Raw genomic sequence first — 124,618 nt, forward strand, 5'->3', positions numbered from 1 at the left:
TGCAAAAGGGGTTTATATCCTATGCTTTACATAGTTCAGTAAAAACATTTTAAAATTTATTGATACTTTTTGAGATACAGAGGTTGACAAAGTCTGCTAACTTGATTTTTTTGCATGTGGGTCACGCCTAACTCATCTAACTAAAAGTTACAATAGATAGGCGTGACTACGACGAAGGCAATCCTAGCGATTCGCGACATTATTTGTACTTGCAAACCCGGCGCCCAGGGAGGAAACACTTCCTGAATCTGAGAGAGAAGTCGAGGACCCAAAATGCTTTAAACTAGGCATAAAGGGGAAATATTTTTTGGTTTGAATAAGAATGGGAAACTTCTTTAGAACAGTGATACTACCTGGAACCGTTGGTCAAAGGATCGAGTCTTGCAAGAACTATAAATGGGAGGATACAATACCAGGTTGGAAAACTGTTTGTTGTGAGAAAGCATACTCAAATGTGATGAGGATGATAAGGTCTTGTGACTTTTCTTGTTGAATAAAGAATTGCAATAGATGTAACCCTGGGCTTTCAGAACTGAGCAAGCGATAACATCATCGCTATTAATATTATTTTTAGTTTTGATCATCAATTGCAGCATCAAAATCGTAAATAGTTCATGAGCGCATGGTTATTTTGTTTATTGCTTTTGTTTCTAGATGATTCTCGTTCGCCGAATGCGATTTTTTGTAAAACATTTGTTGAACCTTTGCTGGGTTCGGCTTCTTCAAGGGTTCTATGTATATTATACCCCCTTGGAAGCGGTTTTTGTGGTTTGTCGCGAAACGGATTCCGGTCTTGCGGAGTGATGGTCTGTGTTGTCGATTTTTGTGATAATCTATCAGATCGTCAATCTCTTTTACTCTCGAGAATTCAAGAGTTCACTGTGCAACCTCGAACTGTATCAGTTCCCATGAGGTACCCTGGTTCCAAAGCTTTGTGTATTCTGCAGTCACAAGTGAGGACGAGTTGATTGATCTCATCATAGCCAAGAAGAGATTTCTATTTTTCTTTTGTGAGGTATAATTGTTACAATTCAAAGCCAAGTTCTTGTGGTTGCAAGGGTTGTTCAATACAGAGACAGAATACTGATGCTGTATTATGGACTTTTCAGCCTGAAGTGGAACTGCCTTTCTCGAAAAATAATCCTTTACGGTTGGTTTCCACATCCATAGTATGTAAATATGATCCTAAGCTAAAAGCTTTTTGGCAGTACTTTAAATTTTAACACCATCTTCTGAATATCTACGGGTTTCATATGTGGAATAAGTCCCATAGATGTTTAGAGGGCGATCTAAATAATGAAGATACCTACTGTTGACGAGATTTTTGCTGTGGATGTGCAGGAGGCTATTTGCATGCCCAGGCTAGCTGTGGGGATTGCTGTTTTCAAGAACGTTGGTTCTGTTCATTGAGACGTTTGTCGCAAGGGTGAAATATGATACTGAGGCGAAGCAGGCGGAGGAGGCCAGTTTTTATAGTTTTATTTTCTACTTTCTTCGAGGGTTGTCCCTCGCAATAGAATACCAAATTTCTACTCTGAAGTACAAACTTCACAGGATCCATTCTTGTACATTCTTGTTGAGAGTGGAGATCCATTTTCAGCAATGATCGTCTTGATTGACTCTTCTACGCTTGTGGCTGCAAAAAGCGTAGGGAGTATGTTTCGAGCCGGTGCAAACTTCCATCGTATCTGGTACAGTTCGTGCTTGCATAGCAGACAAGTTTTCGGGAGAGGGGAGTTATGCAGTCTAGCAGATTGTGTGGAGAAAGAGTAAATAAGTCGTCGGAAGGTACGACAATGCAGACTCTTGGCCACGAAAACATTATTTTATTCTGCGACGAACTACTGGAAGGTGTTTCCAAGGGGGTGTGGTGTGCTGGCCTTGAGGATGGTTGAATTTAGTAAGGGTTCAACAGATGTTTTTAGTAAGGGGTGGTGCATGTGTGCCTATGATTTCGGAGTGATGAAAATTGTGAGGAGGAATTAATCGATTTCTAAAGGTTATGCCTAAAATATTTTAGCTATGGCATTGTGATTGATGATTGCAAACATGCTGTTGGAATTCCATTTTTTTCATTGTATTGAGAAGAAGTTTGAACATAATTATATATATCACAAATATTGTTTCTAAACGTTCATTATATTTTAGATTATTTTATTTAAAATTGTAAAATTACATAATTCTGAGCTCCTGATTGCTGATTGATGAAGCAAAAAAAGTATATCAGGGTAGAAAAAAAGGAATTCCCAACTTGTACATTAATATTTCCAATTTTGTAGATATCAAAATTAAACTAAGTGCTTAATATAAATATTTTCCTTGTATCCATTTCACTTTGTCTACTCAACCCGGGCTACCCTTAAAAGCAGTCCTTATAGAAAGCTTGTAACGATCATCTCTTACAACTAATAATTAGCATGGATAGATTAAAGTTATAATAACAAACCGGCTGCATGTGCCAAACTCTGCTAACTTAATATAGCACAGACCGCGTGACCACATTTCTATGGAAGAGTGGTCATGCACAACTCTTAAACTCGATTTAAATAAAAACTATTATAATAAAGAAAAAAATCAAAAGTGCCTGTTATTCAGAGTACATTTTAGAATATTTTCTGATATTTTGATGACAGATATTTCACTTAATACGAACTATACAGACGATTAACTGAAAAAAACTTTAAAGGCGATTTACTCAAAACAGCATTTTTTGAGATAGCAGAGATTCGTATGACACGGCAGAGTTGGGCCGACATTACCGTACGGCTTCTTTTGCCAACTTCTAACGGTGAGTGTTTGAGCGTGTATCGGAATATTCTTAATGTCAAATTGACAACTCTGTCAAGAAGAAAAAACGAAGCTACCGAATATTATATTTAAACCTATGCAGATCACCTAGCCCGCAACATGACAGGGTTTTGCCAATCTTGTAACACGTTGACCCAACATCAGGAGAACATACAATTTGCTCAAACCCAGAACATTAATGGTAATAACATTCAAAACCTTGTCGTATGCCTGATTCTACTCCTCACGGTAAATATCCGAGTGTGTCCTCTAGGCTAGCATTTCTACTCAAGGGTCGGTGATCGAACATCCTAGCCAGCGGTGGTATGGAGCGGGGCGGCGACGGCGGCAGGGGCGGAGGCCTAGCCCTGCGTAGGCCTCCGGCAAGGGATCGGACGTCAGTCCGTTGAGAAAGCCTCACGTCTGCAAACAAAGCTGCCATTTCTGCTGATTTCTTTACGCTGAGTGCATCGTGGGAGCCTGCGCCGGTGCTCCGGACTGGAATAGGTAAAACCAAGATTTGAGTCAGTGTTGACAAAACTCCTGACGGATATTGATTAGTCAATATCCTCAAGTGAATGGACCTAAATCCATTCACAGTAACTTTAATCCATGCAATTGTGATTGCCTTACACAGATGGAATTTCACGACATGCTAGGATGATAAGCAGCTGAACGTATTACCTAAGAGTGGAGGATAAGTTAGTCCAGGGATTAACTCCGTCCAGCAGGGAAGTACTGGTCCTTAATTGTTACCGCGCTTAGTTGGTGGTACGACTGTGGTAATGTGGTTGCACCACAATAGTGTCCTAGTGAGATACGGCTCTAATAGCTATCGGGGTGGGCACAGCAACCGCCTGGTGACAAGTTTTTAACTCATAGCACATCGCAGCTGTCATTTTGGATAGGACATTTGCGGTTGCTTGTGAGCAACCGCCAATGTTAGGTGTGCCTGGGTTGCAATTCTATGAGTGAAAGTGTCAAGTAATACCTGTGAGTCTCTGCAAATTGCGGCTACTGGTGTCCCGCGCCTTGTTTTGCAGCAGTAGCTCGTAGTCCAGCGCCAGGCTGTCGGAGCTGCGCGCGCGCTGCCTCCGCTCGTCGCGCCGCCGGTGGGACGTACCGCTGGATCTGTCGACAGGGGAACATCAGGTCAGGTCATTCGCGTCCAAAAGATTCTTTTGTTCATAATTTTTATATAACAAATAGAAATATGATGAAAAACGATTTTTCGTAAGCTTAGTTCTCCTATACTGGAGTCATGCCAAGGACTATTCTTCTATCATGTGGGTTGTGAGGTGGATGAACAACCTCAGCAACCCTGGCGTCTTTATTGTAATAAACTAGAAATTGGTGTCGTAGCAACCCGGATGCAGTCAGTGATGAACCATAAAACCCACAGACGAAGAGAAAGGGCTTTATTTCTTCTTTCTCGTTGACTAACTGGTGAGGATCGTGACTATACGCAATCTTCCTGCATTGGATCTGGTCCTGTGCCATAAACATTGTACATAAACTAGTATTCCCCCAAGACCATAGGCTTAGGGAGGTTTATTTACAGATGGTAAAAGTAGTCACAAGTGCCACAATTGCCTTAAAATCCGCTTGACCAGACCAAAATCGAACCCTGGACCTCTGCCGGTGAAGTTTAGCCATTACAATACAAAGGTCATCTAAATCATACTAACATCAGCATTCAGGTCTTTACTTATCAGCAGTGAGCGTACGTGTGCTTTAGATTTTAATGAATAAGTTAATCTTACCTTGGCCTACTTCCCTTCTTCCCCTCTTGGTCATCAAAGGCCCGTTTCAACCGATCAGTGTAGGTCTTCTGGGAGGGACTCCTCAAATACTCCAGACTTTGAGAACTCTGCATCCCTCTCCGGGGTCCGGTGCAATAGCACTTATTGCTATCGGCACAACTCTCAGAATCGCACGAGCAGTAGCTGAAGTCGCCATCGTAGAAGTCCCTGGAAATGTCAAATTTTTCGATTTTCGTCATTTGTTTTAATTTGTACCTTTTGCCTGTACCTAGTTTGGCGTAAGATCAACTTGCACAAGGCAATATAAAAAAAGCAATTCCAGGAATCGTTCCGGGGTCCTTTAGTTTGGTGGTCAATCTGTCACATCTCAAATCACTGTGCAGTCAAATATACTTAATTATGAAATGAATGCAAAAGAATTGTCGCTTTTTAGTTCTTAACGACTTCCGATCTGTTTTCCCGTGGATTCTATTAAGTATCCGTACGTACCTAGAAAGATCATAGACCATCTTGTCACTACAGTGTCCAAACGCATAATTGTATCAGGTTACTGAACTGTAACAGCTATCACAGCATAGTCAAACAGTAATAAAATTCTGTGCTTTTGCAAAATTTCCGAGATGCTGCCAATCCCAAATATTTCCTGCCGACTCATTATCTGTAGAAATTTCGTTTTCTCTAAGCGGCATTTTAGACCTGTGTTAATTACACCTCGTAAATACTAGCGTGCGATAACGAGAACAGTAAAAACTTCGAATCCTAGTGAAATGATTAATTCACAGTCAACTGTAAATAATTATAATTTGGTTCAGTTACTCGTGAGGCGTCGCAAGCGTCGGACGCGCTACGCTCTGATTCGCACACACACATTTCATTTCTACCACACGTGAATGACTCAAAACCGACCATAAACAAAGACTTACAAGGTCCACATTCCTCTGGAGACACTAATGATTCTTCAAATGAAATTAAAGCAACAGTCACTCGAGATGCGCTTCTATTAGAGGTAAATGAAATGTAAAACAAAGACAGGAAAGTAGTGAAATTTTTAGACTGCTTTTAAGTGAACAAAAAAAGCCTAAACGTTAATTAAAATATCAACTTATGCAACTACGTTTTGTTACTTGGACCGAAAAATCTATCTGTCTTCTAGAGAAACTGAATTAAAAGATAAAGTATTATCTGGCAATCTTTTGACTTATATCAAAGGCATATAATACGTATAGAACAAAGACGTAATTGCAACTACGGATCGCATGAGCTTGATAACGTCCCGAAACCCACATTAGGCAACAAAGACTATACTCACTTTGAACAATCCTTGCAACTTTTGCTCTTTCCTAAAAGTCTCGCTTTAGCAGGATCCTTTTCAGCTGGAGAACAGTAACATTTTGATTTACAGTCCTTTAACGAGCAATAGCAACGATCCATACAACCTTCAGATTCACATTCAGAGCATGAAACATATCCGCTTGAGCTATTTCTATTTTGGCATCCAAGTCTATTGCTAAGCGTCAAGAAGTCTGAATCTTCAGACGTTGAGGTCCTTTCGCCTGGTCTTGATACTTTTCCATTCCGTTTTGACACGTGAACTGTTTTATTAGACCGCTTGGAGTTTCTCTGCCTCATTGTTTGTCGCTTTGGTGGTGGTAGTACCGGCTCCTTCGGTCGAAACTGCCGCAAGTCGTAGCTTGACGTCGAAACTGAACTCTCAGAAATAGGATCTTTATTCGCCACATTCGGAAGATCTAAAGATCCTGAGTGCTTCTTCTTCTCTTTCTGCATATCTTTCCCGAATGGCATGCGAAATACCATTCGTAGGCCACTAGCTCCTTTAAATATTTTTCTCCTTTTATTCTGGAACATGCTATTCCTTCTGAGTATCTTTTTCTTCTGTTTCTTCATTATCGCTTTACTATGCTGGAATATCTCGTCTTTCGTCAAAGTAACTGCTAATTTTAGTAAAAACTCTTTATATATCGGTTTTAAATCGTTGAAGGACATTCCTTCTGCGTCTATTATGGCATTGAGGATTTCATCCATCGAATGTAAGTTCTCTTGGACTTTGAATTCGTTGAAAAGTTCGTTGAACCCTAGCGGTGAACCGCCCCCCTTCTTTCCGTTGTTTCTGAAATTCAAATTGATATTTTTTAAATGGTGTAATTTCCATAATGTAACGAGTATGTGTTATTTATGTATATTGGGTAAGTATTTCTAAATGCGTGTAATTCGAAGAAAATAGTAGTGTTAATATTAGACGAGAGAAAAGTAGCGGATGCGATGCAATTACAAACATGCAATGTAATCGAAACACTTGACTAAGCGCGGTCTATTCGCGACTTGTTAGCGAGTTATTTCTAGTGTTCAAGATAACCGATCATGTGAAAAATTAAGATGGAGGAAATTGAGGCATCAATCTAGTGAAAATAAAAACGACGATATCTTGTAAGCGAGAGATAAGTGTAACGCACGCACCTGTGACCGATTGATTTGTATCGAGTCAGTCCCCCGGCGTTCAGGAAGCTGCCTGAGCGAGGAATTGCAACCTTCGTCAATATATCACCAGATTCGTTTAGAGATTTTCTTTGGCTCTGAGTTCTTCTCAAAGGCTCTTTCGTATGATCTAAAGAAGACTCCGGTGGCGGTTTCGATGGTACAGGAGGTGGCAACGTCGGTGGTCTTTGAAGATTCTTTCGTCTTTCTAGCTCCCTAAAAAGTTCAATTTTTTCCGAAACTTTACTCCGGACTGAAGATTCGCTACTGCTAGGTTTTTGAAGATTCTGTAATTTCGGATTATTCGGCACTATTTTAGTCAAAGACTTTTTGGATTCTTGTGTGTCGCTGCCGCTTGTGTCGTGTTTAATTGAATCTAATTTAGCTTTCACCTCTTCAACAGTGATGCGTTTCGGTTCTGCCGGAGGGATGGACGGAGGTGGTAGGGGAGGCGATGGCAGACTCTCCGATGAGATCTTCTTAGTTCTTTCCAATTTTGGTTTTTCGTGATATGACTCGCTGGCTGAGAATCCATCTGCTCTGTCACTATCTCCACTCATTGAAGACGTGCTTCGTTTCTTACGAGGAGGCCTGACTGGAACGTCATTTGGTGACAGACTACTCGCTACGCTCATACAGCTGACTCCATTTCGGTTCTTCAATTTCTTCTTTTCGTTGTGGCCTTGACGACTCATGTGTGACATGAGAGATTTGTATAACGTGGCCGCTATTACGATAGCGTCCTCGGTAGTCTGGCATACAAACCCATGACACTCCAATTGTTTGGCGACACCGATCTTCCTCATCACAACAGCGAAAAGGGGTGAATGCGAATTTTCGTTGTAGGAGAGGATATATTTTTTGTCAGGCGACTCTAAGGTTTTGAACAATGCAAACTTGTCGATATGGTCCGGATCAGTTATTAAGGGCAGGAACGCATAACTTAGGTCGCGGCTGTCATGTTCTGAGGGTTGGACGACGAATTTGACGGCGGACCAGACAGCGATTGTGGGGAAAGGATTTAGTTGTTCGAGATCTCCTTTTTCTCCTTTGTAACGGACTTTGAGGCCACTTTTGGAGATTTCTAATCTGCCTTGGAACGTGTTTTTGTGGCGTAGGTTTCTTCTGTAGGCGAAGTACAGATCTTTGAGGGGAGTTTGTAGTCCACCGAGACTGGTGACCTTGCTCTGCAGGGGCGTAGATCCGAGATAGTGGACGCTGAAAACGTGGACGCCGATGTTCTCGCTGCTGGGTCTGGACTCCCCCGCCATGTCTGCGAACATCCGCTCTATGCGATCCTGCACCTGGTTGTTAATCTTACTGATTTTACTCTGGCAGTAACCGTCATCTTCGTAGATCGTCGCTTTGCTATCGTGAGCTGTTAAACTGACCTGCGAACAAATATTTATAGGGCTTATTAGTATTTTCATTAACTGACTGCAGATTTTTGTTATCGTACGTAACTTAAGGATACCCTATTCTAGATAAAACGATGCTCTTCCAAATTTTAATTCAAATATACTTTAATGCTCCTTAATAAAAGAATAGAGTTACAAAAGAGACTTAACTAGGTACATGGCAAATTGGCTGTTTCCTGCTGTTCATGGTCGACATAAGGTTGGTGCAGGATTGCAAGTAATGACTCGCAATCAATGGACAGCGCGTCGATCTTCTGCTTAAAGAGTGACAGGGAGGACCCACGAGGAGTGGGCGCCGCTACAGGGATGCATTACAGTTATATTTCCACACAAACCTTGCTGTCCCTCCGCTGATCGTGGTCGGCATAAGGCAGGCTGGTGACGGAGCGCGAGTCGTCGAAGAGCGCGTCGATCTTCTGCTTATAGAGCGACAGGGACGACACGCTGGGCGGACGGGGCCGGCGCGGTTCGTCGTCACGTGCGCCCAGCCGGAACCCGCCGCGGGCTGCGGTTTCGTTATCGCAGGTTACCATCTGGAGATAGATGGTTATTTACTTTAGTTTACTTAAAAGGTATACTAAAGGCAGCATAAAAATATGCGAATTTTACAGTCAGTGAACTGAGAAAATTATTAATAGTTTTTTTAGCAAGGTTGCTCATGTAACGTTTTCCAGTTCAGCAAGAAAATAATTTATTTTGTTTTTGACGTGTCTTATTATTATTTAGTTTTTCCCGGAGTTCAGTTACAAAATGTCTTACATTCGTCACATCATCATCTCCCTAGCGTTATCCCATTTTCACAGAGTCCGCTTACCTAATCTGAAAATTGACAGGTCCAATTTTTTTACTGAAGCGACTGCCTATCTCACCTTCCAAACCGCGAAGGGAAAGCCACAAATAAGCTGTAATGTGTAGTATAGGTCACAAAAGCTGCAATGTCTTACATTCGTCATTAAAAAATAACTAATTTATGATTTAGCTATCATTTTTTAAGTCGCGAAATATGCCGCTGTCAGTTCGCAGTTTCACATCTGAACCAGTTTATACGTAAAATGAAATCGTCATCTTTAACATAAGCTCATGACTATATTCCTATTGAGCTAGTCGGGGGTACATCCATCACAAGATGAACTAAGTACCCACGCCTCACCGAGCTTTCTAGACCAACGTAACGTGATACGTCATCTTTAAGCTATTTGTTCGTTGCTGGATATAGGCCTCTTGAAAGAATTTTATTGAACCATATATAAGACCCCACCCTCAAGTATGTAAATTATAAATGGAATATACAAAAGGTACCTACTGCGTAATTTAATGGCTGGTATACATATCAAATTTTCGCAATAGCCTGTGTAATAGGTAACATTCCATTGTATATTACTATTTTGAAATATAATTGCAGGAAACCATCTTTTGATATTTTATCTTTATGTGCAATTTATTTTCATTCAACTAAAAACTTATTAAATTTACCTACGTAGTATACACGTTCATGGGGTCCAATATGGCTTCTTTATATTCATATTAAAACATAAATATTGTTAGTCATAATTTGAATGTCATTAAGATACATTCGTATCAAATATAACAACATGAAAGCATGCCGTGGTCGGATGAGTAGACACAAAAGAAAAAAGTAAAACAAAAAAAATCGTTACGCTTTGGATCTCTGCGATATGCGCATACGTCTATTATTAGCTATTTTAACTAAGCTCCCCTATGGCCATTGAATATTTAAAAAAAAACTCCTTTATTTCTTGTGCGTTTGTCTAGAGGTGAGGCATTCTTAATGGCTTCCGTGATAAAATTCTTACGGAAAATTCAAGTTTTTTTTAATACCGGTGTGTTGGATACTGGGGTAACATTGCTGGAGAATGGAATAGGACTAAGGCTGCTTTTCCATCAGAGCTGTGTGAGTAAAATGTGTCGTACGAGGATTTGTAGCTGCTCTGTGCTGTGGAAATGTGTAGGGATTTCCACCAGAGCTGTGCGAGGTAAATGTCTCATACGATGAACTGTAGCGGAGCTGTCAAAATGCGCATACGGTGCGAGGATGCGTTGCGAAGCTGTGAAATCGTCACAAACCTCGCAACATATTCCTCGCAACACATCCTTTGCACACATTTCTCGCTTGTTTTGTATGTAGAATGACCTCGCTTCGCTAAACCCTTTTCCACCAGAGCTGAGTTGAGTGAGGCTACGAAAATGAAGTGATTCTATTGGTGGATTTTTTCTTCGCACACCGCTTAGCTACCTCGCACAACTCTGGTGGAAAAGCAGCCTACTTACGTATTATTAAGGAATGTTAATTAAAATTCTATCACGTGACAAGGGTGTAATATTCTGCCTAAATCTACCAAGACATCTACCATCTACCAATAGTGAAAACAGTATTTCCCCAAAGCTAGTTTAAATAAAATTTCAAGACCAAACTAGGGTTGCCAAACTATATAAAATATTAGTGACATCGTAATGAATACTGTGGTGGATGATTCAAACCATGATTCTTCGAGTTGCAGGCAGACGGCGTAGTCTGAAGATATCTAAATAAAACTCATCGGTAAGTATCTAAACTTGGGTATAAGTACTCACTTCTTCACTCGCTTTTGGGCCCAGGGCCCAGCGTCTATTTGCATTTTGACACACCTCCGCCCGCTAGTCCGAACACCTGTAACAAGCGAAAACATATTCCTTTAATAAGTTATTAAATAATTACAAGTTTATTTTTGACGTGACTTATTGTAGATTTTCCGCAAATGGCATGAACTACTTGGTCGGACAAATGGGGAGCGCTGAAGGCTGTCACCCGGTGCAACTTTTAAGATAACAGGCCTGAGGGTGCCCAGTTGGGCGCGAACCTCGGCTCGGGGCGACATCTGTAGTTAATGCCGTTTGCGGCAAATCTACAATAAAGAGAAAATTTTTATCGAAAAAAAATTCTATCTCGGACCGGACTTGAAGCCGTAGTTCTTCTCAAGCCGGGACGAGCGTGTTAACCATTACACCTCCGAGTCCTCCTCCATGCCCCATTTCCATGCGAAATTATTTCGATCTATGTATCGTCATTAAGCTGGGGGGCTTCAGTTCGGTTCAAATCCCGTCCAAGTCAGACTTTTTCGATTTAAATTTTCTCTTTAAGAGTTTCCCTAAGCACGCAAGTCAAAAAATTACATTTGTTTTTCAGTGTATTTTATAAAGGCTGCCTCCCTATTCCCAATATCGATTGCGGGTGTGATTATCCCAGCTAGATTATAACTTTAACTATTCGTATCACAACTTCAATTTCTTACAAAAAGCAGTAAGATATTTCTAATAAATTAATGAGAGAAACAGCGAGTTGTGAAACAGGGAAGTGTCGACGTTCAATCAGGTTGAAGAAAATAAATGAAGTGGTTCTGTTCCGCTTCGATAAAGCCAACAGAGTTACTTGTAATAGCCTGAATTATACTACCATTTAACACTCACGTGAGCGTAATGCACTAACTGGCTTAAAATAAAACCATTGGCCAATCTACCATCAAATAAAAATCTTATCATGCGCGGGAAATATTATCATTTCCTTAATTATTTTTTATGGTATTACTTATTTAAAGTTCAGAGAAATAACAGCCGTAAAAGAGATTATAAATAAGTTCTTATAAATTATAAATGGTTACAAATAGCTTAATTGTAAATAATTTGTTTAGTTTTATGTTTTGTTTATTCATTATTATGGTTCACTTTTTTGATATTACTCTATAAGTACTTAATGTAAATAATATTTTGTCGATGGTGTAAAATAAATATAATAAATAAATAAATATAATTATATTTATAAATAAATTTATAAATTATTATACATTTTTGTTTTTATATTTTTTTTATTGCAAATTATGCGCTTTACTATAATTTCTCATAAATATAATTAAATAATAAATACAACCATTATGTACTTATTTGAACTTTCTGAGCTACGGTTGTTTTTAAATTGAGTCGTATTTAGAGTAGTAGGTAGATAATAGTCATCTCTTTCTCTTCTCTTCTTCTTTTTTTTGTTTATTTTTTCTGTGTATTGATTTCCGTGTGGTTTCTGTCCTATGTTGAATGCAATGTACCTGTCTGTCTGTGTCTGTGGTGTCAGGAAGTAATAAATGTTTCTTTCTTTATAAGTATTATGCAAATTAACATAAATTATCATCGATTTATAGTCAAAACCACAAAATGGCCTTTTTGAAAAATCTTTGTGAATAGGGTGAATAGGCATTTTCTGGGTAAACTGGTTCCACCGTCGATTTCTTCTTCTCCTCGTGGAAGAACGAAGTCAAGAGCAAACCCATCTAAATTAAAAAAAAAACGGATGTGTTTTTTATAACAAAACCACGTACCTAGCAGATATGCCAGTTTTAATCCTGATAAAATTTAGTACTTATTCTAAAACCCGGACGGAAATCAGATTCATAACATTTATAAACGTTGAAGAAAATCCAAGCAGAATATGATTTTTCAAAATGGCACCCACGAGGTTTTTACTATAAGGCGGTTTTATGGTGTTAAAAATCAGTAAAAAAGTAAAGTACAAAGTATAACAAACAAATAAATAAATCAAAAAAAACCCCAACCCATAATAGTAAATCATCCCATATAAGTGCAAAGTGTAGTGTATAGTGTAGTGTAGTAGTGTAGTGTTTTAACTCAGGCTACAAAATAATGTCTACGCGAACAAATTCACGACTATTGACTTGTATTAAATAAGAAAAAATAAGTCTAGTATGCAGTTCAGAGGATATTGATGTCATTATTTGAATGTGCACCCATAAAAAGTCCCTGCGTCCTACCACAAAAATGCAACCACGCACTCTACTATAGGCTCTTCTACAATGTTTCTTTTTTGTCCGGCCAAGGCTAGTTTCCAACTAGTCAAATCAGTTACTTTTTACTAAACGTCAAAAACACGAAATTACTGTAAAAAACCACACTATGTCGTCTTGGACGTTATTATTACGTTTTTCGAGCTCTGAGGGGTTAAAATTGCCACATCGAAGCAATTCATCTGAGAAAACAATATTGCTATTTGACATTTGTTTGCATTGCGCACTTACTTTTACGTGCGCAAATTGCAATATTGCTTTTTATGGCCTTTTTAACTTCTCTTTGTGGCTTTTTTGAGTTTGTATGGAAATGCTGTACTGTGACGTCATCAATAAAAGCGGTCAAACTATATAAATATTATAAAATATAATAAAATCAGTCTTATTTTACTATTCGATTTATTATTTATAATAATAAAAATAATATAATAAAATATATAAATATATTATAATTTATCTTTGACCCAGTCTAATACCCAATAGGGTTGATGAGGTAGGAAATTTCACTACCCACACGAGAGAAGAAGAGAAAACTCGTAGAACAGTTTGTCGGAGGTGTCGAAAGTGTTCCGAGATAGCATTACTTATTTAATCAATCATAATCCACGCGCATGAAGTAGTGTATTATTACCAGTTGAAATAGGAGCAAATCTCAGCGGAAAATGTTAGTCTTGCTTACATCATTCTGATACATTTCCTCAACAAGTCATATCCAGGTTACTTGCGTCACAAAACAACATAGGATAGTTTAACAACAGTTTTACACTACATTAACGTGCCACAGTATGATAATTTCCTCTAAAATTGACTACAATTAAAGGCAGTATGGCTGAAACTTTCGCTTTCCATCCACATGGATTCATTTACATAGATTCATCGTAAGAGCGCTTCGCCGTGGCTTATCTGTGATTTATACCTATCGTAACTAGACTGTGGGTTACGGCCGAAACTCTGAATATAGTTTATTTATTGCTATTGTATTGACAAATGCAACCGTGGTAGCTTAGTTGGTGTGATTTTTTAAGAACTTCTAGGGTCCTGTGCCGAGGTTTTTCTTACAGCTCTTTTCCCCGGCTATACAAGTTATGAGAAGCTACAGTAGTTTTAGGTGGATAAGGCGTTCGATTATAATATATAATTTACATAAAAATTGACGATTCAAAGTGTAATTTTATTCTGGTACCTTCTGAACAAAATATATTTATTGAGTATCGAACGCTTGATTTTGATTGTGAGGTCGTAGGTACAAATCCAGCACGGACCAATAAATTTCGAAATTGTTTTCGAATTCACGTTTGGATTTTAAATGACTATCATGTGCTCAGTGGAAACCAACACATACCCGATAAATTTTCGGAGGTAAGTGTCTGTCGCTTCTGTATAAAAACCGGACCTGTCAAATCTTGAGGTAAGGTAAGCGGACCCTGTGAAAACACGGGATAAGGAGATGACGATGTGTCTTATCCTGTAAATGCGCGGGTTTCTACATCCTGATTAGAAAGTCAGACAGCTTCTGTAAAAAACCGGACCTGTCAAGTCGTCAAGGTAGGTAAGTGGACCTCGTGAAGAAGGATATAACGAGACGTTTGTCTACGTTTTTTTTTTCATTAATAATAATTAATAACGTAGATAACGTAGATAGGTATGTTTAATTCGCACGAAACCGGTGCCACCCGTACTATAGCATCGTTTTTAATCATATATCACTGCCACATTTACATATTATTCTATAAATAACTTTTTCAAAACTCTCTTCCTAAAACCGTTTCAAAATTACATAACACTATAAGTCTAAAATTATCACTACTTTGCATGAATTATGGATTCTACGTGATTTATTAATTAAAGTTTTCAATCTGGGAAATCTATTGGCGTGTATTGATGGGCTATTTAAAAATATTAAAAGCGTATGATTTGATGACTACTACCGTGTTATTATAAGTTTATAATGTATTTTCTTTCGTTCAACGATTCATAATTAACTTCATTTAATATGTTTTGTATTTGTACCGTATGTATGTACTTACCTAAATGTAATATTGTTAGAATAACACAATAATCGTATATTATGTGTCATAACACCAGTGCATGTGTGTGTGCGTGTGTGTGTGTGTGCGTGTGTGTGTGCGTGTATGTGTGCGTGCGTGTGTGTGTGTGCGTGTGCGTGTGTCTGTGCGTGGGGCTACAAAATGCGTATAAAAACTTTTGCACGTGTATTTCTAAAAAATGACAAATTGTATTGGAATTATTGTGTTTTATCGGATTAAGTATCGGCCAACTTAGGTTTTAAATATGAATAAATAGTACAAGTCTAATCAAAATTTTTTTAGTAGTTTTCGTTTTATGGTCAAAAAATAATACTGAGACTCGGAGGTGAGCGTAAATTGAAGAAAATTGGAAAGCGGTCAAGGACGTGTCGGACATACATTAAACTAATTACAAGGCTTATTATATTTGAGTGTTCTCTACTTAAGTGTATAATACTATAAAAAATAAAAAAAGTAATTTAAAAAAATCAAAACTTCAAAATCTGTCTATAAAAAGTAAGAAATTATTATTTTTGATTACAACATTAGAATCTAGAATCATTATAAATCTTTTAATCTCTAAAAATCATAGTTAATTATGTATTATTGATATTAAAATGTTATTAACACGTGAGTAGGTAGAGTACCTCCTACGTTTACTTCAATACTCAGATATTTTCTAAGAATTATTATAAAAAATGTCCTTTTTTTTAACTTATTTGCAGCATTACAAAAACAACCCAAAGTTGTTCAGAAACTGGCGCACCAACCAACATAAAAATCAAGAGCAGTATTACATACATTTGCATGTAGGCCTTGCGAGAAATTCCGTAGAACTGGTTTCCGCGGCTTAGGTTAAATATTATTTTATACCACACATTTTGACTTTTACATTATAATTTTTTTCTAACATTACGCAACTTACGTTAGAGCGATGCCACACGATGCGTTGTAGGTAGGGAATGCAATCCCGATCTCGCGAGATCTCGTCTAATTTTTCGAGATCAATCCCGAAGTATAATATGACGAGATTTATTCGAGATTGACGGGATCGGGCGAATCTCCTTGAGTTATACTTTTTGTTTTGATTATGCTGATTTCCAAAGAAAACTTAATTATTTAGTTAACAGATAGATAGATAAAATACTTTATTGAGCATAATGAGCATATTGTGATGAGCACAATGGACACAAAATACAGAGATAAGGACAACATTTATATTAAGTATACAGGAAAGCACAACAGGCTGCCTTAATAATATTGAAGAATAAAGGATTTTGTTTTCTTCCAAAAAATATTTTGTTTTAATTAACTTCACTATGACAAACAAGCAGTTTTCATTGTTTTCAGCCATGCTAACTTTACATTTTTTTATGAACTAGACGAAATCTCGAAAATTTCGGGATCTCGCGGGATTTATATTTCCAATCCCGCGGGATCTTGAATTTGCGATCTCGAGTCGGGATTGCATTCCCTAGGCACGTTGCGATGTCGTCGGAGCGGCAAAGCTCTGTCGTTACTTATAAATCACAACAAAAGACATACCTAACTATGTATCGATAAGACGTCCGTAGCGCTCACGTTTGATAGTCCGTTGCGACGACGCAACGGAGCGACAACCCAACCGTGTGGCCTCACCTTTGTTCATTCATAACATGGCAGAAAAAATATTTAATTTATATTCATTTATGTATCCAATCAGTATTAAAATGCAGATGGGTTCACAATTGGACCCCCTTAGCATTGCATATTACTTCCTATGTCGTGATTTACTGTAATTTGACGCCTATGGTGTTTGAAGATGTATTCACATAGAAATTAATTGCCTTATTCCATGTCACAATAAATGATTTATTATTAAAGCATCGATCGAAATGGGAGATTTTCTTTTTTAGAATTAAAAAAAATAGTTCTCAAGAACTCGTTAGATGGCGCTTAACCAACAACGTTACTGGGCCATTGCCAAGATGCCAAGGATAGAAAAAAAACTTTCATTTAATTTAAAAAATAAATAAACGAGACAAAGATTTATTTTCTTATTCTCAGGACGGGACATTCTGATAAGATTCCGTTTTCTTTCTTCGTTATTTGTTAATTAATTCTATTTTCAAAACATAATCATTGTGAAAAATACGTTTCGTTTTATGATTTCAAAAAAGAAATCACAAATAATATAACGTTCCGTTCCTTGCAGTAAACCTAGAAAGTTCATTGCTATCTTTCTAGCAGCTAGGATAAAAATTCAAAAGAACCCTTCATTGAAATACTCCATCCATATATACCTAAATGGCTATACTCGGAAAAAGTGACTGTGGTCCTGTGCCTGTGGTACACCGGCTTGTTTCTCAAACGGGGAACAACGGTTGGAACCCCCGATACCGGACCTACTCCAATGAGTTATTAATTTATCTTAAGTGCAGTTTTCACTAACACAGTTGGCTCGATCATTATAGACGGCGATATGGCTCACCACCTATCACGTTGGTGTAACTAAAAGCTCGGTGAGGTGAGTTCGTCTTGCGATAGATGTACCTCTGACTACCCCAATTGAGATGTAGTCGTGAGCTTACGTTATGTTATGTCTATACTCGGCCCCTTGGCACATGCCTCATTCATTACGTCTGAATAAACTTGAATTCCCGTCATCAATCAGAGGGCGTACTTACTTACGTGCCGGACAAATGGGGAGCTTTCGCCTAGTAATTTTAATACAAAATGTTTGTAGGGCCCAGGCGAGTATCGTTAACTTCTTCTGGTGAATTCGTTATTTTGAGGTTTCAAAGAATATAAAAATGCAGTAGAGCCTTCATAAATGCACTTCATTAAAGTCATCTTTAATTTTCTCTAGAAAGCCTCACTTAACACGAATATTGATTCCATCTAGAAATATCTAAAAACTATCGAAAAAGTTTCTAGACTTCGTGAATTAATTATTAATTAAGTATACAAACGACATTCGACAGGAAAAAATCGATAACAGTGAAACCGATATGTAATCTAAAGTGTCTTAATTTGTGTTTTATGATAATACTTAAGTAGTTGACGATAGAGAGAGTCATGCAATTCAAACTCACTCTAAAATATATCCGTATTCATTTGGTAACAAAACTAACGAATTAGACTGGTCCTACATTCTTATTCTTCTAGCCCATACGTGATGTCCATCAAAATTTATAATAAACTGCCTAATATATTAAAAGAAGAAAAAAGTGACAAAATCTTTATTTAAAAAATAAAAGAACTTCTAATTAATAAGTGTTACTACAGCACTAGTGAATACCTTAATGATACTGATGTTACTATTTGAAAAGCTTCCTTCTCTCTTTTAAACTTCTATTTTGTTGTGGTAAAGAGTCTATGATGTGAAACTCATATGTAACTTACAAACTTGTACACCATCATAGTATGCAAATAAAAAAACATTGAATATTATGAAGAAGTATGTCAACATTGAAGCAACTGGACTGGAATCCATAGTTTCCACTTACTGCAATGGGAAATAGGCGTGAGTTTAGGTATATAATTATGTACGTAACCATTATGTCACTGTTATTAATTACAGTACTACGGTATATTTACAGTACTAAAAACAGTGTATACCTAAATATTACAAGGTATTTAGGTCAAATAATACATCAACCTAGAAACATTAGTAAAATAACATATTATGTATAAGCAAGTTAAATGTCCATTTTATTTGTTAGTGTAACATGTGGGTTACACAGAGTAAATGATGTAATTTAAAGGTTATAATTTTCTTTACTCAGAAGACCAGAAAAGAAATATTTTCTTAATCATTTAAATAGGCTACTCATCGCCGATTTACAAGAAAACAAAAATAAATTCTCAAATATTTACTCGAATAACAAAAGCCCAGTTTCCATTAACATGCTTTAGAGCAGGATGGCAGATACACATTATCGTTGGTCGAACAAGGACGGGATATTCCTTAAGCTTACAGTAATAAGTCGAAGTCATCGAAGTAAACGAAATAACGGTTGCACCTTTGTTTTAGCAGTCCTCGTACCACATAGTACGTGTTGACCATAATGTTTGCTTTAAAAGTTTATATAAGAGTTCGACGTACGATGAGTACACGAAACGTCATCTTGTGCAATATTATTCTTCTTATTAAATACGCGAAAAGATGGATTACAGTTACTACGTGAATTTAGGTGAATCCGTACAGCTATATGAAAACAAATTTGGTTTCGGATTTACCAGGTTAACAGCCCTCAGCGTTCTTCATTGGACCAGCCAACTAGTAGATGCCCAAAACGCAAATCTATAATAAGACCCGCCATAAAAAACGGATTCAGCAATAAACATGTGACCCGGGATTCATTCACTTCTAATCTGTAAAATAACTAGGTAATTTGAATTTAGAACTCGGTAGGTACTGTATTGTTGCGTTTTTCCCGCGCAAAACAAAACAAAACAGCAATACTTACAGTAAGTACATAGTTCTAAATTCAAATTCTGGCACACGATAAATCGAATAATTTGATGAACATGAAAATTAGCATCCGCTTGTGTTTGGAAATGCGATGAATGCGAAGAACATTAAGAATAAAAGCGGCCAAGTGCGAGTCGGACTCGCCCATGAAGGGTTCACAACATAATATAAAAGTTCTTGTAACTGTTGTTCTTGTTGTAACTGTGATCGATGTTTTAATATTGTGTTTTTTTTTTAAGTTGAGTTATTGACTAGATGGATGGCCTTTGCCCAGCAGTGGGATCGAATGGGCTAATTATGATAATAGAAGCACGATATCGTACTTGTAAATAGCTTTAAGTTGGGTAAGCGGACTCCGGAACGAACGGAATAAACAGAGATGATGAATTTAGAACTCGCAACTGTCAATTGAAATGACATAATCACAAGAAGTAGACAGATGTTTATCCGGTGATTACGGGTATACGGTACATGAAATCACATCCCGATACGAACGAAGTCGAATTCAATCATGGATCGACTAACGGTGGGTCTGCATTGGTACAGTTACCCTACTTTTCTGAATATGTAGCCGATTTCATTCTGCAAGTTTGTCTTGCGAGCAAACTTGAAATTGTGCTTCTAACAAGATTCGCGTAAACAGGTCTTCGAGCACTATGGGTACAAGAATCTTTTAAACCTGACAATCACCGAGCATACTCCACTGCGGGTAGGTAGAGGTTTTTTTTACGGTTAATAAGCGGAATTTTTTTTACTTTTACTTTTTCGGACGATCAGGTGATTCAAGCGTGCAATGTCCTTATCAAAATGGACATTATAACAAAGGACAGTCTCACAAAGTGATTTCGACAATGTACCCATCGGGAAACGAACCCGGACCTCCAGACCTCCTCCGGTTGATTAAGGAGGGACCTGTGCCCAGCAGTGGGACGTATATAGGCTGTTTATGTATGTTATGTATAGGAGCAACACAAACTTTATCATTTCCAATTCTAAACAAGCAAATCACTTAGGTGTTAGGTGTAATCACTTTGTGATCCCTAGTTTGGTTAGGACATTACAGGCTGATCACCTGATTGTCCGAAAAAAAAAGATGATCCGTTCGGAAGGCACGTTAAGCTGTTGATCCCGGTTACTACTTGCTGATGTAAGTAAGTAGTCGTTACATGTGCCATGCCAGGGGCCTTTGGCGGCTCAATAGTAACCCTGACATCAGAGTAAATCCACCTCACAACCCACACGACAGAAGAAGGCTTAGGTGTTCATCTGATGTTATCCATAATTGCACAATGGAAACAGTTTTCATATATCTTTACTAGAACTACTTACTTAAGTAACAACTTAATAACTTTACCGGTGCATATATAATTACAACGCGTGGATTTATGGATGCTTCTAGTTGATTGATTAATTCATTAAGTATTCAAAGTGGTAAGTTATCTTTGATCTTTAAGTATTGTTTGTATTATATTGCACTAACACAGTTGGCTCGACCATTAAAGAATTATTTATTTGAACAGAATAAGGCGATACGGCACACCATCGGTCATGTTGGTCTAACAGAAAACTCGGTGTGGGTAACTTAGTTTAACTTGCGATGGATGCACTAACCAACTATATAAATATATATTACTACCACTACCCAAAAATTACTTTGTGGCCCCTATTTTGGTTAGGACATTACTGGCTGATCACCAGATTGTCCGAAAGTAAGATGATCCGTGCATCGGAAGGCATGTTAAGCCCGGTTACTACTTACTGATGTAAGTAAGTAGTCGTTACCAGGAGCCATGTCAGGGGCCTTGGGCGGCTCAATAGTAACCCTGAGACCAGAGGTGATGAGGTTGGTACTCCACGTCACAACCCACTCGATAGAAGAGAAGAAGACCACTACCCAACTATAAACTAGCCCAATTATATAAAGATATTTATGACCTTATGTTATGTGTTGTTTTGTGTTGTTTTGTGTGTATTTGAGTACTTTTTTTACTTTTCACTTTTTAGTAACCTGACAAAGACAAATCCGCTCGTAAATTCGTGTAGCGCAAAATCAACAGTGTCGGTCCTTCGTAAGGTAGCTTGCAGCGCACTTAGGAGGTAAATTCGATCATAATTTCTATTGAAATTCATAAACTCACGCCTATTTCCCACCGGGGTAAACAGAGTCAATGGAATTCCATTTGCTTCGATCCTGACATACTTCTCTTGCTTCCTCCACATTCATCAATCGTTTCATACACGCACGCCGGTTCAGAGTAGATGTTACTGAACCTTTTCTAAGGACATCTCCAATTTGGTCAATTTACGTACGTCCTTCTAAGTCTTCCTCTGCCAGCCCTACCACCAAACTTCGCAACCTTGAAATTGAAGACAGGATTGATAAACTGTAGATATAGTGATAGAATATAGACCTATCTAACAATAAAATAATCTCTCTCTCTCTCTCTATTTAAGAGCTACGCTCTTGTCGGTGGAGTAATCGCCACTCCTCTCTTCTTCCCGCCAAAACCTTCACCTCCTGATACGACACGACCTGCACCTCCTATTTTATTTGTTTCATAAATGTTATCCTAGGTCTACCCCTTCCTCTCTTCCTTTCAATTTTCCTTTCTATGATGTTTGTTATAAATGAATCGTGTCGTATCAGGTGGCCAATCATATTTCCTCTCCGGTTCTCTATAGTCTTCAATATGGTTCTCTTTTCTTCAACTCTTTCCAGCACTAAAAAAATACGTTACAATAAAATAATACGTTGATAATAATAGTAAATGTATCTAATAAGTCGTGCCTTATTAAATACATTTTGTCTTTCCTCATGTTGTCGTATTGTGTTTCTGTGTTATCCTGTGTACAATAAATTATTAAATAAATAAACAGTTTCTTTAACCTCGTAAGCCCTGGGGTCCTCTGAGAAGGACCAAATAATTGTAGTCATAAAGGCCGAAGGTTTTGAAATAGTTTGTTCTAATAATCAACGAAGGTACTTTTAAAAGTACCAAAACTTTGCCTGTCAATTTAATTCAAACCTTTGCGCCGATTGAGAAAAAAAGTATTTTGTCTATGAACTAGTTCATTCAGTTTCGTGAATAGGTGGCTTTAATAAAAAAGAAATATGTATCACTTGTCGTAATTTGTCATTTTATTGGTAAAGATGGCGCCCACACGGCGACGAGGAAAAAAAAATCAAGTTAATAATCGAATTTCGTAGTTTTTCATACACATTATTTTCAGAAATCGCAGGTAAGATAATAATCAACAACATGACATAGTTATTTTATCAATTTTGTATCGATATCGTTAGCAATATGAAAGCAAACTTTTTTAGTCCTTTGCAAGGGACTTTAGGTGTCATGTCCGGATATTTTTCAAAAAGTTTTTTAAATTGTTTTATGTTATTAAATCATACCGATATAGACTGACTTGCTTACGTGATCTTATGATTAAAAAAAACTACCGTCTTCATTTTATTTCCTTTTTCCTTCTAATGATGATCTAAACTGACACCATGAATTATTTTTTTTCCTAATAATATAAACCTAATGTACTTCCAGAGGGACTAATCACAAACTACATCATAAAAACTAAAACTCGTTACTTATTTTATATTTAAATATGTAAGTATATACACATATTTATGACGTACAAATAGGTATGTATGTTAATGAAAAAATACATAACCCTTTATAATAATAATATTTTTCAAATTTTACTAAAAGTAGTGACTCAAACCGGGAGTCCTTCTGGAAGAACTAAAAAAAAAACGTATTTTTTTCAAAAATGTCTTCTATTCATCCTTACATAGGTCTCCACTTAATTTGAACCCGATCGGATAACTCTAACACTTTAAAATTTGTACTTGAAGTGCTCGGCCTTTACGACTACAAAAATTTGGTCCTTTTCAAGGTACCACCGTCGTTTATTACTTCGAAATCGTAATTATGCTTCGGCGTTACGAGGTTAAGCCGATTAAATGGTTTTCAATATTCAATAGCTCAGTGTCAACAACAATTGAGATGTAAGTAACCGAACCGAAGTTTGAACGGTTTTACAACTTATTCATAGCAGATAATAATAAAAAAACTTCCTCATAAATGTCATAGAAATCTACGTTAAAGTGATTTAAGCCATATAAATGCAAAAACATGTTAATATTTACGAGTTTTCTCGCTTTTTTGACACGGCGCAGACGCATGGCGTAGCGTATGCTTTCACTACAATGACTTGCTGGTACGTATAGTAAGTATTAGAATGTTTTATTACTACTTAAAGTAAATGTAACCAGTTGGTACGTGACATATTTTCTCTAGTCGTGAAAATTTTAGGGTTAATGTAGTAAAAGTAAAATGTAACGCAGTTGGCTTGACCATTATACCTATATACGGCGATGAGACTCATCACCTACCACGTCGGTCTAACGGAAAGCTCGGTGAAGAGCGAGTAGTTAGTTCATCTTGCGATGAATGTACCTCTGACTACTCCAATTTAGAATATAGTCGTGAGTGACAGAGTTGTGAATGTGATGTGAAAATTCATTCCGTGTTTTAATGAGGAAATGTCTTTTTAGTCAGGGCCATAACTCCCTAAGACGCAATAGCCACGTCGCCGGCGACAGTCGCCAAATCGCAACGAAGCAAGTTCAATATAAATTATTTGGCGACGTTGCCAGCGACGTTGATAGATAGATAGATAAAATACTTTATTGTACACAATCGACACAAAATACAGAGATAAGGACAACATAATACAGAAAAGCACAACAGGCGGCCTTATTGCTCATGCAGCAATTTCTTCCAGGCAACCGCTGGTTACAGGAAAATTTTGTACAAGTATAATAAGAGCGGGTAGGGTGGAGCGATTTCATTTTTTATTTGTTATTGCTTCGGTATACCTGTAAAATGTTGGTAATTCAGGTCAACATTAAGCACAAAAAAAAATAGTTGGCCTATGCTATGTTTCGAGGTGCCCCCATCGTCATAAAGCTTTGAAAAATTTAGGCAAATCGTTCGCTCCACCCCTCCGGCCTTATTATCATAGGGTAGTTTCCAAATACTCAAATCAGTTACTTTTTACTAAACGGCGAAACTCGAAATAAAGTTACTATGGAATTAGGGTACTGTACTACGTTCAAAATAAATTATGAAATACTGATACCTAAATAAAGACAGATCTAAAACTAACGAAAAACATTTTCTTTTTTATATTTAACTTATTTATGAATTTTAATCAAGAAAACGTAATAATAAGTCCGACATTATCACGTTTTTCTATGACGTCAGAGTGTGATTTTTCATACTATATTGCTAGAATTTTGCGACAGTAAATTCCACTTGATATTAATTCAGAATCATGGTCTGAATCATTCCCCTTGTAATACATTACAATGTGGACGCCTTATAGATGTTGTCTTAAAATGAGATATTAGTTTCCCAGGGCGTGGAAATAGGCACCGAACTCAGAGAATAGGGGGAGAATAAGATTAAAATGTTGGGCGCCGTATAGAAGATCCCCTCCTATTACAAACAAAGCCAAGGTATTGGAAATAATAAAGATTTCACTTTTAACAAAGGTATAATTGATTCAACAATTTCACAATAAAACAATATGAAGTCAGTCGGTTACAAACCATCCTAATGTAAATTAAGAAATAAATCTATTACTATAACATGGTATCTTAACTTAGTATTATACCTAAACAACTAGGTTTTATCCCTCTGAGGATAAGTAAAGTGTCAGGACGGCAGGTCCTGACATAAGGCATGGAGTATGTATTGAGGATAAATACTCCATGTATTAGTTGAATAACGCATTGAGAGAATGGCACTATCCATAATAAGTTAAATTAATCATGAAGAAGAGATATCTAGATGTTATCCAGAGATTTTAACACCAAACTGGAATTATGTACATTCATGACCGCAGCAGGAACTGACCCTGACGGTAAAAGTAGATAATGAACACAAATGGTAGTCATGGCTGGGGAGCTAGACCCTGAAGGAAGACCTTGAAGTTGATTTTTGAAGTTAGTCTTTACAGTTGATCATTCTAGTAGAACTTTAACACTGGACTCTGCCGGTGGACTTTGACCCCTGTAACAAAATGACATGTTACAGCTCTGTCAACCCCGTTACGACGCGGAATTAAAGGTAAAAACACTCACCACATCACGTGGGACGATATTATAACAGCATTCCCCCTAGTCGATGGACTAAACCATTGTTTTTATACTGAAAGAAAGAACGTGAGGTTAGGTCATTGTCATGAACATATGTAGCTCATAATTGCCAACGTTCCACGATAATAACCATCTAAACACTCACCAGAAGACTTCACCATCCTTCCATCATAATATATGTGGCTTATACACCACTTTAAAGAAATAATCGCGACGGGACTAAATTGCCATCGTCATCGCGTAAACGAAATGTCAAACGAACATAACTTTTTCCCGGCGCGTAGGCACACACCTGTATGCCATACAGCCAAGTGGGAAGTGTAAAAAAAAAACGTGTTACAGTTCCGTTTTAGTTGAGGCAGAAAAATTTTATTTAAAAATTTTAAATTTTTAAATAAAATTTTTCGCTACACTCTAGTAACAAAAGAGAAATAACAAGCGACTCCTGATGAGTTAACTTGTTATGAACGTACATTTACCTTACAAAGGTAAAAGAATGGAAAGAAACAAACATGATCACCATGTATCAAACTTGAAAACACATCTCATGTAGCCCAAGGGAAGAAGGATGAGAACATTCCGCACTAGCCTCGTGCTTACCTGAGTTAAAATTTGGGATTCTCCCAAGAAAACACATTGCACATAGGCAACATATGTTTGAATCAAATCAAAGAAACACCCAGGTGGTGTCAGACGACAACTCAAAGAATTAAATCTAACACTGCTTAACCTTACATAAACATACAAACATCTTGAATATGGTCAAGTTAAAGGAAAACCTACCTAACTTTTAAATTTAAAATAACAGATTAAACCTTATGCCTACGTTTTACTTAGTCATGGCCATGACACTAAACTTATTCCAAGTAAAAACTATTTAAGTACTTAAAAAAAACTTAATCTATTTTCTTTTTTACATATAAGAGTGAATATCCTTGGCGTCATTTGGGTGACAATCAAACACACACCAAATGCATAAACAAGGCCTACGGATATTACTCGAACGAGGGAAACCTCATCAAATGGATCATCTTCCTATAGGGATGACCACTTAACAGGTAATGTCCTTGAACACAACTTTGAAAGTGAGAGAAGACCTAAACTTCCTCACTAGGACCTCGAACAACAAGATCTTTAATGTGGAAGGAACCCAAAGGTTTACCTTCTAAGGTTTTCAATGAATAAACTACATTACCTAGCTTTTTATGCACTACACATTTTTCAAACTTAGGGGCTAGTTTAGCAGAAAAGTGCTTGGGAGCGCTGGACAAAGGAAAACATCTTTTATAAATAATTTGACCTTCCCGCAATTCCAAAGGACGCTTCCTAAGATTATAATATTTTACATTGTGTTGATATGCCTTTTTAAGGTGACATTCAACTTTCTTGAAGACTTCAGCCATACGCGGCAACCGAGAAGCAAAAGTTTGGGTATCTACTACTATGGTAGACCCATCACAAGGTGAAGAATCTTGTGTATAAGTAGCACCATCGATGACCATCTCTCTACCATGATTTAGATAAAAAGCAGTATATTTTGTACTTTCGTGGACCGAAGTATTGAGCGCACACTGGATTTCCTGAATGTTCTGATCCCATTTACGATGATCAGAACGCACGAGGGAAGCAATGGCACGAACAATATCACGATTCACGCGTTCAGTTTGATTACACTGGGGATGGTATCGAGGATTATAGAATATATGAGGTACTCCGAATGAAGTTAAAGAATCTCTAAATTCTTTAGAAGTGAATTGAGGACCGTTGTCGGTATACAGGATACGACATACGCCATGGACTAGAAAAACATGTTTCTCAAGACATTTCACAATGGCCTTAGAAGTTGCACTACGCAAAGGGAATAAAAGGACATACTTACTGAAATAATCAGAGACCACGAATAAGTATTGATTGCGAGAATAAGAAGAAGGGAAAGGACCTAATATATCGCATGATATAGCCTCCCAAGGTTTAGTAACTTGACGGGGGTTACCCATCAGACCAGGCCTAGCAGTATTGACCGGCTTGTATGAACGACATACCTCACAATTGTCAACATATGATTTTACATCTTTAAATAAAGAAGGCCAGAAATAAATGGAAGAAATTTTCTTGTGGGTCTTAGCCACACCGAAATGACCGGAAGAAGGCTCATCATGATATTTTCGAAGAACTTCTACATATTTTTCACGGGGAACAACGATTTTCCAATCGTGTTGAGAAATAAGATGATATTTATTTTTAGATAAACGACATAGTTTACCATTTACTACCGAGAAATTAGGATAACGACGAGGATTTTTAGTACAACCGTTAAAGACTTCAATATACCAAGGATCAGAAATAGTGTAGGGATCGATCTCAATTGAGCCAATCTTGATTCTAGACAAAGTATCAGGTATCACATGTTCTTTACCTTTCCTGTGAATTATATCAAAATCGAACTGACTCAAACGACATGCCCATCTATTTAGACGACCACTCGGATTACTAAGATTCTGAAACCACTGCAACGAGGCATGATCGGTTATAATATAACATTTGCTACCCTCAACATAAGGACGGTATAACTCCAGAGAATAAATCACAGCTAACAGTTCTCTTTCTGTCGCTGAGTAATTGATTTCTTGGGCGTTTAATGTTCTGCTACTATAAGCGATAGGGTGATCAATACCATCGACCCTTTGAGTTAAAACAGCACCAATAGCAAACGAGGAAGCATCCGTATGGATGTAAAATGGCTGAGAGAAATCAGGACATTGTAGAATAGGTGACGAGATAAGAGCAGATTTAAGTTGGGTGAAAGCTTCTTCAGCTTCCGGAGACCATGTAAAAGGTACCTTCTTACTAGTAAGTCGAGACAAAGGTCTAGCAACATGAGAGAAATTTTGGATAAAACGACGGTACCAACCCGCCATTCCCAAGAAACGTTTAACTGACTTCGCGTCAGTTGGCGTTGGAAAATTTGCAATAACATCTACTTTAGAAGGATCGGTCCTAAGACCATATCGATCAACTACGAAACCGAGATATTTAAGTTCAGATCGACAGAAAAATGACTTTTTCACGTTAATAGTGAGATTAGCGAATCTTAGTTTTTCATAAACCGCCTTTAGAATTTTCACGTGTTCTTCAAAAGAACTGGTACAGATAATGATGTCGTCAATGAAACAAAACACTTTGTTATCAAATTGAGAGGAGAAAAGATTATCCATTAGCCTTTGCATAGTAGCGGAGGCTCCTACAAGACCAAAACACATGACCTTGTAATGAAATAGCCCACGGCCAGGAACCGTGAAAGCTGTTTTCTCTTTCGAAGAAGTAGAGAGAGGAATCTGATGATACGCAGCACTCAAGTCAAGAGAAGTTAAGTATTTAGCATCGCGAAGATTGTCCATGATATAATTAATATATGGCAGTGGATAGGCATCAGGTTTTGACACTGAATTTAACCTTCTACTATCTAAACACAGACGAATATCACCATTGGCTTTAGGTACCATGGTTACTGGAGAATTCCAAGGAGAGAAAGATGGTTCAACAATATCATGTTGGAGCATTCGGTTTAACTCACCGTCTAGAAGTTTAAGTTTTTCAGGACTAATACGATAATATTTTTGTTTTATGGGTTTCGCATCGCCTGTTTCTATAACATGTTCTATTAAATGAGTACGACCAAGGCCGACTAACTCTGAATCAATATTTGAGAAAAGTTGTTTAACGTTAACAATTTCTTGTTTTTGAAAATCAGAAAGAGAATCTAAATTGCGCAAGCCATTTTCTTTGACACTTGCTACATTGTATAAATCGACAGGCTCTATTGCAGGTAGACACGCCAGAACTTCTGGGGCTAAGTTAAATGATTTCCAGAAATTAATTCCGAAATGTAATGGAAGTTTGATTTCGGGTTGAATGTAAAATTGAATGAGCTTAACCTCATTGTTATATTCAATAGGAATATCCATGTAAAATTTGCAAATGTATTCGTGACCACTCGCCACTTTCAAAAATACAGGGGACTTTAAATTACACAATGGGATACCAAGATTTTTAAAGAATTTATGAGCATTGTTTCCTAAAATAGAACAAGCGGCTCCACAGTCGAGTAAACCAGAAATTTTAATACCATAGACTTTAACAGTTAAATAAGGGCGAAAGTCTTTAGAATTAGGATTAAATATCGCCTCCCTGCAGGATTCAGATCCCAGAGAGACTAAGCAATCTAGTTTTTTGAATTAGAATGAGGATTACAATTTGGGCAAAGAGGAGTCTTTACCCCCTTCTTACCACACTTAAAACAAACTACTTCCTTAGATGCATTACACCGATTTGTGGAATGATTCGTTCCACCACAGCGAAAGCAAATCGAAGAACGATTAACAGAAGCGACAGGAATGTTTTTAGAAAAATCCCTAGAGGATTTAGGTTTGCATTTAAAGTTGAAATCCGGAGCTACGGAATTTTTAGAGAAATTTGGTTCTATAAAGTTGTCAATCCTATGTTTTGACAATTCCAAACGTTTACCTATCTGTTGTAATTGTTGGATGGTAGTGACATCAATCATCCGAATTTCCCTACTATATTCCGGACGAATATTCCGCAAGATGATGTCGAGTTTATCGCTCTCAGAAAGATCTTTACTCAAACGAGACATCATACCTAGTATGATAGACAAATATATGACAATGGATTCATCCTTCGCTTGTGTTCGCGAACGAATCTCTTCAAGAAGACGAAAGTCGTAGTCAGGTAAATCAAAATCTGATTTCAAAGCAGAAACCAGTTCACTATAGTTAGAAAAACGACATTTGTTGGCGCGATACCAGCATAAAGCGGGACCATCCACCAAGTCAGTAAAACCAGTGTAGATATCATCAACACGAATGTTCCGTGCCGAACACAGCTCCTCCAAGCGAGCCAGGAAAGCGCGAACACAGGAATCACCCTTAAATTTCAAATTCAACGAGTTGAGGTTATATTTCTTTTCATGAGAAATAATAGTTTTATATTTGTTAATACACGACGGACGGTTTAATTCATGCTCGGAATCTGAAGATGAATCGGAAGTGGTATCATTATTGGCCAATGATAACAATAAAGAAGTTTTCAATTTTTCAAGGTCATCGGCCGGACGTTCTATGCGAGACAACCGCAAAAGCAAATACTGAGCACGGCCAAGAATACGCTGATGGGCCGAAGGAGATTTGTCAGGACTCGATAAACAAGAGATGATTTCATTTATTTTTGATGTTAAAGTTTTATGTTCATCATCAAGATCACACTCAAAACCCTCAGATGGTACAACTATACTGCCGCGACGGGCTTGTTTACAAGTTTGTCGAAATAATTTTCGTAATTGCTCAACAGTATTATCCCGGTCAACCTTTACATTCCGAATAGAAAGTTCATGAATAAGTTCATCTTTCAACAAGAAGTTAATATTAGCATTGAATTCCGCCATTCTGAGTAAACAAAGTAAGAACAGTATACCAGATAAGTGAAGAAGAAATATGGTTATGACACAACTGTATGTGAATACAGTTATAGTACTCTAAGTACTAACAAAATGTAATGAAGAAAAAAAAAATTATAAGTAACACCCCTATAAGGTACTTATCTACATGCTACTATGGTCCTATGTATCAAATTTATGAATACTATGTTCCTATGTAAACACTAACAAATAAAATAAGTTAAAAACCCACAGTCTATTACTATGTCTATGTAAGAACTTCTATGTGCTCTGAGTCACTATGTTTATAATCGTATAAATTACTAGAAAAAGGAATTGTGTCACTATAGTCCTATGTGATATTAAAAGTATATGACTATGGCCCTATGTAAGCTAACTCAGCTCAAAATAAGAAAAAGAAATCTGAGAGATACTATGGTCCTGTCAATAAAATTATCACTATGTCCTTATGCAACAACAACTGGAGATATGCTAAATTTCAAGTTTAAACCATACCTACTTATAAATAGAAAAGTAAAGTCATAAATGTGTACCTATTAAAAGAAAACACACCCTATTTGCTATAAAGTTACACCATGTGCTTATAACTAGGTTATGTTACAAAGAACAAAGAAAGTGAAATACCTACTAATTTCCAACCTTGCTTTTCTGAGCCAAACGTTGGGCGCTTACTGTAATACATTACAATGTGGACGCCTTATAGATGTTGTCTTAAAATGAGATATTAGTTTCCCAGGGCGTGGAAATAGGCACCGAACTCAGAGAATAGGGGGAGAATAAGATTAAAATGTTGGGCGCCGTATAGAAGATCCCCTCCTATTACAAACAAAGCCAAGGTATTGGAAATAATAAAGATTTCACTTTTAACAAAGGTATAATTGATTCAACAATTTCACAATAAAACAATATGAAGTCAGTCGGTTACAAACCATCCTAATGTAAATTAAGAAATAAATCTATTACTATAACATGGTATCTTAACTTAGTATTATACCTAAACAACTAGGTTTTATCCCTCTGAGGATAAGTAAAGTGTCAGGACGGCAGGTCCTGACATAAGGCATGGAGTATGTATTGAGGATAAATACTCCATGTATTAGTTGAATAACGCATTGAGAGAATGGCACTATCCATAATAAGTTAAATTAATCATGAAGAAGAGATATCTAGATGTTATCCAGAGATTTTAACACCAAACTGGAATTATGTACATTCATGACCGCAGCAGGAACTGACCCTGACGGTAAAAGTAGATAATGAACACAAATGGTAGTCATGGCTGGGGAGCTAGACCCTGAAGGAAGACCTTGAAGTTGATTTTTGAAGTTAGTCTTTACAGTTGATCATTCTAGTAGAACTTTAACACTGGACTCTGCCGGTGGACTTTGACCCCTGTAACAAAATGACATGTTACAGCTCTGTCAACCCCGTTACGACGCGGAATTAAAGGTAAAAACACTCACCACATCACGTGGGACGATATTATAACAGCATTCCCCCTAGTCGATGGACTAAACCATTGTTTTTATACTGAAAGAAAGAACGTGAGGTTAGGTCATTGTCATGAACATATGTAGCTCATAATTGCCAACGTTCCACGATAATAACCATCTAAACACTCACCAGAAGACTTCACCATCCTTCCATCATAATATATGTGGCTTATACACCACTTTAAAGAAATAATCGCGACGGGACTAAATTGCCATCGTCATCGCGTAAACGAAATGTCAAACGAACATAACTTTTTCCCGGCGCGTAGGCACACACCTGTATGCCATACAGCCAAGTGGGAAGTGTAAAAAAAAAACGTGTTACACCCTCAGTATTCATTACGATATCACTAACACCCTGCATATTTACTGCCTACTTATTGCCTCCGCAATTATAGTATTTTATTACATAGCAATAAACATTACTATTTGTAAGTAATATATGTGTATATTTAAGTGTTATTATTATTATTGTACCTATTTATTAATACAGCAATACAGGTTTCTTGCAAGTCAATGATAGGTACTTAATAAGCGTAACTTCCATTAGTAAACTTCTTGTCCAATAATCTAGTAAAAACCCTGTTTCTGTAGGGCTAATAATTTGTCACGGTCGATTTATCGATTCTGACGACATAATCATATTTTATCGTTTTGTCGATTGGTGCTAATATTATTATATGAACCCAAACAAGTCATGTCGTTCTGTCAAAATACGATCAAGATCACGTGACACGCATGTTAGAGAAAAAACAAACTTATCGATTTCGAAAAAAAATATTGAATCTATCGATAATTTAATCACATTGCGCATGTTAGCCCTGCTGGAATGATAATATAATAGATAGAATGATAATAATAATATATATAATAAACGAATGCTAATTTCCATGTTCATCAATTATCAGGTTTATTGTGAATCAGAATTTGAATTCAGAACTTATTGTTGTTTTGTTTACGCGGGAAACACAAAACAAAAATGAAGTACTTACTTCTTAATTCGAATTCGTTTAAATTTGGAAATGCGATAATTGTCCAGGGACATTAAAAACATAGAAGCACAGTACAGGACTAGAATTACTATCATCATCACCAGCCCATTAACGTCCCCACTGCTGGGGCACGGGCCTTCCGGATGGATAGGGAGATCGGGCCTTAAACCACCACGCGGGCCCAGTGCGGATTGGTGGTTATTAACGACTGCTAATGCAGCCGGGATCAACGGCTTAACGTGCCTTCCGAAGCACGGAGGAGCTCGAGATGAAAACTTTTTTTTTGTGGTCACCCATCCTATGACCGGCCTTTGAGAAAGTTGCTTAACTTCAACAATCTCAGAATTACTATAGTAACATATTATTCATCAATGACTATAATAGTCAAACCCGTAATTCCTTAGCTCAAACATACAACAAAAATGGCCACAACACAAATTCGGTTAATAATGTCGAACATGGAATTCGTGTTAAAGCTTTGTATTTATGCAATGAGAATGTAGTTTTCACCCATTCAATGCAAATGAAAAAATATCGAAATTTTGGTAAACACGGAGTTTGAGTGACATGAATTATTATTCCATCCGTCATTCATTTCGCAAGTAACTTACGTATTTTACTTTTCAATCGGCTTCGACGTCGTATATTAATAATAAATACGTTAGGTCAATCTCCTCCAGAGCCGTGGTAACGAAGTTGGTAGAACGCTTGCCGCCTAACAAACCTCATCACATCATCATCAATTTAAGAGCCACGCTCTTGTCGGTGCAGCATTTTCCATGCTACTTTTTTAGGGAAAAATAGGGCAGTGGTTTCCCTCTTGCCTTCCGCCCCGCAGTACTCTATCTCACGCAAGTGGGATGGCGCCCAGAGTAGTCTATTATAAAGCCATACTAGGACTCCTGTCCTCCGCCTCTGAATAGTACTGACAGTTACTGCTGCCCTCTGTCAGGTTCCAGGTTACCCTTCCGTCCTGCATTGCCGTACCGATGGCTCCCATCTTCGCCTCTGCAACCGTTGAGGTCTTCACCCGTATCCCTGGGCAAGGGTTCTACGTTATACCCCGTAGGTCTGGGTCCCTATTCGAACTCAGCCACCATCTCACTCCGGCCTACTGAAGTAAGTGGCGCCTACCCCCGCGGCAAGGGCGCGGCGAATAGGATTTGCCCCAGTTGAGGGCAGAGAAGATGACTCTAACAAACCTACATTATCTTCTTTAAACTGTTCATAAACTAAGAACATAACTAGTTTTAAATGTGTTCTCTATTTAAAACCTACTTCTTACCACAATTATCTTTATAAACTACTAAAATCTAGACCATACAGTTTCCGTCTAGTTGCCTTGTAACAACCATAAATAATCCCACGTACTTGATCCTATAAGGAGTTGAGCAGGGCCGTCTCAAGGTAGTTAGTTTAGGGACCACATAGAACACATAGAAAATACCAGTGTTAAATCTTCTTCTCTCGTGAGGGTTGTGAGGTGGATTACCAACCTCATCAACCCTGGTGTCAGGATTACTATTGAGCTGCCAAAGGCCCCTGACATGGCTCTTGTAACGACTACTTCCTTATATCGGTAAGTAGGTAGTAACCAAGACCAACGGTTTAACGTGCCTTCCGAAGCACGGATCATCTTAGTTTCGGACAATCAGGTGATCAGCCTGTAATGTCCTAACCAAACTAGGATTCGAACCCGGGGCCTCCGGATCGTGAGCCCAATGCTCAATCACTGGACCACGGAGGCCGTTGTTTCAATCAGATAAAAACTTGTGGTCTCAATTTTTATCCAGATTGAAATAAATACTTGAAAGAAATTCACGTTTTCTTGAAGAAAATCGCGTCAGAATGTGATTACTTTAAAAGCGTTTACGTGTATATAAGACGGCAATATGGACTCCTGAATTCGGCCATGCTAGGTCCCCAGTCAAACACGGTTCTGACTTCAATCTAGCCCAAAGCCTGAACACTGTTACAATCTAGAAAACCCGTTAGTATAAAATGCTTCCCGTTGCTCGTAACTAGTTAAAACTAGGTTTATATGCTGTCTAGTGGTCCAAGCCTTCTAAAGTAGATACGTACTGTACTTGAGAAGAAAATTGTTAAAAGACTATTAAAGTTTTAGTACCTAAAAAAAACAGAAACCGTGGTAGCCCAGTTGGTAGAACGCTAGCCTCTCACTTTGCATAGGCCTAAACCAATGATTGTCGAATTTGTTTTCGAATTCATGTTTGGATCATAAATTATTATCACGTACTCAGCTGTGAAGAAAAACATCGTGAGGAAGCCCGCATTCACGAGAAATACATTTTCGGAGGTATGTGGCCTAACCAGTATTGGGCTGGTTTTACCTTATTAAAAATATACATAATACATTATTATATATTACATAAACTCACGCCTATTTCCAAAGTAAGCAGAGACTATGGAATTCCATTTGCTTCGATCCTGACACATTCAGATGGGTGTGTGTGTAAGATAATTTTGTACCCAGGTAATGAGAAAATAGGTAATTATCACTGTCTATAATCGAATACCGGATGACGTGAGAAGTGCAACTTCTGCCTGCATATTTAAAAACAGAATAAAAACGTGGCTTAAATTATTGTATTTAATTCATGACTTGTAATAGTATATTACCAATAAAATTTTCATTTTCATAAATCTCGACAGCGCCATCTGTATTATTTTTGGGGGACGTAGCCTGGAAAGTTCCATTGTTATACAGAGTTCATAATGTAAAATTTCTCTCAACACTGATAATAAAACAGGTCTCGCTTGAAATCTACCCCGTCTTTGGTTGTAGCTGTCAGTTCAACGGCCGATGAAAGTAACGTACCGCAGTGAGAGTTATGTGCTTTAATATGCTTGGATCAAACCCATGTGATCGAGAAAGGTAGGCAAGCTTTCGAAGACAGTAAGATCTTCTCAGGTGGAAGAAGAAACGAAAATTCAAAAAAAGAAAATTCAGCTTATCATCCCGAGCATGTTTAACAAGTAGGTACAGCTCGGACACGCCATGCAAACCGATAGAGCGTTGGGCGTTGGGCGTTGGGCGTTGTTGGTGAGGGATCGGAGGTCCCGGGTTCGATTCCCAATGGGGACATATCACAAAAATTACTTTGTTGTCCCTAGTTTGGTTAGGACATTACAGGCTGATCACCAGATTGTCCAAAAGTAAGATGATCCGTGCTTCGGAAGGCACGTTAAGCCGGTGGTCCCGGGTGCTACTTACTGATGTAAGTAAGTAGTCGTTACGTGAGCCATGTCAGGGCCTTTAGCGGCGCAATAGTAACCCTGACACCAGGGTTGATGAGGCTGGTACTCCACCTCACAACCCACACGATGGAAGAAGAAGAAGAACCTCACCGCGGACGTGCGAGTAAGACAGGCAATCTACTCGTTGTCCCTTACTTAGGTAAGTTTATTTCTTTTAAACCGTAAGCCGTCGGCTTACTTTTTAAAATACTAAAGTCGCCACCATCTTGCGTGGGGGGGAGGAGGAAAAAACTGATTTTCTTATCGTGTGGATTATGAAATGGATTACCAACCTCATCAACCCGAGTTTATCAACAAGGTCAAGGTTATTATTGAGCCGCCAAATCCCTTGACATGGGTCATGCAACGACTACATACATCAGTAAATAGTAACGGGAACTAACAGCTTAACGTGCCTTCGGAAGCACGAATCATGTTACTGTCGGACAATCAGGTGATCAGCCTGTAATGTCCTAACCAAACTAGGTATCACAAAGTGATTTTTGTGATATGTCCCCATCGGGATTCGAACCCGGGGCCTCCGGATTGTGAGACCTACGCTCAACTACTGGACTACAGAGGCTGTTAGCCGTTAAAAAACTGACAAAAGGACAACATACACAACATAACACAACAACAACAACACACACAACATTGCAAGTACTTAGGCAATCTAGGAAGAAACATATTATCACGATAATTTATTATTTTGACAGCTACCGAATAAATGAAGATTTTTATTATACTTAAAATATCTAATAATCATTAATCATCTATTACATCAATATGTGCGGCTACTGTAAATGCAAATACACACATTTATCTCCGTCATAAAGGGAGAATAATTTGTAGCGGGAAACGTAACTTTGTGTTTGAATTAATTAATACATTATGCATAAAACCTGATGGATCAATTAAGAGCTAATTTTAAATGATTGCGTATAATTTATTCACTAGTACAATTTCATTATATAGTTAATCTTTACTAAGTTTGTTTAGTTATTTTAGTCCTTTGGCGGCTCAATAATAACCCTGACACCAGGGTTTATGAGGTGGGTAGTGCACCTCATAACCCACACGATAGAAGACGATTTAGTATATTTAACTGTTTCTGTGAACTTCGAGGTTATGGTATCTTGAAACACATAACGTAACACAGCATCACGTTTGTGGGTTGTGAGGTGGAGTACCAACCTTATCAACCCTGGTGTCAGAGTTACTATTGAACCGCCAAAGGCCCCTGACATGGCTCATTAACGACTACTTACTTACATCAGTAAGTAGTAACCGGGACCAACGGCTTAACGTGCCTTCCGATGCACGGATCATCTTACTTTCGGACAATCAGGTGATCCGCCTGTAATGTCCTAAGCAAACTAGGGATCATAACGTGATTTTTGTGATAGTCCTCACCGGGAATCGAACCCGGGACCTCCGGATCGTGAGCTCAACCCTCAACCACTGGACCACGGAGGACGCGGCAATGAAACCTAGAATATTAGCAGCTATGTTATTGTTGTATTTTGAAAATTGCGTAAAACGAGTTGTTCTTTTCGTGTAAGACCACACATTATGATAACATAATATATGATTGATTGAAGTACAGCTCTTTTCAACCTTTCACCTTTTCCAATGATTCGTAAATTACAAAGAGAAATTACAAAATTATGCATTTCTAATAACCAAGAGTCGATATAAAATAACATAATCCGATATGAAAACGGTAATGTTTTGGTCACACACCGGTTTTTACCGGTAATCTTACCAACGGTTTCGTAAGTTATTGCTATCGAGACTCGTTTTGTGATCGAAAGCAGATTTTAAATTCAGTTACATATATTATAAAATATTATAATTTGCAAGTGAAAGTTATAAAATCAGTGACTTATTGGAAAACACGAGTTTTAATATTTAATTAGGTACGTAACGTAACTTTTTCGCGAATTGTAAATACATTTTATGGGAGTCTGGAGTTTGTTGGGTACATTTCTTTGGCCATGTAGTGAGTTTACGAATAGGTACCTACTCCGTTCAATCATTCAAACTCTAGCTCTAAAATATCTTAATTCAGTCACAATGTCCTTCTGAGCCCCAGATTTCCAGACACATTAGGTAAAAATGCGGTTTGGACTTAAAAAAAAACATTGAGCCTTAAGACCATGAAAATACAACAAACATTAGCCACTATTAAGCAATATCATATGGAGCGTATATACTTCACCTGCTGCGTCAGCTTATTCTCGAAGCCAAATCATCATCAGCGCATCGACAGGTCCGGTTTTTACACAAGCGACTGCCCGTCTGACCTTCAAACCCGCGAAGGGAAACCCAATACAGGTTAGGTCACATACCTCCGAAAATTTTTCGGAATGAATGTTGGTTTCCTCACTATGTTTTCCTTCACCGCTGAGCACGTGATAATCATTTATGATACAAACATGAATTCAAAAACAAATTCGATAATCATTGGTTTAGGCATGTGCTGGATTCGAACCTGCGACTTCAAAGTGAGAGGCAAGCGTTCTGCCAACTGGGCTACCACGGCTTTTTGAAGCCAAATAAGGCTCAAAAATAAATAAGGAGAGAGAAAATACGTGACTGTATGTGAAACCAGCCATTTGTTGTAATGAACTCACATTTGTACCTTTTCTTTTGGAGGTAAAATATTTATTTAACGTAGGTAATCATTTATTTCGGTTTTAAAAATCCTGTGAAGCCTGAACTGGGCACCCTCAGGCCTGTTATCTTAAATGAGTACCAGGAGCTTAGAGCCCTTAGCACTCCCCATTTGTCCGGCCAAGTAGTTTAGGGCATGCGACAAATCTCCAATAGGTAAAAAAAAGCGTTGTGCAGCGCATATTTTATTAGTGTAACTACTTATTTAGTTTATTTATATTGCTTTATATATAAGTACATAAACAAAAATGTATAACACTGTACCAAAACCAAAAGTGCTTTAATCCGACCATGAAGCAAGAATTGCTCTTCGCTGAGTTTTGAGTAGAAAGTGAATAATCCTCTTAAGTGTCCTCGATTTTTTAGCAGAAGGATTACCAACAAACTTTAAATAATAATGTAAAAATAATAATAAATAATATGTAAATAATAATATATAATGTAATTTAATAATGTATGCAAAATAATGTTATTTTAAGCATCCGTTTTGCTAATTTCATACGAATTCTATTTGAATCGATTTCACTGGCATCGGTCATTTAATAGAACATGAAATCTATGGAGCTGTATTTATGTTTTTATATATATGTCGTGGCCAGATCATAGAATTGATCATTTCATGAAATAGAACAACATTCGTTGGCCACATCATGATGTAGTGTGGCCAGATCAATGAACACAAAACGTATAACGATATGACCAACGAAATGCATGATTACTTCATGATATGGCCAAACGTTGGCAAACATATCGTAAAATTAGTAACATTATCCACCGATAGTGGCGCTGGCGTCGATTATATTTAAAACTTGATTGATATTATAATCGATGAATCAATGTTATTGTTCAATTTTCCATATCGAATAGGTACATAATTTTAAACCTAAAAAATTAATCGACTATTCGTATTTTTATTACACCACATAGCATGGACACCGCCTAAATTAACGATATGGCCAAACGTTCATTGCTATATCATTAAACGTTGACGTTTCAACGATATGGTCAACTTAAGTTGGCCATTTCATGAAATATGACCATTTCATGAAATGGTCGACCACATCATGAAATGATCAATTTTACGATCTGGCCACGACATATACATAAATAAGTTTATTGTAATTTAATGTCTACTTAAAAGAAGAGCTTTCTCGTACATTAAAATTACAAGTTGCACTTAACACTTTATAGTATCGTAAATCAAGATTGTATACTTACTGGATACAAATTGAGATTATTTTCCTTATAAGTACTTGTAAGTAAATAAATACCCAGTATTCTACTTGTATTGCCGATATATACGGACATAGTAAGTAATACATTATTATTAAGCAAAACCAGCCCGCATCAAATCTACTGAAAAATAAAAGTAGTAGGAAATCTACTTTGAGAAAACTCCTTAAGCGATATGCAAACGCTAAAAAATATTATTCAAATTAATATTCACATAAAAAGATGCTACCATTAATTACGTCGATGTGTGCATGTATGAACCGATTAACGAATGTGGAAAATGCAAAAAATATGTTAAACGAAGCAAATGGAAATAAGCTGAGACCTACGTGTAGTAAAACATGCTCGAGATACCTTAAATGCTAAATTGTTATATAACTTACCACAAAAAATGGTATTTCCAGGACGGAAACTGTGGTTCCGTGATAGCAAATAGGTGACCCATATCAATTATATAACTAACCACAACATGCATACTTCCTAAAGATAACAAACGACAATACTTTTAAATGCAATATAAATATTCCCATATGGGCCTAGTTCAATAGTCCGTGAGGATCTCTCAGACAATCAATCGCCATTGACTGTTTATTAAACAAAGATCTCCGTGCAACATTGATAATGCACTCTATTTCTCTTTGGAATTTCTCACGATCCCCTAATTATGAGACCAACGTCGACCTGATATACCCATACTCTGAAGTTCCTTATATTGGTACCTACAAATTGGTCAAAATACCTCTATCGACGAACAAAACTGTAGTGCCAGTGAGTGAGTTGATAGAACACGTGGACTATTGGGGTGAAGGCCGGATAAACGCTCCGGAAGGCTCAACAGGATTTACCAACTGCTACAATGTGAACCACCAGTATCAACTTGTAAGTAACGGAGAAGACAGAGATAAGAAGATACCAAACAGAATTCCAGTAATAAGTTACGCGAATTGTAACACCAGTAGTTATGTGAAAGACAATTCAGTGAAACTTGTTACTTTAATGGGAGCACCCATTAATAAAAGCTGCGCTGAAGACATCGCTCGCATGGTCAACGCTGATTTTGGAAAAGTAGTCATTTATGGGTTTGGAGCCAACGCCACTGATATCAAGAATCTTGAAGCAGAACTGACGAAGAAAGGAGTTCTATTCTGTCACGGTTACAAGTTACCAGAACTTCTTACGACTGTGACACTATTTGATGACATTGATCACAGAGGATATCTGAACGTGACAGACTTAAGCGGAGAACTGTATCGTAAAGTTTTTGCAGGTGATTTCATAAATGCTGTAAATATAAGTAAGACTTTAGAGAATAGTGGCAATGGTGCTTCTATATCCGATGTGGTGACCAAATTACTTAAAGAAGGAAAAAGAAATACAACACAGTACGCATACAAACTGTGGGATAGCGATGCAAGGGACATGGTTACAAATTACTTTCCTAACGCATTTAAAAATATCCTGGACCAAGATTACGTGAAGATTATTAATAAGAAGGACAGTTTCACCCTGAGGCTTGCTGAAGAATTGGATGATACAAAAGAAAGGCTAGCTTTAGGCGACAGTAAAGACAAATCAAGCGAAAAGATTCGTTGGAAGTTCGTAGCTATTGAGGAAAACAAAATTCTATACTTTAAAATTCTAAATATTTCAAGTGAAATGTTTTTGAAATTGGAAGATGTAGACGGTAGCAAAAAGTCGAAAGGAGGTTCATCGGCGATAGAAAAAAAATCGCAATGGTTCTTGGACCCTGTGAAAGTAGACGATGATCTGTTATTTTATATAATTAATCGGGAATTCAATCAAGGATTGAAATTGGATGAGAACGCAGATTCAATTGGAAATAAGCAGCTTCTTGGCCACGATGGAGCAGTCTATGGACAGCCACAGGCCTTTGGATGGTACATTACATCTTGGTAATGACTAGAGTAGTTTTGATCTTTTATTAATAGCATAACTAAAGACTTGTGCTATTTAAAGTTTCTTATGGCGACTTCAAACGCACTCTATAAAAAGTAATGTATTATTAAAAAAAAAACTTAATGTATGTATAGTAGAGGTATATTTTATGATGCTAGTATGGTTTACTATTGTGTTACTATCTTGTTTATTAATTAATAATGTAATCATAATCTTAGAAGCGTTAAACAATTTGTTGTCTTTATAGCTCGAACAAAATGAACCAGGTAGCAAAGACAGTAATGAAAACCGTCGATGAATCCGCATCTTTGTCGAAATCATTACTCGAGAATTTTCATTCATGCTGACAATAAAACAGGTATCAATATTATAATTATTAACAATGGCCACAATTGGGGTTATGGGCCAGAATCCCTACAGTGAGAGTATGATGGCAGCATTGACCTACATTGGTGTTACGGTTGTTCGTAAGAATATCGTCCGTACATGCACAGTTTACGGTACCAGCGGAATCGATCGCCGATACACGCACGATGTGTGACTACACTTGAACATAGCTTGGTCACGATAGAATGGTATGTGGTATAGCTTACTAGCAACAGATAAGTAGAATTTGCGAGAGAGTTCCGCAATCGAAGTCTAATTATCTTTAGACAGATGGAAGGATTATTTAGAGTTCATAATCTATACAACGGCCTCCGTGGTCCAGTGGTTGAGCGTGGGGCTCATGATCCGGAGGCCCCGGGTTCGCATCCCGGTGGGCACATATCACAAAAATCACTTTGTGATCTCTAGTTTGATTAGGACATTATAGGCTGATCACCTGATTATCTGAAAGTAAGACGATCCGTGCTTCGGAAGGCACGTTAAGCCGTTGGTCCCGGTTACTACTTACTGATATAAGTATGTAGTCGTTACATGAGCCATATCAGGGGCCTTTGGCGGATCAGTAATAACCCTGATATCAAGGTTGATGAGGTTGGTATTCCACCTCACAACCCACACGATAAGAAGAAGAAGATCTATATTCGTTTTATTAAGAATCCAAAGAACTGAACAACTACATCTACTGCCCATTATTATTCTGATCAAAATAAAGAGAAGCAATATAGGTAGCAACATAATTCTGTACATAACATGATCCAAAATCAAGCAACAGATATTTTTATATATGTTTCTGCCATTACATTATATTTTGGAATCATTATGTAACAGCCTCCGTGGTCTAGTGGTTAGAGCGTTAGGCTCACGATCTGGAGGTCCGGGTTCGATTCCCGATGGGGACATTGTCGAAAACACTTTGTGAGACTGTCCTTTGTTTGGTAAGGACTTTTCAGGCTTGAATCACCTGATTGTCTGAAAAAGTAAGATGATTCCGTGCTTCGGAGGGCACGTTAAGCCGTTGGTCCCGGCTATTAGCCGTAAAAACACCTCCACCAACCCGCACTGGAGCAGCGTGGTGGAGTATGCTCCATACCCCCTCCGGTTGATTGAGGGGAGGCCTGTGCCCAGCAGTGGGACGTATATAGGCAGTTTATGTATGTACCAGAATAACAAAAAAAGTGGGCAATTATCTCGTTAAAGCTGTACAACACCATCTATATTGTATTTGGTGAACGTAGCCTGGAAAGTCAAAGTCAAAGTATTTATTGCACACCATATGGTAAACAGTTGTTATAAATAATATAGTACCACATATGGACCCGGGAGGGTATAGCAAAAACCAACAAAAATATCAAGAAACTGGTGCTAATTCCTGTAAACACCATCTAATTTTATTTTAGGTTATATCTGTCATTTTCTTATCCGCCGAAAACGAAAGGGACGGGTAATCGACAAGCATAAAATTTATGGAACACACGTCAATTTTAAGCACAAATCTAAAACAACCGTCTAAAAATTCGCCCGGGTTATTCATTTATTTACTCATTCTTCCTAAAATTAAGAGCTGTCAATAATCCGTCCCTTTCCTTTTCGGCGGATAAGAAAATGACAGGTATAACTTAAAGTAAAATTAAGAGATGTCTGCAGGAATCGGGGCCATTAAATTAAGCCATAAATACACAAAAAACAAGTCCCTCATTGCTTAGTGATTTCGTGTTTTGACGTTTAGTAAAAAGTAACTGATTTGACTAGTTGGAAACTACACTATTAATATACTATATTATATGCTTTAACGGTATAGCGTGTCGCTACTTTATGTATAAGTATATACATAACTTAGTACTCACAATAGCTTATGAAACAAACCACACCTAGGTAAGTACTAAGGGATTTTTTCTCCCTCTTATATAAAAGGTTTACCAACATTACAGTTTGTTACATCTGCATTACATTACTATATTACACTACTATTACATAGTAATCAATCAAGTATAGTGCAATGGACTCAAATGTTCTGCTTTTAATTAGTGCATTTATAGACGTGTTGAAAGGTACAGTAACGGACACAAGTGTTAGAGCGGCTATAAGTTTGTGTACTGGCGCGTTTACTAGCGTTCATCATCACGAATTTAAGAGTCACGCTCTTGTCGGTGTAGTATTCACTGTGCCTTTTCAACCCCCCTGTTATAATGTAACTATAATATTATTCTCTCACACGACGCCCAAACTGGGCACCTTGCTTATCTTAAATATTGTACCGGGTGAGAGTCCATATATACGTACATCTCCACAAAAAGTTACTTACTTGCCTCGGCGCAGCGACACGAAGAAGATCTTGGCGTCCGACACCAAAAGACGACATTCCTATCGGTTCTGGTCTGCTGCCAAGCAGCACGCCTCTCAGCCAGGTCAATTTCCACCACATCCCTCCAGTGGTATCATGAACTACCCACCAGTCTTTTGCCGTCATAAGAAGATTACAACAAAAGATTTCCTTGAGAACACCTTATCAAACAAACTCGCACACATAACGTTTTTCCTTCGAATCATCACTTTTCCTCACGTCTGTCTGTCATGTCCCCAGTTGAATGGGCTTACTTCCGCACAATGCAGGGAACCCAGACATTTCCACGGTATTTAGCATAGCTAGACAGTACGCAGTACGCGGCATTTAGTATTGTCCTATCATTGCCTAGGTAAATGAGTAAGGGGCTATTTGACTTGTATGGTTTATCTACAAAGTTTTCATTCATAGTGGCTGTGAACCCAGTTGTAAGAACGCTTGACTCTCACTGTGAGATCGTAGGACTAAATCCAAACACCGTCCTAAACCAATAATTTTCGAAATTGGATATTTGACTGGGTCAAACATAAATCCAACCAAACATAAGGAGCCAGTCTAAGATGTTCAAAAATCAATCTCATTTTACTTTTCGACTTATTTTCGTCGTAGTAACAATGAGTACGTTTGACCGCTTTTATTGATGACGTCACAGGACAGTATTTCCATACAAACTCCAAAGAAAACTTTCGTTTTGACGTTTCGTAAAAATTATCTCATTTGTCAAGTAGCCTATTGTTTTTAAATTCTCGGTTGGACCATTAAATGATTATATGAAAACATCGTAAAGAATCCTACATTCCCGAAAAATGCGTTTCGGAGGTAGAACCTAACTTGTATTGGGCTGGTTTTCCCTTCGCGAGATGGAAGGTCAGACAGGCAGTCGCATCTGTTAAAACCGGACTTGTATTTTTGCTGATAAACAGCTCTACCTACCGCGATAGATACAGAGATGACTTTAAAAGATTTTACAAAGAATCACGAACGCAGCGTTAGTTACCTACAAGATGATTTCTGAACTTTTTACAGTCTATCACAATCCCATTGACATATTTTAATAAATTAAATAGCTAATTATTTGATACGCAACATATTATAAGTAGAATTTAAATATTTAGGTCACAGTTACATCACTGGGCACTTTGTTAGTAATCATTATTTCGATTGATTATAATATAATAATATGTAGCTATTGAACTTTAAATTTATCCACGTATCTATTTTTAAACTATTTCAAATATCTTGCCCAACGCTTAATTACCATACCAAAATAACGTTACACATCTGCTCATAAATAATAGAAAAGTAATCCGATTATGAAATCGATAATCAACTTATTTCGAAAATCGGTAATCTACATAACAACCTTGCAAAATGATTATTAATGAATTGAAGTTAATATTATGAAAGTAAACGTATTGTTAAGTATATAAATATATGTAGGTACTTCTTTGAATTATTAATACTTTCATAACTATATTAGTAGGCACCAATGTGAATAATAAAATTATGTTACCTAATAGTTTAGAAAATATGAAAAGTGAAGATCCCTTTTGGCTTGATTTACTTACAATAACTATAATATTTATATTAGCTAATGACGAAAAAGTTCGTTAAAGAACTAGGGCGACGTCTGCGAGATCTTGGTCGCGACCCCCGCTCCGGATCATACCTTGTTCAGCACATCTCGCTGGCCATCCAACGCGGCAACGCGGCCAGCGTGATGGGTACATTTCAGCCGGGTATGCTCCGAGGCGGGCTATTTGACTAACTTTAAGTAAGTACTTTAATTGATATCTAGTTTTCAAGCTTTAGTGACATTGTAAAGATTTCATGATTTTGAGCTAATAAAAATTTAACTTTTTAATTGTAATAATTTGTTGATGCGTAAGTATTATGTAATAATTATGAACGTACTTATATCAATATCAATGATTAACTTGTATATGTCTGATTTTTAGATTTAGATCAGTTATATTTTCGAAGAAAAAGGCTGATTTTCCCTTCGCGGGATGGAAGGTCAGATAGTTGCTTGTGTCAAACCGGACCTGTCAAATCTTCATGTTAAGTAAGCGGACCCTGTGAAAACGGGAAAACGCTAGGGAGATAATGATGATATTTTCAACCAGAATTCTGGGGGGTTAAAATGGTCACATCGAAGCAATTCATCTAAGAAAGCAATAGTGCAATTTGACATTTGCGCATATAAAAGTAAGTGCGCAATGCAAACAAATGTCAAATAGCACTATTGCTTTCTGAGATGAATTGCTTCGATGTGGCTATTTTAACCCCCCTGATTCAATAATAAAAACTAATTAAGACGATAAATCTCAGTGTTGCGAACTCTTCAAAATTAAAAAAAAAATCGCTGGTTTTATAATCTTTTTTAGTATATGTTTTTTATATTTCTTCTTTTTGACGTTTTTTTTATCTTGATTTTGTTTCGTCCTTATGTCTGGTGCTTCTTTGATAAACATTGGAATATTAGTATGGGGAAAATACATTAAAAATCTCTATCAAAGCTAAGTATTTGTTATTCCTTCATTTCATTTATTAATACAGTCCACAACATTATTCATCATATTCATTAGCTACCATCGTAGCTCATACTCAGAATCGGCTGTCGACTGATTGACACACATCGATAAGTGAGTAGATACTATTAATTAATTACAGAACTGGTCGTTCTGTTTAATATCATAATAACAACAATTATTCGATTACTTACAATAGATACAGTAATCGTAACAAATAAAGACATCAAACGCAGTTCCACAACTCAAACACATGAAATTAAAATGATTACGTACAATTTAATAACATGCACTATCTGCTAACACATACAATTTTATACAAACCGACTGTATTTTCAGTGAATACAGTACATTGTTGCTTATCAATACAAGTGGAACATACAGGCGAGAAAAGGAGAGAGTTTTAATCGCAATTTATAGGCTTCAAACAAGTACTGCAAATTACGAGACACATCAATATTGTGGTTCGTATTATAGATGTTTGAAAAAATACCACCAAAATGTAGTGTTTTCTTGGGACAAATTTTGATCGAGTGTCATGTGCATTCAAATGTATTTTTCTAATATTGTGTAACTGCTTTTAGATAATGTATTTTATGTTTATACCGATATAATTATTTGTGTAATAAAATACCTTCAAATTACACTTTGGGGACGGAAATTATATCAAAAAATGGAGTAGGGACAGGCCACCAAACTCGAATTTCGAGGCGAAAAAAATTATTTCTCATTATTTATACAAATTGAACAAAAAAATGATATTGCCCTAGCACAATCACATGCTGTAGTAAACATAAAAAATATATTACAATGATAGCATAATTTTACACCTTGATTCTCAACACGGACACGTAAAATTTTGCGTTTTGATATTCATCCGTACATAATATTAACTCACGCCTGTAGTCCCTAATAGGGCCGACACAGTCCTAAGTAACCAAAAGATAAAATGCAGCCACTTTTGATATACATATATATTTTTTGACGTGACTTATTGTATATATGGTTTGGTTTGGATTGTATATATGTACGACCGGACAAAATATTATGTTGCGAATGTCAAGATTCCCTGCAAGTTGTGTTGCACATAATGTAGTTTATGTATACACATAAAATGTTCGCAAGTAGCAACAATCTGACGCAGTGGAGAGTACTAATTTCCAGTAGAAAGTGCTGGCCTCTGCGCGCAATGTAACTAAGTATAGCATTGCATGATTTATATGCGCATGGGCTGACGCAGACCGGTCCACCCGCAAAAAACGTACAAGATTTTGAGGTAATTGTTCTTGTACTTGCGAGTTTTCTAGTTTAAGAGCTGCGTCTGCTGTGCTGAAGTAAGGAATGCCATTCGTAAATATACAATAAGACACATAAGTATATAAAAAATCGACTACGGAAAAATCACGCTCTAAAAAGTATGAAATCATCATCACCCTAGCATTGTCCCGTTTTTCATGGGGTCCGCTTACCTAACCTGACAGTTTTTACAGAAGTGACTGCCAGTCTGACCCTCCAACCCGCGAAGTGAAAACCAGCCCAATACGGGTTAGGTCACACCTCCGAAAATGCATTTCTCGGGAATGTGGGTTTCCTCGCGATGTTTTCCTTCACCGCTGAGCACGTGATAATCGTTTATGATCCAAACATGAATTCGAAAACAAATTCGACTGTCATTGGTTTAGGCCAGTGCTGGATTCGAACCTGCGACCTCAAAGTGAGAGGCAAGCGTTACATATTGGGCTACCACAGGTCTATCTCCAAAAAGTATGAAACAAGAAAATATTTCTCTGAAGTCCTTGAGGATAGTGAGAATAGTGGGTAAGCCTACTGCGAATTTACTATTAACCGGGCTCCAATTCTGGAAACCAGGTGAAAACAATTATCTAAGATTCAATTTCAAAAAGTCGAATTTAGTGGTTTAGAACCCCAGCCGGGATTCAAACCCATACGCCGTGACACTATGATCAAACTATGCATTCTCCGAACAGAGCTACTACTGATTCTTACACACCGGACTATAAGTATGTAATATCTGTCTGGTGTTACAAATACTTTCTACTAATTGTTCGACTGAGTCATCTTAAGTATGTATCGAAATACATAAAGAACGCAGTCATAAACCAAATGGAAGATGTGATCGTACCGTGTCTTCATGCAATCAAAATAACAAGATATTGTAAGATGTTAATAACTTCACTTAATAAGACACGATGAATTTATCAATAGCACAGAAGGAAAGCTACAAGGAAAGAGAGGAAGGGGAAGACCAAGAGCTTACATGGAACAGATTAAAGAGAAGGCGAACGTCTTATAAGGACGTGAAGGTATTGGCCTGTGATAGACAAGAATGCTACACCGACAAGAGCGTGGCTCTTAAATTAGTGATGTCTAAAATGTTCAGTTGCCTCATCCTCCACTCGACTCGGCTTCAGCTGAGCATTTTGGTGTTTTAAGTTGACATTTATTTTTCCGTGGTGTAGTGGTTAGAGCGTTAGGCTCACGATCTGGAGGTCCGGGTTCGATTCCCGATGGGGACATAGTCGAAATTACTTTGTGATACTGTTCTTTGTGTTCATTAGAAGGACGTAATATACGATCCCGACGACCTGATTACTCTAGCCGGAGAGGCAGCCAATCAGCTCGCGACACCAAACACCTCAGGACCTTGATACCGACCCCGCCGGCATGGTCGACGATTTCCCTCAATCAGCGCTTATCGCTATCGACCCACTAGGTTCGATTAATTCTTTCAAATATTTTTCCTCTCAGATGACGCCCTGAGCCGAGGTTCGCGCCCAACTGGGCACCCTCAGTCCTGTTGTCTTAAACGTTGTACCGGGTGAGCGCCTTCAGCGCTCCCCATTAGTAAGAGTCCAGTGAACATCTTTGAATACGTGTGCAAATATCTTTACAGTCATCAAACTTTCTTCAATTCATAGTATCGATTTTTTGAATCATCACTCTCGATTTCTTTGGAAATTATTCTTGTTAACACAACCTTCGGCCCCTACTTTCGCTAGTATGACAATAGACACTGTTTTGCATGTCATAGTGAAGTTGAATTTCAAGTGTAGTCAGTGAATCCTCGGCCATTTGGAAGACGTTACTTTTTTTTGGTACAATGTAGTATTCAGCCTCACAACACACACACACAGCCTCCGTGGTCTAGTGGTTAGAGCGTTAGGCTCACGATCTGGAGGTCCGGGTTCGATTCCCGATGGGAACATTGTCGAAATCACTTTGTGAGACTGTCCAAATTTAAATTCAAAAATATCTTTATTCAGTAGGTAACATAGTTACACTTTGAATCGTCAATTTTACATAACGAACGTCTTATCCGCCTAAAACTACTGCAGCTTCTCACAACCTGTATAGCCGGGGAAAAGAAGCTGCAAGAAAAACCTCGGCACAGGGCCCTAGACGTTCTTTAAAAAAATAAAAATAAACATAAAACATAAAATATTGGTATACAATTGAGTAATTTGGCTGCCTAATATCAGTTCTCAGACAGTTAATCCCATGCATTCATATCTTCTAAATAATCACTAACTTTATAATAACCTTTTTTGTAAAGTTTTTGTTTAACTACTGTCTTAAAACAGTTGAAAGGCAAATTCTGAATGTCAATGGGAATCTTATTGTAAAAACGTATACATTGCCCCTTAAAAGATTTAGTAATCTTATGTAATCGACTGACTTGTAAAGCAAGTTTATCTTTATTCCTGGTATTAACAATGTGCCGATCGCTATTTTTTGCAAATAATCCTATATGTTTTTTTACATTTATTAAGTTTTCAAAGATATATTGTGATGCCAAAGTTAAAATATTAATTTCTTTAAATTTATTTCTAAGTGACATCTTGGGTCCCAATTTGTAAATCGCCCGAATGGCTCGCTTTTGCAGAACAAAAATGCTGTTCATATTTGCAGCATGACCCCACAGCAAGATGCCGTACGACATTAGACTGTGGAAGTAGGCAAAATAAACTAATCGCGCGGTTTCTACATCGGTTATTAAACGAATTTTTTTGACCGCGAATGCTGCTGAGCTGAGCCTTTTGGACAACTTATCAATATGAGGACTCCATTGCAACTTAGCGTCCAAAGTAATTCCCAAAAATACAGCAGTATCCGTGAGGTCCAATTCCTTATTTTTTACAATAATAGAATCGAGGGGCCTACTAACATTCGATAACGTAAAATAAACATATTTTGTTTTATTTTAGGTTATTTTAGGTTTATTTTGAGGTATAATATATTTAAAAGCAGATCTAGACACAAAGTGATGCAATCGACCATCAGAAGCAGGTCACGACTTACATGATGCCATCAGTATTTTTACTACTGAACAAACGGCCTCCGTGGTCCAGTGGTTGAGCGTTGCTCACTATCCGAAGGTCCCGGGTTCGAATCCCGGCGGGGATATAACACAAAAATCACTTTGTGATCCCTAGTTTGCTTAGGACATTACAGACTAACCACCTGATTGTCCGAAAGTAAGACGATCCGTGCTTCGGAAGGCACGTTAAGCCATTGGTCCCGGTTACTACTTACTGATCGAAGTACGGCTGTGGCGGCTCAATAGTAACCCGAACATCAGGGTTGATGAGGTTGGTAATCCACCTCACAACCCACATGATTAGAAGAAGAAGATTACTTATACTTATATCGAAATTACCATTCATAATTAACACTCAGCTACCAAATAAGTCTTCAAGGTGAAATCCGCTTTGGGCCATCACAATTAGAATTGTAAGTATAATGAACAATCGTTGTGCTGATTTGCAATTGTAATTTATGTTTTAGCGGCGCAGATAAAACAACGTGCTTATAAAGAAAGTGATGGATGTGATTAAAATTAAGTACTCTCTATTAACAGATATACAAGGTACGTATTATGAGGCGTTATTCGGTTTGTTTGTAAAAGTAACGAATCTATTTGACAGAACAAAGAAGAGACAAACAAAATGTCCAGCTTATCTATACTTATAATAAATCTGTAGAGAGGTCAATTCTGTACATTAAATATTTTTTCAAAATAACTATCAGGGGGTGATAAGTGATCGATACTGATGCCAAAAATGCAATCAGTAAAATTTTTGTCTGTCTGTCTGTCTGTCTGTCTGTCTGTCTGTCTGTCTGTCTGTCTGTATGTTCCTTATAGAAACAAAAACTACTGGACGGATTTTAATGAAACTTGGTACAATTATTCTTCACACTCCTGGACAGGTCATAGTATACTTTTCATCACGCTACAATCAATAGGAGCAGAGTAGTGAAGGGAAATCCTTTTGTATGAAAAATCTAAACCACTCAAGTTAGACGTTTGAAATTTGGCATGCAGGTACCTTAGATACCGTAGAGGTGCACTAAGAAAGGAATTCCCGAAATTCCTACGGGAACGGGAATTAGCGGGAAAATCCTTTTGTATGAAAAATCTAAACCACTCAAGTTAGACTTTTGAAATTTGGCATGCAGGTACCTTAGATAACGTAGAGGTGCACTAAGAAAGGAATTCCCGAAATTCCCACGGGAACGGGAATTAGCGGAAAAATATTTTTGTATGAAAAATCTAAACCATTCAAGTTAGATGTTTGAAATTTGTCATGCAGGTACCTTAGATACCGTAGAGGTGTACTAAGAAAGGAATTCCCGAAATTCCCACGGGAACGGGAATTAGCGGGAAAATCCTTTTGTATGAAAAATCTAAACCACTCAAGTTAGACGTTTGAAATTTGGCATGCAGGTACCATAGGTACCGTAGAGGTGCACTAAGAAAGGAATTCCCAAAATTCTCACGGGAACGGGAATTAGCGGGAAATACCTTTTGTATGAAAAATCTAAACCACTCAAGTTAGACATTTGAAATTTAGCATGCAGATACCTTAGGTACCGTGGAGGTGCACTAAGAAAGGAATTCCCGAAATTCTCACGAGAACGGGAATTAGCGGGAAAATCCTTTTGTATGAAAAATCTAAACCATTCAAGTTAGACGTTTGAAATTTGTCATGCAGGTACCTTAGGTACCGTGGAGGTGCACTAAGAAAGGAATTCCCGAAATTCCCACGGGAACGGGAATTAACGGGAAAATCCTTTTGTATGAAAAATCTAAACCATTCAAGTAAGATGTTTAAAATTTGGCACGCAGGTACCTTGGACACCGTAGAGGTGTACTAAGAAAGGAATTCCCGAAATTCCCACGGGAACGGGAATTAGCGGGAAAATCCTTTTGTATGAAAAATCTAAACCACTCAAGTTAGACGTTTGAAATTTGGCATGCAGGTACTTTAGTAAACTTAAAGCTTAGTTGCAACAGGATATTACAAAATTCCCACGGGAACGGTAGTTAGCGGGAAAAAAACATTTGTATGAAAAAATCAAATCTAAATAAAAGGAGAAACTGACTGACTCAGTGACTGACATATCAACGCATAGCCTGAACGGCTAAATGTAGGCATTTGAAATTTGGAAGGGACATAGCTTAGGTACCGTAGAGGTGCACTAAGAAAGGAATTCCCGGAATTCCCACGGGAACGGAAATTAGCGGGAAAATCCTTTTGTATGAAAAATCTAAACCGCTTAAGTTAGACGCTTGAAATTTGGCATGCAGGTACCTTAGTTAACTTAAACCTTAGTTGCAACAGGATATTGCAAAATTCCCACGGAAACGGGAGTTAACGGGAAAAAAACATTTGTATGAAAAAATCGAAACCGCGTAAGATAGATGTTTTCAATTCAATTCAATTAAATTATTTATTGCATTCCATGTAGTACAATGGGGTGTTACATAGGCATAGGAACTAAAACATGGACCCTGTAGGGCACAGCAACGTTGAAGGGAAGAGAGGAAGTGTGTATTAAAATTAAAACTCAATGAACAATCAATTAAAAAAAAAACAATTCAATCAATTGATTCAATCTAGCATGCATGCATACCTTAGTAAATATAAAGTTTATTTTTGGCTGTATTTTGAAAAATGGGAGTTATTGGGAAAAAAATTGTATGAAAAAATCTAAACTGCATAAGTTAAATGCTTGAAATTTGATATGCACTCCCACACACACAAAGATCTCTCTCTTATATAACACGCCACGCGGACGAAGTCGCGGGCAAAAGCTAGTTTCTTACTAAAGAGAAAATTTCAATTAAGTAATATTAGTACTAAAGGGTGGCCAAGGGATGACGCGATATCGAGGCAGACCACCAGCCGGTGGTCGGATGACATTGTGAGGTACGTCGGAAAGCAATGGACGAGACTTGCAGAAGACCGGAAAGGATGGCGTGAAAATGAGGAGGCCTATTACCCAGCAGTGGGTGGATAGTAAAAAAGTAATAAGTAATAAATGTGTATGTGTGTGTGTAGATGGAAAGACGATCTGGATGCCTTTAAAGGGGACTGGCAAGACATCTGCCTGGATAAGAAACTGTGGAAGAAAAGAGGAGGAGGCAGCTCAGCAGTGGGATACGACATACAATGAAAAAAAAAACAAAAACTACAAGTTGTCACTCATATTCAACACCAACCGACTGGCACCTTTTTTTCTGACGTGGGTATATAATGAATATTTCATGCATGAATGTAATTGAAACGATTCTAAGTGAATACGTAAAGAAGCCGACTGTTTTTTTTTTCTCAGCTTAATAATCAGGTTAGTATGTAACCCGTTTGTAGGCCTAACGATCCACGGTATCATCATCATCAGCCCTTTAACATCCCCACTGCTGGGGCACGGGCCCTCCCTATGGATGGATAGGGAGATCGGGCCTTAAACCACCACGCGGGCCCAGTGAGGATTGGTGGTTATTCACGACTGCTAATGCAGCCGGGCCCATCGGCTTAACGTGCCTTCCGAAGCACGGAGGAGCTCGAGATGAAAAGTTTTTATTTTTTATTTGTGGTCACCCATCCTATGACCGGCCTTTGCGAAAGTTGCTTAACTTCAACAATCGCAGACCGAGCGCGTTTACCGCTGCGCCACCGAGCTCCTCTAATCCACGGTATAAGTAATAATAATGACAAGCCCAGCCGAATGGTAACGACCATCATCCACCGTAACCGAAAAGGGTACGGCCTCCGTGGTCCAGTGGTTGAGCGTTGGGCTCACGACCCGGAGGTCCCGGGTTCGAATCCCGGTGGAGACATATCACAAAAATCAATTATGTATGTAATATTATTATTAGATGGTGTGTACGGTCACGAGTAATAATATGTATACATTATGATACCATGTCACATTAACTTTTTTCTCAAATTGATCCGTAAGTCACATTAAATGTCAAATATGTTAGTGCGACAGGGTTCTAAAGTGGGTATATGATATTGCTCATGACTGTACAGGTATCAGCACCTATAGCAATGTTATTTTAACCAGTCCCATAAACCTGTCACTAAACATAATTCTCAAGACGATATCTAAACCGTAGGTATTTCTTTTAATTCAAATATTTTCTAAAATAAGGAAAAATGTACCAAACATGTATGTGTGTGTGTGTATGTGTAATGTATGTATGTGTGTATGTATGTATGTGTATGTAATGTAATGTATGTGTGTGTGTGTGTGTGTTGACTGAGAAACTAAATTACTTATATAAAAAAGAAATGATTTGTTTTTAATAATTAACAACGAATTATTAATGAATTAGAACATATAACAACTATTTTTCCCCATAACAGTAGCATGGAAAATGCTGCACCGACAAGAGCGTGGCTCTTAAATTGATGATGATGATAACAACTAAGTATTTGTGAGTTCACTCCTTTATTTTATGTGGTCATTACATTCATTCATATGTCATCATTAAGTATATATTTCTTTTCTAAACACTTTTTTTATGATAGAAATACATAAACATTTCGGTACTTACTCAAACAGCAGCATAATAAAAAAACTAACGAGCTTCATACATTTAAAAAAAAACTCGTTCTCATTTTAAGTAGCCGCCTATTAACCCTATACGACCTCTCTCTCAAAATGAGTGTCTCTAGCGATCAATCAAAAAGGTAACACGATCTACCTTAATGTGAAACACGGTAAGAGTACGGTCGTGGTACGGTAGTACAATTTGTTTCTGGTTTGTAACATGATATGGCAGTGACAGGTAGAGTAAAATTGAGTTGCTATCATTATATGTATATCATATTACAAGCTTCTTTAATAACATTTATTATACATATACGTAGATATCTACCAAAAAAAAAAAAAACTCCTCCAAAGCATCACGCTGAGGCAAAGTGCCTAAAAGACTGGCATTTCCCCTTTGACCAGCTAAACCTTTTTTTTGACGTGACTTATTGTAGATTTGCCGCAGATGGCGTTAACTACTTGGCCGGACAAATGGGGAGCGCTGAAGGCTCTCACCCGGTACAACGTTTAAGACAACAGCCTGAGGGTGCCCAGTTGGGCGCGAACCTCGGCTCAGGGCGTCGTCTGAGAGGAAAAATATTTGAAAGAATTAATCGACCCTAGCGGGTCGATAGCGATAAGCGCTGAATGAGGGAAATCGTCGACCACGCCGGCTCAGGTCGTCGAGCCGAGATTCGCGCCCAACTGGGCACCCTCAGGCCTATTGTCTTAAACTTTGTACCTTTGTAACTGCGGCAAATCTACAATAAGTCACGTCAAAAAAGTGACATATTAGGTCGTAACGTAATTTGAGTATCCAGCCGCGTTTAATTTGATATATCTATGAGTTATATAAGTTAAAAATGTTTTGACAGTTATAATTACACAATTAATTTGATATATTTGATTAAGCTTATGTCTATGTTGACTTTACGTGTTTATGAATTGATCCATACTTATCTCTTGATTTAAATAATAGTTTAAATTATTTTACAAATTTATTATTCACGAGACAGGTTAAAAAATACTGAATTATGGGTTTAGTTAGGTTAAGAGCCGTAGTAGCTCAGTTGGTAGCACGCTTGCCTCTCACCGAGGTCGCAGGTTCGACGAATCCAGCACAGGCCTAAACCAATGATTGTCGAATTTGTTTTCGAATTCACGTTTGGATCATAAATGATTATCACGTGCTCAGCGGTGATGGAAAACATCGTGAGTAAACCCACATTCCCGGGAAATGCATTTTCGGAGGTTGGGGAGGGCTGGGTTTCCCTTCGTAGGTTGGAAGGTCAGACAGGCAGTCGCTTCTGTAAAAAACCGGACCTGTCAAATCTTCAGGTTAGGTAAGCGGATCCTGTGAAAAACGGGAAAATGTTAGGGATGATGATGATGGCTGTAGTTAGGTTTCTGACGTAACTTATTCGATTTGGCCGAAAATTAATCAAAAGTTGTATTTTAAAATTTTCTGTTACCAAACCTGATAAAAAAACTAATATATCACTCTCTCTCTCATCAAACGATAGTCATTGTGAATACCTTTTAGGTGTCAAAAATATCGTGTCGCTTTGTTAAAGTTACAAGTCATACTTAGTTTAAAAGTTGAATATTGAATAGACGCTTATAATTTCGTTCAAGTACGTATTGCTGATAATCGGTTACTTACTTTTTTTTAAATTACATCTGTCTTCGAACACTGTTTGAGATTCAGTCTTCTTCTATCGTGTGGGTTGTGAGGTGAATTACCAACCTCATCAACCCTGGTGTCAGGGTTACTATTGAGCCGACAACGGCCCCTGACATGACTCATATAACGACTACGTACTTACATCAGTAAGTAGTAACCTGGACCAACAGCCTAACGTGCCTTCCGAAGCACGGATCGTCTTACTTTCGGACAATCAGGTGATCAGCCTGTAATGTTCTAACCAAACTAGGGACCACAAAGTAATTTTTGTGATATGTCCCCACTGGGAATCGAACCCGGGACCTCCGGATTGTGAGCCCAACGCTCAACCATTGGACCACGGAGGCCGTTAGATTCAGTCATTAATAATGCAATAAGAATGCGTCTCTATTTCAAATTATATTTTATTCATATTTACGGGCGGCAATTTTGTCTTTATCTTTGACCTAGGAAACTACCCAATTACCTACTCATCGTAATCAATTTGTGTGAATTGTATTATTTGCAACGTCGATGACCGGTGTATCATCATACCTACTATAGTGTTAAAATATTAAAATTGCAATTTCTTCAATTATTATCACCACATCGTTAACTTATAATATCAAAACGAAAAGCTCATTGCAGTAAATTATTTCGATATTGAATTAGTATAGGAGAGGTTCTAAGAAGACGTATACAAGTGTTTGAATTGATTTTCGTTTCTGTGTGCAAGTCACTTCTGAAAGTAAGTATGTCCGAAATCTAGGGCGCCAATCGCAAGTACACTCATAGATCATCAACTAGTAGAGAGAGTATCGCATTTAGGTCTTAACCCATTCCGGGACAGAGCGTCGAAAACCGACAGCCTAAAATCACTCTAAAATACAGGGTGCTAGTGATATCGTAACGAAAATTTGAGGGGTGGTTCAGATCATGATTCCGAGTTGATATTAATTAGAATTTTCCGTCGCAAAAGTATGGAACTGAAATAAATTTAAAAAAAAAACACTATTCTTTTTAAGAATTTTCCGACAAGAAAATCCACTTGATATCAATTCAGAATCATGGTCTGAATCATTCCCCTCAGTATTTGTTATGATGTCACTAACACCCTATCTACTTGTATGGCGACTCGAATATAATGGTACAGGGTGTAAGTACAACCTAAGGAATAAGAACAAATTAGTAGTTCCTAGTTCCAGACTATCCAAAATTAGCACATCATTTGTAGCGCTGTGTGTGCGATACTATAATAAGATACCAGAAGATGTACTAGGCCTTTCGGGAAACATGTTTAAGAATGTTATAAAAACTACTTTAATCAGTAAAGCTTATTATAAAGTAGGAGACTATCTTAAAGATAATAATATTAAATGGATTACTTCAGCTCAACACAAGAAAGACAAGAATGTTTGCAATAAAAACTTGGCCCTAAAATACTGAATTTGAAATAACTTTGTAAGTGGATTAAAAAGGATTGTGAAACACTTGATGATATTTGAACAGTAGAGTACTTCTTTTTTTTTTTATATCCAGGCGGAGGATTTTTGAGCTTCTTTATATAAGTGGTGCATGCTCGCCTCGAAATGTTCGTGTACGCGGTGGCGTCCGGAAGTCGGGTCGCACCTTTCCCTCAAAAATGTGCGAAGGGAGCGATGGCTGGCTTTCGCGTCAACTCGTGATCGGGTGCTGCGTATGTGGACAGGCCTGCTTCTGTCAGGGAGCTCATAGAACACTGTTTCTGTGATAAAGTCATATAAACTCTTTATGTTTCACTTTCCTTCCACCGACTGTAATTGGAATACCATTGTATTTAAGTCTATAAATTATGTAATACAAACTGGATTAAAAGAAAAGAAAGGAAAACATGAAACAGTAGGACTAGGGCCCTGTGCTGGGAGGTTTTCTGGCCACGTCTTTCCCTCAGCGTTACAGATTCCGATGTGGTAGTAGTTTTACAGCTAGTTACATAATATGTAATTTAATTATGTTTGACGTTCAAAAAGCGCTAACTTTGTAAGCCAATTTTGAAAAATAAATATTTTTGAATTTTTTTTTTTTTTGAGTGACATCATAACAAATACTGAGAGGGGTTTATTCAGCTCATTATTCTGAGTTAATATCAAGTAGAATTTTCCATCGTAAAAGTATTATTTTAAAAAACAAAATAATTATGAGCTTTGCGACGGAAAATTCCACTTGATATTAACCCAGAATCATGGTCTGAATCGTCCCCCTCAGTATTCGTTACGATGTCACTAACATACTGTATATATATCTCCCTAGCGTTATTCCATTTTCACGGGGTCCGTTTACCCAACCTGAAGATTTGACAGGCCCGGTTTTTTTTTACTGAAGCGACTGTTTGTTTAGCTACTGCCACACTAACATGACACATTAGCTTTTCCACCTACTACTTACATTTTTAAATAAAAAGAAAAGTAAGAAAACACTACTCAAGTGTCTCAAATGGCTCAAATGTTTGCTTTTTCACACGGTTTGCTTACCTAACCTGCAGATTTGACAGGTCCGGTTTTTTACAGAAGCGACTGCTTGTCAATACGACAAGAATACCTCATGCTATCATATTTTGTATTACTATTGCCCGCTCCTTAACGGTGTGGTTTAGATTCAAGCTCAAACCCTGTCTTCAACAGATGCGTCACAACAAATTCGATTTCTATGCTCGTATCTCGATGCTGTCTCGCAACGTGTTAACTTATATATTCATCGCTATTTTCATTGTACTTACTTTTGTCTGGCCAAGTAGTTAATGCCATCTGTGGAAAATCTACAATAAGTCACGTCAAAAAAAAATACTTAAAAGTCAACTAAGAGATTCAAAACGTGATGCAGTAACAGTCACGGTGTACTTTTAACGACTTTTCTGTCGTTTAAAATAACTGACGTACAAATGTACAAACTTAGTCCGTAATTAGCTACGTCTCAATACATTATGCACTTACGTGTTGAAGTATTTTGTATAGGTAATAAATTGTATGTTTCAACCATGCTTCAACTCGCTATAAACAAGTAGGTATCCTAGCTATAGATGCGGCCATTCTAACCGTAGAGGCGGCTCTCCCTCATTCAGCGCTTATCGCTATCGGCCCACTAGGGTCGATTAACTCTTTAATATTTTCCTCTCAGTCGACGCCCTGAGCCGAGGTTCGCGCCCAACTGGGCACCCTCAGGCCTGTTGTTTAAAATTTTGTACCGGGTGAAAGTAGCAAATCTAAAATAAGTCACGTCAAAAAAACACGTAAATATGCATATAAATCTGTCAAAATATTCTCTATTCGTGAAATAAATCTACGAAATGTTACTGTAGCGATTTTATGGCCGTTTTGATGTCATTATGAACAAGCTTTCAATATACATCATGATAATAAAATCACGCGACCAGCTTTAGCTCAAAACTAATCTTCCAAACTTATATTATGAGTGAAAATGTGATGTGAAAAGTTACCAAGTTATCACTAACCCTGTTTTTTTTACAAAAGAAATCAGACTTCATCCGTGACTTTATGGGCCAAAAACTCCTGGTGACGTGATCAGAATTTTACAAATTAAAAAATCAAAAATCGACCTCATCTATTCCGCAATACTGATTAAAAATCTACCTACTTATATAAAATTGAAAATTTTGACAGCACGTACATTATACAATGCGGAAGCATTTGGTCTACTTTCAGCTATAGTAGGGTAATACTAGTTTTGGATCAACCTATATGATTGACTTTCCAATTAATAAAAACACTATAGTAAAAATAGAAACTTTATACCTATTTTATATTTTGTCTGCGAATGATTAAGTTGTTTAGTAGAAATTTTTATAGTCAATTTGCAAATTTTCCTTAAGTATCTATTTAATTATTCTGAATCAAAATGATAGTGTCACTTAATATAATTAATATTATAGAAAACCATATCTTGTTATACCTATTTAACAATTCTTTATATATAATTTCTAATTTGGATTGATACTTAATTCTTTAAAATAAGATTAATATTTTCACCATCAAAATTATATTAAAAGATATTATTCGCATTTTACTGAAGCAATTATAACTAATTCAGTATGTCATAATGATTATTTCTAGAATATTAAATTAAATACTTAAATTAATCATAAACTAACAATGTTTCAAATCTGAAGCAAAAATTAATATTGCGGAATCATACTTTTCTTTTTAATTTGAATTTCAAAAAGAAAGTCATTACCAAGTGATTTAAATAGTAATATTTTAAAATTTTATACATCTTTTGGCGTGAGTATACGAGTCAATATGTACTCAATGTACACTGTCATATTTCAAATTCGTAAACAAAATCGTAGATAGCCGAATGACTTCCTAGCCCTAATATTATTAGTTATACAACATTTTGTAACGGTTCTATACTAAATCCGTGATCTTCTGTTACGTATCAAATTGCTTCTCAATGCAAATTACATTTTATATAGCAGGGAAAAGGTGTAAACTCTAAGTGATAAATGGTCGTAATTGTGCCTTTTTGTAAAGAGAATGGTTATATAATTGTTTAATTAACTGTTTTTGCGTTTGTATGTATATTCTAAATATATATTTAGAATATGGAATTTCGTTTGGTACAGGAAGCCTATTCTTACAATTCAATAGTGGTTATGAATGTGTTATCATTCTTATCTCCCTAGCATTATCCTGTTTTTCACGGGATCTGCGTCTTCTCTCGTGTGGGTTGAAAGGTGGATTACCAGCCTCATCAACCCTGGTGTCGAAGTTACTCTTGAGCCGCCAAAGGCCCCTGATACGACTCACGTAACGGCTACTTACTACGGAGTCTGCTTAGGTTAGGCTTTTTACAGATTTTTACTTTCCAACCCGTGCAGTTTGATGCAGGTTAGGTCCGGTTAAGTTAATGACATTTGCTGCAAATCTACAATAAGTCACGTCAAAAAATACAGGTTAGGTTACTCTCACTCCCACTCACATTATTACTCATCTGAAAAACATTTTTCTTTTTTTATAAAATAGGCTCACGTTTGACCACAATATCACCTAAGTGACGATGTGGTTTAAGATGGATCACGCTTACCTAGCAAATGCCTATTCACTCTAGCCTTGAAGACTCCCAGATTATAACGAGCTGGAAAATTGGAGTTGGGTTTCATCATTGTATGTTCTTTCAATATTGGCTACATGATAATCCAAACATGAATTCCAAAAAAAAAAAACAAAAGTCATTGGTTTAGGCCCGTGCTGCTTTGAAACTGTCTACACAGGGAATTTGGTTATATAAAGGATTTCAATTCGGATTCGGATTAATCGGATATTGAGCCGAACGGTCAACCACTGGATCACGAATGGCGTAACGTATACGTTATGTTATATTAAAAAAAACAGGTTAGGTGATGCATACAGTGCCGGTAGCCGGATAATCAGTCATCATACGGTTTATCAGCGCATTGGTGGACTGGTATGTTTCACCGCTGCTGAACTGCTGGGTGCGATTGCACGCGGTTACGTTTCTACCCGCGGCATCGGTGCCTTGGGCCTCTGTCGTTTAGCTTATTTTTATGTTAATCTGTTACTAATACTAGATTAAGCTTTCTGTTACTAACATAGTTATTATTGCGTATGGCAGACAAAAATAAAATTTCCTGCGTGGATCATATATCCAGCTTAAGATCCCCTAGCCAAGTCTCTGCCGCATCCGTCTCACAATGCAGCTCGGCTATGCCACCTGAGAAACGGTGTAGAGGGCACTCGTTCACTATGTGAAATAGGGTTTGATCCGGGTGACCACATTCAAAATGTGGCGACTCCTTTAAGCCCCATTTATGTAGGTGATGGTACGACTTTTCATGGTTGGAAACACACATGGTTGGTTTCTAACATAATATGGACTAGTTTCCGAAATAAATATTTTGAATTTATCATATTCATCATAAGATTTCAAAACCAATTTTTTTTTGACGTGACTTATTGTAGTATTTTCGCAGATGATCTTGGCCGTGGACTTAAAATTAAGTGATGCAGCAAGTTATCTTCTGATGATTTGTGGTCCTGACCAACATATTACACACAGTCGTGAGTGTTTGTGAAAATTTAGAACCTTGTCACATTGACATGTTTGACATTTTAGAGAGGCTTTGTTTCAATTCGTCAAATGAATTAAATGTGATATGGTTCTAAAAATATATGACTTTCGTGACGGTAGTTACCCTCCAAAACTTAAAGATTGGTGTAAACGGCGACTTGAAAAATCCATTATGCATGCGTGCATAAGGTGCCTTATGATTCTGTACTCTACTTTCACTCAAACGGACACTTGGTACCATCACGTTGTTAATTTTGTGAACGTTTCTTGACCTCACGTTTGTCCGAAACATTTGCATTTTCATGGTGACCAGACGGATCTATACACGTAGGTCGTACTCTATTTTGAAGAAAAAAACGATGACTTTTCTTGGTAGAAAATTCTAGTTAAAGTGCTGGCGCTGAAGCTTATATAATATTACCTACTTAGTATTTTAGTTGGTAAGTTATACTTCCTTATCACATTATGTTACTTCTCATCAAAAAAATCGAAACACTTCCGAATTTCTGTTTGTCAAACACACTGTTAAATTTCAATTTGGGACATTAATATTAAGAATTAATAACTTTATAGGTTTTACCCACTTTAAAATTAAGTACATTATTTTTTTATTCCTAATACTCAGATTTAATATTTTTCTCATAATCCTTACGAAACATTAATTTACGAGGTGCTTCAATTTTTTTTATGAAGAAGTGTATTTATAAACACGGAAATAACTTTATAATCTGCTTTACCTTTGGACAAGAACAGTAGGATATTTTATATCTCGAAAATCACCCCTTAAAGGGATGAAGAGGGATATGAAAAAGTAAACTTGCTGCACGCAACCAAAGTCGCGGACGGAAACCCGGGTAAGAGCCCTCAGCACTTCCCATTTGTCCGGCCAAGTAGTTAATGCCATTTGCGGCAAATCTACAATAAGTCAATCGCGCGGGTTTATAATTTATATACTACTGTCCCCTACATAATTAGTGGTTGTGAGAGATGTCTTCTGTTGTGTTGTTGTAAATAGAATACTATTATAAGTATTTTATTATTAGGGGAAAAGCAAAAGGATGCTCGACAAAATCCGTAACGAATACGTGCGCGGCAGTCTCGGCGTACGCGACATCTCCGAAAAGCTACAAGAGAGCAGGCTCCGTTGGTTTGGGCACGTAAAAAGAAGACCTCCAGATTATGTGGGTAACGTTACAGCCAATCTAAACATACCAGGGCTTAGACCAAGAGGACGGCCAAAAACAAGATGGGCGGATGTGGTCAAAAAGGACCTGTGTATGTGCAATGTCTCCGAGAACGACACGTCCGATAGAGCGAAGTGGAAGAGAAGTACGAAGAAGGCAGACCCCACCATCAGATGGGAATAATAAATGCCAAGGAGAGAGAGAGAGGGGGGGGGGGGAAAGCAAAAGGGAAACCACTGCGCTATTTTTCCCTAAAAAAGTAACATCGAGAATACTACGCTACGCTAAATTAGTGACGTACTTATGTAAATAATTGTATTTTCAAGAAGAAACAGGTTGGAATGGCCAAGTGAGTGTGAAGACATAGTCCCTAAGTATTTTAACTTTGCTCTCCACTCATCCGAAAACTTTCGGAGCTCGCGACAAATATCGACTATCATTCAAGGAGACCCCTCCTCATCACAGGAAAGCTAAAAACCTTAGTATGATCGCCTATTTATCAAAATGTTACTTTTGTATGCAGTATCTTACGACAAGTAATGATTTTTCCTCTTTCTTCTAATTCGTGGTCACTCCCATAATACGAGGAAGTGGAAAACATCATAGCTAAGTTTGTTTATGTTAGACAACGGTACAACACCATCACATTTGACTTCATGGTGCTTTGCGGGAAGACATCCGTTAAATTAAAAGACGAGGAAATAGTTTTCTTAATTCTATTGGCTGGTAGAAATGATTGAAAACCCAGTTAGGAAGGCTGTTTGCCGACGACACTTATTTTTTATTAGGCAATATGATTAGGTACCGTACTATCAAAGATGTAGAGTCGCTTTTTACATTCTTACATTCATATAAACTCACGCCTATTTCCCACCGGTATAAGCAGAGACTATGGAATGGGAAAAAAATGAAAAAGGTTCAGTAAGATCTACTCTGAACCGGCGTGCGTGTATGAAACGATTGATGAATGTGGAGGAAGCAAGAGACGTATGTCAGGATCGAAGCAAATGGAATTCCATAGTCTCTGCTTACCCCAGTGGGAAATAGGCGTGAGTTTATGTATGTATTAACTTCTCGAATAACGCGCCAGCCAATATGATGTGGCTTAAAGAGGTCACATATTCTACCGAGGTGAGCAGACCCACTTTTGATATTCGTCTTGAAATGGTTATGATCTCTCCATCTCTCGTGTGCGTTTTAAGATCAATGACCGACCGCATCAGCTCTAGGATCAGGGTTACTATTTTACTACCAAAGGTCCTTAACATGGCTCAACTCGTCCGAGGGACCGTTTGCTTAACGTGCCCTCCGAAGCACATAATCATCTTAATTCTCAAACAATCAGGTGATGTCATCCTGCTATCTGACCAAACCAGAGACAGTTTCACAAAGTGTTTTTTTTTATTAGACGTGACCCTACCGGGAGTCGAACCCAGGACGTCCGGATAGCGAGCCCAACGCGCATTATGGTATGGACATGATGTAATTATGTATTACTTAAGTAACTTTTTAATTTAAATATGGAATACACATAATGTACTTTTTAAAAATTCTGACATTTACTTGTATTTAAGATCTAATTAGCCTTTCAAAACGCTACGTTCTGAGTGTTCGACAAACTATAATTAAACAAGCTTATCTGATTGGTTGAAAAAGCGACAATTTAAATTGACCAATCACACGTGTATATTGCCGTAAAATCAATTACAATCAGTTGAAAGTCAGATGTCTTCAATCTCAACGCGACGAAAGTAGAAAATTCAATCAATGAGATTGCACATTTAACTTCTCACTTTTATCAAGTACTCGCGAAATCGGACGCAGATGGTAATACGCCGTGATTTATCCCAGTTTAATGCAAAGAACTCATTTTTTAAATTTCAATTTTTTTATAAAAAATCACAAAAACGCTGTAAAATAAAGCTTAGGCTTCATAGCCGTAAGATCGGATGTCATTTTAAAATCCAAACCCCATTTTGTGTCTGGAAAGCCTTGCAAGATTATGGAACTGCCATTGGCACACACAATTGTAAAACATTGTACCTACTTAAAAGTAAAAAGCTTCGCCAACTTTTTTACTTTTAAATACTAAAAACTAAAATAGGAAATAAATAATAAATAAATATTTATAAATGACAACTTACCATAATAAAACACGATATAGCTCCTCGCCGTTTTAAATCCGATCTAGGAAAGTAGATCCGCAATTATACATTCAACAACTGAAAAAATAACAATTCGAAACACGAAGAATTTCAACACTGAAGGCACAACACTTTTCAAATTCTCGCTTCGAAATTCGGATCGCGCGCGAAACGGTCATAGACAATTTTTTCTTCTAATTGGCAGTTTTTATTTTTTAATTGTTCCTCGCATGCCAGTGAGATGAGATGAAAGGAGCGGGCGGGGGCCGCGATGCGTGCTTCGAACGCGCCGGACTGTGGTCAACTGACATCTACAGTTTTCGAACGCACGCCGTGCAAATCTTCGTTGCACTTGGGTAGACATCTCAAGAGTCAAGTATGCACTTTTTACGCTAGACAACGATTCTGAGACTATATGCTACTTGAGTGATAAACCGCCATTTTCTTAGGTATATTTAATATGAGAAAATAAAACTTTCACCGAAGAAAATTCGATGATGTCACAAGTTAAGCACGGGTGGGTCGCCTGGTAAGATGTGCGGTACTAATTTTTTAACATATATTTTTTTTTACTTTCACCCAAATTTTTGATGATCATTGCGTATGGATGACACATGTATTGTATTCTGTGAAATCGTAACAGTAGACTTACGAAATTAAAGCGATTTCTTTGCTTTATGTGCGTTATGGAAATCATATCAAGGTTATTGTTTATGTTACGTAGAATGTATATTTAAAACTTGCGAGACCAACCATTGCAATGCGGTTGATGAAACCGAGGTAAACACATTCAAATAGAAAAAAAATATGAATCGTAATTAAGAAGCGAGAATAATTGTACTAACTTACATAAAGTTATATAGATAATTAAGCCAGTTCCAAAAATACCTTCAGTAGGTACAATTATAATTATAGTTATTAATTTTTATTTTAGACTTTAATATTAGAGTAAGTAATCTCGAAATACATATTTTTTAATACGAGTTATTTTTAGATTTAGTATTAGCCATCCATATCAAAGGGATAGCTGGTATCCGTCAAAGTAGTTGAATGTTTGTTTCTTGTCAAGCCTGGAAGAAATGGCTCTAGAGCAATAAGGTTGCTGAAATTGTACTGTATTCATGTGTTATGTCTGATTGTTATTTTAAATTAATTTCTGTGCAATAAAGTGTTTAATTTGATTTGATTGATGCCATCTGAGGCAAACTACAATAAGTCACGTCTTCTCTCGTGTGGGTTGTGAGGTAGATTACCAACCTCATCAACCCTGGTGTCAGGGTTACTATTGAGCCGCCTAAGGCCCCTGACATGACTCGTGTAACGACTACGTACTTACATCAGTTCGTAGTAACCGGGACCAACAATAAGTCACGTTAAAAAGAAAGAAAAGTGGGCCTCGCAAGACGGGTGTGGGATTTAGTACCTATATAAAATCCCAAAAACATCCTTTGCCCCAGCCCGTGTGATCAGTGATGTGTCGTTGCCGGAAAAGTTGCTTAATAGCAAGGACAATGGCTACTTTTCTTTTTCAACTTGTTCTTTCTTGTACTCTGGTCTTACCTGTGTAAAGGTAATAATGCTCTTTTTACATAAGTTTTGCGCCTTTTACTGCCGGGAACGGTCCCAAAGTGGAAACATTCTCGGGAACGGCATATTACTCCGTGTGACGCACTTTCCCATCTCAGTAAAAGTACAGCAATTTTTAATGTCAAAACTGTTCAAACAGAAAATAATGCCGAAAAATGCACCCTATACGGATAAGCCATGCGAAATCCGAAAACAGTTAACCGGAGCTCAGTTACGATTTTGTAGTTTCTTATTCTGGAATTCCGGAGCTTTGAGAGAACATTTTTTACACACGCCAGAGTTGAGAAACTCCGAAATGAAAGCCGCAGTAGTACTGCAGTCCCTCAAAACGGAAAATTAAAAGCAGAAAATAATTACAAAAGACATTACCACATCTATTTCGAACGCCACCCTTCAATATTAGCCACTGTGGTATAGTGGTTGAGCGTTGGGCTCACCATCCAAAGGTCTCAGGTTCGACTCCCGGTGGGGACATATCACACATTACTTTGTGATCCCTACTTTGGTTAGGATATTGCAGGATAATCACCCGAATGTCCGAAAGATACGAGTAACCCGTTCTTCAGAGAGCACGTGAAGCTGTTGGTCCCGAAACATACTGAGAGTATGTAGTAATTACATAAACCATTTCAGGGGCCTTTAGCGGCTCACTATAATCCTGACACCAGGGTAGATGAGGTTGGTAATGTACCACATAACCCACACGATAGAAGTAGCAGTTGAGTTTATTTATCAGTGTCAACAGGATGATAAAAAACGTAGAATACATTCAGCTGGTTGTCTTCATAAATTCTGTCCTATTAAACATTGAAACTTGAAGACAAGGCTTAGGTCTAATCTGAATGTGAATTTCGAAGATTATTAAAGGCTGTGCGGCGCGCTGGGTGGTGAGGACATGGTATCCCGACGTGCCGGCAGAGTAGGGGGGTGATGACGATGATAAAGAAGAAGCAACAGCAAGCAGGAATATATACGGTTTATTAAAAACACTTCACAAACAGGATAGGAATATACATAGTTCACAATATACACACTTCACAAAAGAATATAATATACTTGTTGTTTTATGAAGGTCGGGGATGCAGTGAGAGAAATGCGGAATGGAATGAGAATTTCGTAACTTATTAAATAAAATTAAAATGATGATGGTCAGAACGAAAGGCCAGTATGTGCAGAGTTTGTACTCTGCTACAGCTGTATGGTCCTCAGATCTTTGCCTATTTTAAATGAGGCATAAACAACAACATGACGGAAATTTCTCATGCATGGGTGAAGGCTTTTTAAAGAGATTAGTAATGCACCTTACAAACCACACGACAGAAGAAGATTAGAAAAGACATCACCATAATCTATTTCGCACGTCACTTTACAATATTACGCAAAAATGAAATCTAGAAACATGAATATTCGACATTTGTAAGCAAATATATTCTAATGGGAAATATATTGATAAACATCGCCATTTCGCTTTCTATGTTACCAAAACAAACGTTGACATTGAATCATCACACATTCTTTTATAGTGATGAAGTTGATGACCGATCCTAACAACCATCTTTAAACTAGGGGAATAGAAATCATAGAATGCATTCAATTCATGGAGTTAAAAAGGCAATATTAAAGCAATTCACGTAGAAAAGAAATATTGCTATTTGACATTGCCCAAATGACAAAGTTCAATATTGCTTTTTAAATGAATTGTTTAGATGTCTTAAAAACCGACAGAGGATAACCTAGTTTTTATGAAACATCAAAACGATACAATTCTGTAGAATTTGTATAAAAATGTATATTTTTAAATAATAATGATAATGTGTACGTGTGACATTATAAATAACTTATGTTCATAGTGTCCCAGCGACCCGATTACTCTAGCCATAGAGGCAGCCAATCAGCTCGCGACACCAAACACTTCAGGACCCCGATACCGACCCCGCCGGCGTGGTCGACAATTTCCCTCAATCAGCGCTTATCGCTATCGATCCACTAGGGTCGATTAATTCTTTCAAATAATTTTCCTCTCAGACGAAGCCCTGAGCCGAGGTTCGCGCCCAACTGGGCACCCTCAGGCCTGTTGTCTTAAACGTTGTACCGGGTGAGACCCTTCAGCGCTCCCCATTTGTCCGGCCAAGTAGTTAATGCCATCTGCGGCAAATCTACAAAAAGTCACGTCAAAAAATAAAACTTCTTCAATCAAGATTCAATCTGTGTCTGAATTTTATCATTATCGATTCAGCAGCTTAGGTAGCAAACAGAGACAGACACTTTCGCATTTATAATATCAGCACGGATAACATATGTTCACGAATATATCCCATTTGGGGTAGTCAGAAGTACATCTATCGCAAGATGAACTAAGTACCCAAACCTCACCGAGTATTCTTAGTTAAACTTTCTGTTAGTTTGGATAAGTATCTTTAGAGCAACATGGTTCGCGAGCGAGACATAGCGGACCATGTCAGCTGCTATTTGCGCGGGCGCATACAGCGTTGCAAGACAAGCATATGACCGGGTCAAATACTTGTACTACATACAAGAAGTGTTTGTGAGTTGGAAGGATCTAGAGTTAAGCAAAATTGAACACTAATTTTAAAATAATTCCACAAATATTGTATTTACAGTTGGCTCGACCATTGTATACGGTGATACGGGTCACCGCCTATCACGTTGGTCGAATAGAAAGCTCGGTGACGTGTGGGTACTTAGTTCATCTTGCGATGGATGTACAATCAAAGAGCATAAGTTCAGTCACTGAGCCCAGCGAATTATTTGTAAACAGTGGTGAAATTACGAAACATTCGTTGTCATAATTATAAAATGTGTGTTTTTGTAGGTGTTTTTGGTCTACTACAGAAATGACATGTAACCAGGAGGTCTTATTACTTTGCAAGGAACTGATTGGACTTTTGCAGCCTATCGTATCTACCCCAATTGGGATGTAGTCGTGAGCTTATCTTACGTTACAAATTCTAACCATTGTTTTGTGGTTACGTGACTGTCTCCGGCCAAAAAGTTAATGCCATCTGCGGAAAATCTACAATAAGTCATGTCAAAAAAAACATGGCCGTCATACTCTTCTAATGTTATCTTAGATTTTATGTAGAGCTTAGTTTTCTATACTTAAAAATTACATACTTCCTACATTTCAAATTTGAAGAGCGTAAAGCTTCTGTTCTAGTATGGGAGCGAACATTAACTTCATGATATTATGATGATTACGCAAATGGCGATTCAGTCACGCTCATGATAATACCAAGATGATTAACAACATATTACTTTCAAATCCCGCAGTGGAGCAGCGTGGTGGAGTATGCTCCATACCCCCTCCGGTTGATTGAGGGGAGGCCTGTGCCCAAAACTTTGCTAGGGCCGCCACTGTTACTGTGAACTGCACTTAAGATAAATAAATAATTCATTAGTGCAAGTCCCGTAACCGGGTTCGACCAGCGCTCCCGTTTGAGAAGCAAGACAGTGTACCACAGGATCACAGTGACTGATATTTTTATTTCATCATCATCATCATCAGCCCATTATCGCCCCCACTGCTGGGGCACGGGCCTTCCCTATGGATGGATAGGGAGATCGGGCCTTAAACCACCACGCGGGCCCAGTGCGGATTGATGGTTATTAACGACTGCTAATGCAGCCGGGACCAACGGCTTAACGTGCCTTCCGAAGCACGGAGGAGCTCGAGATGAACATTTTTTTTTGTGGTCACCCGTCCTATGACCGGCCTTTGCGAAAGTTGCTTAACTTTAACAATCGCAGACCGAGCGCGATTACCGCTGCGCCACCGATATTTAAATGTATTAAAATACCATAAAAGCATAACTCCAACAGCCTCTGAACGTTATCTACCTAAGTCCAATTCTATTTTATAATCTTTAATATTGTACCTGTCAGTTCATTCCGTTATGTCTATCAATTATAACTTACTTAGTTATTGCTCGCATAAAGATCGATGTATTCGCACTATTATTAAGTTTCTAACTAGATCGGAACTGTCTGATAAATTTACTGTAGTTATAAGTTATGTGTATGAGTTCAACATGAATGTGTTGCTTTGAAACCGTAAGTAAGTTGATCGATTTATCTTAATGTGAAACACGACTTTGTGAAAATGTCTATATTTCTCGATAAAGTTTTTTTTTATTTCTTTACTATTACATTATAATTTGAGTAAGTAGTTTATTATTGACGACCTCCGTGATCCAATGGTTGAGCGTTGGACTCACGATCCGGAAGTCCCGAGTTCGAATCCCGGTGGGGACATATCACAAAAATTAAATCGGGTGATTAGCCTGCAATCTCCTAAGCAAACCAGGGCTCACAAAGTGGTTTTTGTGATGTATCCCCATCGGGATTCAAACCCAGAACCTCCGGGTGTCACTAACACCCTGTACACTTATTAAAGAAATCATTATCATCATGATCAGTCAGTCATACACTATTTAAAGTAAGTATAACATTACACTTTACGCAAAAATTACGTCACAATTCTAATGCAACAGCCCACTTTCAAGAGCTCAATAACAAATATTAGTGTTCAAAGCTTACCTAATATTCTTAGTGTTAATGTTAATTTATGTATGAATATGATATTTAACTAGTATTGAGGAAATGTCAAGAGAACCACTTTGGCCACCTTCCTGACGGGAGTACGACGCGATTCGTGCTACATCGAAACAATTGACTTCAACTCTTATATCGTGTGGGCTGTGAGGTGAATGACCAACCTCACCAACCCTAGTGTCAGGGTTATTATTGAGCCGCCAAAGGAACCTGACGTGACTCAAGTAACAGGTACTTACATCAGTAAGTAGTAGCCGGGACCAACGACTTAACGTGCCTTAGAAGCACGGACCATCTTACTTCTGAACAATCAGGTTATCATCCTGCAATGTCCTAACCAAACTAAGGATCTCAAAGTGATTTGTCCCCACCGGGATTCGTATCCGGGACCTCCGGATCGTGAGCAGAACTCCCAACCACTGGACCACGGAGGCCGTTGAAACAATTGACGATTATTATATACGGTAGAATGACAGACAACCTAGATAAGTACATTAATATGTATACACTTTGGTACCATGTCACATTAACTTTTTTGACAAATTGAACTGTAAGTCTCACTAAATGTCAAATATGTTAGTGCGACAGAGTCCTAAAGTGGGTACATTATATTGCTCATAACTGTACATACATACACGCACGACCATCATTGTCCTTCCCTTATCCCACTCTAGGTGGGGCCAGCACAATATGTATTCCTCTTCCATTCATTTCTGTCAGTCACCTTTCACACACATATCCTTCTTTACACAATCATCCACACTTTCTTCGGTCGTCCTCTACCCCTTTATCCATCCACATTCATACTCATAACTTTCCTCGTTATCATCATCATATTCATCCCTCCTCTTTACATGACCACACAATGCCAACCTTTTGCTCCAAAATAAATTTAAATCTCATGTACAGCTTAATGATTAAGTACCTAAATGATAAAAATGTCTAGTATTAAATGAGTTCCTCTAGTTATTAAATAATTTGTAATATATAACCTCATTGATTTAAAAGATGTGTTGCTGTTGCAGTTTCTTGTAATTTCTTCTCAGCCATAACACCTTGCGAAATGACGTAAATTCAAAAATGTTACATTGACCTTCAACAAGTTTATCTATAATAATTGGTACGTTGAATAAATGATTGTGATTTCTGATTTCTCAATTTCTCACTAATCGGCGCTACTTTCAGACGATTTTCATATTATTTAAACATACGACCGCAATCCCTAATCTACCAAATCAAAAAATTAAAGACAACTTGCAGTCCGAAATCCTTACGAGCACAAGGAATCAGCCTTTCGCCCATAACAAAAGATTAGCGTGATGGACTATCCTCCATTAGGCTCTGCACGGTAACCGCACCGCGTGCGGCGCGAATTATATCGCGGCCTTCGACCAACAGCCTTTTGACGTCCACCTACGTAAATAGCATTAGTATCGTTTATTGGTCGAAGCGCTCAATATAATTCGCGCCGCGCGCAGCGCGGTTCTCATGCAGACCCGGCTGACCCCCTTTACAAGAAATTCTCATCACCGAGACTCGATAACCCAAGAGAGGTGAGGACCAACTCCAATCCAATAAATGCTAGTCTCTTGATAATTATCGTTATGGTAACTACCTACGCAATGAACCTACCTTTACTTAAACTGTTAAACTCCTATTAAGACGTCCCATATTCTTGACAGAGCAGATGAATCAATTGTAATTATGACCCCACGTAGAGTAAATGTTACACGCACGCAAACCCATAATTACAAGTGGAATTACTACATAAGAAGTACATTATTTAAGTAATTATAAAATATATGGGGGCTTTCAGTTGGTATCACTGAGATTACAAGCCGGTTATTTCATAGATTATGTCTAGGCAACATTTTTTTAACAAATGTCAATCAGTGTTGCCAACTTAGTAGATTTTCTACTAAAACTGGCGGTTTTAATCACCCGTTTAGTGACGAAATATTGGTTTTATTTAGTGGCTGGATTTTTATAAAATTCAATTTCAATGAGTGATTTCCAGGGTACGTTCCTCAAAATCAATATAGATGGCGCTCTATAGTTTTTTCTTCATTGAACCTTCTAATTTCATTAATAACAGACATATGCATAATAATCATATTATGATTTCACCACTTCTTCCACCCATTTTTATTTAGAGTTAGAGCTATACAGGGCCATCTATAATATATGCTTTTTTTGGGAACGTGGTCTGGAAAGTTCTACTGTACTTACAACAAAAACTTTACAGCTATGAAATATGTTTCTCTATAAAGCGGGCTAACAGAATTAAAACTAATTGCCTTAGCTGAAAGGCTCAAAGCAGAAAAAACTTTTAAATGCCAAATTCAAAATCACCCCGTTGAAACTTTATAAACTTAATCTGGTGGAAAACTAGTGCAACTGTTGGCAACACAATTTTGAATTTTTGACTGCATTACTCCAAAGTGAAACGATGCGCTATTGCATGCGCCATAAAACGTAGTGATTTGATTTATATATTCTCTCAACGCCAAGATACGCGCACCTTACCTTAAGATGCGAAGAAAACTACCATACAAAAAACATCAATATTGCGGAACAAGGAGTAATAAACGTTCCCGAGCCATTCTGAAGTATCATCATGGTGTTGAAAGGTAAGTTATAATTGTCAACAACGTTTTTTAGGTACCTAGTAATTGCCTACTAGACGTCAGTAAAGAGTATGTATTCCAAAAACCCTACAGTAATGAAGTGAGGTCGTCATGATCAGCTTCGAATAGCGGATTGTGTCTTTGCCTAGCTATTAATTGAATGTCTAATTTTATACTATTATTCTTTTCTTCTTAGTCGAGTTCAAGCTTGGAGAAAAGATGAGAGATCGCGCAAAAATACAGAACAGCCTTCTTTCCCCGTCTCAGCAGCTGATGAGTATGTATCATGTCAAATTCATATAAATAGTATGTAGTGGTTTTAGGGGATCAGGCACATTATGTCATAACCTGAAATAAGAATCATTTATTCAACTTAATTATCATAGATAAACTTGTTAATGGTCAATTTAACATTTTTATCTATGTAATTTCACAAGGTATTATGGCTGACGAGAAGAATTGGCAAGACACTGCATCAGCAACACATCTTTTAACCTCTTAAGACCGAGATTTCCAGACACAATAGTTAAACAATAGGGTTTGGATTTATAAAGAACATTCGGTCTTAGGAGGTTAAATCAATGTAGGAAGGTAGGTAGGTATACATTACAACTTATTTAATAACTGGAGGAACACATATAACACCAGGCATTTTTGTCGTATAGTCTTACAATAAGCTTTTTTACATAAAGTAAGCTTTACATGAGATTCAAATTTGGTATTTTATTGTAAAAACATATATACATAACCCCAATTTTGTCAAATGGACGAAATGTAATTGGTTACACCCCCACTGTAATAAAGCAAATATTTACATTTTCTGATGCCTTACACTACTTTCTTCATAGAAAGTTTGATGCTTATATCAAAAGAGTCGAAGCAGCACAATCCTTGATATGCATCTTTCGAGCTCAAAAGAAAAGTTTATTTCTTTATTATGGGAATCTAGGTTTTTAATTGAATAAAATAAAAGGTAGGTATACCTTTATAACTACCTTTATAAATGAAAAGATAAAACATCAGTTGGTTTCATATATTCTTGAAATTTACACATACTATATATTGTTTCAGCTGTAAAGTTGAGGCTTTTTCTTGGAAGCCTCTTATAGCTGACTACACTAGAATACCACTACGCAAACGAGAGGCCTCTCTACAACAGAATAAAGATGAAAAGGATCATATTGAGGAATCTACATCGCAACTTATTAAGCCGTCATGTGAAGAAAATCCGCTTGAAATTGGATACTTAACTCCGAATAATGACAATAGACTTAAAGGTTATCGAATAGTTGATATAAATCATGTGCTAAACTGGTCTTTGAGGCTCCAACAGGATCATTCAAGTATATGCCCCCAGGGCCAGATTGAGTTCATAAGAGAAGAAAGAATAGGACTGTTTAGCACATTTATCTTTCATTGCACAGTTTGCAACAGTAAAATAATGCAAACTTCTGAACCTTCAGAAAATCAAAAAATCAATAAGGCTTGTGTCTTGGGGACACAGACATCTGGAACTGTTTGCACTCAGATTAATCAACTTTTTAGTGAAATGGATATTCCCACCATGTCTCCGAATATGTTTATAAAGGAAGAAAATGATTTGAGCAATGAATAGAAATAAATACATTCTGAAAAAGGGGAGATCCAGTGAAAAAAAAGTGAAATTTCATTTACGTAGAAAGTTATATTCAAAATAAAAAATACGTAAATTTAAATTGAATTATTTCATGTACCTACCCACAATGTTCCAAAACTTATGAATAACAAGTCACAGAATCAACTTTCATTCTGGACAAGCAGTGATTCTCACAAAGTGATTTTTTGTTAGACGTGTTCCCACCGGGAACTGAGACCTGGGCCTCCGGATCGTGAGCCCCAATTGACGGAAATCCTAAGCCGGATAACATGAATTTCATAATTTGCAGACTTTCATTGTACCGACTTACAGGATATCTATGCGAGACATCTATCGGAAAAACTGAGTAACTTTCTCTTCTAAGAAAAATAGATAGTTTGTCAGTTCTTTAGATATCGATGAGATGGCGCTAGTGCTTTTTAATAAAATCCAATAAGTAGATAGATGGCGGTATCCCCATAAAAATCATTAGGATAGGAATGTCCTAGGTACTCACAGGTTTTCTTTCGTAGTTGTTTTCTTCTGCTTCTGACTCAGGAAGATGCTGATGCATTTTTCAATACATTTTAGACGAGATTATTTATAACATAAACATTTTTTTATCGTTTTGGTCAAAATACATAGGTACGCGATGGCGGTGAGCAAAGAGGATGCAGTCATAAGCTATATACATTAGTATTATATGATCTGTGGTCATAAGCAATATCATGTACTCACTTTAGAACCCTGTCGCACTATCATACTTGACATTCAATGAGACTGTTTAATTTGTCAAAAAAGTTAATGTGACATGGTTTCAAGAGTATACATTTATTAGTACTCGTGACCGTAACTAACCCAGTGGTGACTCACCAGTGTGAGTCGAGTAAACTCTTCACTTTTTTAGGTTTGGGGTAGAGGGAATTTTCGGCGGGAATCACAAAAGTTTTTAGGCGGAAATGTAAATCGGTTTCCTAACAATGATTTTATTCTACGAAATAATACAACAAACGTCCTTTACAGACTATATTTATTAAAAAAATAAAATTGATTATAAGAATTGGATACATCGTTGTCTATTCGTTGAAAATACTTAAAAAAATATATCATACGCTTCTATATACAGAAAAAACATTATTCATTTTAGGATTTTGTATATTATTTCAAATATACATTTCACTTTTTAATTTAATATAATTAAATAATAGGTAATTGTAATGAAAATAAAAACGAAATAACGTTAATGGCACTCATAGCCTAAAATATTTTCGTAATAGTTTTCAGCTTTTTATGTTTTTGTTTTTAATAATTATTTACATTAAAATACCTAATAATACAATACCGCTACCTAAGTTTACCAATGAAATGAAACAACATTTTTTCTTCAACTAAGTAGTACTTTCTTAAAGATGTTTCCAAAATCTGTAAAATATTAAAAGCTGTAATATGATTTTGAAACCTCTTGACTTTAGTTGACAAGTCTTATGTATTGACTCTGAAAGACTTAAAAAATGACCGGGTATAATATTATAAACTTAACATAATATTTAGAATAAAAAACCCATAATGTATTTGGAAATAAGTACATATTTAATATCAATAAGTAATTCCGGTAACCCCTCCAGTTTTTACGGGACGCCTGGGGCCTTAACCAAGTTGTAAACGATTTTGACAATAGATGTTAAAATACGCCTTACACGGCGAAATTTTTTATCGCTGTCACTGTCATAATCGATTACAACTTGGCTAAAGCTCCAGCAGGGCTAACATGCGCAAAGTGATAAAATTATCGATCGATTCAATATATTTTGTCGAAATCGATAAGTTTGTTTTTTCCCTAACAAGCGTGCCACGTAATTTTCGTATTTTGACATAACGACATGACTTATATGTGTTCATATGTTATCTCCAATCAAGAAAACGACATAATTATATCGTCAGAATCGATAAAATGTTCGTGACAATTTTTTATCACGTTGCATATGTTAGCCCTACTGAACGCAAATCGACATGGAATCGAATTACGACTACAACTTTGTTTTAAAGCCAACTCAACGACAATGAACGACATTAACGTAAATATATAATATATTTGAAAATGCCGTAATACAAATCAAAATGAGAGACAATCCAGGCCACATTCCCAAAAAAAATACAGGCAGATGGCGCTGTATATCTTTGCCTCCGTTTAACCTTCTAATTTCATGGATAACAGATTTTCCTTTTTTCTTGTTTCTGATGACAATTTCTGGAGAGCGAGGCCTGGAAAGTTCGTCATTGTAATATTTCTATGTCGTCAATGATAATTATAGTACTAAGTAGGTAGATAGGTACCTTGTTCGATCGATTCCATGTCGACAATTATTTGTATTTCTAAGTGAAACTGTAATAGGCTAATTTCTGGACCTGAAAATTGATCACGGTTACTAAAAAGTGCCCGACATCAACTGACAGTTCAATCGCATATCGGTTTCAAACGCCGAACTTCGATTTCTTAGCCGGTACCGATGAACTGTCAAAAGTACTGAAATCATTCGTTCAATCGGGATGTTCATGTGAGGTCACGAATCGGGGATCGCCATCTTGGCTGCTTACGTGGTACGACAGAATCAATACTCCAATCTGAATCGGCTTCGTCTTACCCGGTAGGGCCTGATACTAATCTAAAATCTATCTTTCCTTTCCATGGACACAAAATCAAAGATTCCTAGACTTTTTTCGTGGATTTGCGTTAGATACTAAAATACCATCAAGTGGGATTGTGGTCAAACGCGAATTTATAGTTATAAAAAGAACTTTTTCAAATACTGCCTACCCTCAATTTTAAGAAATACATAACCTAAGTAATTCGCCGTTGTTTAAAGTGTTACAATATAACAAATGCAAAATAACAACGACTAACTTAACACGTAAAAAATATTATTATACAAAAATTGATTCTTTTTTGTTTCTGACTAAAATCTATTTTTTGTACAAAACTTTTAAACGCTACCAGCCAGTTGCTTTTGAATCTTATTTTTAAAATCTTATATTATTTAAAAAAAAAATCAGTAGATAGGTACCAAAGTTTGTCTTTTGATGGCTCATATTATAAAACTGGGGGTTAAAAAGGCCACATTGCTTGCAAAAGCAATATTGCTTTTTAGATGAATTGGTTCGATGTGACATTTTTAACCCTCCAGTTATAACAACTGCCACTTCAATATAGATTATGTGCGTGAGTTTTGAAAATTAGAAATACAAGAAAGAAGTCATCATATTTTTAGTCACGTTATACTGTGACTAAGGGTGGTATTAATAAACTAATCTCAGCTGAGACTACCCTCAAGACCATGCTCAAGTCCCTGTTTTTATATAAGAACATGATCTTGAGAGCAGTCTCAAAGCTGAGATTAGTTTATTAATACCACCCCAAGTATTTTAGAAAAGAAACATACATTATTATACAACTTGATCACTCTTTGTTAACAAACAATTAACAAAGTATTACCATTTGCCTAAGATCGCGTCACGGTAATTAAATCGTGTTTTCGCTTCACAACGTTTGCTGAGCGTAAAATAACATCATTATAGAATTGATTAAAAACGATCTTGAATTTGATTAATGGGATCCAGTTGTAATGCAATGAAAAATAATTATCTAAGTGCCTACCTACTTAATTACAGAAATTATAACGTGAAAAGCACCTTGGAGTTTTATCGATTAAAGAGGGTAAAAAATCTATGTCACTGCTCTAGATCGGAGTCACTGTGGTCGTAATAAACCACAAAAAGGGAGGTTACAAAGGCCACATCAAAGCAATTCATCTAAAAAAGCTATTTGACATTTGTTTGCATTGCGCACTTACTTTTATATGCGCAAATGTCAAATTGCAATTATTGCTTTTTTAGATGAATTGCTTCGATGTGGCCTTTGTAACCCCCCACGAATGATTTTATATGTATATGAATTACAATGTATCGAAAACCTTGCATGCCAATAAGTAGGACGTGGACAGTTGCGATATATATCGATATAACTTTTCAATTCGTAATCCTCGCTTACTTTATGTTTCTTATAACGTTCAGATAAAGTCGGAATTGATAGCAAATGGCTGGGCATTCATAATTCGAACTCGGAGGTACAGTTTCCGGTCATGCGCGCACGCATTGACGCGAGACTGATTCTGGTAAGTGTCGTAACAAAACTATAGTTCTGTGTACATTGCTTGGCATGTTTACGTAAGTATACTTTAATTGGGTGCTTATTCTGACTTTAAAGCTCTTTCTCAAAAAGTTATCTTTGCTTATTTTATAAAGGAAGTATATGAAAAATAAATGGACAATTAGTCATGCAATAATTTCACCTTTTTGAATTGTGACTAATTATGTCTACTAATTCAGTAATTTCATCGTTGATGTGTTAAGGACAGTTATTGTTTGTGACTTTTCACAGTGAATTTGTAATTTTATAACAATATAGCTCACTTCACAACGTTATAGTTAGGTTAGCAATATCGACCATTTTAGATTATACTTATTAATTTCCGATGCTGCCTATTTACATTAAATCGTGACTGTATGAAATGAGCTCAAAAACAAGGCACTATTATTGGAGCTAGAATAAAATTGAATAGTAAACACCATGTTTATACATAAACTTATCTGATAGGTATGAAAGATGAAATGAATCGTATATTTTTTTTGTTTAAAATCATTACTTTTATAATTTACTTACAGCAAACTTTGCATGACATCAATGCCTTGCAAAGTTTCAAAACAAGTCACTTCATCTTCAAAATTGGGTATTTTTTTAATATCTAATGGTTATAATCTAACTTTAGTATCTACCTAATCTATCGTAAGTTCAACATCAGCATTTGTGATTGGCTAAAATTTCAACAAATTGACGGGGTTTGTCATTTTTATCGAATCACAATCGCAGGAATTACGATAGATTTGGAATAACATAATTAGGCCCCTGGCTGTATAAATTGTGCAGCTTAAAACAAAATATGGCTGCTTTATTACCAAGCAATGTACCTCGAACTAGGCGTTAGTTCTTTACACAATGCTTATTGAATTTTCAGAATGACACCCTTAGTTCTCTGCTTGGCCGGTAGATGGCGTTGCTCGTTGGCGTGGTGTTATCTGGAAAAGTCATATAGAAACCCGTTAATTTGGTAAACATTACCCGTTTGGAGTTAAACTTTTTTTACTGAGGAGAACTGGTCAAACGAGTGCCTAATAGGAAAATTTTGGATGATGGCTCGATTTACAAATTGTTGATATTTTTCCTATCACCATGTTGACATTTTGGTGTATGTCGTGGGTAATATTCTAATAACGGCAAGTTGTTAAGCCAAGAGGAATTAGAGAGGTTCGAAAACACTAGTAAACGGATTAGGTGTTAGACCTAACACGTCCACCATTGTCCACCAACTCGCTAAGGAGCCAGTCTGATGGATTATGCTGCAAATACCGGTTGGTCTGTGACCTGCCGTGAGACGTTATAAGCTGTTTGTATTTATAAAGAGAAAATCGAAAAAGTCTGACTCGAACGGGACTTCAACCCGCAGCTCTTTTCAAGCCAGGGTAAGCATGTTAACCATTGCACCACCGGGTCCTCATCCCGTCCATGTGAATTTCTCAGTCTATGACGTCATTATGCCGATGCCGGCGCCATCTATCCGTAACATTAAGTACCTATGTTTATATACATGCTACTTAGTCTTGTTCTGTGAGCATTTGCCCAGCAGCACACCGCAGACCGAGGGGAAGTGAGGTAAACCTAGCTCAGCCGCTGGTGGGGAGCGGAGAATAGAGCTATCATAAGAAATGATAGCAGCTTCCACTGACAACCACATGTGTGTAGGTATGTGTGTGTGCGTGTGTACGTGCGCGTGTGTTTGTGCGCGTGTGTGTGTGGGTGTGTGTGTGTAAACATGTTCATCAATAATAATTGTGATCACTACTAATCATATATTATTATATATCAATATAAATCAGAAAATCTATCTGTCTCTGCATCCTTGCTCGGTCTAACCATCACTTAAAATCGTAAAATAAAATAAAAAAAATAACAAAAAAAAAACCGACTTCAAACGCAAAACTAAAAAGCAATAAATTTACGGTTCTATACGTAGTATTATTCCTTACTCTATGACTACATATTGTCGTTATCATACACGCGCATCTGTGTATGTGACGTTTGACGCCCATACGATTGATGAGTAAAGTAAGACCGAGGGGGGTGAGGTAAACCTAGCTCAGCCGCTGGTGGGGAGCGGAGAGTTGCGGTTCTAAACGTAGTGTTATTAATTATTCTATGCCAGTGGGCTCTTGTAGGCTAGATTAGATAGTGTTGTACCTGGGCGCGTGCCTGGTGCGGATGTACTGAGGCGGCAGGTCTCGGCGGTCGTCCTCGGGCCCGAGCTGCAGCCCTGCCACCAGCTGCATGATCTCGCGCTCTTTCTTCAGCTCCTCGCGACCTGACTCCACCTGCAAACACCAGGATGTTATATGAGAAATATTTCAAAAACAAATATTGCTATCGGTTGTTTAATATTAAAAAAAAAACGGATCGAAACATTATTCGTATCAGGGTAAAATGAATCACCGACCCATGCGAAATCCTGATACCTACTATTAATTCCTGGTACCTATCCAAAAGTTGTCAAGTCTCTTCTTCGCATATGCACCGTGAAGTTGTTGTTGTTCGAGTTAGGATGATCTTCCACCCATTTCGAAAAGGCGTCCACAATTATGTAACAAGATACCAAAAAGATAGGAAAGTACATATAATACTTATATCATGCCATGACTATGATTATGTCTATCTCAGGGCATCAACGCCTCCAAATGTCATCAAGGCAGCCGCCATTTTCATTTGTTATAACTCAATTTGTAATTCTATCGGACCACACCTACTGAATTGTAAGTCAAATCATTCAAAAAACTAGTTTAAAAATATTCAGAAAGCGGTGTTTCATGTAATAGGTATTCTACTTTTCCCAGTCCAAGGAAGTATCATTTGCCGATCGTTAAACGACCATGTATACAATCAGTGAGGTAACATGGAAGCTAACTGACATGCACACGCTTTAACCTAACGAACCAATTTTTTTCGCCGCAGATAATAATAATATTATTACAACAGAAGGGTCTCAGCTATACCTTTTACATATGTATATGTAACAGGATTGCACTTACATACCTACAAAACATATCCGACAAAATATTATCCTGCCTTTTCGCTTTGTCTATTGAACTAATCTTCAATATCAACATAGCTAAAGCACCTAAAATGGGCATATGCTTGTTATTTTAAGCAGGTGCCTTTTTAATCCGATAGCTTATTGAACGTGTAATTGAAAGTTCTTTCTTGATTAACGATAAACCCAACAAATAGCGCCGGATCAAAATTTTAAATAGGTTATGTACTCTCTACTTATGTTTTTTCATTTCACTCATTGATTAACTATGCTAAATACCAACAAGAACAGCTTAAATAAGACAAAAATTTCCGTGTTTCGGAAGACACGTTTTTTGTTGAGGCTGGTAATCCACCTCACAACCTACACGATAAGAAGAATTACAATAAGCAACTTTGAATTCTGCGAATTAAATGTTCTCTATGCGTACGGTGTAGCTGCGTGACTGGTTATATATCACACTGATCTGAAAACTGGTATATGAGACGCACGTAACATATTACACAACTTGCTCTTCTTGATACAAAATGGCATTTCCTTGATAATCTCTTCGTGGCCTTAATGTATCGAAGGCACGATAGATCTTTACATAGTTGAACAGCTTAATAAGTAGGTACACATGCATTCTTTGCAAGCTTGGTGAGGTGTGGGTCTTAGTTCATCTTACGATGGATGTACCTCTGTCTACCCCGATTGAGATTTAGTCGCGAGCTTATGTTATGTTACATGTACTTAGTTGATATTTGGAAATACACAGATATTCCAATTTAGGAAATAAAAGTAAGTAGGTTTATTATTATTGAACAGCCTCCGTGGTCTAGTGGTTGAGCGTTAGGCTCACGATCCGGAGGTCCCGGGTTCGAATCCCGGTGGGGAAATATCACAAAAATTACTTTCCTTATTTAGTTACCTTGTTTGGTTAGGACATTACCTAAAGGCTGATCACCTGATTGTCCGAAAGTAACAGGATCCGTGATTCGGAAGGCACGTTAAGCCGTTGGTCCCGATTACTACTTAGTAAGTAAGTAGTACTTACTTACTGATATGATGTGGAAAGTAAGTAATCGTTACATGAGTCATGACAGGGGTCTTTAGCGGCTCAACAGTAACTCTGACAGCAGGGTTGATGAGTTTGGTAATCCACCTCTCAACCATGACGAGAGAAGAAGATTATTGAACCATCTCGTTTTCGTCAGCTATCTGTTATCCATCCCCGGTTATGTTTTACATCTATTGACCTTTGACAGGTCATCACTTTTCATCAACATCTATTCACTTTAAAATGTTACTAACATTTCCTTCGTGTCTAAGCCAAGTATATATCTAAACATAGACATAAAGTGACATTCCGTAACCATTAGCACAGGAAGCAACCGTGTCTCTCCCGCGATGACATTTTACAAGCGTGGTGCGCCCGCGCAGCGTGGGAGCGTCGAACAATCGAACTGGTTCACTGAGCCTAACATAGGTTCGGTATTTGTATAGATATTATAGCCATTATAATGCCAATGGTGTAAGTATGCTCAATTATGTATAGTTTACGGTACAATGGATTTATTTTATGCGCATGATCAGTGATGAAATGAAAAACTTGAATAATTATTCCATGTTGCTTATCGTTCAGGTGTTTATAGGCGTATTTATCGTCAGACATTAGTACGTAGATAAGTCATACTTTTCTTCAGATGCAATGCAAAATGTTTCGAAGAGGTAATAAAAGGTATACTTACTGGTAAGTATTTAAATAGAATTACTTACTTAAGTATTAGGTCGAGTTATGTAACGATCTTTATTAAAAAAATAAAAGAACTTCTAATTAATAAATGTTATTACAGCACTAGTGAATGGTACCTTAACGATACTGATGTTACTATTTGAAAAGCTTCCTTCTCTCTTTTAAACTTCTATTTTGATGTGCCCGAAAGGGTATATTATGATGTGAAACTCATAATAATAATTGTAACTTACCAATTTGTACACCATCATAGTATGCAAATAAAGAATATTGAACCTGTGGCGAAAACGTTCACGTACTATTTAAATTAGATATTTATTTTATCTATTATATTTATTTTTAATATTCACGGCGTAATAATATTACCTATTTTGTTCATTTCCGAACGTTCTTCTTAAAATGTCATAATACTTATTCTGAACTTTTTTTCTGTTTGACATATAGAGCAACTTTTCGAACGCGCACGCAACTTATTGTAACTTGTACCGCTAAACCATACCTTTTGTTTTCAACAATTTATAAGTAAATATAACTAAGTTACACCAAGCCGTTTGCCGTTTGAATCAAAGCCAGAGCAGAAGATCGTGACAGCGATTCCCATACACAAAAACCTATCTAGCAGATGGCACTGGTAATTACCATAACTGGTACATACATCAGGGATAATCAGGGATGATCCCGTGATCATGGCACTTACAACAGTGTCGAAATATCGGGAGTCTCATATCCCTGATTTAAACGCGGTAAGAACGGGTTCTTACCGCGTTTTTTTTCTTACCGCGGTTTTAGGTTATTTATTATGTGTTTTAATTACGATAATAACCGCGTAAACTTAAAACAATGTACAAACTAGGGATCACAAAGTGACCCCCACCGGGATTCGAACCCAGGACCTCCGGATCGTGAGCAGAGCACTCAACCACTGGACCACGGGGCCGTTATTCATGTATTTATTGGTAGGTAGAGCATTTACTTAGAAAGCTGTTAGAAATAAATTCTGAAACTGATGTATCTACTCAGAATCATGGTCTGAATCATCCCTCAGTTTTAGTTACGATAACGACCTCCGTGGTCCAGTGGTTGAGCGTTGGGCTCACGATCCGGAGGTCCTGGGTTCGAATCCCGGTGGGGACATATGACAAAAATTTACTTTGTGGTCCCTAGTTTGGTTAGGACATTATAGGCTGATCACCTGATTGTCCGAAAGTAAGATGATCCGTGATTCGGAAGGCACGTTAAGCCGTTGGTCCCGGTTACTACTTACTGATGTAAGTAAGTAGTCGTTACATGAGCCATGTCAGGGGCCTTTAGCGGCTCAATAGTAACCCTGACACCAGGGTTGATGAGGTTGGTACTCCACCCCACAACCCACACGATAGAAGAAAAAGTAACGATGTCATTCTGCTCCTCCTAACCCTGTACAAGTAGATAGGTACTTAAAAATAATGGTTATTATGTACCTATAGGTGTTACTAACCTGTTACAAATGTGGAAAGTGGTTGCAATAAATTAACCGGTCAAGTTTTCTTTTCGATCCAATAAGTTTAATTTATCTTACACAAACATGAAACGGCAGTTGAAAAATTTTGAAATTACCGTCATTTCTCTTCGGCAAAAGCATTAAATTCTTCAGCTTCGTCGCATCACTTTGAATTCAGAATAATAGTCGGCAAACGCATGCAAAAGTGCAGTTTGTCATCGTCTGCATAATGTTAATCGCAATAGACTTCAAGATCATAGAATAAGAAATAATACTACGTATAGAACGGCAACTCTCCGCTCCCCAATAGCGTCTGGGCTAGGTTTACCTTAACTTAACCTTAACCTTTTGGTTAAACGAAGGAAAAGCTGTTCAACTCCATCTATATTGCTTTTGAGGAACGTAGCCGTAAAGTGGGAACATTTCCGGCAGTTTTTTTTTGACGCGACTTATTGTAGATTTGCCGCAGATGGCATTAACTACTTGGCCGGACAAATGGGGAGCGCTGAAGGCTCTCACCCGATACAACGTTTAAGACAACAGGCCTGAGGGTGCCCAGTTGGGCGCGAACCTCGGCTCAGGGCGTCGTCTGAGAGGAAAAATATTTGAAAGAATTAATCGACCCTAGTGGGTCGATAGCGATAAGCGCTGAATGAGGGAAATCGTCGACCACGCCGGCGGGGTCGGTATCGGGGTGTTTCTGGCAATAAAAGGGCGCAAAAGTGATGTAAAAAGTGTTTTTTTTTACCGAACCTTTCGGCTAATTAGGATTAGAGTACAAGAAAGAAAAATTTGAAATAAAAATCAGCCAGTGTCCAAACTCTTCAAGAGTTTTTACAAAAGGAACATTCCCACTTTAGAAACATTCCGGGTCATCGTTGTTTATAATGGTGATGAGAACATGCCATGTAGGTACTTACTACTCATATGTGTTGCGTGTATACGCGGAGCTGTGCGGAGATGAACGGAGATGTGCAGTAATCGACCAATCACCGTGAGGCAGAGAGTGACAGAGCATCTTCGTTTTACGCTCTCTCGAACGCTGTGATTGGTCAAATCCGCACATCTCCGCTCTTTTCCGCTCATCTCCGCGTCTCTGAAACCCGGCCTATTGTTTCCATACACTTGAACTCTGCGTGTGTATTGTTTTATGTTGATAATAGTGATGTGTTGCATCCGACATACCCACGCATTTACCTAGTTTCTGTCAATACAATTCGCTCTATCGCACATAAATTGAACAAGAATGTGAAGAAAAAGATACAAACAATGATGTGTTTGATGAAGATTGATTACGACGAAGATGATTGATTTTTGAGATTGCTACTTAGCAATAAGGCCGCGTAATGTACTCTTTCTATTTCTCTTTTGTTTTGTATTTCCTATATGTAAATGCAATAAAGTATAAGAATGTTATGTCGTGGAGATCCTTGGGGGAGGCCTATGCCCAGCAGTGGACGTCGTACGGCTGATGATATGTTATGATTCGACAATTGAGAATATAAACGAATATTATTTTATTTTTAATTTGAATACTGCTTATTTTATTTTAAGAATTACGATGATGTTGGTTAAGTTGAGAAACAAAATAAGAGATTAAAAATCCAAGATTAGTTAATGTTTGTGGTTGCCTGGAAGAAATTGCTCTAGAGCAATAAAGCCGCCCAAATTGTACTATATTCATGGGTTTGATTTCATTAAGTTAGGTACCTATATAATTATGTACTTACACTTTTCAAATCAAATCCACTTTATTGTACAAAACTTAATCTTAAAAATCACACTTGGGCGGCCTTATTGCTCTAGAGCAATTTCTCCCACGCGACCACCACCAGGAAACAACCGTTTAGACTTTGAATTAAAAAAAAAACATTGAAGTGCAACCACAGTCGCGTCACCAAGAAAATGTACTCACTTATACAGTTACATGAACGATACCTCAGTAATTTAATAACATACATTTTTGTTGGTGGCGCAACCGTGGTGGCGCCACCATGGTGTCCTAAAGAGATAATGTTCCTTAATCACCCTCAAATGAGACACATGCTTATAGAAATGGAGATTAAGATAAAACTAAAAGTAGTTAAGTAAAACAGGTGATTTCACGCGTTCCTGTCTTAGTTTATTGACGCAAAAAAGATAAATATCCAGTGGTTATAAACCACCCGATCATTAGATGAAGATGGAAACATGCTGATGAATAATGATTAGGAACGCAATCTGGCAAACATACCGTATTTGCTTGTTAATAGAAAGTAAGATAAAACTACCTGCACAAGTCATCATCAATTTAAGAGCCACGCTCTTCTCGGTGCAGCATTTTCCATGCTACTTTTTTAGGAAAAATAGGGCAGTGGTTTCCCTCTTGCCTTCCGCCCCGCAGAACTCTGTCTGACGCAAGTGGGGTGGCGCCCAGAGTAGTCTATTACAAAGCCATACTACTACTCCTGTCCTCCGCCTCTGAATAGTACTGACAGCACAAGTAATATTAGCGAATTTATAACGTATACTGAGAGGGATGATTCAGACCACGATTGTGAGTTGATATCAAGTCGAATTTTCCGTCGCAAAAGTATGGAATTGACAAAAAATCCACTTGATATCAACTCTGAATCATGGTCTGAATCATCCCCCTCATTATTTTTTACGGTGTCAGTGTACCTGTACGTACTTGTAAAAGGTGTACTTAAGTGACATCCTAACGAATACTGAGAGGGATGATTCAGCTCATTAATCTGAGTTAATACCAAGTGAACCGACGGAAAATTCCACTTGATATAATCTCAGAATCACGGGCTCAATCATTCCTCAAAGTTTTCGTTACGATGCCACTATATTATATTAAGATGCCCTTTATATTAAGATATCTACCTATCACCTAATGAGGCTACTTAATAAACTGAGATAAGTAAATATAAATAAGTTTCAAAAACTATACTTAATACAAACACAGTTGCGTCTACCAGTAATGATTAAGCCCAGTAATATTTCCACTGGAAGAAAACACTCCCAACTGAGCCAATCGGTACAATGAATAATGATTAGCACATGAGCAGGCGCAAACAGACAGTGTTTGCATAGTTGTCTGTAGAAAGTAAGACGTAAACTTGAAGCGACGTCGATATTCTTTACTTCGTATATTAGTGATGCTTACTTTATCGCTTTGGCTGTGAAACGCAAAATTTCTAAACCCTTAAAGGAACAATACTTGCATATAATGCGTACCTAACAGCCTCCGTGGTCTAGTGGTTAAAGCGTCAGGTTCACGATCTGGAGGTCCGTGTTCGATTCCCGATGGGGACATGGTCGAAATAACTTTGTGAGACTGTCCTTTGTTTAGTAAGGACTTTTCAAGCTTGAATCACCTAATTGTCTGAAAAAGTAAGATGATTCCGTTCTTCGGAGAGCACGTTAAGCTGTTGGTCCCGGCTATTAGCCGTAAAAACACCTTCACCAACCCGCATTGGAGCAGCGTGGTGGAGTATGCTCCATATCCCCTCTGGTTGATTGAGGGGAGTCCTGTGCCCTGGTGTCAGGGTTATTATTGAGCCGCCAAAGGCTCCAGACATGGCTCATGTAACGACTACTTACTTACATTAGTAAGTAGTAACCGGGACCAATGGCTTATTGTAATGATATTGTTCTTTTTTTATGTTTAAAAATAGTTCTAATGTGTCAGGTAATAATGAATTGTTGTATGAATGAAAAATAACTATTTGCTGCCTGCAGTAATGATGATAAGGTATAAGGCCTAGGCGCCTGCGATTCCATTTCCTCATTCCACTCCTAGTCAAGGATGCAACCGGTCTATATAATTCACGATGAAAGCCGACGACCGTGAGCTGTTTGGCTTTCAACGCACGGACATAATATGCGTGCATATTTTGATATATATATTGATTAGGCTGTGACCTTTATTGAACATTTTGTTCTATTAACTAAGCTGTTGAGTGTGTATTTTTTATCAACAGGTCCTAGCTGGTGTCCGAATGTGAGACGTCATAGAAAATCGTGACAAAATGTCGTAATTATTATTACTTAAATAGAAAAAAAAACCTTTTTCGTTACAATTAGATTTGTCTTTATTTAGTAATCTGAATTTACTACCTTTTTATACCGAAGTTGTCCGAATTCCGAAGCACTTGTGAATACACTTATTTCTGAAAGGCGTCAACCAACCTTGCCACAGATTTTGTATGCAAAAATTGTCGTCAGAAATCGTATCGTTAGGCCAGGTACCGCTAGAAAAATATCGGATACAGTCCGCCTTAGCGTTTGTAGGCCATCTGTCTGCCCATTCACAGAGCCGTTCAAGGTTAATACTTTCGCGCAATCAGCTGAATAAGTTGAGTTATAGAGCCATGTCTTTAAGTCGGTTTGTGACGCAATGCTTAGAAAGAATAGTTAGAAAGACTGCCTTTGACGGTGCTTTTATTGTAGGTGAAGGAATTGAGGAATTGCGCTTTGGTGATAGATAAGGAGTTGTCTACACAATTACTTATGTATATTGCCTAAACCGGTAGTGAGGTAAATCTACCGAAAGTTCCATTTGATAGAAACTCACAATGGTCTGAATCATCCCTAAAAATTTTCGTTACGATATCACTAACACCCTGTATACCTAAACGATTACGTTGTCTTACATTGACAATGTTTTATGCACCTATAATAGTCTAATTCCTGATGTAACTTTTAATTTATTTAATGTTTTATTATATAAGCTGTTGGTGTACCTTTTTATAAATACTTAAATAATATTCCTCTCCTCCGTGCTTCGGAAGGCACGTTAAGCCGTTGGTCCCGGCTGCATTAGCAGTCGTTAATAACCATCAATCCGCACTGGGCCCGCGTGATGGTTTAAGGCCCGATCTCCCTATCCATCCATAGGGAAGGCCCGTGCCCCAGCAGTGGAGACGTTAATGGGCTGATGATGATGATGATGATATTCCTCTCGATAAGTATCACCACAATATCACCATTCAATTAGTCATTGTAGTGACTTTCTTTTTCAAGTATTTTCGGTTACATTTGAGTGTGTAAGTGTAAACAAGTAGGTAGGTAGTTGTAATGAAACTTTGACGCTACATTTATTTCTTTTTGTCAGTGAATGGAATGATGTCGATATTGAGGAAAGACACACCCTCGACTCACCATATTGAATCGAGGTCGTACACGGCCATGAGAGCACGGATTTTTGAAACAAGTTCCGAAAAGTAATGTGCTTATATTGTTTTCATGAGATCGACTAGCCTGAAAACGCACAGGATAGAGTCAGTAGGAGTAGCGAAACGCACCATATTAGGTTTAGATTAGTCGTCTTTCCAATCATTTCATTATAAAATTGAACAAACAAATTAGATGATTTTTCCTCATTTCTCTATTTACTATTTGGTACAACAGGAAACTCTTGTTTTGCTAAAAATATACTGTTAAAGAGATACACAGCTTCAACTGATTTTACGGCAAAGACTTTTACTAATAACTTCAAATTGGCAGGACCAAGTAGATCACGTTCAATAGCCCTATATTTTTAACAGAAAATAGAAATGAAATAAATATTATTATATTTATAATTTAGTCATTTTATTGTTACGCTTCAAAGTTACAGTACTCGTACAACCTCTAACTCAATACTTATAATTTTTAAAATAAACTAAAATAAGAACACAGACACAGACAGACATTTAAATAAGAAAACAAAACAAATAAGACCAAAAGTTAAACGTCCTAACCGTTAGTAGTTTTATGTCGTTTTCAGGTGAAAACGACATAAAAAAAACTGGCAAGCAACATCAGACAGACAACCTAAAGAAATAAAAATATTTTTCGCAATTTCCTTTTTCAAACCTTTTATTGATTTTATTCTCTTGCCGCCACAAAGCTCCGAGAAAGTAAAATACACAAAAAAGTGGCCAGTCCGGTTTCTCTCGCCAAAACCGAGAGCAGTGACCGATTGACATTCGAATTCTATAGACCGGACCATGGAACGACATATATTCAGCCACGTCAATGAATACACGTAGTTTATTAGCCACCTGTCCGGGTCAAAAATTTATTAGTTATTTCGGTGTCATCCGTCGAGGGAAGTTTATTACGTATACGATATTCATTCTAAACTTTAATCAATGGTAGATAAAATGCAAATATACTTACAGCCTGACGTACACTTACCGTCTGATATTCAAATAGTATCTATCTAGCAATTATCACGTTTAAGAGTAAAATAAAAACATTTGTCCTTAATATAATACAGCTTCAATATCCTGTTAATTACCCCCTCCGGTTGATTGAGGGGAGGCCTGTGCCCAGCAGTGGGACGTATATAGGCAGTTTATGTATCCTGTTAATTTAAAATGTTATCTTACCTATTACTCTTCATACGCAATACATATCTTACTTTAACTGTTTTCATAATTTTACGTGATCACAATTTTCCTAAAGTTATCCTCACAACTAATCGGAGCATACGTTTCACTTTCCTGCACGCCCCTATACCTACACTCATACGCACATGCACCCTCACACACCCTCATTTAACGAACACACGCACACACATCCTCGAACTTACATTAATTAAACAAGTCATCCCTTGAATTAATATACTTTAGTAACACATATTAACATGATTTGATTTGAAGCTTATTTTTATATTTTATTAAGTATTTCTGAAAATCAGCGTTTTATCAGCAAATGTGTATATTTAGTATTACTACTTAGTATTATTCAAATCAAATCAAATACACTTTATTGCACACAAACAAAACATATTACAAACATTTAGCAACAGTGCAAAAGGGCGAATGGGTATTATTCCTTATACTATGGTATTACCTAAGTATTTTGATAAAATCTAAACAATATCTTGATTGCTTCCAGTATTTGAATAGCAAAGTATTACCTTAACGATTATTTTCGGTCTCATTTTTATATAAGTACTTACATATACATTATATTATGTAGATATATGTAAGTATATGGCATTGCTAAAAAAAGAACAGCATTAAATATAATATAAAAAAGAAGTTACAGCGTCGGCAAACACTAGTAGATAGAATGTTACCAGTTATGGCGGCAATCATATCAGGAATGGCGGGACGGGCCCAGATCGTTAACATACCTTTACTAATAATAAACTGGAAGGTACCGCTTTGGTTGCCTTTGATTTTGTATTGAGAAAATAAATTCATACACATAAACTGACGCCCGTTAGACGAACAGAGTAACAATGAATTTGCAGACAAAATACTGTTGGTATCCCTGACAAAATAGGCTACTTGACAACCTAGTCAAATAAGATACTTTTTTCGAAACGTCAAAATGAAAGTCTTCTTCGGAGTTTGTATGGAAATACTGTCCTGTGACGTCATCAATAAAAGCGGTCAAACGTCGTACCCATTGTTACTTAATTGTTAGGATTGGGGTGTAAGGTTCCTAATGGCTGTGAGGGCTGGTTATCTGAGGCTAAGGCTAAGATTGAAACGTCCAGAAGTAGGCAAAATTCACTGAATTTAATGAAATTCGTACAAAAAAATGTTCACATTACAGTAGTTAAATGGAGAGCAAGAACGGAAGAGAAGAGACAAAAGTGTTGTCACACTAAAAAATATAAAGTTAATGTAGGGGTTGCCAACATTAATCCATAAATAAAATTCGAAAATAACTCGAACAGTAAAATGAGATTGATTTTTGATCATCTTAAACTGGCTTCTATTTCTAGATTAGCATTTTATAATTTATATTTGACCCAGTCTATGTTTGAATAAATGTTTTTACTCTCTTGCTGTGTTTTTTTTAGCTGCCAACCCAACATAGCAACGTAATATCCTTCCGCAATAAAACCTTTTCGTGACAAAAGATTTGTAGGTAAGTACATTAAACAACATTACCTATATACATAAACGTACGCCCGTAATCTCTGTGGGGATGGGTAGAGCCACAAGTAATCAAATGACAACTTGCACCTACTGTTGATACGAAGTCCTAAAATGGATATGATGAACCTTATGGTGACAAGGGGGTTAAAATGGCCACATCGAAGCAATTCATAAGAAAGCAATATTGCAATTTGACATTTGCGCATATAAAAATAAGTGCGCAACGCAGACAAATGTCAAATTACAATATTGCTTTCTTAGATGAATTGCTTCGATGTGGCCATTTTAACCCCCAAAGGGTCAGCCTATCGCTCGTAACAATTGTTATCGTGTTAGTAACGTCACAATCCTTCGGTTAGGTTTAACTATATATCTAGCAACGGTAAATAGTTAGAACGTGTAGCTAGGTACCTATATGTTTTATATTCGTTCCCAGTTCAGCGTAGAAGCTAAAACAACACACAACAAACCCAAAATAATACATATTTTCTAAATATCTGTGTTAATAAACAAAATGTGTGTCTTGATAGCCATTACCGCTATTATGGTCAAATATTATCATAAGAAGTTTCCCATGGGTCTTGGGTTCTTGAATCGGAACCGACGAAACGCTTAGTAGATCTTTCTGAATTTTAAATATTGTTGTTGTAACGGCCTCTGTGGTTCAGTGATTGAGCGTTGGGGTCACGATCCGGAGGTTCAGGGGTCGAATCCCGGTGGGAACATATCACAAATATCACTTAGCGAGGACATTACAGGCTGATCACCTGATTGTCCGAAAGCAAGATGATGATGATGGTCCTTCGGAAGGCACGTTAAGCCGTTGGTCCCGGTTACTATTTACTGATATAAGTATGTAGCCGTTACATGAGCCATGTCAGGGGCCGTTGGCGGCTCAATAGTAACCCTGACACCAGGGTTGATGAGGTTGGTAATTCACCTCACAACCCACACGATAGAGGCCGCATATATAATATGCGTACCTACCATTTGTTGTGTCTCAACATATGGTCGCCTTATAGAGAAAACATAATTTAAGCGTCATTTTAAAAAATCACATTTAGATGTGTTTTTTTTTAACAAAACCTCGCAATAGACACGCTAGTTTCAATCCTGTTAAAAAAAACCTAATGTTGTTTTAATTTTTACCTTGAATGAAATTAATTGACGAATCTAAAAGGTATCAAACACTTCACTTTCACTTACTTATTTATAAATTTTAATAAAGAAAACTGCAATAATAAGTGCGACTTTTGTCACGTTTTTCTATGACGTCACATTTTGTTTGGATGCCTTTTCATACAAATTCCATAGTCATTTCGTGTTTTGACGTTTAGTAAAAAGTAACTGATTTGACTAGTTGGAAACTAGCCTATTGAACAGAGTAGAGGTTTTGTTAAACAAAATCACACCAGAATGTGATTATCCAAAATGGCGCTTATTTGGTTTTAGCTACCTAATACAGGGTGTTTGTAACATCGTAAGGAATACTAAAGGGGATGATTCAGGCCATGATTCTGAATTGTATTATTCATCGCATGATAATGTTTTTTAAATTATTTTAAATTCTACACTTTTGCGATGGAAAATTCACTTGATATTAACTCTGAATAATGAGCTGAATCATCCCTCATAGTTTTCGTTACGGTGTCACTCACGCCATGTATAAGGCTACGTTAAGTATATCTCAGTGAAGAACCGAAACAACTATCGCCATCGACACACGCTTTCTTTCATCACATTGACAAAGAGTCGACACTTTCTTTCAATTACGCCATAGTAGGCTCCTCATTGCGTGTCGTTATTGCATCACGCATGCGTCGATCGCGGGAAGGCGTAGATTGAAATTTGAAATGCGAATTATTCCGAAGGGCGTCACTACGCCCTCTCACGACTGCGCCTGCGACGCAATCTGCGTATTCATTAACAACGCATCGATTCAATGTAAGTACAGTTGATTATGATAAGGCCCTACACATAACTAATCCAAGTCTGAAATAAAGACAGAAAGACACAAATTGGTTACTTGACAACCCAGTCAAATGAGATGTACTTTTTACGAAACGTCAAAACGAAAGTATTCTTCGGAGTTTGTATGGAAATATTGTCCTGTGACGTCATCAATGAAAGCGGTCAAACATTATACTCATTCTTACTTAATTCATAAATAAAATTGTAAAATAAGACGAAAAGTAAAATGAGACTGATTTTTGATTATTTTAGACTGGCTTGTATTTGTAGATTAGCATTTTATAATTTATTTTTGACGCAGTCAAATAGGTACCTACCCTATTATTATTAATTCATCTAAAAAAGCAACATTGCTATTTGACATTTATTTTATTGGCATTGCGCACATTGACGAGGTGCAATATTGCTTTTTTATATGAATTGGATCGTGTACTATGTTCAAGATAAATTATGAAATTTTGATTAATTAATAAAGACAAATTTAAAACTAACGAAAACCATTTTATTTTTCCTGTTTAACTTATTTATGAATTTTAATCAAGAAAAACGTAATAATAAGTCCGGTATTTTATCACGTTTTTCTATGACGTCATAGTGTACTTTTTCGTACATCGTGTATTGACGTTTAGAAAAAAGGAACTGATTTGACTAGTTGGAAACTAGCTTTTTGTTTCAATGTGATCTTTTTTTCCCCGCAGTAGATGGCGCTGGATAAGCTATGAACCTGTGAAACAAATCATCCTTAACATTGACAAAATGCATCAAACTGTACACTCGTACAATCAAAGGTCAGTGATTTCTTTGCAGCTCCTTATTCGTCAGGTAAAAGCTGGCCCTTATTACCGGGACATAGAGGCGGTATTCAATTGTGATTGGTATTCGGAACAGCCACGACCGCATTCCTAAGTTGTGCCACTTGCATATTTCCTCAGCACGAACGTTTGAGAATCGAGTCATTAGTCTCATGTTGGGAATAGAATTGTTTATCAGTGATACCTGTCGATGGTTTGTCGATGGTCCCCAGCCATAACACCTTGCGAAATAACATAGATTCAAAAATGTTAAATTAACCCTCAACAAGTTTATCTATGATAATTAATTACGTTTCTGATTTCATATGTCAGGAGACTATGGCGGCTAAATAATAACCCCGGATTTGCTGAGGCTGGTTATCCACCTCACAAACCCACACGATAGAAGAAAAAGAAGTATTATTTCTTATTAGGTATATAAACAAATTTACCTTGTGATATCAATTTCTAGAAAATTGAGTCTGAAATATCGACGTATGGAGAGAGACAACACGTAAGCGACACATGGTCTTGCGCAACTCAATCGCTAACTTACCAAGCCACTACTAGTGATGTGATGTCGCATTAAAATTCCCGCGAATTTATGCGAATATCATGTGATAATCGCGAGTCAATCATCATCATCTTTGCCATCGAAGTGGGGTCGGCACAACATGTATTCCTCTTCCATTCATCTCTGTCTTTTCCTTACTCACACCTTCCACACACATATTTTTCTTCACACAATCCATCCACTCTTTCTTAGGTCGTCCCTACTTCTATATCCATCCACATCCACATTCATACTCATCACTTTCCTCGTTAACCGGGTGAGAGCCTTCAGCGCTCTCCATTTGTCCGGCCAAGTAGTTAATGCCATCTGCGGCAAATCTACGTATCGTCATGTCAACAAAAAAACCTTTTTTTTTCCTCGTAATATGCTTTTCATCCCTCCTCATCACATGCCAATATCATGCTAGCCTATTGCTCCTCAATGTCACAGATACAATCGCACAATCGCGACTCAAAAAAAAAATACAAAAAAATATAATATTCCAATAACGATAAAAAGTAAAATAATTTGGTAAGATATTGGTAATATTCTATTATACGGTAGTTCAAATATTAATATTGTTATTAAATCAGCTGATTCGTTACCTTTAGTAAGTACGAATTGAAAATTAGCTGCACAATAAACTACAGTTTGCTGACGCAAAAGTTACACAAATTACTTTGCTTACTTTATTGGCAAATGCACAACGATGCCTAGAGTCTAAATGATTACGTATTTATGGGTAATTGCCTGTTAGCCGGTCAGTATATACCTAATTAATTTAATTTAAGTACATTATTTACCAGAATGTGTTATAAAGACTAATGAAACAGATTGGCATTTTTGTTTTTGACATTACTTATTGTATAGATTTGCCGCAAATGGCATTAACTACTTGACCGAATCAATGGGGAACGCTGAGGGCTCTCACCCGGTACAAAATTTAAGACAACAGGCCTGAGGGTGCCCATTTGGGAAGATAGACACAAAACTCAAAAGGGAGTACTGTGGCGTTGCCTCCGAACATCCTATTTATTTGCAGACTTTTTGGTAACTCATACTTTTTAGTCTCTTCTCTCTCGATTTAGAGAAATAATTCATTCTTGTTCTGTCATAAATTTGTTGGAAAATCCAAAGCTGTATGGTCCTCAGATCTTTGCCTGCCTTATATAAGGCGAATTTAAACAATAACAACATTGTTGGAAAATCGTATTTTATTTTCGACTGACCTATACCATAACCTCTACGATGTGGTCTCTATCTAAACTAGTACATACTAGTTTGAGTTTACGTATCTGTGAATATATGAATGAAATTAATTATATTTATTAAATACATTCGCGTTTGTCAATTCATAAATTACACTCATTACATCACTAGCTCGCAGCGGTTGCACACCGTGACGGTATGCATCATATTTTGTAACTAACTTCATATTTATGTCTATTGTATCAAAGTAGAATATCGCATGTATGTTTTTTTAATGAAATGATCACAGTAGCGTCACTAAATGTTTTTACTAGATCAAAACAATAATAGAATTAAATTAGAATTATATTGCTCTATTAATGTTTGAAATGGTTGTGAACTTGTACCTAATGAGTGGTATTAGTACGTAGTATTATTTCTTTATTCTATGGTATTAGTGCAAATTGTAATAGGATATTTAATTGGGTCAAAGATAAATTATAAAATGCTAATCTACAAAATAGAAGCCAGTCTAGGTTGATCAAAAAACAATCTCATTTTACTTTTAGACTTATTTTCGAATTTTATTTATGAATTAAGTAACAATGAGTACGACGTTTGACCGATTTTATTGATGACGTCACGGAGCAGTATTTCCGTACAAACTCCAAATAAAACTTTTGTTTTGACGTTTCGTAAAGAGTATCTCATTTGACTAGGTTGTCAAGTTGCCCATTGGAGAGTTAGAATTGATTAGGTACCTACTTATGTTTATTGGCGATTATACTTCTTCCGTTTCATATATAAATTCTCCTTTTTGTTGATTGTTTACCTATGTGTAATGAAAGCTTTTTATAAATATTGTATTATTTTACTGGACCAATATTCTTGCTATAATTAAAACACATAATAACGGGTTCTTACCGCGTTTAAATCAGGGATATGAGACTCCCGATATTTCGACACTGTTGCAAGTGCCATGATCACTGCTTTTGTTTTTGCTGTCGTAAAATTATAAAAATCAGTACTGGAGATAGACAGAAGACTGGAAAACCAAGTATCTCGGTAGTTAGATACCGTCTGAAGAAAAGATGTAGCTGTTCCTGGTTTAGCTTTTATCTTTACTTATTTGTTATTTTGTATTTAATTATGTTATTCTCTTGTGTGGAGCGTTAACATACAAATAAACAATTTATATTCTTAGTCTCTAATTATACCTTAGAGTACCAGTCTGTATCTACTTCATCATAATATAAACTTGTCCACCAATATATTGAATTTTACGACTAATGTTATAACTCTTTGTTGTAATCTATAATAGGAACACCAACGTTTTTATATTGACTTATGTATGTACTTTTGTCTTTTGCCTAACCACTACGACCTATATTCTCTGCTATAAAAAGTACCTACGAATGACGAACTGAATCGCGTGGTAATTTTTTGTTTTTCTATTCATTGAAAGTAAAAGAAGTTTTCTATAAATAGCCAAAACTATTTTGAGACAAAACCAATCTGATTATGTAGGTATTCCGTGTCCACCTTGTTCCGTGACAATCAATTGGTTACTCAACAGTTAGTTGTAACAATAAAATATGAAATATATCGGATATGGTAGTTTATAATTTAACCATAATTATTCAATAGTTTTGCTTATTTAAATATTTTTTAAATATTTTATTTTTACAAAATAATCTAGAACGCAATTTTTTATCTGAGACGCGAAACTCGGGCGGCCATGATTGAGCTTCGTGTGGCGTCACATTTCAAAAAATAAACAAAAACTATCCGTCAGGTTAAAAATTATACTGTTTGACAGTTTCTTTGCTTATTGAAATGTGACGTCACTGGGCAAATTGTCACGTGACCAACCGTTGTCGCGCCAAATTTTGTAATTAATGAAGAAAAATAATATGTTTTTTTCTATTATACAAAGCTTTTTCGAGAAAATAAAATATTTTAAGAGGTATAAAAAAGCGTCTGTATTTTTTAAAATACTTATCCGTAAACTGACAAGTAGCCAATTAGGTAAAGGTAATCCAACAAAATAAACAGAAGCAATTAAGTAGCAACAGCGCCGAGACAAACCGTGAGGGGTTTAGCGGTGTATTTTAATTGTTTTGTTAATTTTTCGTTGTATTCAATAATAATAATAAAAAACATGCTGGAAAGGATAAGTACTCTCTCTGTCGACTCTACATTAAGCACTAGCTGGTTACTGATTTCATCTACTTGAATTATTTAGAAGTTTAATGACAAACTCTAGTCGGCACATCTCTAGTAACAAGCAACACGTAACCAGTTTGCCGCCATTTTCGCAACCGCTAAGGAATTCGCACCTCGCCCCGTTAGTGTGAAAGTGACAGCGAATTCAAACTTGGAACGCGTGAAGTTGGCAACAGTTCGCGGATGAAGAGATTCTATTGGTCGAAACAGCTGTTTTGTATAAACAAACATAGTTCTATGATGTTTTGGAAGAAGCTTTATACCTACTTGTACTACTTGAATAACAAAGATACAATGTTCTTATTGCCCATACAATCATCTACTAGGTATTATCTAGGTAGGTACTTCATCATCATCATCATCAGCCGTACGACTACCACTGTTGGGCATAGGCCTCCCCCTAGGATCTCCACGACGATCGGTAGGTACTTACCATTTTTTTATTTAATAGCTTATTCTAGTCTGCTTACCCCGGTGAGAAATACGCATGAGTTTATTATGTGCATGTTTTAACTTATTCTCACGATATTTTACAAGACATACCCACGTGCAAACTATTAAAATATCCTTGACCTAATTACGTAGATATTAGAAATCTTCGTAGGTAATTATGTCCGATGAAATAGGTATTATGTACACATTCACGAACGTATGTTATCGATTCTTTTTAGAGTAGATAGAAATCATCATAAGTACATACTTAAGTAATTCATCTTATGGACTTACTACTTTTTGAAACAGGTAGTGAGCGTTGTTTTGAAAAAAAATAATAGGTAGTTAAACCGCGATTTTGACAATTAATTTAATTTCGGGTAAAAATTGAGACGACTTTTGACCTAAATTGAAACGAACGGATTTATACCATGGTCAATGGTACCACCATGTGGTCACCAACATCACACCAGAAGGTGATTTTTCAAAATGGCGCTTCCGTGGTTTTCCCTACAAGAGACGATAAACAAGAATTATAAAATATTCTACTACTCATCGTGAGGGAACCCATATTCCAGAGAAATGCGTTTCAGAGGTATGTGAATGTGACGTAACCTATATTGGACAGGTTTTCTTTCGGGTTGGAAGGTCAGACAGGCAGTCGCTTCTATCTATAAAAAACCGGACCTGTCAAATCTTCAGGTTAGGTAAGCGGACCCTGTGAAAACGCCAGGGCGATTAGATGATGATAACACATTCTTCTTACCTATTTTTTATGTCTTTGACTGACCATGCATAAACTACTCAAAGAAAAGATTTATTAAAAAATCTATAACTATATGAGGCATTGCAATAGATAGGGTATAAAAAATCTATAACGATTTACCTAAGATCAACGGCCTTCAACTTCTTTATTTACTTCTTATTCGATTTCTTAATTTCACGCTTTGAAGCCGCACAGAATGCAACAGATAGCACAGTTCTATAGGAATTATGTAAACATAAAATTATGACAGTGAATTATGATTAAGTAAATTGTTTTGTTGAGAAACTGCCTATAGATTTCTGACCTCCTTCCTTCCTTTCTGACTGCCTATCGGTACTGATTGAGTGTAATCGATGCTAATTTTATATTTATCTGCTATACCCCAAATTGCACCTAAATTCTTAGATTGAAAGTCTAGTTACATAGATTGAAACTAATAAGGATCCTTACAAGAATGAACTTGACTTTGCGATAACGAAACTCTACGAGGACTAGGAACTAGAAATTGTGCTTAGTAATAAATAAAAATAATTGTGCTCTTTGTGTAAGTTGTTTTTATGACGTGTTTTGATTGTAAGTTATGTGTCATTCCGTGTTAGGTTTTATATTTGTTACGTACCTACTGTGGTGTCCCTATATAATAAACGTTACTTTCTTTCAAATTTATCAACGAAACGAAAGATTTTTTGTATAGAACGTTTGACGAATGTGGAGGAAGCATGTCAGGATCGAAGCGAACGGATTTTCAGTCTCTGCTTACCCCGACGGGAAATATGGGCGTCAATTTATGTATGCACTTACTACAACAACGGCTACAATCGATATCAACCACCAATCTTCAAAACAACGTTTTCTCCTCAATCAGCGCTTATCGCTATCGACCCACTAGGGTCGATTAATTCTTTCAAATATTTTCCTCTCAGACGACGCCCTGAGCCGAGGTTCGCGCCTAACTGGGCACCGTCAGGCCAGTTGTCTTAAACGTTGTACCGGGTGAGAGCCTTCAGCGCTCCCCATTTTTCCGGCCAAGTAGTTAAATCTGCAATAAGTTACGTCAAAAAAAAAAACGTTTCCCAAGCGGAGATTTGAACCGAAACCTTTCGCTAAACAGAACGGACACATCAAGCTAAGCTAGTTTTCACCTATTGTTGCTGTCAAGTAATAATATTTGGTTTCCCACACCAAATATGTCTCTATACCAAAACAATTCTTCAACAAGTCATGAGAGTTTTGGGAAAGCGTGCAAAAGAACCGCGTTTTAGTAAACACTTTAATGCGTATTTTATTTACTTACTAAATAAATATAAACTTTACGATCACTCACGAGAACATGAATTCGCTTTTGACAGTCAGTAATTTATAACACATAACTTAAGCTCACGACTATATCCCAATAGGGGTAGTCAGAGGAACATTATTCGCAAGATGTAGTAGCACCCACACGTCACCGAGCTTACTGTGATAAATTAATAATATCTGAATATGTGTGTTTCTGTATTTCCATATTTAAAGGTTGCCTGGAGGAGATTGCTACTTAGCAATAAGGCCGCCTATTGTACTCTTTCTATCTCTCTTTTGTTTTGTATTTTCTATTTTCTTCTTTGTGCAATAAAGTATTTATTATGTTATGTTAACCGTAAATGGTCTATGTACGTATTTATGTACAGTACAGAGGCCTCGAATGCGCCCGCGTCGATAGCTGTCATAGCTATACCGTTACTATTAATTGGCGACCAAGGTTCACGCACGATTATTTTATAGGACATACAGACAGACACGTAATCTGTAACTGTAAGTCTATACGGTCTGTGACTGCCACCTAGGCTGTCGAAGGTGTGTTTAAAACGATATGCTTGGTAGCTGTGATGTGGCGTATTCGGGAATGTTCCCATTTTTTTTACCATCCACAGTAGAAAGGCGCCAAACTTATGTAAAAAGAGCTTTATTACCTAACCAGTTACCTTTAGGCAGATAAGACCAGACTACAAGAAATAACAATATGAAAAAGAAAAGCAGTCTCCTTACTATTAAAGAGTTTTTACAACGGGAACTCGGTAAGGAGCTCGGTGGCGCAGCGGTAAACGCGCTCGGTCTGCGATTGTTGAAGTTAAGCAACTTTCGCAAAGGCCGGTCATAGGATGGGTGACCACAAAACACCGTGCTTCGGAAGGCACGTTAAGCCGTTGGTCCCGGCTGCATTAGCAGTCGTTAATAACCATCAATCCGCACTGGGCCCGCGTGATGGTTTAAGGCCCGATCTCCCTATCCATCCATAGGGAAGGCCCGTACCCCAGCAGTGGGGACGTTAATGGACTATTGATGATGATCCAGCTTACTACATCGTATCAACAGTGGCTGCAAGTTGTCTTTGATTCCTTGTGGCTCTGCCCTCCCCATTAGGGATTACGGGCGTGAATTTATTTTATTTATTTTATTTTATTTATTTTATTTTATTCGGGGAGCTTACAGCATTATTTACACAATCAAAACCTTGATAATAAATAAAGGCTAATTACAAGCTACCACAGATAGAGAAAATACAGTTAACGGAGGTGAGAACACCACATAATAATTATGTAAACAAAATAAAAAACATAAAACAAAACCAAAAACAAAACATAAGCAAACCTAAAAAATAAAACAAAACACAATATAAGTACCTAAACAAAATAATATATCTAACTAGGAGCTGCAATGACCACTGGCAAGCAATGATTTTATAGATCTACTGCTACTGCAAAACAGATCACACTCAGCATTGATGCTATTAAATAAACTCATGCACCGAGGCAGATAGCTATTGCTTCTGTAGTTCGTGCGACAACGAGGAACGTGAAGCGAGCGAGTTATGTATGTATGTATGTATGTATGTATGTATGTACAATGGGAACGCCACATCACTGCTTGGTAGATAGTTCATGTAACTTGCCAGTGATAAGGTGGTGTTACTTCGTACGCGGTTAATACTTAATGAAAATACCGCATTCAACAAAGAATTCATGGACTTAGCCTACAACAAATATTTTGAATTTCATTTTGAAAGGGTTCAAAAAATTTAAAACCATTTGTTGAATTGACGAAGACTTATTATGCATGCCTAAGATAAAGGTAACATCCACTTACTTAGATTAGGCAGATTAGGCATCACAAAATATACTTAAATATCTAATTTTGAAATACATAAACTCACGGCTATTTCCCGCCGGGGTAAGCAGAGACTATGGAATTCTATTTGCTTCGATGCTGACAAACTTCTCTTGCTTCCTCCACATTCATCAATCGTTTCATACATGCCGGTTCAAAGGAGACCATTCTGAACCTTTTCTAAAGACATCTCCAATTTGATCAATGTACGTCCTTCTAGGTCATCAATAAGTTAAGTTCTGTGCAATAAAGTATATTTGATTTGATTTTGAACTTGTCTTGTAGTTAATAGTTTACGAAAACGTCATCATAATGGCTTGCAAAGATGGATTTATTTATCCCCTATTCCCAGTAGTCTTACCGAGTAGTCTTACCAGTTGAACTACTGGGAATTTCCTTCCCAATAGACTTACTGAAGAGATTATTATATAGGCGTGTTAAGTAATAAAGAAATTGTATTTAAACTGATACCTTGGGATAGATTATATACAGACAGTTTATAAAACGAATCCCTGCAATTTAAACTATTCGTTCCGAATGCTAAAGCAAGGTCTATAGCAATCCGCAGCTTTGATATACGTGTGTAGAAAACCATTACATAACCTAGGCTACTACCATAGAATAAGGCACAATACTACGTATAGAACGGCAACCCTCCGCTCCCCACCAGCGGCTGAGCTAGGTTTACCTCACCCCTCGCTCTTGCTTTAGGGTGGTATTTATAAACAAATCACAACTGAGACTACCCTCAAGATCATGCTCAAGTCCGTGTTTTTATATAAGATCTGTCACATAGACATGATCATGAGGGCAGTCTCAAAGCTGAGATTAGTTTATTAATACTACCCTATGTCTTCAATCGTATGGGCGCCAGAAGTCACATACAAAGATGCGTGTGTACGATAACGTCAATGTGTAGTGTCTGTGTACATCGAGGTGTTTTGTATGAAGTGTCCGGTTGTGCTACTACAGTGTACAAAGTAATCGGTGTAGTATGAAAAACGAATGATAACATCGTGACTAAACAATAGCTCAAATTGAAGAGGTATTGTTAAGGTTCGCAATCAGAAATGAATGGAAACAAAATCTTGTAATGTAGCTAAACTATACACACTGGCTAATTAACAAGAGGATAAAGAAACAATCAAATTGAACTTCGAACTGTTTCCTTGTTCTATTGTGTGGTGAAATGGTAACAAACACAAAACAGCCATAAACCTCTGTCCGGGTGGGCAGAGACGAACTGTTTGGGATAATAAGCGAACTACCTGTTGCCTTATATAAAAGTCTAATTATTGCGTTGACAGCTACTCCTCGAACGGCGATTCCCGCTACGGCGAGTGGCTTGACGTCCAATTTCTTTTTTGTATAGTACAGTCATAACATAAACAGCCTATATACGTCCCACTGCTGGGCACAGGCCTCCCCTCAAACAACCGCAGGGGGTATGGAGCATACTCCACATAGTACAATCATGGGACAAAAATGCAATTATTTCAGTGGAAAAAAATATTGTATTATTTTTCACAAATATGTATAGCGGGAATCGTCATAACGGGAATCGCCGTAGCGGGAAGTGCCGTTCGGGGAGTCGCTGTCAACGCCAGAATACGAAAAATCACATTCGGATGTACAAAGTCAAAATTTGTGGTCTTAATTTTTACAAGGATTGAAATTTATTGCAAAAATATCGAGATTCAGAGTCAATATCAAGTGGAATTTGGTCTGGATCATCCCTCGATGTTTTCGTTACGTGTCACTAACACTCTATATATTCGAATACCAATTGAAATAACGCATATACCCCCTTCGGCGATAGTACATTTCATCAAGTGTGTACATATGAAAAACTACGTATTGTTTTGTTTATAATTGGTGGAGCTGGTACCAATACATATGGATGTGACGAGTGGAGTGTGACGATCACACAATGCCTTGTTAGCCTATAATAACAGTCATTGTCTGCCAATTTATACCACCAACGGAACCATAGAGCGAAGCAACACTTTCGACTTCTTTATTAAGATGTGGAGAACAAAATTGGCAGTTACTGAAATCACTCAGGTGGAAGAATGAGCCTCGAAAAGTACGAATCACGTGCGGTATTTGCTTGTTATAATGTCCCCCCTCTCAAGGTTGATTGAGGGGAGGCATGTGGCCAACTGTGGGACGTATTATAGGCCGATTAGGTATAGACTATTTATTTATTTATGTTTTACTGTACACCTCTGAGTCGTGGTAGCCCAGTTGGTAGAATGCTTGCCTCTCAATTTGAGGTCGCAGGTTCGAATCCAGCACAGGCCTAAACCAATGATTGTCGTATTTGTTTTCGAATTCATGTTTGGATCATAAATGATTATCACGTGTTCAGCGGTGAAGGAAAACATCGTGACGAAACCCACATTCCTGAGAAATGCATTTTCGGAGGTATGTGGCCTAACTGTATTGGGCTGGTTTCCTTTCGCGGGTTGGAAGGTCAGAGAGGCAGTCGCTTCTGTAAAAAACCGGACCTGTCAAATCTTCAGGTTAGGTAAGCGGACCCTGTGAAAAACAGGATAGTGCTAGGGAGATGATGATATTGTACACCTCTGCCCACCCCTTCGGGGATACAGGCGTGATGCTGTTATTCAACCTAGGAAGATACCGATGACTCAGGCATTGATGTCCAATACGTTACTATAGTAACAACTCAGGCATTTACTTTCTAGGTAAACCACACAACATAAAGTCGAATTTTGTGGTTTATAGCCCAGCCGAGATTCGAACCCGTGACTACGATGTAAGTCACGCGACTAAGAACAATGAACCATAAGAAAGTGGCACATAAAACAACTAAACAAACAAACCATTGCAAATGTTTGCACTAACAAAGTAATAAGTCCGTTATTCTCATTTCTGCGCCTGCGCAAGTCCTTGGCCCATTCAACACCATCTGAATGCATTGTGAGTGTTTTAGCAATAATTCGAAGTCAGTCTGTTGTTTACCGTTTTTAAGAACGCGTTTTGCATTTTTAATCTGTGGTCTATCTTCGTGTGGGTTGTGAGGTGGATAACCAACCTCATTAACCGTGGTGTCAAGGTTAATGACTGGTGACTCACTATTGACCCCCCATAGGCCCCTGACGTGGCTCATGTAACGACTATATTACTTAAGTACTTCGAACGTGTCTTCCGAAGCACGGAATCATCTTAGTTTTTCTGACAATCAGGTGATTCAAGTTGATTGTCCTATCCAAACAAAGGACAGTCTCAAAAAAGGATTGCTAATGTCCCGATCGGTAATCGAACCGGGATCTTCAGATCGTGAGCCAAACGCTCTAACTAGTAGACCACAGCATTATAGTCTGTCCAAATAATGGACTTATCTATAAAGAGGTAGTCGTTACATGAGTCATGTCAGAGGCCTTTGGCGGCTCAATAATAAGCCTGACACCAGGGTTGACGAGGTTGGTAATTCACCTCACAACCCACACGATATAACAAGAAGACAAGGAGGTTAGACTATGAACTTGTTACAATATTATCCATACTTAAACCATTTGTGGATAACCGATCTCTTCTGAAGAGTTGTCATTCTGCCCACCCCGATAGAGATCACAGACGTGTTGTGTATTGTGTAGCCTGCATATAAACTGCACTCTCTCAACCGGTCTGCCTACACTGTAAGTCGACACCGCGAACTTATTATAGGACAAAACGATACAAAACTGGTATCGAAGTAATCTATTACGTTGTACATTGACCGTTGGCTGGGCAGAACGCGGTGTGGGACGATCACGACGGCAACCTTAACCTTGCAGTTACTTTCTCCTTTACTCCATTGAAAATAGAGGTTATATTATCTCTTGTTAGGTGCAAAGATAAGGCTGTTGAGACGACAATGGTGGTCCCACGTTGCCGTAAGTAGATCACTGTAACGGCTCGAACTTGTGGTAGAATATGCGGGACTTCGCGACTATGTATAGGAAATTGAGAACGAAATTATGTATTTTATAACGTTACCCACAACCTCACATGTGCGTCAGTCTCACTTGTCATCATCACTAATTTAAGAGCCACGCTCTTGTCGGTGTAGCATTCTCCATGCTACTTTTTAGGGAATAATAGGGCAGTGGGTTCCCTCTTGCCTTCCGCCCCGCAGTACTCTGTATGACGCGGGTGGGATGGCGCCCAGAGTAGCCTATTTCAAAGCCGTACTAGACTCCTGTCCTCCTCCTCTGAATAGTACTCTCTCACCCACTCACCTCACCTCACTTGTAAATGTACCTAAATGTATAGAACTTTTTTTGACGTGATTTATTGTGATGATTCCCTGCTTCGGAGGGCACTTTTAAGCCGTTGGTCCCGGCTATTAGCCGTAAAAACGCCTCAACCCGCATTGGAGCAGCGTGGTGGAGTATGCTCGATACCCCCTGCGTTTGATTGAGGGTGTCAAAAGTCCATTTTTAAATAGACCCTATGCAGTATCCCTAACCGGATATACTTAACCGGGCATAAAAAATACAGAAATTAAAAAAAATGCTTTAGCCACATTTTAAAATAATTACTTATTAGGTATCCTTCGTTGTATTGCCGACTTCCCACCAAAGGGATGTTTTCACTTTTGCTAATGAATCAATTAATTCGTTAATTACCTAATTTTCGAGTAGTTTAATAGCTTGAAACTTAAAAAGGATGAGGTACATATTAACCCGTCAATCGTTTTTCAATTCGCTTAAGTAAGTACCCCATTGATTTATTACAAGTCAGTCGATTACATAAGATCACTAAATACATATTTTAAGGGGCAATCTTTTTAGGGGGGTTTTTATAATAAGATTCCCGTTGACATTCAGAATTTGCCTTTCAACTGTTTTAAGACAGTAGTTAAACAGAAACAGTTAATGATTATTTAGAAGATATGATTAACTGTCTAAGAACTGAGATAAGGCAGCTAAATTACTCAATTGTATAACAATATTTTATGTTTATTTATTTTTTAAAAGAACGTCTAGGGCCCTGTGCCGAGGTTTTTCTTGCAGCTTCTTTTCCCCGGCTATACAGGTTGTGAGAAGCTGCAGTAATTTTAGGCGGATGAGAGTTCGTTATGTAAAAATTGAAGATTCAAAGTGTAACTATGTTACCCACTGAATAAAGATATTTTTGAATTTGAATTTGAATTGAATCAGCATTGCCCTTTTGGGCACCTACATTGAGGTGTGTACAATTTAATGCAATTATTAATATCCATGCACTCCATATCGATTCTGGGTTTTTTATCCTTTGTATTTGATTGTTAAAAACACTTCCACCAACCCGCGGTGGATCGACGTGGTGGAGTATGCTCCATACCTCCTCTGGAAGGCCTTTGCCCAGCAGTGGGACGAATACATACTGTTTTTATTTATCATTATTTGAACGTTCTCCTTCGTAAAACCTTACCTACAAAAGATTTAAACGCGCTCAATCGCGTTAAAAAAATCGAGTCCCTTTCCCGGTCCTTGGCAACCAAATTATATTTACGTTTAACATTTTTTGTTTGATTTACAAACAAACAATCCTAAACAATAATTGATTGTAGCAACAAAGCAATTGTTTGTATTCCGGGATGACGTCAGAACGTTGGTAAATTGTAAGGCTAGATGAAAAACATACTTATAAAAATGGCTACTACAAATAACAATTGGATATTTGACTGGGTCAAAGATAAATTATAAAATGCAATCTAGAAAAAGAAGCCAGTCTAAGATGATCAAAAATCAATCTCATTTTACTTTTCGACTTATTTTCGATTTTTATTCATGAATTAAGTAACATTGAGTACGACGCTTGACCGCTTTTATTGATGACGTCACAGGACAGTATTTCCGTACAAACTCTAAGGGTGGCTTGCGTAAGGGTTTTTAAACATGTTTAGTGGGCCACTAAACATGTTTAAAGACCCTTACGCAAGCCACCCTTAAGAGAACTTTCGTTTTGACGTTTCGTAAAAAGTATCTCATTTGAATAGCTTATCAAGAAGCCTATTGTTATAATAACTAGAATAGTAGTATGGTCATACATCTACAGAATAACGGGAAATCACTCAATAGGGTAATCTCTGATACATAGAAATGAAGAATATGGCGACAGGTGAATTAAAAAGGCTTCATTGAAGCAATCCACCCCACTACCCACATGATGGAAGAAAGCCATTTCGCCATACCTATCCATTAATTGCGTCGTGCAGTAGGTGCAAGATAAATTATGAAATTCTAATTACTAAATAAATACAGATCTAAAAATGACGAAAATCATTTTCTTTTTCTATTTAAGTAACTTATTTGTGAATTTTAATCAAGGAAAAAGTGATAAAATGTCGGATTTATTAGTACGTCACAGGGTGCTTTATTCATTTAAATTCCACAGTGATTTTGTGTTTTGACGTTTAGTAAAAAGTAACTCATTTGACTAGTTCGAAACTACCCAATTGAGTTCGTATAAAAATTGGCTAGAATTGTCTTCTGCTTCCACAAACCACACAAGAGAAGACCCCAGCCCAGCATAGAATCAATACAACTTATAAATAAGTACCTACTTAGTACTTATATAAATAATTTACATGTCCCATCAATTATCGTTCCCACGCCATTTACTGAAGTTATTCACAGACAAAGCCGCGAGCGACGGCTAGTTTCATACAAGTTGTGGAATGTTTTTGCAATGCTTACATAAGAGATGAGCTCATACATTAATTACTAAAACGTTTTTATTAAATTACACACATACCGACAAAACTGTGGTTAAGTTTATTAAGTAATTTAGATTCTTTGTAGTGAAATTTTTAATCTTGTTACTTTATCTTTACTGTTTAATACTTGGTGCCGATTCTAGCCAACTAACATTAATTTTATTCTGACAGCCGTAATAAAACTGCCGTCATTCACTTACGACGAGTGCTACACAGAGATGGAGATAGTTTTAAAACTGTCAAATTAAATAAAAAATGAAGTTAATGTCTGCAGGAATCAGTACCTCCCTCATTTTACAAAAACTCAACAGTTCCTACTTAATATTATTACTATGGAAACCTTGTAAGTAGGTACCTTTTTTAGGCGGATCCCCACATAAACAGCCTATATACGTCCCATTGCTGGGCACAGGTCTCCCCTCAATCAACCGGAGGGGGTATGGAGCATACTCCACCACGCTGCTCCACTGCGGGTTGGTGGAGGTGTTTTTACGGCTAATAGCCGGGACCAACGGCTTAACGCGCCCTCCGAAGCACGGAATCATCTTACTTTTTCGGACAATCAGGTGATTCAAGCCTGAAAAGTCCTTACCAAACAAAGGACAGTCTCACAAAGTGATTTAGACAATGTCCACATCGGGAATCGAACCCGGACCTCCAGATCGTGAGTCTAACGCTCTAACCACTAGACCACGGAGGCGGATCCCCAATTTGATAATAATTAGTAGTAAGTAAGTAATTATTAGTGAGTGAGTGTGTAGTACGAAGTGTGTCAGGATCGAAGCTAATGGTATTCCATAGTATTTGCTTACCCCGGTGGGAAATAGGCGTGAGTTTTCATATTTCCCACCGGGGTAAGCGGAGACTATGGAATTCCATTAAGATAATGATAAAAAGATAAAGGTTTTTATTGTGTATAAATTTACATATTATTTTCATTTGCTTCGATCCTGACACAATTCACTTCCTCCACATTCATCAATCGTTTCATACACGCACGCCGGTTCAGAAGAAATCGTACTAAACTTTTCTAAGGACATCTCCAATTACACAAAATAAGTAAATAAGATGGCCGCTGGGGCGGAAGGGTTCTGGAATGGCGACCACGTGTCGGACGACGCTCAGTGGGTAGGCCCGCTACAAGGTGGACCGACGATCTGGTGAAGGTCGCGGGAAGCCGCTGGATGCGGGCAGCGCAGGACCGATCGTCGTGGAGATCCTTGGGGGAGGCCTATGCCCAGCAGTGGGCGTCGTACGGCTGATGATGATGATGATGAAGTAAAAAAGGATCAAAAAAATCTCAAAACAAGTTTAAACAATGTAATAATTCATTCAAGTCATTCATAACCTTGAGAGTACCTGCATCTCGTCATTAAAACAAATTATTGCATTCCTAACAGGTCACCTTGACTCTACCTTTAGGCAAAGAAGAATAATGCTACGCTTTAGGCTAGCTTTAGGATAACGTGATGGATCATTAAGTTTTTTACCGGCCTCCGTGGCCCAGTGGTTGAGCGTTGGGCTCCCGATCCGGAGGACCCGGGTTCGAATCCCGGTGGGTAGATATCACAAAAATCACGTTGTGATCCCTAGTTTGGTTAGGACATTACAGGCTGATCACCTGATTTTCCGAAAGTAAGACGATCCCTGCTTCGGAAGGCACATTAAGCCGTTGGTCCCGGTTACTACTTACTGATGTAAGTCCGGTTTTGAGTTTTGTTCCGACAAGTAAGTAAGTATAAAAACTTATGATGTTATTATAGTCGTGATTTTCTGACGGTCATCTCTTGCATTCTGAAGGTCGCAGGTTCTAATCCTATAACTATCTTGAATTTGTTTTGTGAACTAATCACAGTTGTTAGTTAGTTAATATTATGAACATCCTTTTGTATACCTGTAATCACAAATAAAGATTTTGATTTGATTGCTTGTACGGTTTTTGATTTCGGTTAGTGGTTGCCTCGAAGAAATTGGTTTAGAACAAAAAGGTCGTTTCGTACTGTCTGTCTTATGTTATTGTTTTATACAATCGATTAGATTAATGTGATAAAATTTCATGGATGGATGGCGCGACGACTTGGAAGGCTGGCCAGAGGAAGCACTGGAGAGAGAGTCCCGGATGAAATGGAGGGAGGCCTTTGTCCAGCAGTGAGACACTTTAGTTAAAAATAACCCAGAAACTGAAGTTGCTCCGTATTCTCTCCAGTTTATTAAGGACAGGTTCCCTAATAGTGGGGCACTTAAGTATCATCTGTTTATGTAACTCTATACCCCATAGGAAAGTACAGAATGAAACTTTAGTACCTACACAAGTCAACGTTTTATAAACAGAAATCGACGGGACAAGTTACCAGATACGACGATTACGATCAACTGTAGCTATGATAGGTAAAAAAAACTGTTTCGAACAGCAACCAGCACATTTCTAACTGGTCTGACCGCATGTCTACTGAGTTATAACCTATGCTACCGCAACGCTTAGCGGGCCATAGGAAATTATGAGTTCCATGAACTTAATGTTACCGTACGTAGGATTAGTTTTTTTACACTTTTCCTGTAATGGTTGTTGGTGTCTTTCATTATAGATTATTCCATCTAGCGATGGATGCATCTCTGACTACCCCAATTGGTATACAGGGTGTTAGTGACATCGTAACGAAAACTTTGAGGGATGAATCAGACCATGATTCTGAGTTAATATCAAGTGGAATTTTCCGTCGCAAAATTCATGTTATTTTTTTAGTTTTTTTAAATTATTTTCAATTTTATACTTTTGCGATGGAAAATCCCACTTGATATTAACTCAGAATAATCAGCTGAATCATCCCTCTCAGTATTCGTTACGATGTCACTTACACCCCGTACAAGTACATACGGTAGCCATACAAGTAGGTATGGGTGTTAGTGACACTGTAACGAATACTGAAGGGGATGATTCAGACCATGATTCTGAGTCGATATCAAGTGGAATTTCCTGTCGGAGAAGTCATGGAAATTTTAGAGCTTATTTATATTATTTTCCGTTCCATACTTTTGCGACGGAAAATTCCACGTGATATCAACTCAGAATCATGGCCTGAATCATCCCTCAAAGTTTTCGTTACGATGTCACTAACACCCTGTATAGCCGTGAACTACTTAAGTATGTAATTTCAGGACGTCCACCGCCCCTTTGGGATTATTTCGACGAACATCCTTTTTGTTTTAGTGTGGCGTATTTCTAAAATAATTAATTTCTATTCTATTTTATGTCTGATCGGAAATTAAATGAAAAAGCGATCTTCTTCTGTCGTGTGGGTTTTGAGGGGAATTACCAACCTCAAGCCTGTTGTCTTAAATTTTATACCGTGTGGGAGCCCTCAGCGCTACCCATTTGTCCGGCCAAGTATTTAATGCCATCTGTGGCAAATCTACATAAGCCAGGTAAAAAAATATATGTTTATGTTTGTATAAGTATGTTATGCGAATATTGTGTTTTTCGAATGATGAAACCTAAAGCCCCCACCCTCGAAGCCGACTCCTACTCCGAACCCCAAACGAATTAACTTAAAAGTCCGCATAAACTTTTGAGTTATAAAGCGGCTTGTTGGCACGAAGCGAAAATAGATAGGTACAGTTTGTTTATTGAATATTCCGATATAAGTAATAACACTATCGCGAATGTTTTCCGACTAACTTAATGCAATTATTAAACACAAAAGACTTCGTATTTATTATTTAGATTGTTCAATGAAGAAAGCAACCGTCCCGTTTCCGTTTCCGCCAAAAAGTCCTTCATTCTTGACAAATGTTTAGTTTTATAAGCTCTATTGTGACGTAACCTTATGTTCGAACATCACAAAAACAAACATATCGTTCAAGTAACGAAACGAGATTACCTCGAAGTATTTTTACCAGATTAACAAGAAATAGCGAATAAATTAATCGTGTAACTCGTCTTGACTTATCTGGCCTTTTTAAAACAATAGGCATTTGATTGTGTAATACATGTTTCGTGACCATTAAGAATTATAGGCAAAACTGGTATTTATTTGAATATGGCGGCCTCATTAGACTTTCGGACCTCAAATTCAAGTTTTATTCCGAGTTTGTGGTTTTCTAATTTAAACAACAATATTTGATTACAAATTGCCTATTTGTAGAAAATATTTTAGTACGCTATTTTATACCTCAATATTCTTTCATACTTAAGTATTACTACATGGTTATGTAAAATACGTAAAGGGCTAATTGGTCGATAGCTTGGTAGGTAATCTATCATTAAAAAGTTACATCATAACTATCTTAAGACATAAAGAAAAGTGGTTTCAATCATCCCGTCTACCAGTGCCTCTTCTCACCGCAACAGGAATTACGAGAATGAATTTATCTGTAGATTATTAACTGCCTATATACGTCCCACTGCTGAGCACAGGCTTCCCCTCAATCAACCGGAGGGGGTTTGGAGCATACTCCACCACGCTGCTCCACTGCGGGTTGGTGGAGGTGTTTTTACGGCTAATAGCCGGGGACCAACGGCTTAACGTGCACTCCGAAGCACGGAATCATCTTACTTTTTCGGACAATCAGGTGATTCAATCCTGAAAAGTCCTTACCAAACAAAGGACAGTCTCACAAAGTGATTTCGACATACTTACTAAGGTTTCTTAGCTTTAATGTGATAAGGAGGGATCTCCTTGCATGATAGTCGATATTAGATTTTTGCCCTGCAGGTAACACAAAATATAAGTACTTACTTACTATCGTGGAACTCCGTGAGTCGTAAAGTTTGCGGACGAGTGGAGTGCAAAGTTGAAGTATGAACTATTTGCGCTAACTTGGCCCTTTCAACCTCTTTCCTTTTATTCTGTGTGTGTACTAACCATAATAGGTACATTAACGCCTTCAACGTAGGTATTCATTTGATGTGGTCATTAAACAGTTTGACCCCTGCTAACTTTAAACCTTTGATCTGAAGCGTTTATTCTGTGAAATGAAGTAGGTATTTCATAACAGCGAAGAGTTTAACAGAACCCTATTCGATGTCGCTTAGACTACACGGGTTATGTAAATTGGAATTATTGCATTTCTTAACTGTAACTGGTAGGAATGGAATCTTGATTTAATGATTTAAACATGATCTAAAACTTGCTGGGTCTAGTATACGTTTAATTTGAGATACGATATTCTGTCGAGGACCAATCTATGCCTAGGTACTTGCTTTTGAAATAAACCTATCATAGATTAGCACGGAGATGTCGTTAGCTCCAGTGTGAGCCAATTTAAAGCTTCATCCTGAAGTAAAGAATACTTAGGAATGTAAGTAGCTGAATATTTAATGAATTATTGACACGTATTCATCATGGCTACACCAGCATGAAGATAATAAAGATAATTATTACTAAACGATCACACCACAGTCGCATTGTCACGTAACGACTCGAAAGTGTTTTCTAAAATAACTTTACTTTTATTGCACATCATTCTTAACACTATTATTGTTAAGATATTTGCAACGCGATTATGTGGAGAAAGTCGTTGTCAATTTGTATATTGGAAGGGAGGTATGTCGTCTCATGTTAATGACTGTTAAGTCATCAAGTTGCGAGAGGAATTTTTGGTCGATGTAAGTAATTCAGTGGCATTGGAAATAAATAAAATAAATTATAAAGATTTACCTCAGGTGGAGCAGCGAACTTCAGGTTGGCGAGAGACCCATGCGAACGACTCCTGTGCTCCTGCCTGATGCTGTACGAGAACGCTCGCTCGTTTAAATGGCCCTTCTTCCTGTATATGCCACCGGCGTCCTCCACCGCCTCCAGCCCCGTCATACTCTGTGCTGCCTTCATGGCCGCGGGCGGCGGCTTTGAGCGTCGAGGGTCAACTGTAGCGTACTGCAAACGGCCCCTTCCAGGAGGAGGGCCTGGGGGAAAAGGGCCCGGGGCCAACGCCGCGGACACCCGCCCCCTGTGGGCCAGCGTGGCAGGCCTCGCATGCGGCAGGGTCGCGGCCGGGTGGGCCACTAACACCATCGGGTGCCCGGCCGCCCACGCCGGCGGCGCGCGGCCCAGCGACCTGCCATTCATCATGTGCGCCGTGTGCGCCGGCCCCGGCCCCGGCATCGTCGCGTATAACTCATCGGCCGAGGCCGACGACTTCTTTTTCGTTTTCTTGGTCGTCGATTTCTTTTTGGGCTCCTCGGGTGGTGGCGGCGGCGGGGGCACGGACGCCGGCCGCGTGATCTGCCGAGGTCGCGGCGCCCGCGTCTGGTGCGGGATGTCGTCGCTCGCGTCGTCTCTCTCCGTTTCCCCGACCCACACCTTGTGGTTCTCATCTCCGTCGTACACCTCCAACTCCTCGTCGGGTTCCGGAGGCAGCTGAGAGGGCGAGCGCTCCGCTTCCAGTCGTTTAGCATATGAACTATCCGCGTACGCGTGGAAACAACACCGGACTAGCGCGTTGGCAGCCGCCTCGCGACGGCATATGAAGGCGTGACATTCCAGAACTTTAATGCCCTGCGTACGGCGCAGTACGGCTGCGAATAAAGGGGGCCGCCGCGGTGCCGGGGCCCGGGCGAACGGCGAGTCCAGGGGTAAGAACCGCGGCGCACCCTCCACGGTCACCCGGCGCACGGCGGCGCAGTAATGTAAGCTCGAGATCGGGAAGAATCTCGCGACTCTCGAGCCGCTCTCGTCCACATTTTCGAGCAAGATTCCATTGGACCAGACGGACAGCCACGAGTCTATGCCGCCGGTGGTCGCTCCCTTTTCCGGGTACAGTTCGCGTAAGGGTTCCTGTATGCCCTGCAGGCCGTCCTTGCTCTGCTGCGGCACTGCGGAGCCGAGGTACAGCACACGGCACCGACAGATCGGCGTCGACTCCATTTCGACACTTCACTATCACAACATGACACTAAATCACTGCACTGCAATTGTTTTGTTCGCGGTGTATACGTGCGGCGGCCACGGCGCGGGCGCGGATCTGAGGTGAGCGGAATTCAAGATGGCGGCGCGCGCGGTGGGGGTATACCTGCGCTTACGCACCTGTGAAGAAGCCTCACGGGCTCCGGCCAAGAAAAAACGCGTCTGGTAAGGACAGCGCATCGTATTCTTTGGTGACGTGTTTATGTCCCGAGAAACCTTTTGTACGTGCGCGAAATAATACATCTGAATATAAAAGTGATACAATCTAAACAAATCTGCGATGTTTGTATGATTTCAAGCTCGTAGATCCATGCGTAGATCATTGTAAGAATTGAGATCTATTAGGTCTTATTATAAGTACGTATACGTGTAAGTATAATTATAAGTAAGGACTTTGAAACTTACATACTTAGAAACTTTAATAAGTATCTACTTACTTACTTATGTTATTACACGGATTTTCAGGTAGGTACAAATAGTGTAATGAAAAATAAAAACTTAATCGTTGCCTTCTGCTTCTACTTACGGGGTGAGTAGAAGCAGAAGACAACTCTAGCCAATTTTGATACGATCTCCTACCTAATTAATGGATATAAGTATAGATATGGCGAATTGGTCTTCATCTATCGCGTGGGTAGTGAAGGGATTACCAACCTCATCGACCCTGGTGTTAGGGTTACTACTGAACCACCAAAAGTCCCTGACATGGCTCATGCAAGTAACGATTACTCACTTACGACTGTAAGTACCTAGTAAGCGGGACCAACGGCTTAACGTGCCTTCCGGAGCACGGATCATCCTACTTTCCTGTAGCCTGTGTAGGCCGGTAATGTCCTAACCAAACTAGGGATCACAAAGTACTGTTTGTGGTATGTCTCCACCGGGATTCGAACCCGGGGCCTCCAGATCGTGACCTCAGCGCTCAACCACTGGACCACAGAGGCCGTCATTGTAAATAGAAGCAGATAAATTGCTCACTTAGCTCAATCTCTAATGTCCTAACCAAACTAGGGATCACAAAGCGATTTTTGTGATTTGTCCCCACCGTCAGACATGTGAGGTAGGTAATCTAATTGACCTTCAAGTTTCACAAGCATTCCATCACGTTGCGAGCGCACGACGTGGGGAAATGAGGACGTGTTTGCATTTGCCACTAGTTTTCAGATAGGTAAGCATTTGACCACAATCTTTCCTGATGGTAAATGACGATGTACCCGAGCGGCGGCTAGACCCCAAACTCGCGCGTATTGTCATCTCTCTAGCATTATTCCGTTTTTCACAGAGTCCGCTTACCTAACACGATTGAGTTTATTACACAAGAGACGTCTAGGGCCCTGTGCCGAGGTTTTTCAATCAATCAATCAATCAATAATACTTTATTGCACAACGACATATACAAAGGACATAAACATACGAATAAAAACATAAGTACAATAGGCGGCCTTATTGCTAAATAGCAATTTCTGCCAGGCAACCTTAGAAGAAGTTAATGCATTGGAGCACGGGCTGGTGCAATAAACATATAATGACACGAACAATAATAAAAAGAAAAAAAAATAATAAGAAAATAGTAATTATAAAATAATAAATTATATATATAATATATATATATATATATATATATATATATATATATATATTTTTACACACATACATACATACACACACATACATATACATACACACAAATAGTTTTTCTTGCAGCTTCTTTTCCCCGGCTTTTCCGTAGTTTTAGGCGGATGAACGTTCGTTATGTAAAAAATGACGATTCAAAGTGTAACTATGTTACCTACTGAATAAAGATATTTTTTGAAAATGGGACTGCCTGTCTGACATTCCAACCCGCGAAAGGAAAACCAGCCTAATACAAGGAGGTCACTCAGACTCACATACCTTTGAAACGCATTTCTCGGGAATGGACATCAAATCAAAAATCTCTATTTGTGAATACACGTATAGAAAAAGGATGTTACATAAAGTTATTACGATCTCTGTATTCAGCCTGTTAGTAGGTATACAAAGTGGCTTGTTATTTAAATACTTAATATTACATTCAAAATTTTATATTATATAATAGCAGAGATGTCAATTTAAAGGTACCTACATGAATGAATTCATACGTGTGATGTGAATACGAAAACAAATTTTAAAATCATTGGTTTAGGCCTGTCCTGGGATTCGAACTTCGACCTCACAATGAACAGCCAAGCGTTCTTACAACTGAGCTACTACGGCTTGCGCATAAGTAGTAAGTTTAATACATAAACAGCCTATATAAGTCCCACTACAGGGCACAGGTCTCCCCTCAATCAAGCGGAGGGGGTATGGAGCATACTCCGCCACGCTGCTCCAATGCGGGTTGGTGGTGTAAGTTGATTAATCCAATTAAGCTTCAAATGAGCATAAGTAGTAAGTACATTGCAAGCTTTTCTGAGTATCTTAAAAAAAAAACAACCAATTTTTATTTCAACCTTAGTTTTATTGTAAAAAATCAATATGTACATAACATCGCCTACGAATTATTTACTGTATTATTTTGACTATAATACGATACGGCTCACCATCTAACACGTTGGTCGAAAAGAAAGCCCTGATGTGTGGGTACTCAGTTCACCATGCGTTGGAAGTACCTCTGACTACCCTGATTGTGAGTCATGAGTTTATGTTATGTTGTTGACTATAATAATAGCATTGAGTAATATTGCATTGCTTCTATGCTGTTCTGGGAGCAAATGAAAAACATAGAACACGTTCAGCTGCTTGTCTTCCCGGGCATGTCGTAAAATCCGACAGAGGGATTGTGTCCTCTAACATGATGGACTAATGTTATAGCCGATAGGCTGATCCCTTATCACCATAAGGTTTATCATATCCAGCTTACGACATCGTATCAACAGTGGCTGCAAGTTGTCTTTGATAACTTGTGGCTCTTCCCACCCCATTAGGGATTACGGGCGTGAGTTTATGTATGTATGGATGTATTGAGTAATATCGATAGTCAAATTATTTTAATCTAGCATTTTGGGAACTAACACAAAATATACTCTTTTTTTTATCGTGTCGATGGCAA

The 124,618-nt window shown here is 37.7% G+C and overlaps 4 protein-coding genes across 4 annotated transcripts; 2 read left to right on the forward strand and 2 right to left on the reverse strand.

The window, feature by feature from the left end:
* Positions 1-2,871: 2,871 nt before the first annotated feature.
* Positions 2,872-68,470, reverse strand: LOC126375987 (uncharacterized). The gene is made up of 8 exons (XM_050023126.1): positions 68,184-68,470; positions 11,054-11,129; positions 8,797-8,994; positions 7,026-8,434; positions 5,860-6,678; positions 4,551-4,757; positions 3,779-3,918; positions 2,872-3,285 (listed from the first exon to the last, which is right to left on the reverse strand). Exons 3-8 carry the CDS (start codon positions 8,992-8,994, stop codon positions 3,032-3,034), a joined length of 3,027 nt encoding a protein of 1,008 aa, XP_049879083.1. The 5' UTR covers positions 11,054-11,129; positions 68,184-68,470; the 3' UTR covers positions 2,872-3,031.
* On the forward strand, positions 41,637-48,220 carry LOC126376019 (microvitellogenin-like). Its single transcript, XM_050023172.1, has one exon. The coding sequence runs from the start codon at positions 41,710-41,712 to the stop codon at positions 43,003-43,005; it is 1,296 nt and encodes a 431-aa protein (XP_049879129.1). The 5' UTR covers positions 41,637-41,709; the 3' UTR covers positions 43,006-48,220.
* An 8,273-nt stretch (positions 68,471-76,743) lies between the features above and the next one.
* On the forward strand, positions 76,744-78,684 carry LOC126376058 (uncharacterized). The gene is made up of 3 exons (XM_050023224.1): positions 76,744-76,972; positions 77,166-77,246; positions 78,041-78,684. Exons 1-3 carry the CDS (start codon positions 76,875-76,877, stop codon positions 78,582-78,584), a joined length of 723 nt encoding a protein of 240 aa, XP_049879181.1. The 5' UTR covers positions 76,744-76,874; the 3' UTR covers positions 78,585-78,684.
* Positions 78,685-82,493: 3,809 nt separating this feature from the next.
* On the reverse strand, positions 82,494-121,618 carry LOC126376017 (uncharacterized). Its single transcript, XM_050023170.1, has 3 exons — positions 120,304-121,618; positions 84,934-85,064; positions 82,494-83,714 (listed from the first exon to the last, which is right to left on the reverse strand). The coding sequence occupies exons 1-3, from the start codon at positions 121,507-121,509 to the stop codon at positions 83,711-83,713; spliced, it is 1,341 nt and encodes a 446-aa protein (XP_049879127.1). The 5' UTR covers positions 121,510-121,618; the 3' UTR covers positions 82,494-83,710.
* Between the last annotated feature and the right edge of the window lie 3,000 nt (positions 121,619-124,618).

Source organism: Pectinophora gossypiella, chromosome 20 (assembly GCF_024362695.1).
Source record: "Pectinophora gossypiella chromosome 20, ilPecGoss1.1, whole genome shotgun sequence".
Lineage (NCBI taxonomy): Eukaryota > Metazoa > Arthropoda > Insecta > Lepidoptera > Gelechiidae > Pectinophora > Pectinophora gossypiella.

What these genes read in the sequence shown, in the direction of transcription:
- LOC126375987 (XM_050023126.1), bottom strand. Translation starts at nt 8,994, where the DNA reads ATGGTAACCTGCGATAACGAAACCGCAGCCCGCGGCGGGTTCCGGCTG. An exon ending in TACAAATCAATCGGTCACAG is followed by an intron (nt 6,679 to 7,025) that starts GTGCGTGCGTTA and finishes TTTGAATTTCAG; the next exon opens with AAACAACGGAAAGAAGGGGG. An exon ending in AGTTGCAAGGATTGTTCAAA is followed by an intron (nt 4,758 to 5,859) that starts GTGAGTATAGTC and finishes TGACATTTCCAG; the next exon opens with GGACTTCTACGATGGCGACT.
- LOC126376058 (XM_050023224.1), top strand. Translation starts at nt 76,875, where the DNA reads ATGCGAAGAAAACTACCATACAAAAAACATCAATATTGCGGAACAAGG. An exon ending in TATCATCATGGTGTTGAAAG is followed by an intron (nt 76,973 to 77,165) that starts GTAAGTTATAAT and finishes TTTTCTTCTTAG; the next exon opens with TCGAGTTCAAGCTTGGAGAA. An exon ending in CCCGTCTCAGCAGCTGATGA is followed by an intron (nt 77,247 to 78,040) that starts GTATGTATCATG and finishes ATATTGTTTCAG; the next exon opens with CTGTAAAGTTGAGGCTTTTT.
- LOC126376019 (XM_050023172.1), top strand. Translation starts at nt 41,710, where the DNA reads ATGCACTCTATTTCTCTTTGGAATTTCTCACGATCCCCTAATTATGAG.
- LOC126376017 (XM_050023170.1), bottom strand. Translation starts at nt 121,509, where the DNA reads ATGGAGTCGACGCCGATCTGTCGGTGCCGTGTGCTGTACCTCGGCTCC. An exon ending in AGTTCGCTGCTCCACCTGAG is followed by an intron (nt 85,065 to 120,303) that starts GTAAATCTTTAT and finishes TGGTGTTTGCAG; the next exon opens with GTGGAGTCAGGTCGCGAGGA.